The following is a 144,179-nucleotide window of genomic DNA, read 5'->3' as shown; positions in this document are numbered from 1 at the left end:
ACACAGCATCTCCGAGGTAGCGATAAAGTGGGGATTTTCTCGTATGACCATTTCACAAGTGTACCGTGAATATCAGGAATCCGGTAAAATATCAAATCTCCGACATTGCTGCGGCCGGAAAAATTTCCTGCAAGAACGGGACCAACGACGGCTGCAGAGAATCGTTCAATGTGACAGAAGTGCAATCCTTCCGCAATCTGGTGCAGATTTCAATGCTGCCCCATCAACAAGTGTCAGCGTGCGGATGGATGTGTACGCATATGGAGACAACCTCATGAGCCCATGGACCCTGCATGTCAGCAGGGGAGTGTTCAAGCCGGTGGAGGCTCAATAGTGATGTGGGGTATGTGCAGTTGGTGTGATATGGGAGCCTTGATACGTCTGGATACGACTCTGACACGTGACACGTACGTAAACATCCTGTCTAACCGCCTGCATCCGTTCATGTCCATTGTGCATTCCGACGGACTTGGGCAATTCCAGCAGGACAATGCGACACGCCACATGTCCAGAATTGGTACACAGTGGCTCCAGGAACACTCTTCTGAGTTTAAACACTTCCGCTGGCAACCGAACTCGCCAGACACGAACATTATTGGGCATATTTGGGATGCCTTGCAACATGCAGTTGAGAAGAGATCTCCACCCCCTGGTAGTCTTTCGTATTTATGAAAGCCCTGCAGGATTCATGGTGTAATTCCCTCCATCACTACTTCAGACATTAGTGGAGTCAGTGCCACGTCGTGCTGCAGCACTTCTGCGTGCTCTCGGGGGCCCTACACGATATTAGGCAAGTGTACCAGTTTCTTTGGCTCTTGAGTGTATATTGTTCACTAGAGCTGGCGAATCTTCTGGATTTTGTGCACAGGATAGGCGACTTAATCCTATAAATTGCAAGATATAGATGTGCCAGCACCTTGCAGCTAAGGGAGCTCACTGTTATGGGAAAGCAGGATTAACTAAAAAGCGCGAATATGTCAAAAGTCTTGATTTAAATCGTCTTTTGAAAGTTGTAGATAAGTCGAAAAGTTAGTTCCACTGTTTTACCTCTCTAACTCTCCCCAGAACATATTCGCCTTTTTTGTTGTATGACAGGAGCATTTTTCTTGTGTTCCCAAATTTCAGTCTACTATTAGACCGCAATAGCTTGGGAACCTACTTGTATTTTTGTTGACCCGGGCAACGACTAATCCGGTATAGGTTGCTTTTATTGTCTTGCCAACCATGTTGCTTATATCGTGACAACAGCATGCAAGAAAACTCACAGGAAACGTCTTTTTTGCTCGCGAAATACGAACGAAGTAAGGTTTTTGAAAATCGGTTTTCAATTTTGTCGTAAGAATAATTTATATTTATATTTATTTGGATCACTTTTTCATCTGTTCAGCTCAGTTCATGTAAGAAAGAAGTTTATGTGCTGCATTTACCTTGACCTTAAACCATTGTATCTCTAAAATAGCTGAAGATTACTGGATAAAGAAATTTTGTTTTGACTTTACCTATTTATCTACTTTCCTGCAGTGGTTCAAATGGTTCAAATTGCTCTGAGCACTATGGGACTTAACATCTGAGTTCATCAGTCCCCTAGAAGTACTTAAACCTAACTAACCTAAGGACATCACACACATCCATTCCCGAGGCAGGTTTCGAACCTGCGACCGTAGCAGTCGCGCGGTTCCGGACTGCAGCGCCTAGAACCGCTTGGTCACAGGGGCCGTCTGCAATGTTTTAACCGATTCGTACGAGTTTTAGAATATAAAAGTGGCACGCTCCAAAATCCGCTAGAAAAACTTGCTTTTTGCATATTCTTGCACATAAAATTCGAACGGCGCATATACAAATGGTGCCATTAATTTCAGCCAAATGAACATCTTTTGCAAAAGGAATTAGTCGTTTCGCTTAATTTGCCTGGGCGTTCCTAGCTCAAAGACGAACCGAGCACCAAGAGGCCCTCCCATCCCCCCGCTCCTCAAACCACGATTCTGTGAGTGGCCTTTTACATATTGTTATAGCTTTTCTGTGCTGTAACCATGGGTATATTGATGTCGAGATATCCGACAAACTAACAGTATTATAAAGCATTTAACAATAAAATTCACTCAGTATGGGAAAACACAGGCAGAGTAAAGATGCTTTGAAGAACTTGATAGAAATACAAGATGTCATGAAAGATGAATAGACTGCCGCCTTTCAACATGTCTTCTGCGTGCGTCAGTTTTTTGTCAGGCAGTGTATTATCGCGGAAATCTCTCATGCGAACTTATTCTTTTCCCCCAAAACCACGTTTTTAAACCTCCAATAGTGTCGCTGTTATGCAGTCGATAACATCAGGAAGCGTGGAAAAGGTGCATTGTTCAGGAATATGAAAAATAACGATCTCAAAAATGGTTCAAATGGCTCTGAGCACTAAGGGACTTAACTGCTGAGGTCATCAGTCCCCTAGAACTTAGAACTACTTACACGTAACTAACCTAATGACATCACACACACCCATGCCCGAGGCAGGAATCGAACCTGCGACCGTAGCGGTCGCACGGTTCCAGACTGTAGCGCCTAGAACCGCTCGGCCACCTCGGCCGGCTAACGATCTCCTTTTGTACCTTGTATATCGCAAGCGTAAATGAGAGAGCAAGAACCGCGGAACATGAAGTCCCATATCTCTTTCCTCTTGTACTTCCGTTCGGTCCTTTGTACAGACAGAATTTGTTTTTTGCCGCCAGGCAAACCTATGCGCTGGAAACTGCGAGCTACGTGCTGCTCTGCGGGTGAGATAAGAAAGGAAAGGACAGAAGTGAGAGGGAGGAGGTCGTCAAATATACACGAGACGGCAGTGTGTTACTGCTTTCTGAAGTCGCCGCCGACGGAATTCGTTGGGTGTTGATGGGCGTGGGGAAGGGGGGAAGTGAGAAGCGTTGCGCACGCACTTACATCCTTTGTGCTGAGTGCTGAAGCCTTTTGTTTATCCTCTACCGGCCCTGCCCTGCATTATGACAGCTGGGGCCGTCAAATACTGGAACATGTATGACACGTGTTGCGACAGACTTTGTTCTGTTTTCCCAGCCGGTTTGTAGGGCTTGTTGCATATTACGACAGGCAAATAAATATGCTATAACCACGCTTTCAAGGCTAACGCCATATTAAGAGGGACAGTCATTGTCCAGTTTTAGATTTTGAGTGATTTCCCTCAAATAATTACAGGTGAAAGCTCGGACGGCTACTTACGTAATTCAGCCACGTTAGTTTCCCGTCCATGTTGAATCCAAGCTGCTGCTTCGTCACTGCCTCGATGTCAACAAACGGACCACGTCTCTTTTTTTGCATTACGACATTCCTCCGATTTCACAAGATTATACCTTCAACATGAGTGAACCCAGAAACTTGGATGAATTTTAATTTTTGTGCAGAACTAGGAAGTTATTATTTTCAAAGGAGCATCCCATTTTACAAGGGAATATATTTTACAAGGATGCTTGTACAATCTCAGAGTATTTTTTGCAGTTACATTTAAGATCAAAGTTTTCATTTAGCATTCACAAATGTTCAGTGTGCCCTGTACCGGATGCACGACTACCCTCTAGGCGATAGTCTGTTGTCACTACTTGTTTTTAAAAGAAGGCACTTCTTTTAAATTTATTTATTGTTCTTCCATACTCTCCTACAGCCATCCCATGCTCTCACCAAGATGGCTTCATAGGCCAGGCTTCAGCTCCATTGTTCGAATATGTCCATGTCCCCATAATGAAATAATAATATAAATGGTCTGGGTCGGGTGCTTTAACTTCCTGTTGTTGAAATGACGAAATAAAAATTTGTGGTTCTTCCGACTTCATAATTTAATTTACAGAAAAGCATTTTCATTTGCCATTAACTGCACACATTATATTTATTTTTGATCGCTTTCAGTTACTTCAACCATCATCAGCTGGAAGAAAAATTATTTTTAAACCAATAGATTTATAATTTCTTCCCAGTTGTTGATGGTTGAAATAACCGAAACATGTCAAGCGTGAATCGCGAATAAAAATGTTTTTCCATGAATATCTCGCTGCTGCAGCTACTTCATGACACAAATTTTTAGTTATTCATAACTAAAAGTAGGCTTCTGTTACTCTCGTTTAAATAAAATGTCCTTGTTCGCATCTGAAAAAAATGAAATATTTTTCTTTTATGAACAATTCGGAAGAAAATAGCTGTATCTGCAGTAAAATAAATAAATTATTTTACTTCCTCTGATTAAATAAAAGCAATCTTCTGTAGTTGATTATCATCAAATAATGTAAAATTCATCTTACAAATTAATAAAAGTGATTCTCCATGTTTAAGGAACTTTATAACTATCCAAATACCACACTAGATTAAAACAGAGCGTTACCTCTGAGTAGTAAACATTTATTGTAGTTTACAATACCAGAACTCAGAAGCAGCAGAACAGGAAACTTCACGGATGCAATGGTTTTGTTGTGTTTTGAACAATTATTTTTGTTTCTTTATCTCTTCTTAAGTTGTTTCACACACGACTTTAGAACTTGCTTGATACTGCTGTAATAATTTAAGAGGCTCCTCTGTGGGTTTCGTTTTCTTATTGTGTCGATTATCTACGGAGTGGCATGATGGAAATCAGGGGGATTCCTTGATCATGATATATAGTGTATTGGCAAATGTTTTTACTGTGACTATCATCCCGTGCAATTCGAAAATATTCTTCTTCAAAATAGGATGAGTAGTCCGAGATGTAGCATCTTGTTTCTCTGTAATGTATGTGGCTGTTTGTCTGATCATCCATAGAAGCGCATTTTGTTTCGAAATTGGTTATCAGATGTTGTCGGCCTGCAACAGTTCAAAAAAATGGCTCTGAGCACTATGGGACTTAACATCTATGGCCATCAGTCCCCTAGAACTTAGAACTACTTAAACCTAACTAACCTAAGGACATCACACAACACCCAGTCATCACGAGGCAGAGAGAAAATCCCCGACTCCGCCGGGAATCGAACCCGGGAACCCGCGCGTGGGAAGCGAGAACGCTACCGCACGACCACGAGCTGCGGACTGCAACAGTTAATCGGACGTTTAGATTTCGTGCGTTCGTCTGATCATTGATGTTTAGTCGGTGACAGAAAATTTCACATGTCCTGCAATGCTCCACTAACAAATCTGTGTGCGAGTGAGTCAACGTTTCGACATTTTTGGAAGGCGGCTGTTGCAATGAGGTGGATTCTGTTCTGGTGTGACGTTTATAGCGATTCTGTCATTGACAAACGGATACCATCGTGAGCGAACCCTTGACGGCAGGAACGTCTGGTGAATATTTTGCCACGGTACTGTTCAGTTCACCTGTGGTTTCCTTTCTTCAGTGTGGTTTCCAGGTACGGTCACTGTCCTGACTTTGTACATCCGCCGCGCGTGGTAGCCGCGTGGTCTAGGCGCCTTGCCACGGTTCGCGTAGCTCGCCCTCTCGGAGCTTTGAATCCTCCCTCGGGCATGTGTGTGTGTGTGTGTGTGTGTGTGGGTGTGTGTGTTGTCCTTAGTGTAATGTAGTTTAATTACATTATGTAATGTGTAAGCCTAGGGACCGAAGACCTCAGCAGTTTGGTTGAAAATGGTTCAAATGGCTCTAAGCACTATGGGACTTAACATCTGAGGTCATCAGTCGCTTCGACTTAGATCTAACTACTTAAACCGAACTAACCTAAGGGCATCACACACATCCATGCCCGAGGCAAGTTTCGAACCCTCGACCGTAGCAGCAGCGCGGTTCCGGACTGAAGCGCCTAGAACAGCTCGGCCACAGTGGCCGGCGCAATTTTGTCCATAGGAACTTACCGCCACTTTGTACATCGTCTTGGTAAGAAGCTGTGAGGTATTTGATATACTCCTGAACATAAACATGGAACACATAAGAAAATCCTAGCGCTATGGTTCCGTAAGGATGAACTGTATTCGCCACAATCATCTAGCAGGGATTAGGGTGGGTCAGGAGCCCAACATGGATGCACATACGCACTCACACAAAGTCTCAGAAATTCACAGAGTTACCGAAAATAATATTCACAATTTTCGAAGCAAAGTTAAGTGGTCACTTCTGCATCGCAGCGGAAAGGAAGCACTAACGTTATCAGGAACACAATGTACGAAGTGAATAGTGTCCAGCATAGTTCTGTCTGATCCGAATTTATTGAAATGATAACAAAGTTAAGAGTCGCAAGAAACCCATAACGATTCTCACCAAATGACTTAAAAGTTTCAAAAAGTTCATAACTATAAAGCAGCTCTACTTCCCATCCGAAATTTCCGTTGAACTGCGCACAGGAACAGCACCACAAACTCACTGCCAGTACAGCGACCCTGCTGGGACTCTACTCACCAGAGCTCCCATAGCTTCAGTCTGAAATGTAATCTGCCTTGTCTCCAAGCACCGAGACTGAAAAAAGAGGCGAGGGGGCGGCGGCGAACTGACGAATTCACAACACGAATCCTTAAGTGGCACTAGACACCTCCTCCAATACAAAGGCAGAGAGATATCACCTGTTTGAGCGGTCTCAAAATTTTCTATTGGTTTCAAGTCCGCAAAAATTGAACGAAAGTGTCCCTGTCGTATCGTCTGGGTGAGCAATCTTGAGAGCCTCCTGTGCGAAAACCTGCGCAGATAACTCTCCTCGACTCACCACATTGGCGCCTCGGGTCACCTTTGAAATTTCAGCTGTCGTTCCCAGGCTTCTGCTGCAAGACTACACCAAGAAAATCCCCCAGAATTTTCCCAGATTCATGAATGCTTTTGTAATTACATCCACATTTATTCAATCCAACGGTCATCCATATTTGGGACAGGTGGTTACAGGCACTGTGGTGAGTATCAGATATACACTACTGGCCATTAAAATTGCTACACCACGAAGATGACGTGATACAGACGCGAAATTTAACCGACAGGAAGAAGATGCTGTGACATGCAAATGATTAGCTTTTCAGAGCATTCACACAAGGTTGGCGCCGGTGGCGACACCTACAACGTGCTGACATGAGGAAAGTTTCTAACCGATTTCTCATACACAAACAGCAGTTGCTTGGTGAAACGTTGTTTTGATGCCTCGTGTAACGAGAAGAAATGTGTAGCATCACGTTTCCGACTTGGATAAAGGTCGGATTGTAGCCTATCGCGATTGCGGTTTATCGTATCGCGACATTGCTGCTCGCGTTGGTCGAGATCCAATGACTGTTAGCAGAATATGGAATCGGTGGGTTCAGGGGGGTAATACGGAACGCCGTGGTGGATCCCAACGGCCTCGTATCACTAGCAGTCGAGATGACAGGCATCTTACCCGCATGGCTGTAATGGATCGTGCAGCCACGTCGAGAACCCTGAGTCAACGGATGGGGACGTTTGCAAGACAACAACCATCTGCACGAACAGTTCGACGACGTTTGCAGCAGCATGGACTATCAGCACGGAGGGCATGGCTGCGGTTACCCTTAACGCTGCATCACAGACAGGAGCGCCTGCGATGGTGTACTCAACGACGAACCTTTGTGCACGAATGGCAGAACGTCATTGTTTCGGTTCAATGCAGGTTCTGTTTACAGCATCATGATGGTCGCATCAGTGTTTGGCGACATCGCGGTTAATGCACATTGGAAGCGTGTATCGTCATCGCCATACTGGCGTGTCGCCCGGCGTGATGGTATGGGGTGCCATTGGTTACACGTCTCGGCCACCTCTTGTTCGCATTGACGGCACTTTGAACAGTGGACGTTACATTTCAGATGTTTTACGATCCGTGGCTCTACCGTTCATTCGATCCCTGCGAAACCCTACATTTCAGCAGGATAATGCACGACCGCATGTTGCAGGTCCTGTACGGGCCTTTCTGGATACAGAAAATGTTCGACTGCTGCCGTAGCCAGCACATTCTCCGATCTCTCACCAATTGAAAACGTCTGGTCAGTGGTGGCCGAGCAACTGGCTCGTCACAATACGCCAGTCACTACTCTTGATGAAATATGGTATCGCGTTGAATCTGCATGGGCAGCTGTATCTGTACACGCTATCCAAGCTGTGTTTGACTCAATGCTTGGGCGTATCAAGGCCGTTGTTACGACCAGAGGTGGTTGTTCTGGGTACTGATTTCTCAGGATGTATGCACCCAAATTGCGTGAAAATGTAATCACATGTCAGTTCTCGTATAATATACTTGTCCAATGAATACCCGTTTATCATCTGCATTTATTCTTGGCGTAGCAATTTTAATGGCCAGTAGTGTAGTAAAAATGAGAATAAAACACACTGAATTTCCTATCCCACAGCGACGATCCTCCTTGTTATGTAAAATTACGGGAAAACGCAGGCATAGATTCTCCGCCTGCTTGATCGAACCACGAAGGTATAAAACCATAAAATTATATGAGAGATGGATTGATTGCCACCTTTCAGTGCGCCCTGGCGCTGTGTTTCTATCTCATTTGATTGATGAGGATGTGATGATCCCAAGGCCGCCCCACAAGGTCAGCAGGGAGAGTACTGCGAACTGCACTAAACAGGTGCTGGCTGTCAGGGAGAATAAACCAGGTGAATGCCCGCTGGATATTCGCCGCCAAATCTTTAGGCATCGGAAATATTGGACTAATATAGCACACTTCACATGCGACGAATACATGAATTGTTTGCACACTTTTTGCAGGAGGTTCAGACGTATGTGAAATTCAGATTCCGAGTGGCTCTGATGCGATTCAGGAGGTCTGCCCACTTCCTAGTTGTAGTGCGACCAGGTGTGGCCTCCCAGTAGATTTCCAGAGAACGGTGTGAGGTCAGCTGTTCGGTCCCCGTCACTTCAGATTAATTCGCCGAAGCCACCACTAAGGTCAGGAATGGGTTCCTGCTATTGATATCAGCGCCAGAAGCCTTCGTGTAGATTTTAATTACTTCTTCTAAAGAGACCAGCAGCCGGCCGCTGTGGCCGAGATGTTCTAGGTGTCTCAGTCCGGAACCACGCGGCTGCTACGTTCGCAGGTTCGAATGCTGCCTCGAGCATGGACGTGTGTGATGCCCTTAGGTTGGTTAGGTTTAAGTAGTTCTAAGTCTAGGGGGCTGATGACCTCAGATGTTAAGTCCCATAGTGCTTAGAGCCATTTGAACCATTTGAGAGATCAGGTCTTCTTGGGAAGACACAACAACAGATACGTTGCCTCCGTATGGTGCGCAGTGATCCGTGTGTTATGAATCACGAAACCTCTAATTCTGCTTGAAGTCAGATGCAGTAGCCGTTTAATAGCTATGGCATACAGAGCCATCGACGGCAGACATCCTTGGTGGACAGACCGACCAATGCTGAGCGACTTTGTCAGGTGACCACTGATTAAAATCCCAGAGGAAGCATTTGATAATGTACCACGGAGGAATGTTATGGTATACATATCCCAGCCTCTTCATCGCTTCAATTAAATACTTACGGCCCTTACGGTCAGGCGCTTTCGTAACGTCCAAATTATCTCATCGTCTTCATCACCTCTGTAAATACTTACGCCCCGTTGGTCCAAAAACACATTTTCTCCTTCAGTTCGAGCCGCTACAGCGGAGCATATGACGTCCCATAGTCCACACGACGCAGAAGAGATGCTTCTACGAGTGACAGCACAATGTTGATAGCTGCCTAGAATCTTTTCCAAGAGCGATTTCATACGAATTTTGGCCACACGCATTATGATTTTGAAATCTGCACTAAGCAATGTAACATGCCAGAGGTTGCACACATGTGTGTTCTGGCCAGTTTCGGGAGAGGAACTGAAAGCTTGCTTCCTCAGTTTCGTCATTCATGGATGGAGCTTCCAGACTGACTCTGTCTGCCTCTTGGAGGTGTCCCTGAATGGTGCTGAATATTGTGTGACAAAGCGGATCGTCGATATCTTGTCTGTCATCCAGGGTACTATAATAATCCCCCTCCTAGGTATCTACTAGCTGGCCGGAGTCTTTCACAACATCAGTCATTAATTAAGCTTTTCGTCGCCGTGCGATTGGCAAATTTTGGAGCAGCAATATCCTTCCTTCGGTCGCTTGGTCTTTTGGTCGAGACTGAACAGAAATTCCAGGGAAGTGCTTTCGCTATACGCCAGTGATTTTAGCTTTAAAATTCTTAAGGTTTGCAGCGTCTAGGAGAGTAGTTCTCTGATGCAGGGCCCTGATGCACTGATAGAAAAACTATGCTCGATTTCTATTTATTTATTTATTGTTCCGTGGGACCAAATTAAGGAGAAGTCTCCATGGCCATGGAACAAGTCAATACATGAAACTATAACACGATGGTAGAAACAGTTAAAATGAAATATAAGTAACATATTCAGGCGACGATTCGTAAGTTTAAATAAAGAAAATCAACAGTGTAACACTGGAATTTGCTTAATTTTTCAACTCTTCCAGGAGCTCCTCGACAGAATAGAAGGAGTGAGCCATGAGGAAACTTTTCAGTTTAGACTTAAAAGTGTTTGGGCTAGTGCTAAGATTTTTGAGTTCTTGTGGTAGCTTATTGAAAATGGATGCAACAGAATACTGCACTCCTTTCTGCACAAGAGTCAAGAAAGTGCATTCCGCATGCAGATTTGATTACTGCCTAGTATGAACTGAGTGAAAGGTGCTAACTCTTGGGAATAAGCTAATATTGCTAACAACAAACGATATTAAAGAAAATATATACTGTGAGGGCAATGTCAGAATTCCCAGACTATTGAATAGTGGTCGACAAGAGGTTCTCGAACTTACACCACACATAGCTCGAACAGCCCGTTTTTGAGCCAAAAATACCCTTTCTGAATCATAAAAATTACCCCAAAAAATAACACCATATGACATAAGCGTACGAAAAGATGCGAAGTAGACTACTTTTCGTGTTGAAGTGTCACTTATTTCAGATACTGTTCTAATGGTAAATAAAGCAGGATATAGTTTCTGAACAAGATCCTGAACATGGGCTTCCCACAACAGCTTACTACCTATCCGAACGCCTAGGAACTTCAATTGTTCCGTCTCGCTTATAATATGCCCATTCTGTCTGATCAAAATATCGGTTCTTATTGAATTGTGAGTTAGAAACTATAAAAACTGATTATTACTGTGATTTAGCATCAAATTATTTTCCATAAGCCTCGAACTTATTTCATGAGCTACATTATTTGATACTGTTTCAATATTACACACAAGATCCTTCACTACCAAGCTGGTGTCATCAGCAAACAGAAATATTTTTGAATCACCTGTAATACTAAAAGGCATATCATTTATATAAATAAGAAACAGCAGTGGCCCCAGCACCGACCCTTGGGGAATGCCCCACTTAACAGTGCCCCATTGGCACTGAACATCACTACCACTCTCAATATTGCGGAGAATTACCTTCTGCTTTCTGTTCTTAAAGTAAGAGGCGAACCAATTGTAAGCTACTCCCCTTACTCCATAATGGTCCAACTTCTGCAGTAATATTTTGTGGTCAACACAGTCAAAAGCCTTCGTTAAATCAAAGAAAACACCTAGCGCTCGCAACCTTTTATTTAATCCGTCCAAAACCTCACAGAGAAAAGAGAATATAGCATTTTCAGTTGTTAAACCATTTCTAAAACCAAACCGTACATTTGACAGCAGATTATGTGAATTTAATGCTCCAGTAACCTTGTATACACAACCCTCTCGACATCTTTAGCAAACACCGATGGCATAGAAAGAAGCGTTTCTGCCTGACGTACTGCTTCACAAGGGACTGAAGCCTAGGCTTTACGTAGCGGTTCCTCAGTGTGAGGGTGTCAGGATGGTGGTGTGTATGTAAAATAATTTGCTCTCATTTGAGTCTTAATTCATTTTTAATCTCGGGGTTTTACAGGAGGCTAACACGCTGCTTCCAGTAGCCGAAACCACGAGAAACCTGTTGACTTTGAAAACTTACAGAACAAAGTAGGCTGGCGCTATGTCATCGCTCTTGACATGTGGTTGCAGAATGGGAGAGAGACATGTCGTATATATTCTGCTTGCTGAGCAGTGGGGCAGATAGGTAAATGAGACATGTGGTCCTTGAAACTGTTCCCAAGTGCGAACGAGGTGAAGGCCGGTGACCAGTGTTAGCAGTTGTGACACTTTTCTGAAGTTAGTCGTCTGATTATTAGCGGCGAATACGCAGTTAAAGTTTCCAGCAATGATTAGCGAAGCGCCGTTGGTGCCGATAAAATTGAATAGAACTTTAAAAAAAAAATCAAGGAATGCTCATGTCATTTAGTTTAGCCTGATGGAACATAGAGGTTCATTATCTGTGTTCTGTTGACTAGACATTACACGCCCCTTCTATCAAGAAAAAGCTGGACATTACTGAAGGGAATGCAGTAATGCACCAGGAATATGGTGACAGTGGAATTTTTACCGCTCACGTAAAAATGACAGTATAGCCAATAACAACAATATTTTTAGCAGCATAATTTCAGCAGCGGTGCGAGTGACACTGCGTTGTACCTGGAAATTTAGCATATTTAACTCCTTCTTTCCGGAAAATGGTCACGGTAATCTTTAGGAGGCGCGAAAGGTTGTTACAGAATTAGAAATGGCCTTTTTATGTGCGATATTGCCGGCAGATAACACTTTCCCTGAGTGCATGTGTGAAGGAGGTTCTGTGGTTTATGTTGTTGTCAAGTAGTCAGTCCTCGGGAGAGAGGGAGACCTGGCTCTCTAGCGAGGTTGGAAGCACACTTATGAACTGGTGCCGGGGTCTAATTTCGGAGTGCTGCTGAGGTAACCTGAAATTTGTTAGAGAATGTAGTATCCAGCCGCGCGCAATAGCTTTGCAGAAAGTAGGATGTCGGATTTAGAGAACATTTTCAATTTTGGTATGGAAATTTTTGTAACTTGCATTGTTTGTCTATTTGGGTACTTTTGTTTTAATATTTCGAACGTGCATGAACTCAAGAAAGGAGTACGTCACTCGTTACCCTTTTTCATTTTTAGATAATGAAAGTAAATTTTGGCTATAGAGTTAATTTCAGGAAGTTTTGCTAAGGAATTCATTTGAAGAGCTTTGTGTTTGGTGTTCACATTATAGCAACAATGAGCAGTATTCCAGTCTTGTTCACACCTTTTTAATGTCGCAGATGAAAATAAAACCTGAAGCGCAATTACGTTTTTCAAACTATTCGACTCACACCGCAGTTCGCGAGATCCGTCTGTTAAATATGTACGAAGTATTAAGCTGGTGCGTAACATTTTGCATTGCACACGGAAAGATTATTTCAGCTACGGCAAAGCTGTCGCACAGGTAAGCCAAAATGATTATTGGAAATCTAGCTGAACATTGTTTCTAGCCTCGGAGTACAGTGATTGCCCATTCAAATTACATTAACATTTTTATGTTATTTAATGCATTGGCTGTGTAAGTGATTTGCGCTAGAGGTTAAAATATTGAGACTATTCACATGTGATAGGTCAGATGTGTTGTATTCATAAAAGTGCCTGCAATGTTCGCAATAATGCACATAGATACTATAAACACGGAAGCTTTATATGCAGTACAAGTAATGGTTATGCACAGCCGCCACTGAGCATACAGTTAAATCACGTAAACAGTCAGGTTAAAGTCTAAAGGTTTCATGAGATGCAAACATAAAAACTCTCGTTTGAAAAATTGCACTTATGAAGCTAAAAAGGTTTACTTGAGAACAAACACAATAATAAATGCAAATTGTACGCTTATCAACCTTTTTCTGCCTAGGATACGGTACAGTTCTATTGGTATTGTTTTGATTCTGCAATCACATGAAAGCTTGCCTTGTAGTTTGCGTCTCCAACGAAAGACTACTTATGCACCTTAAATTTTAATATATATATTTCACTTGCTATTAAAAACATACTTGTTTGTACGCTGCATACGTGTTTGTACGCTGCATAGCACTGTCAGCGAGAAAACACTATTTTATGTGACAACATAGTGTAAAAGTTTCCAGTATTTTTTATCAGCTAACTGTACATACGATTGTTTTTGTGCGTGGTAGAGGCAATTTATTTCTGCCGGGTAAGATATTCAGTGAGGAACACCAGAAAGTAAATGCAATAGTTTTCTATGCCTGATGAAAAGCATCCCGATTTCCGTTGTTAATTGGGGTGTATGACACTGTTTATAGAGAATAGCGCCGACGCATGGAGACAAAAAGATTAATGTGTAAGTTTATGAAGTGATATGCGGTTTGTAAGATAGGTATCTGCTTGGAAAATCCTTTCTGTTGGTGATGAGATATTTTTATTATATGCTTACATAGAGTAAGTCACTGATTTGGTTAGTATTTTCACTTCCTATCGGCTTCTTTACATTTAAAAGATTTTTGTTCCCACTGACTACTATACTTGACTTGTGGTGTTGAACAGGCAGACAGTGATTTATAGTGGATGTGTATATTGAATATTCACAACTCTTCTAATATACTGAAGTGCAGGTAGTTCTCTTTTTGGTTGTAGATACAGCACACCACGTTTGCATTTTTTATTGAAAGTTTGTGTTTGAGACAGAGATATTGCTAGTATTTTTCTGTGTTTATATTGATTCTCAGATCTGTTGTGGAGTTAGTTCTGGTTTCAGTAATTATTTGTGTATAGTAATTATTCGTTGAGATCATAAGATATTCGTGATTATCATTCACTGCTCTCTACTGCACTCAGGATGTCAGCCACCACTGATATAGACCTTGACTGTTAGTGACCCTTGGATCAAGCGCCTTTTGGAGGTATTTCACAGGAAAGGACATAGTGTCAGAATAAACTATTTGATGAGTATTCTGAAAGACAAGATGAGTTTATTAAGAAACGGGAAGAGTTTATTAAAACACAAGAAGAGAACATTGTTAGCTGGAGGCAGGCGCCCAATGTGTTGGGAAAATAAATCACTGGAGTTCTTCTATCAGATAGTGAGACTGATGCTGAAACAAAACAGATCTTAGATACCGTCAACAGTACAACAAATACAAGGGCAGTTACTTGTGAAGAAAATATCATTAGTATGTGGGAAGAGAGGATTGTTATTAATTAGATTAATGGTTGTAATGAGGAGATCACAGAAATAGTAGACAAGGATTATAACGGACAAGATGAGAGGATTAAAGAACAGGGAGAGATGATAGGGGACATTGCGATTTTATTATTAAGCCAGAGATTATGAAAAGACTTCAGAGCAGTGCAACAATGCGTAGCGATCAGCAAAGCTCTGGGAACACTGATTATAGACATCAAGTGGTAAATGCAAATAAATTGGAAACCGCTCCAGTGGAGATTGATGCTGTTGATACACTGATACGCCAAGCTGTAGTACACAGTGAGAAGAATGAGTGTAGTTATCAGCTATTGAATACAAAGAAATTAGAAACTTCTCGTGTAGAAAGTGAAAGGGCTGACACAGTAACAGTCACGAGGTTGTACTCAATGAGAACAGTAAGTGAAAGAGTAAATACAATAGCAGATCAAAATGCGGTGCACATTGAAATACATAATGAGGAAAGATACCTAGTACAATGTGAAATCTTACCAAAACAGAAACTAGAGGTTTACAGATTTGTCAAGAGATGTGTGTAGAGTTGGAGACTGACACAGTGATATGAAGAGTAGACCTGAAAACACGGAGGTAGTACCAGTTGGGCCAAGCACAGTACAAAGAGACTGAGATAAAGTAATGGAAGAAACTATCATCGATGTAATGATTATACAAGAAAAGGCTAAGGAAGTGATCTTTGTGGAATTCAGTAGTGTTTTAAAATGGTTCAAATGGCTCTGAGCACCATGGGACTCAACTTATGAGGTCATCAGTCCCCTATAACTTAGAACTACTTAAACCTAACTAACCTAAGGACATAACACATCCATGCCCGAGGCAGGATTCGAACCTGCGACCGTAGCGGTCGCGCGGTTCCAGACTGTAGGGCCTAGAACCGCTCGGCCACCCCGGCCGGCAGTGTTTTAAAAGTAGTTGAGCAGGACGATCAGCTACATTCAATGATCCACGAGTTAAGGCGTCAAGCACAATTTCTTGAGGGCTAATCTGACAATCACACGGTAAGTAATAAAGAGCAGTTGAGTAAGCTTACAGAAAGATTTAAGCTAATCATCAACGCTGTGAAACTGTTTAACCATTCTCAGAAGTATACTGACTGAAGACATAAAAATTACTGGTCGTTACAACTTAAATTTTTGTTATTGCGTGATGTACAATGTGATTGATACTGGCTTGTAACAAGTTCGAGAGCAGACTTTGGTGTATAGGAATCACGACAGTTTATTGTGTCCAGGAGTACGAAAAATATTGGTGTATGAAATTAGCAGAGTAAAAAGCTTCTTAGCACACAAAAGTGTTGTTAAGCTTGTTCAAATAAAGATAGGACAGTAGAGAGCAGACGAGAAAATCCCCAATTATACGTATGCAACATGACCGACGAACACAGAGCACGTTTTTTTATGTGGATCTTACTTTAAAAATTCTGTTTTTCAGAACCACATTTAGTTACTTACCACTCTATAAATCTTTGAAGTTATCTTCTACTGTCATGCTATCCTGTACTATTAAAGAGAATAGTACTCAAAGGAGAACTGGGGGCTGTTCAGACTTAATAGAACCAGAAAAGAGTTTTTGTCTCCACCATGTCTCAAATGTATAATTATTCATTGAAAGACTTAAACTGTAATTATAAATAACTGTGGAAAATAATAGCTTAGGTTTAATGTAAGTGACATGCAATTCATTTGTTATACAATTCTTGGGTAATGGTATGAGAATGACAGTTTTATTTAGTATGCATTATGAACTGTAATAGACTGATGACTGTATATGTCACTACTTTTAAGGCATGATTGTTGTTATTTTGTGAGGAAGAATATTGATAAAAATTGAGAACACAGAGTAAGAATTGATGAAGCTGGAGAGATGAGTTCTTTGTTGGTAATTAATTCCGTTTGTGCGGCCATAACTACGTCGGAAACCTTTTAGCATGGATCATATGAGTACAAATAACAGCTCCACCAATGCATTGCCCTTTTATGTCCTTTGTACGCTATACTTCCGCCATCAGTAAATGAGAATACCGCTATCCCATGACTGTAGTTTGGAGGGAATTCATTGGTAATTAGAGGAAGCATACTTGTACTGATAGTGTATACACTCAGAATTCTAACGAAAATATGTAGTAACTAAGAGAAAGGGCGAGTTTGAATTAGAAAGATATTCGCTGCAGGCAATATAAGAGGAACCATTAAGAGGGCACCTGTGCCAACTAGAGAGCTAATAATCGAATGCGATAGGAATTTTATTTTCTGTAGACCTGGAATCGGTCTGACACTTAACGAAGTGAAAAGGAGGAGAACCATCAGTGTATTAGGTGATTACGTATGTCCACACCATGAGAGTGTAAGGACGTGATAAATAAGGATAATTAAAGGCAGCCATGTCTAGAGTATGTATGGCGAATTACTGAGGTGAAAGAACAAGTAAGAATTTATGTATGGTGCGTCGGTCGCACCACAGTAATTGCATAAGGCACGGAACAAAAAAGACCAGAAGAAGAGATGAAGGAAGTGAAAGTCTGAAGCATTGTGCATGAATGCACGTTCGACCAAAAGGAGTAAATGTTGACTGGGACGATTTCATGCAAGTTAAAAATATGGATTTGTTTGTTCTGTTACAAGAGTAGGGTAGCCCTGAACACCATGGCAAGAAGAGGATTCGAGATGAAACTTGGTGATAAAGCGTAGTCATATCGGTTGATGGTATTATGTTATCACATGACTATAATTGATAGAAAAATTAACATAGTCAAAGAGAGGTTGAGCACCTAATGTGTGATACGACTGGCTGGCATACTAAACCCTAATATATATATATATATATATATATATATATATATATATATATATATATATATATATATACATATATATATATATACCTAAACTCATATAAAGAATTCCCCAAAATTTAATTTAAAAAACACAAGAAACTCAACCCTTATCTAATTACTTGGCATTTTTTGTCAGATGATAAATTTCTTTATCAGAACATGAACTACATGTCAGTGTATTGTCAATGAATCAATAGCAAATGAGTTTCATACTCTCGTTAATGCCAACACATGACAATAAAACCCAAAATTTAATACTAGCATTGTTGTCCTCGACCAGCTACAATTATTATTATATCAATACGCATTTCTGTAATTTTAATGTTCATCTGATTGATAATCATTTATTTAACATAAACATTACTATTAAGTTGTTATAAGATATATATATATATATATATCTTATATGTTTCTAAATGAGCTGTAACTGTAAGTCGCTACCTTTCATATGTATGTTCTGCCAAGTGGCTGATTTACTGAATGTTGGACCACTGTTGATTGTGTGGAAGGGGATGAGATTAATTTTGTAATATAAATTGTTTCCCCTTTTTGTTTGAGATCATTTGGTAGCAAACTACTGTGCCAAGGTGATAGTTTACTTGGATTCATTTTTGCTGTACAACTGTATTGTGTAGCATTTGTGAGAATGTAATATCTACTACAATAGCAGTGCAATTGCCTTCAGCAACAGGTCCAGTAATACAAATAGAAAAATGGCAGTAGTTCTCATAAGTATGCCTAAATAATTGTAATATTTTGATAATATTTATTTAGCGTCTATGTTGGCAAGGACGAAATATGTTCCTATTCCTTCCTATCCTTTATGATTAAATGACAGGCAGTGGAAATGCATGGTATGGTGAAAATTCATTTACTTTCAAAATTTTGCTGTAGGGAGTGGCAAACTAGTTATTTTTCAGTATGTCACCTCCCATGTAAATTTTATGTTGCAAAGAGGTAGTTAAGGAAGATGACTAACCTTTCCAGCTATCAACATATCACCCTTGTATAAAGTTAGAACTGACGAAGATGCTAATGAAAGAGACCATGTACAAACTGCAGTTAGAATCGTATTATTAGACATGGCAGTGATTACAGAGGCAGTACTAACTTTTCTTTAAACTTTTTTGGAAGGTGAATGTTAACAGGTGTTAAGTAAAGTATAAAATGCATATTTGAACCATCAGCTGTTTGTATTTTAAACCCAAATATCTACTGGTTTCGGTCTTGGACCATCTTGACGGATGAGGGTTAAAATGGTTTAAGCCACCATATTGCATTGGTCATTGCTTAAAATGTGTAGTGCATACCATGAATGTAAATATGTGACACAGGACTTTAAAAGCAAATATACAAATACTTAATGTATACAGAGCAGTACAGTAGAGAAAATCAGCTATTCGTACGTTATCTTTTAAAGTCCTACATCATATATTTACATTCATTTTAAGCAATAACTAATGCAATATGGTAGTTTAAACCATTTTAAACTTCGTCTGTGAAGATGGTCCAAGACAGAAACCGGTAGATATTTAAGTATAAAATAAAAACAACTGATGGTTGAAATATGCAAATATGCAATTTTATGCAGCACTAACTATCTATGCCTACACTCTCTTTATTGGGGTCCTGTAACTTGAGGTGGAAAAGACGGATGCTGGGCCACCCAGGGCAGACGATAACGAGGCAGTGAAGGGCTGCTGTAACGGTTTCTCCCTTGCGTCCCACGCAGCGGTGATTTTTCAGAGCCGGGCTGTGAACTAACTGCAGGGAGAGAACAACAGGAAGGGCTTTTGTGCAAGCAGAAGGCCATGCACCTACCGTGCCCTTCCCGGCATAGGAGTTATGGTGGTAAAAATGAGAATCCCCACTGTTCCCACAAGCCAAGCCTGCAGACAGATGGTCTGCGGGTGGATGAAGGAAATGCCGTTGGAGTGAGGGAATCCGAAGAAAATGTAATTCCAGCGAAGAGGAGTATAGGCTCCAGATGGAGACAAATTGTTAGAAATCTAACAAAAAAACACTACAAGGTGTGCCAGTGTAATGGTGTGCGTGACTCTCCCATATTCTGCTATAGAAGCAGGACCACATGAAGAGGAAAGGCTACAAGAAGAGTTGACTGGAACATTTAAGCTCTATCTATCGTAATATAAAATTCACGATGAAACTTAAAAAAAGAAAATAGGGCCAACTACCTTTCCTCCAAAAGTTGGTTAAGACTGGAACTGATAGATCTTAAGGTCACAGTGTTTACGAGTATAGAAAATCCACACACATTGACCCTTATCTCTATGCTTCGAGCCATCACCAACCATCACAAAGAAATTCGACGCCGAAATCTCTGGTGTATAAAGCTCCTACTAACAGCTTCAGACAAGGATAGCCTCGACGAAGAATTACAAGAGCTAGGAATAGTGTAGTGTTCCGAAGCAATGGCTACTCCGATCATCAAATTTAACCAACACCGAGGAAGGTAAGCAAAAAATCGCTAATCTACATTACACTGACCCAATATCTGGAAAGACTGATAGATTCCAACGGAAACATGGCAGTCAGTGTGTTTTACTTCGTTCAACTAAGATAAAAGGTATTCTTTGTAATGTTAAAAGACGATCTAGGTTTGCGAAAGCAGGGTGTGTTTCGCTTGCTATGTGGATGTGGCATGTCTTACGTGGGGCAGTATATCAGAACAGTCGAGAAAAGACGCAAGGAACCTTAGCGACACATTCAGCTGAAACAACCAACCAAATCAGCTGTTCCAGAGGGCTACCCCTAATGCACTCATGAAGGTAAACACGATGAGACCAGTGTCGTGGTGTAAACGCTAAGTTTCTGGAACAGCTTAATGAAGATGTCAGGAACCCTAAGAAATGGAGAAGGAGGTTTCATCTTAAATAACGCTTGGGTTCCGACACTCATTTTATTAAAATATCACCGCCCACTCATCCATCAAGGCAGAACAACGCTCGGAGAATATGCTTTTCACGGAATATCGGTGCGAGTTCTGGAAAAAAAGATATTATCTTGGCGCTCAATAACACAAATAAGAAATTCAGAAACCTACTGGTACAGAATACAAAACAATTGAGATTGCAACATGCGAGCACATAAGTAATTAATTATCTTGGCGCTCATTAACACAAATAAGAAATTCAGAAACCAGCTGATACCAGATATAAAACAATATTTGGTCCATACCGAAACACAATAATTCTTAACTCAAACGGGCAGCGATGATATATAACAGAACTTATTCTAAAACACATCCGTATATTACTCACAAAAAACAATCATTCTTGTACAAAAGTGTTAAGGTTTTCGCGGCCTCTTGTTGACAAACTACCTGTTGGTTTGTGTCTCGCTTTCTTGCATGATTTTTCTGACGTTTCGCCAACGTGAGTGGCCGTCTTTGTCAAAGCTTCATCCTCCATTGCTGATGGTTGACTGGAGTCGAGCACGTGGCCACATATTATATACACCACGCGTGTCAACGCCCAAGGGTTTTTACGTGGTCGTTTCCGGTGCGGTTCTCCTCTTGCTACCTGCAAAGGTCGTTCGCTGCAACACGGGAATCCAGGAGCCGTTCACCTTGAGGCTATCTTCTTTCTTGTTGAAGTTATTCTCATGTTTGTGTATTTCTATAGCTCCTCTGAACAAATGGATGTGATAGCTCTTCTCTGCAGCCAGAACTTTTTTGTTGGCGAATACAGGGTGTGGTAGATAAGTAATGAGACTCAGTCTAGAAAAACAAATTTATTGATCCAATTTGTACAAAACGTTAATATTCTTCAAAGTACTCGCCTTGGGCGTCGACACAACGTTGCCAGCGCGTTTTCCAAGCTTCATAGGCCCCACTGTAGTCCGTTTGAGTTATCCCAGCTAGTGCCTTCGTGACAGCACGTTGGATGTTCGGAATATCGTCGAAACGATGACCCTTCAGGCATCTTTTGACCTTCGGAAATAGGAAGAAATCAGGAGGACTCAAGTCAGGGCTGTATGGTGGCTGTGGAAAAACTTCAACTCCAATTCGGGTCAAGTAGGAGGTCACGAGGAACGTTGTGTGCGCCGGAGCGTTGTCGTGGTGGAGACGCCAGCGTTGAGCAAGGTCCTGTCGCTTCCGTTTGATGGCTCTGTGCAATCGCTGATGGACTTCTTTGTAGAATTCGGCATTGACAGTCTTCCCCTGAGGGACAAACTCTTTGTGAATTAACCCCCGCTTGTCGAAAAACACAATCAGCATTGTCTTGATGCTTGCTTTCTTCGGCCGCGGGGATGCCGGTGTGTGCCACTCCAAGCTCTGGGCTTTCGTCTCCGGGTCGTACTGGAATGTCCACGATTCGTCGCCTGTTACTACGTTGTCTAAAAAGTGTGGATTATTTTCCAAATCATTCAACATCTCACGGCAAACGTCCACTTGTTGTTGCTTTTGTTCGGCGGTGAGCACTCGGGGAACCAATTTTGCGCAAACTTTCCTCATCATCAAATCTTGCGTAACAATTTGGTGAACCGTAATTTATTCACGGAGACCTCATCGGCGATCATTTTGAGACTTAAACGACGGTCGGAGTCCAGGAGTTCTTTCACTTTGGCCACCGTTTCATCCACACGACTCGTTGAAGGGCGTCCAGATCGTTCCATGTCTTCAACGGATTCCCTTCCGTTCTTAAATTCATTAAACCACCGGAACACTTGAGCTCTTGATAGAGAGTCTTCTTTGTAGGCCTCCGTAATCATAGCAAAAGTTTCCGAAGCAGTTTTGCGCAAGCGAAAGCAAAATTTGATTGCATACCGCTGTTCTATCGAGCGATCCATCTTCAGCGTTTTCACAAGTGTCACGGGCACACAAACAACGTAATACGCGAAGCTCGACCCCCACTGCACCAGAGCTCCGACGCGACTGCGAACCGGTTCTATTGTTAGCTCAGATCGCCCACCACGTGACGTACAGGTGGAGACCGCCCTGCGAGCGACTGGGGCGCTGCGCGGCGGCCAGTCTCATTACTTATCTACCACACCCTGTATTACTATGTGGTCGGACTCAAACAGCACGTGCTCTGCAACAGCCGATTTTTTACCTTCCCCAACTTGCAGTGCCGCTTATGTTCTGTCATCCTGGTATTGACTGATCGTCCAGTCATTCCAACATAAATTTTTACGCATGTGCATGGTATGCGATATACTCCCGACATTGCAAGTTGGTCGCTTTTCTCCTTTGCAGATCTGAGACACTCTTTGATCTTCTTTGTAGGTTTATAAATAGTCTTTACTCCGTGTTTGCACAATATAAATCTAATTCTGTCCATCACTCTGGAAAAGTATTGCAGAAAGGCCCTGCCCAACATTTCGCCGAGTGTTTGACTCTGTGACGCTTCTTATGTAACTGTTGGAGGACACATTGCTCCTCAAAGCGCTTTTCAGGTGTTGCATCTCGTGTCCACATTACAAGGTGTACAACTTTGCTTCCGCCGTTTTTCCCCAACACTTGAGGTTTTAATGAGCCAAATTGCTTACACATGTATTTTTCAAAGTATTTTCCATCGCTGGCCACTACTTTCTCCCATCTTTCGGGCAGTGTACGAATCCCGTGTCGAAAAAATTGTTCATCTTTTGAAGCGATCCACGAATCGATCCAATTTCTGACTTCTTCATGAGATCGGAAGTGTTGGTCAGCTAGGCCATGTTCCATTGATCTAAACAGGTGATAGTCAGAGGGAGTAATGTCTGGAGAATACGGCGGGTGAGGTAGGACGTCCCATTTTAACGTTTCCAAGTACCTTTTGACCTCTTTTGCAACGTGGGGTCGAGCGTTGTCGTGCTGCAAACTCACTTTATCCTGCCTCTCGCTGTACTGCGGCCCTTTTGCGTTTTAATGCTCTGCTCAAACGCATTAATTGCGTTCGACAACGAGCACCTGTGATTGTTTCACTTGGTTTTAACACCTCATAGTACACGACGCCGGGTTGGTCCCACCAAATGCAGAACATGATCTGGGAGCCTTGAATATTCCGTTTGGCCGTCGACGTGGAAGCATGGACGGGAAATAACCATGATTTTTTGCGTTTAGTGTTATCGTAGTGAACTGATTTTTCGTCCCCCGTCACAATTCGATGCAGAAATCCCTTCCGTTTTTGCCTCTGAAGCAACTGTTCAGAAACACACAAACGCCGTTCAACGTCTCTTGGTTTCAGCTCACACGGGACCCAAGTTCCTTCTTTCTGAATCATGCCCATAGCCTTGAGACGATTTGAAATGGCTTGCTGCGTCACTCCCACTAATCGTGCCAATTCTTCTTGAGTTTGACGCGAGTCTTCACTCAGAAATGTCTCTAATTCTGCATCCTCGAAAACATTCTCTCTTCCACCACTATGACGGTCTACGACGTTAAAACCACCGTTCTTGACGCGTTGAAACCACTCACGACACGTTCTTTCACTAATACCGCTCTTACCATACGTACTTGAGAGCATTCGATGAGACTCAGCCGTTGTTTTCTTCGTATTGAAACATAACAGTAACACTCCCTCAAATGAAGAGAATTAGGCTCGTAAACTGACATTTTCAATCAAGAACAACTTTATGATGCAGTCACAAATCGACTAATGTTTGAATGAGGTCCAAGCTAAGTGCCTGACGTCTGCGATCTGTTTCTTTCGACCGCTACTTACCGTTGTCGCCATCTATCGGCGAACGGCGGAAGCAAAGTTGTACACCTTGTAAAATTTTTTTACTATGGAAGTAGAAAACGACAAACAGCTACCATTTCTAGATGTGCTGGTCACAAGGGATGGTCAAAACCTGGCAGACAGCGTAGTTCTAAAACCGATGCTCATGGACCGATATCGGCACAAACTGTCAAATCATTACCCGAGGCAGAAAAGATGCATGATTAATACGCTCGTAACGCAATAAGACAAATATGTGAGCCACAGCACATCAGACGCGAGATGCAACGCCTGGAAAGCGCTCTGAGGAGCACGACACACAATCAGTTATGTAGGTTGGTTGGTTGGTTGGTTTTTTGGGGGAAGAGACCAAACAGCGACGTCATCGGTCTCATCGGATTAGGGAAGGACAGGGAAGGAAGTCGGCCGTGCCCTTTCAGAGGAACCATCCCAGCATTTGCCTGGAGCGATTTAGGGAAATCACGGTAAACCTAAATCAGGATGGCCGGACGCGGGATTGAACCGTCGTCCTCCCGAATGCGAGTCCAGTGTGCTAACCACTGCGCCACCTCGCTCGGTAGTTATGTAGGAAGTGTAATAGACTCAAACACTCGGCGAAGTGACACATCGGAAAAATAAATATCGGGCACGGCCTTTTTGCAGTACATTTCCAGAGTGATGGACAGAAGCAGCCGCATATTGCGCAAATACGGCGTAAACAGTATTTATAAACCGACAAAGAATATCAAAGAGTGTCTCAGATGGGCAAAGGAGAGAAGGGACCCACTTGAAATGTCGGAAATACATCGTACACTATGAACAGGTGGAAAAGTTTATGTTGGAATGACAGACGATCAGTCAACACCAGGATCACAGAACAGAAGCGACATACAGACTGGAGCAGGTGGAGAAATTGTCCGTGGCAGAGCATGTTGTGTGTGAGACTGGTTAAATTCGCCGACACAGAAGTTCTGGTTGTAGAGAAAAGTTATCACACCCGCTTTTTCAGAGAAGCTATAGAAATACACAAACATGAGAATAGCTTTAACAAGAAAGAAAGCATCAAGGTGAGTGGATCCTGAATTTCCGTGCTGCAGCGAACGACCTTTGCAGGTAGCAAGAGGAGAAATGCAACGGAAATGACCACAGAAAAGCAATTGGGCTTTGGCGCGCCAGGTACATATTATAATCTGTGGCCGCGAGCTCGAATCTAGTTCACCACCAGCAATGAAGGGTGAAGCTTTGACAAAGCCAGCCACTCGTGCTGGGGAAACGCCAGAAAAATCAGGAAACAAACGTCGGCAGAAGAACCCGAGACAGAAGCCAATAGCCAATTTGTCAATCATTTTTGTCTCAGATAAACTATATAAGTGGGCTTCAACTAAAAGTGACAACTTTTTTCAGCCTGTAATTAATTTTACAAGTCGGCGCTCTGAATAACTAAGATAAACGTGCATCTCAGTATGATATCTACATACTATTATTTTTACCATCATCATCTGCCAAACCAACCACAGAACGAACTATTACATGCACTGTAAGGAAATCAGTACAATATACACTACTGGCCATTAAAATTTCTACACCAAGAATAAATGCGGATGATAAACGGGTATCCATTGGACAAATATATTATACTAGAACTGACATGTGTTTACATTTTCACGCAATTTGGGTGGATAGATCCTGAGAAATCAGTACCCAGAACAACCACCTCTGGCCGTAATAACGGCCTTGATACGTCTGGGCACTGAGTCAAACAGAGCTTGGATGGCGTGTATAGCTGCCCATGCAGCTTCAACACGATACCACAGTTAATCAAGAGTAGTGACTGGCGTATTGTGAAGAGCCAGTTGCTCGTCCACCATTGACCAGACATTTTCAATTGGTGAGAGATCTGGAGAATGTGCTGGCCACAGCAGCAGTCGAACATTTTCTGTATCCAGAAAGGCCAGTACAGGACTTGCAACATGCGGTCTTGCATTATCCTGCTGAAATGTAGGGTTTCGCAGGGATCGAATGAAGGGTAGAGTCATGGGTCGTAACAGATCTGAAATGTAACGTCCACCGTTCAAAGTGCCGTCATTGCGAACAAGAGGTGACCGAGACGTGTCACCAATGGCACCCCAACCATCACGCAGGATGATACGCCAGTATGGCGATGACGAATACACGTTTCCAATGTGCGTTCACCGCGATGTCGCCAAACACGGATGCGACCATCATGATGCTGTAAACAGAACCTGAATTCAGCCGTAAAAATGACGTTTTGCCATTCGTACACCCAGGTTCGTCGTTGAGTACACCATCACAGGCGCTCCTGTCTGTGATGCAGCGTCAAGGGCAACCGCAGCTATGGTCTCCGAACTGATAGTCCATGCTGCTGCAAACGTCGTCGAACTGTTCGTGCAGTTGGTTGATGTCTTGCAAACGTCCCCATCTGTTGACTCACGGATCGAGACGTGGCTGCACGATCCGTTTCAGCCATGCGGATAAGATGCCTGTCACCTCGACTGCTAGTGATACTGTCATTGGATTTCGACCAACGCGATACGATAAACCGCAATCGTGATAGGCTACAATCCGACCTTTATCAAAGTCGGAAACGTGATGGTACGCATTTCTCCTCCTTACACGAGGCATCACAACAACGTTTCACCAGGCAACGCCGGTCAACTGCTGTTTGTGTATGAGAAATCGGTAGGAAACGTTCCTCATGTCAGCACGTTGTAGGTGTCGCCACCGGCGCCAACCTTGTGTGAATGCTCTGAAAAGCTAATTATTTGCATATCACAGCATCTTCTTCCTGTCGGTTAAATTTCACGTCTGTAGCAGTCATCTTCGTGGTGTAGCAATTTTAATGGCCAGTAGTGTACAATAACTTACATCGAGACCTCCATAGGCCAGACAGTCACATCGGTACCAAACGTTGTATATCCACAGAAAATCAACCATAACTCTGATGTAATCGGTAACGGAGCACAGAAAAAGCGTAACTGTGAGCGTCTGTCGTGTAGAGCTCTCGTGGGGAAGTTGGCAGACTGTTAGTTATGAAACTGTTGTATGGGACAAATTGTTACTGGCGTATAAAAGACCTGTTGAGAGTGTATAGCAATATTCTATTGACAGTCCATTTTCGCTTCGTTTATTTGAACGTAGCAAACCTAGAGGTAGCCTAAACTTGTAGTTTCAAAGAAAAAACACAGACATTGGGAACATCAGAATAAGAAACAATTGCACCACACTTGCAGAAGTATTAATAATAATAATAATTGACTGCTAGATGACAACACCACCATACATCTATAAACACTGAACAGTTCTTTTTCATGTTGGGAAAATGTTGTCTTATATAATGCTCTTATATATAGGGCTCGAACCTGGGACCCTTGTTAAGACGAACTAACATTCTACCAAGTTCCCCATGGGAGCTCCGCACGACAAACGTTCGAAGTTATGCTTTTCCTGTGCTCCGTAGGTCACGTGATACCTATTACTTTCCCCCTGTGGCTTCGGGGGTAAGAATAGGCCCGCGGTATTCCTGCCTGTCGTAAGAGGCGACTAAAGGGAGTCTCAAACGTTTCGGCCTTAATGTGATGGTCCCCTAACGGGTTTGACCACTACCTTTCAAAATTTTCTGTTAGTGCGTACCATTTCGGGAAGGACGCCTTACGTGGTGTATTCTATATCCATCATGCCCTAAGATCTGGCACACCCGATATTGTCATGGAGTTGGACTTCCATCGAGCTTCCGGCCACATTGGCTGCAGTGTGTTCCGGGTAGCATACATTCCCTCCATTGTGCACTTCCATCTTTGCCCTCGTGATGTACGTGGGTATTTCGACACCCGACATCCAGCACGGTAGCCAGTCCGTTGTGGTGGGGTTGTCATGTACCCTCTTGGTGGTAGCCCCCTGACTACACAGGGATCGCACTGCTGATGCCTGAGCTGCTACCTCCCCACGTATGCCGAGGAGTAGATGCCTATCCCTCTGGGGCATCGGGACTCCCGGCAAAGGCCATCCTGCCAGGTGGTCTTTGCTGCGGCTGGGTGGCGCCCATGGGAAGAGCCCCCGGTCGGAGTGGGTGGCATCAGGGCGGATGACCCGCAATGAAGCGTGGTACATCATCTCTCGCTGGTGGGCCTCCACCAGCAGTCTCTAAGCGATCGAGGTCTAACCTCAACGGGAAGAAATACGATCCGAGATCATTTCCCTCCCTGGCCACTCCATGGGAGGAACGCATGGCTAAAGACAGCAGTGGAGATTATTCACCCCGGTACCTTGTCTGTACACGGGTTCATGGTGAATCTTTTATGCCAACCAAGCCTCAGTTTTTTGTGGAGCATTTAGAGGACAAGTTCGGGGAGGTGGAGGGCTTGTCCAAAATGCGCTCTGGGTCACTTCTCATCAAAACAGCATCCTCTGCCCAGTCACGGAGGTTGCTCGCTTGCGACAAGTTGGGGGATGTTTCCGTCACCATCGCTCCCCATTAAAGTTTAAACATGGTCCAGGGTATTATATTCCACAGGGATCTTCTTCTGCAGTCCGACGACGAACTACGCGCCAACCTAGAACGACGAGGTGTTCACTTCGTCTCGCGCGTCCATCAGGGTCCGAGGGATAGTCAGGTAGCCACTGGTGCCTTCATCTTGGCCTTCGAGGGTGATGTCTTACCCGAAAAGGTCAAGGTGATGGTTTACCGGTGAGATGTGAAACCATATATCCCTCCTCCGATGCGGTGTTTTAAACGCTGGAAGTTCGGACACATGTCATCTCGCTGTACTTCCAGCATCACGTGTAGAGATTGTGGACGTCCTTCGCATCCCAATACTCCATGTGCCCCGCCTCCTATCTGTGTGAACTGCAGGGAACACCATTCCCCTTGCTCGCCGGACTGTAGGATATTCCAGAAAGAAAGGAAGATAATGAAATATAAGACCCTGGACCACCTGACCTACCCCGAGGCTAGGCGGAAATATGAGCCGTTACATCCTGTGCCAATGACATCCACCTATGCCACGGCTGCAACACCGGTTCGAGCCTCTACCGTGTCGTCACCTACAGTTCGACCTCAGCTCTGTCAGAATTCACCGGCCCCCTTGTTTGTGGGGGGCACTTCACTCCCTGTTGCTCCTGCTCCATCTACTTCAGGAGCAACATCCTCCAAACCATCGGGGACATCAGTTACCCCTACCCAGCCGGAGAAGCGTAAGACTTCTTCGGCTTCTCTCACCAGGAAGGGGTCCCTTGGGGACCTCCCTTCGCAAGTTCCGACCAGTGGAAACGCGGACGCCCGCAAGTGGCTGAAACAACCACGAATCCCTGGTCGTAGGGCCTCACGGTCGTCGTCCGTCCCTGAGACTGACCCAGTGAAACCCCTGAAGCCTGAACCACCGAAGGCACAGCGGGAGAAGCCGAAAAAGAAGAAAGTCCCCAAGACCAATGACATTGCGGTGGCGCCCGTCCCACCGCTTCCTACAAACTCTGCGTCTGAGGACGAGGTCGAGATTCTGGCGTCTGCTGAAGACCTGGATCTCGCCGGTCCCTCAGATGCCATGGATGTCACTCGTGCGGGTTCTGAATCGGGGGCAGCGAGTGAACCAGCGGCGTAAATTGCCTTCCTAGTCCCTTCACACCTTCTCAGCCATGGACGATTTCATACTCCAGTGGAACTGCAGCCGTTTTTTCCACCATCTATCTGAGCTCCGACAACTTATCAGCCTTCACCCTTTCTTCTGCATTGCTATTCAGGAAACTTGGTTTCCAGCAATGCGAACCCCCGCCCTCCGTGGCTATCGGGGTTATTATAAGAACCGGGCAGCTTATGAAAGGGTGTCTGGTGGCGTCTGCATATATGTCCTTAACTCTCTTCACAGCGAATCTGTCCCTCTACAAACACATTTAGAGGCTGTCGCTGTTCGGGTGTGGACGCCACAGGCTGTTACTGTCGGCAGTCTTTACCTTCCACCGGATGATAATGTTGCGCAGCATGTCCTGGCTGCACTGATAGCCCAATTGCCGCTCCCTTTCCTGTTACCGGGCGACTTCAACGCCCATAACCCTCTGTGGGGTGGGTCGGTGGCGACAGGTCGAGGCGCCACCGTTCAGCATTTATTGGCACAGCTCGATCTTTCGCTTTTAAATGATGGTTCGTTCACACACTTCAGCGTGGCACATGGCACGTCCTCCGCCATCGACCTTTTGATTTGCAGCCGTAGCCTCTTACCGTTTGTTGACTGGAGTGTGCATGACGACCTGTGTGGTAGTGACCACTTTCCGATCTTTCTGTCACTGCCACAGCGTCAGTCTTCTGGGCGGACTTGCAGGTGGCCCATGAATAAGGCTGACTGGGACTTGTTTACCTCCACTGCTGCTATTGAGCCTCTCTCTAGTGATGACATTGATGCGGTGGTTCAATCGGTCACCACCGGCATCGTTACTGCCGCCGAATCTGGCATTCCCCGCTCTTCTGGGACCCCTCGGCGGCGCACTGTGCCTTGGTGGTCGCCTGAGATCGCTGAAGCGATTAAAGATCGCCGGCGGGCGCTCCAGCGTCACAAGCGACATCCCTCCATCGAAAACCTTATCGCCTTCAAACAGCTGCGTGCGCGAGCCCGCCGCCTTTTCCACCAAAGCAAGCAGGAGTGCTGGGAGCGGTATGTGTCCACCATTGGCCTCCATGTCTCTCCATCGCAGGTCTGGGCCAAGATCCGGTGCCTCTATGGCTATCGGACCCCTGTCAGTGTCCCTGCGCTCTCACTGAATGGAGCAGTTTGTACAGACTCCGACAAAATTGCCAACAGCTTGGCAGAGCATTTTGCTCTGAGTTCCGCTTCTTCCAATTACCCACTGGCCTTCCGCCCCATTAAAGAGCGGATGGAACGTCGGAGCCTTTCTTTTCGCACCCACCATTCTGAATCCTACAATGCTCCATTCAGTGAGTGGGAATTTCACAGTGCGCTTGCCGCTTGCCCTGATACTGCTCCTGGGCTAGATCGCATCCACTGTCAGATGCTGAAACGCCTTTCAGTGGACTGTCAGCGACGGCTCCTCGACCTTTACAACCGCATTTGGGTCGAGGATGAGTTTCCGTCGCAATGGCGGGAAAGTATTGTCATCCCCGTTTTTAAACCGGGCAAGAGCCCTTTGGAGGTGGACAGCTACCACCCCATTAGCCTCACCAACGTTCTTTGCAAGCTTCTCGAACAGATGGTGAGCCGGCGCTTGAATTGGGTACTGGAGTCTCGGGGCCTTCTGGCTCCATCTCAGGGTGGGTTCCGTAAAGGCCGCTCCGCCACCGACAATCTGGTGACTCTGGAGTAGGCCATCCGTACTGCCTTTGCCCGCCGTCAGCACCTGGTCGCTGTCTTTTTCGACATGCGGAACGCGTACGATACGACATGGCGTCATCACATACTTTCTACACTTCATGGATGGGGTCTTCAGGGCCCTCTGCCGACCTTTATCCGAAATTTTCTGTCGTATCGTACCTTCCGCGTGCAAGTCGCGGCCTCTCATAGTTCCTCCCGAGTCCAGGAGAATGGGGTGCCACAGGGATCTGTCCTCAGTGTCTGCCTGTTTTTAATCGCAATAAACGGGCTCGCTCCAGCGGTGGGAAATTCTGTCTCCGCTTCCCTGTATGCTGACGACTTCTGCCTTTTCTACAGCTCTACTGGCATTGCAGCTGTTGAACGTCAGCTACAGGGCGCTATCCGTAGGACGCAGTCTTGGGGTGTTTTCAGTTTTCGGCTGCCAAGACCCGTGTTATGCATTTCTGCCGGCGCCGATCAGTCCATCCTGAACTGCGGCTTTATCTTGCCGACGAACTCCTTGCTGTGGTTGAGACCCACAGGTTTTTGGGTGTAGTTTTTGATGCCCGGCTGACTTGGCTGCCTCATATTCGGCAGCTTAAGCAGGCGTGTTGGCGGCATCTAAATGCTCTGAGATGCTTGAGCCACACCCGCTGGGGCGCCGATCGATCTACCCTGTTACGGCTCTACCAGGCGTTAATCCAGTCCCGTCTGGATTATGGGAGCCTGGCTTATGGCTCAGCATCCCCATCTGCGTTGCGGGTGCTGGACCCAATCCTCCACAGCGGGATACGCCTTGCCACTGGTGCTTTCCGTACCAGCCCTGTGGACAGCATACTAGTGGAGGCAGGTGTCCCTCCACTGCGGTTACGGCGCCGACGTTTGCTGGCCGCTTACGCTGCCCATGTTTTTAGCTTGTCCGGGCATCCAAACTATCGTCTCCTGTTCCCGCAATCGGTCGTCCATTTGCCAGAACGTCGGCCCCGGTCAGGTTGTACGATCGCGGTCCGTGTCAAAGAGCTTCACTCCGGGCTTAGGGTTTTCACTGTTCCACCTCCATTCCAGGCCACCTTGCATACACCCCCATGGTGTGTTCCTCGTCCTTGCCTTCGGCTCGACTTGGCACAGGGCCCGAAGGACTCAGTCCCTCCAGAGGCCTTCCGCCGCCGCTTTTATTCCATCCTGGCCACGTATCAGGGCTCTGGCGTTGTATACACTGAAGGTTCGATGGTCTCTGGTCATGTCGGTTATGCGCTTTCTCTAGGGGACCATTGCGAACGACGTTCCTTGCCAGATGGCTGCAGCGTTTACACTGCTGAGCTGGTCGCCATCTTTCGTGCCCTAGAGTATATCCGCTCCTGCTCAGGTGAGTCCTTCGTTATCTGTAGCGATTCCCTGAGCGGTTTACGAGCTCTCGACCAGTGTTTCCCTCGTTCTCGTCTGGTGATGGCTATCCATGAGTCCCTGCATACTCTTGCCCGTTGCGGCCGCTCTGTGGTCTTTGTGTAGACCCCCGGTCATGTCGGTATCCCGGGCAATGAACATGTTGACCGCCTGGCGAAAGAGGCCACCAGTACACCATCTCTGGACATTGGCCTCCTGGCGACTGATTTGCGGGCACTATTATGTCGCAACATTTTCGACCTCTGGGACACTGAATGGCGTAACCTGCCCATGCCCAACAAACTTCGGCCTATCAAGGCGACGACGACTGTGTGACGGTCGTCCCTTCGGGTCTCCCGCCAGGAGTCTGTTGTCCTCTGCCGGCTGCGCATTGGGCACACTCGGCTGATGCACGGCCACTTATTGCGTCGTGAGGACCCACCTCTGTGTCGCTGTGGCTCCGTTTTATCTGTGGTCCACATTTTATTGGAGTGTCCGCTTTTAACTGTGCTCAGGCAGACGTTCGCACTGCCTGACACGCTCCCTGCCCTTTTAACAGATGACCCTGCTATGACTGGCTTAGTTTTGCATTTTATTCGGGCAGGGGAGTTTTTATCATTTAATCTGAGTGTTTCTGTTTTTTAGTGTTGATTCTGGCTTTTGGCCTCCGATTTTAAACTGAGTTTTTAATGTGGTCTCGATGGTTGGCTTTTCCTTTTTTTTTTTTTTTCTCTATGGTCGGCCAACCACCGTCACACTCTGTGATTTTAATTTGTTTTGTCTGATCTCTGTCGGCGTATTTCTTGTCCCGTGTCGTCTGATGTCTTCCCTGCTGTTCGTTTTTATTCTCTTTGGGTGGTTTTCATTTTTTGGAAAAAGGGACCGATGACCGTTGCAGTCTGGTCCCTTTAATCCCACAAACCAACCAACCTATTACTTACTGTTTAGGCTCGTTCTTCTGGACAACAGCGGATAGCACAAACTATATCGCTGTTTTGTTTAATCTATCGATATACGACGTTTGGTATCCATCTGACAGTCTGACATCTGGAGGTTTCGATGTTGGTGCTATATAATTTCACACCGGAAAAATTACGCTCTCCTACACCACAACCCTGCCGTGCAGTACAGCAATTCACTTGACAGTATTCTTCATGGCTTTGGAATGCCTCTGTACAACCTCAGCAGTCGCAAGCTGACCGCATCTAACTAGTCGCACACGGCCACATTGTGAACTAATCAGCTATGTACACTCAATACTTGCCACTAACAGATGTGGCTCACAAAACCACATGCCACTTTTCACTGTCTCGTAATAATCAACTCGCCACATTTCCTCGTTACTGGAATCTTCTCCTGCGCACCTGCAAGAATGTGCTGTCCGCTACCCAGCTCGATGTGTCCACCTACAACTGGCCACGCCCAGTGTTGACTGTTAGACTGCCGCTGCTGCTCGCTTCCGTAGTGCTCTCCTCTCCAGCTTCTTTCCTGTCAACAGACCGCCTTTTGTCACGGGCTAGTCACTGCGGTCGCACCTTGGCCAGCCCGCCAATTATGGAGACAGGTTTGGTCGTTGCACGGTACAGGTCCAGTGCTGAAACCCTTCCTCACGCGCCACTGCTTACAGTGGACGTCGACGCTACCACAAATAGTCGCCTTTGCGCTATCCCGCTGATTAGCTCCGCTATCAGACACTGGCTGTGGCAACACGCTGGGCCAGCCACATCAAAGTAAACAAGTGCGCCTGGCAAGCCACAACAGGCCTCCTGTTCTGCCCCAAGTCGATGTTGCCACAGGCGCGCCAAACTAGAGTCTTTTCCGTTGTCTCGCATCATCCCAGCAAAGCTCGTGGTGGCGCTGCATCTGCCCTTTTTCTGCCGCACACGCCATCTGGCTGGAAAAGGATCAATCGCAACCTGCGTGGCGGGCGGGTGGTGAAACATGCAGCGAAATTCCAATTTCACATCACAGCAGATTGTGAGGGAACATTTCACAATGTTGACTGGACTACTACCCTTTGAAAATCTGAAGGTATCATGGTTAAAATACAGGAAGCAAAAGATTATACGTAACTTGTGCAGTAAAGAAGGCTGCTGTTTTCAGAGCCGAAAGATAGAAAAGAAAAACATTAGTTGTGAAAGGAGCAAGAGAGGGTAGTAACCTATGTGACATGTTATTCAGTGTGTGCATTGAGCAGGCAGTAAATTATGCGTCGTTGGGTTGTTCGTGCTCGTAATGAAGGAAAAGATGGTGCTACCCTCATCTTGTGTGACAGAGCTCGGAGTGCTTCCAAACCACAAAGAACACCTTCGAGGACTTCACTTTGGTAATGATGAAGTGATGCAAGCAGAAGTGAAGCTGCGGCTCCGTCAACATTCTACAGTGACGGTGTCAACAAACTGGTCTGTCGTTGGGACAAATGTGTTCGTCACCAGGGTGTCTGTATCGGGAAATAAATATGTAGACTCGAAGAATAAAGATGTAGAATCTTAATAACGCTTGGTTTATTTAAAAAGCTTTAAGCGTTTTACATAAAATATTCAGAGGAATTACCTTTCTGCACGCCCTCTTAACTGAAATAACATAATTTAGTGCAGAGCCGGCCGTTGTGGCCGAGCGGTTCTAGGCGCTTCAGTCGGGAACCGCGCGACTGGTACGGTCGCAGATTCAAACCCTGCCTCGGGTATGGATGTGTGTGATGTCCTTAGGATAGTTAGGTTTAAGTAGTTCTAAGTTCTAGGGGACTGATGACCTCAGATGTTGGCTCTGAGCACTATGGGACTCAACTGCTGTGGTCATCAGTCCCCTAGAACTTAGAACTACTTAAACCTAACTAACCTAAGGACATGCCCGAGGCAGGATTCGAACCTGCGACCGTAGCAGTCGCACGTTTCCGGACTGCGCGCCCAGAACCGCGAGACCACCGCGGCCGGCTACCTCAAATGTTAAGTCCCATAGTGCTCAGAGCCATTTGAACCATTTTTGATTTAGTGCAGAGGAAATTAGATCAAGAAATGACATACTAAAAGAAGTTGCCGAGCTCTGATATTTGGGCAGAAAAATAACTACTGAATGACAGAAGTAAAGAGGATGTATACTGCAGATTTACAAACGCAATGAAAGCATTTGTGAAAAAAGAGAAATTTGTTTACATATAATGTAACATGTAGTGTTAGGAACTCTTCGCTGCAAGTAACTTCCAGAACTGTAGCCTTATGTGGAAATGATATGCAAACGATAAATAATACGGACAACAATACAACAGAAGCTTTTGAAATGTGGTGCTATAGAAGAGTGCCGAAGATAAGATGGATGTGTGGAATAACTACCGAACAACTACTGAGCTAAAATGGAGAGAGTGTTAAGCGTCAGCTTCAGTAAAATATGGGAGACCACCACAATCTGCTCTTGGCGTAGACTCTATACGACGTAGGGTTTTAGCTTCGCTTGCTTTAAAGTTATAGGAGCAGTCGTACAACAGCGCTCTAAAGGCCACGCATTTATTAAAGTGCTGAACCGTGGATTATTATAATCTAGTTGATCGGCATGAAGAATAGGCAGTTTTGTACCCATAAATGTGCGAATTGGGAGGGTGGAAACTGTAGTGGGAGACCAAGGCTTGGCTATAGTAAGCGAGTTCAAGTGAGTGTAGGTTACAACAGTGACGCGGATATAAAGAGACTTTCACAGGATAGAGCAGCATGGAGAGCGGCAGCAAAACTATCTTAAAATGGAAGATAAAAAGAAAAACAAAACAAAATGACGACTGGACTAGGGCAACTGATTTGGAAAGGACTGGGGAAAAAAGGTCGTTGTACTTCACAAGTTAAAAAAAAGTGATAACCTTGACACCACACAGGATGAACATTCATAAAACCGACAAATTGCAGGGACAGATTCCTGACTGGAAATAGAGGGAGAAAGGACCTATGAACATGTGACCAGAAATGCTGTGTTGCCATAGTAGATGACGCGGACAAATGGAAGTTCCTATGATCGTGTGCTGTGAGGTCCTTGTGTGTTACAGGTTGTGTGTCTGACGCAGCGTTCTGTAAGCAGCAGAATGATTCGGTATTCATGTTGACAACAAGTCCAGATTGTGTTTGTGTACGGCCAAGCAGATGGAAAAGCTCGAGAAATAGTACGGTTACACCAAAACAAATACCCTCACAGACACCAAACACGTCATACAACATTTAAAGCCCTTTTTGGGCGTTCGTGTGATCATACAAATGACCCGAGGCGCTGGACTGCTGCAGACGTCGGGGCGCTCGTGTGTGGTCTTGCATTGTCATGCAGAAGGAGAAGGCGCTCCACGTGTGGACGAACTCTTCGAATTCGAAACCCGACTACTGAACGCTGTTTCTTCTCCGATACCGACATACACTGCAGCGCCAAAAAACTGGTATTGACATGCATATTAAAATACAGAGATATGTAACAGGCAGAATACGGCGCTGCGGTCGGTAACGCCTATATAAGACAACAAGTGTCTTGGCGCAGTTGTTAGATTGGTTAGTGCTGCTGCAATGGCCTGTTATCAAGATTTAAGTGAGTTTGAACGTGGTGTCGTAGTCGGCGCACGAGCGAGGTAGCGATGAAGTGGGTATTTTCCCGTATGACCATTTCGTGAGTGTACCGTGAATATCAGGAATCCGGTAAAACATCAAATCTCTGACACCACTGCGTCCGGAAAAAGGTCCTGCAAGGATGGGACCAACGACGACTGAAGAGAATCGTTCAGTGTGACAGAAGTGCAACCCTTCCAAAAATTGCTGTAGATTTCAGTGCTGGGCCATCAACAAGTGACCGTGCGAACCATTCAACGAAACATCATAGATGTGGGCTTTCGGAACCGAATTCCCACTCGTGTACCCTTTATGACTGCACGACGAAAAGATTTACGCCTCGTGTGGGCCCGTCAACACCGACATTAGACTGTTGATGACTGGAAACATGTTGCATGATCGGACGAGTTTCGTTTCAACCGAGTGGATGGCCGTCTGCGTGTATGAAGACAACCTCATGAATCCATGGACCCTGCATGTCAGCAGGGGACTGTTCAAGGTGGTGCAGGCTCTGTAGTGGTGCATGGCGTGGGCAGTTGGAGTGATATGGGAGCCCCATACATCTACAGACGACTCTGACAAGTGACACGTACATAAGCATCCTGTCTGATCACCTGCATCCATTCGTGTCAATTGTACATTCCTACGGACTTGGGCAATACCAACAAGACAATGCGACACCACACAAGTCAAGAATTGCTACAGAGTGGCTCCAGAAACATTCTTCTGAGTTTAAACTCTTCCGCTGGGCACCAGACTCTCCAGACATGAACATTATTGAGGATATCTCGGATGCCTTGCGACGTGCTGTTCACAAGAGATCTCCACTCCCTCGTACTCTTACGGATTTATGGACAGCCCTACATGATTCATGGTTTCAATTCCCTCCATCATTACCTTAGGCATTAGCCGAGTCCATGCCACCCCGTGTTGCGGTACTTCTGCGTCCTGGCGGGGCCCTACATGTAATTAGGCAGGTGTACCAGTTTCTTTGGCTCTTCAGTGTAGTTACGTTACACACCGCCATGCTACACGCTGCAATTCGGAGCCATGTACACTCAGATGGCTGAAAATATGTAGACGTGAAAAATAAATATGTAAAACATTAATAACATTTGTTTACTTAAAAGCTTTAAGAGTTTTCACATAAAAATTTGGATACATTACGTTACAGCACGATCTGGTATATTTAAAAATGTTACTTTAATGATATTGAGATAATAGTCTGAGGTTGACCGCTGCTGTTGCGAGAGAGGTTTGTACAGAAATTCGCGCATGTCCGCAGATTCGGATCCAACGGACGTATTAAATCGTACTTGGAGATGATGTTCCAACAGTTCTGCTGGTTGTCAGTCAGAGTGAAAAAAGACGTACTGGAAATGTATTCGCAGTTGCGAATATGAACCATCATCGGTTGTTTATTGGAATGACGACAGTGAAAATTTGTGCCAGGCCGAGGTTCGAGCCCAGATTTCCCGCTTTACGTGAGTGGTCGCCTTTATCGCTTCCGCTATCCGTGCACGTATCACAGCCAGATTCAAAATTCCATATTTCGTCGTCCATGTGTCACAGTCTGCACTCGTGCGTTACGAATATTGCCGTCCAGGAATGACATTTATCGAGATACGAGGGCCTGCTATTGGCGAATACAATCGAAATAGTACCGCCTGTGTTGTTAAGAAGTACGGTGCAATGTTCCTTCGAACGTACGTGGCCCTCGACTCTCAATAAAGTTGCCCTTCCTGGAAGGGAATGTACGTAAGGTACGAGTTAAGGTTGTGACTGGATTCGGGCACGGATTGCCAAAGCGGTTAAGGCGACCAATCGCGTACAGCGGTATGTTCGGGTTCGAGTCACAGTCCGGCACAAATTTTCACAATCGTCATTCCAATTGACAGCCGGAGGTGGTTTATATTAGCAGTTGCGAATACATTTCCTGTATTGCTTGATGGCTGTAGTCTGTGCAGTGCCTGTTAGTTCGGAAGTGTATACATTACACGACCGGAGGACCATTACATCATACTTCTTAATAAGACATGCATTGCTGTTCCGTATGAAAAAGGAGGTTTTTCTTAGATATTTCTTTCAACTGATCACAATTTATAGGACGAGACCAAAAAGTAATTCAAGTACTGAAGTTCAAAAGGACGAAGGAGCCCTGGCAAGAAATGCCCTGTTCATTTATCATAACCCTTTTGTGACAGATTTAACAGCTGTATCTTGGAAACATTTGACGAAACGTCATACGCCTTTAGAGGCGTGTACCCTCACCTATTAACATAAGTTCTTTCTCCTTTGATAACGCTATATTTGACAGCAGAACTGTTGACCCTGGGACGTGCGAGGCTTCTCGTTGCAATGGAGAAAGACACCGGCGAAACGCATGGCGGAAGTGGCGGCTGGCAGCTGCTGCTTCCTCTTCCTGCTGTTATCGACTGGCCCGGCGCGAAACTTCCATTTCTGGCTGCAGATAGCAGTAGGCAGAGCAGTGAGTGCAGGCGTGGGCTGGCCTGCGACCGGCACGCGTTATCTGCCCAGGACTCGCAGATCAGCCGCGTCGCTGTTTGCCGGGCTCCCCATGTTTGCCCTGCACAATCCGCACCTTTCGAGATAGAGTCGCTCACCCGCTGGTGTTGCAGTCCATTTGTCGGTGCCTCACATCTGGTCGGCGCACACGTAAGTTCTCGACATATTGTCTTGTAATGTAGCGACACCATCTCAACACTAACAGGTTGCTTATTTCTTTTCCTGAAAAGCAGAATTTTCGGCTGAATTGACAATGGCTTGCATTTCTTCTTGTCTGGTACTAACTTTCCAACGTCGTGTATCTGATATATGGAGCACTTTCGGTACTGTATTTTATAGCTGTTTGTATTGCTCCTACACACATCAAAAAAAGTTTTACATCACCCCGGTTCCAAGTTCCAGTCATTACACTGGGAAGGAGGTACACGCCTCGTTTTGTCCGTAGTTCAACCACGCCTAGAAGGTCAATACCGCGGTTCGACCACGCCCGCATTGTTACTTTGTGCCAGGAAGGGATTTCGACAAGGAAAGTGTCCGCGCTTATTGGAGTGAACCAAAGCGATGTCATTCGGAAATGGAGGAGATACAGAGATATAGGAACTGTCGATGACTTGCCTCACTCAGGCCACCCGAGGGCTACTACTGCAGTGAATGACCGCTACCTACGGATTATGGCTCGGAGGAACCCTGACAGTAATGCCAGCATGTTGAACAATGCTTTTCGTGCAGCCACAGGACGTCGTGTTACGACTCAAACTGTGTACAATGAGTGTTCGCACATGCCTTCAACCAGACAATCGTCGGAGACGTGTTTGGAGGCAACCCAGTCAGGCTGAACACCTTAGACCCACTGTCCAGAGAGTGCAGCAAGGTGGAGGTTCCCTGCTGTTCTGGGGTGGCATAATGTGAGGCTGACGTGCGCCGCTGGTGTCCTGGAAGGCGCCGCAACAGTTTTACAATACCATCCTTCGGCCGATAGTGCAACCATATCGGCAGCATATTGGCGGGCCAGTCGTCTTCATGGACGACAATTAGCACCCCCATCGTGAACATCTTGTGAATGACTTCCTTCAGGATAACGACATCGCTCGACTAGAGCGGCCAGCATGTTCTCCAGACATGAACCCTGTCGAATATGCCTGGGATAGAGTGAAAAGGGCTGTTAATGGACGACGTGACCCACGAACGACTCTGAGGGATCTACGCCGAATCGCCGTTGAGGAGTGAGACAACCTGGAACAACAGTGCCTTGATGAACTTGTGGATAGTATGCAACGATGAATACAGGTATGCATCAATGCAAGAGGGCGTGCTACTGGGTATTAGAAGTAACGGTGTGTTCAGCAGTCTGTACCACCACTTCTGAAGTTCTCGCTGTATGGTAGTACAACATGCATTGTGTGGTTTTCATGAGCAATAAAAAGGGCGGAAATGATGTTTATGTTGATCTCTATTCCAATTTTCTCTACAGGTTCCGAAACTCTCGGTACCTAGGTGATGCAAAACTTTTTCTCATGTATGTATAATTCATCATTTCCAGTTTTCCTTTCAACGCCAAGTTTGTGTGGTGAGAATTTCTCTTGTCGCCTACTGCTACTACTATCATTTCATTTCCTACTTTATGTGTTCAATGAAATTTTCATATTCTTCTGTAGCACCTCTCCTCAAATATCTCTAGTTTATTCTTCTCAGTTGTATCTTCCTCTTCCGTGCAATTCTATGCTCCAGACATATCTTTCAGATGCAAACAGTCCAATTTAACGTCAGCATTTTACATAAGTAGATCTCTCTCCTCCAGCACCTCTCTGATTCAGATGTTTTCCTTGATCGCTCCATCTCCAGCAATCACAGTTCACATATAGCTGTGTTCTGAACACAGCCCAGATACGTAGCAAGTCGTTGTCCTTTCTTCTACTATTCTTGATCATTGTCATCCATGTTTTGTATATTGCTAACTTTAATTCCATGTTAAGTAGGCACTACATCCCCTTCAACAGTTCTCGTAATTTTTCCTTCCTTTTCGCCAGAAGGGCTATGTGGTGTGTGAGCTTTATCCATGGGACTTTATTCCCTTACATTCGTATTCATCCTCTAAAACGCTCTTTCACGTCTTTTTTTTTCTGTGACGCACCAGTGATCAACAGCTGCAAAAATGCCGATACTCTTCTTGACATGATTTTGCCATTCTTGATTTTTCATGGTAGTCATGACCTCACCTAAAATAGAGTGTAAAACGTAAGCCTATACCATCTAACAAACCAAGTTGATGAGGCTTTCAATTTGCCTAACACTTGCGAACCGTAGGGTAGTACCATGGTATTGGGACGAACTGCTCAGTAGTAACACCAACAACATTTTTAACACAAATGTTTGACGAATGTTAGTTTGCACACAATGATTGTTTGTACTGACAACAAAAGGTATTCCAGTTGTAAGTAAGAAGCCCTTCACAGTTACTTTGTATGTGTTTTTACCGTTAGTTAGTACAAAATATGTTCATGTTGTAAGTTATTTTCTCTTTCTTTCACGTTGATAATCACTGGACTTAATTCCTTAATGTAGTCCTCTACTCACGGGAAATTCTTGCCCACCTCACTTTCAGCTACTTTGTTGCTGATTAGATATTAATTACAATAACCAAATAAATTTTCTACATACTGGGAATTGTAGATGTTATCAGTTAATGAAAATGTCAAATTCTGCATATATCGCCTCAGCGTCATTATTTCCTTGCTTTTTCTGCGAATGATCTCGGAGTTAGACTGTATTCATGTCGAACATGATATCTTGTGAACTGTAGGTAAGGAACACAATTTATGTGTTTTTTATTCACATATGCAAATAAAAAAGTTACTGTTATTCCGCAAACGTTTGTAAGTTTTCACGCTGATTTTTTCTGATTGTCTATGATATTCCTTCGGTAATGATTACAACTGAACATCGTGCTGATTATTGTGCATATCCAATTTGATATAAATATGTGTCTTATCCCTCAAGTTATACAAACATTTAGGATGGAATCAATCATGGTGTGCTGTACTTCCATTAGGCGCAATTCACACAGAACTGTCTTGGCAGGGACGTCTGGTGGAGATGTGATAACGTTTCAAGCCCCACGTACGTTTTAACCGCGAGTGGCGCGTCGAAGCGACGCTTGGCGGTGACGTCAAGTGACGCACTGCTGTTTTTATTAATTTGAAGTGTCAAAATGCTAAATTATTTAGAGATTAACGTAAAGTTTCGTGAAATAATAGAAAAATATCCTGAATTATACGATCATAATCAAGTAGACTATTTACAGTCGCTGTGTGCAAGACAGAGCCTGGCAGAACGTCGCTGGAGATCTAAACGAAAGAGGTCAGCTAATAGCGTTACCTCCCGTAATTGCGAGAAACTGACTATATTCTCAATCTAATAATCGAGAGCATTAAATGTTACGTAATATTAATTATTGGAATACTGTCTTTGGCGGTGACGCTATAAGAAAACGGGTGTCTGATACTCTTTTGTTTAATCTCAGTTACTTTCGTAAAAGTCAGTAATGATAATAATACTGTTAACTTAAGCTAACTCTGAACTGGAAAATGACTACGTCCCACAGTTATATTGGAAACAGTTCGTTTCGTATTTTGTTGACAGTGAAAAGGAATGATATTTAATTTCGTAATAATTGCACTGAGAAAAATTTAGGACTCGGAGAAAAATGAATGACTGCAGGTTCTAATAATGTAATACGTGAGTAGTAATTTCTCACAAAAGACTTTTGAAATAATCACGACCCATATGAAAAGCTTCGATATTTAGTTACCTCACTCGCTCGTTGGCACCGAATGAGATTTATCTTTTCTTTTTATTCAGACTGAAGGAGGTTCTTCAAATGACGTAGTCTTAATGCCACAAAATATTTTAATGCTTTTAATGGACATTCAGTCTGCACACGCAAACACAACTCACGTTTAGTAGTGCAGCTCAGCAACAGTGATCAAGAAAGATCTAATTCCCAAGAAAACCTAATCGTCTACGAGATTTAACCGCAAGAGAACAGCGCAAGAGAGCTTCTCACAATCGTACATACCTTTTTATAATATTCTAAGACTGTTATCTTTGCGTTATTTTCATCCCATTACTAGTTACAGGGTTAATGCATCACTGCACTGCGTAGATATTGGAACCAATAAAATTAAATAGCGTTTCCTTTAGCGTACTAGGCGCTGTCATTTAGTAATTATTCCTCATGATATGGGTGAAAAATCGTTAAGTGTCGCTGTGACGCCACAAGCCAATAAATCTCATTATTAATAATATTGTGCATGGTAACGCATAATTTGATCGTTTACCCTAACAACATCGTAACTAACTAAAAGCAAATTTTTACCTATGCAAATTTTACTGGTAAAGAAAAAACTGTTTTACGCTTAAGTACTAGTGCTTTAATGATACAGGTGGTGTTATGAGGTAAATGCCATTCTGCATATTTTTGTAACAATTATTACACATTTGGTTATGTTTTTTTTAAATAGCACTATTTTTTTATTTTCATGAACGAACAACGCCTTAGCTCCACAGTTATGACGTTGTGCAGTTGAAACACACTGGTTTTTCTGTGTTACTAATGGCAGGAATATAGAGCTTATTTTGAGAAAGTGTAACAACAAAGGTCAAAACAGGTGATATTTATTGCAATACAAATTTGCACACGGACCAACGGAAGATACGAAAAAAATTAACACTATTCGTGTTGCAATTACACGAAATATCTACATTCAGCATTACATTTTATGTCCTCAATCAGTGGGATTTGGCAGACAGACGAGTAATTGCACGAATCACTTGACAGTTTGCTCGTAGAAATTCCGTGTTTCAGCTGGGATATACTGCCCCATGTCAAGTAAGCTTCCCCCTTCTTGTCACTTTTTACTGGCAGAAGTTTACCGCACAAAATAGATAAAACTGAAATGTTGCCTAGGGCGGGTTCTTTCCCCGTACTTCTCGGATTCTTTATGACTTTTACTTCCCCTTAGTTTAATATGGCTGTGAGATGAAATTTGTAGCCTGAGATACTCAGTTATTTTGAAGGAGTGTCAGCGCGAACTTTGGTCTAGTGCGGCAAGGTCTCTGAAGTCTACTGGTTCCATCTTGCAGACAAGGGATCCGCTGTGTTAGGTGTTAGCGGTTACTGGAATCCAGTCGCCGGGGTGATATACGTGAAAAGATCTTTTGTTCTTCTCTATAAGGACAAAATCTCTATCACCTGATAAGAAACTGTGTCCTGCAATGAGGAATTTCTGATCATCAGCAATAAAATATTTACCGACGATCTGATTTTGGAAATGTATTACAGTATTTTGAACATTCCTCACAAAATATGCGATACTTATGATAACTTTCAAAAGAACATCATATGAGAGATAAGAATTATGGTCAAATCATTCCAGGTTCGGCTAGAGGTTTACCAGCTCGGACAAGTTACGTATCGAATTGTGCACAGCACTAAATCTTTTGCATTTGACTAAGACCATCTTCACAGCCGACGCGAGGACACGTCATCAGAATACATAATATTAATCGCATTGTGCATAGAAGCACCTAGAACTATAAATATTAACTTAACCATCGCTCATCATACTCTAATGCATTCATCTCTAATACGTTTACTCGATGTCCCGTCTTAATCTATATGTCTACTTTGCTGAAATTAGTACCATTTGCTTTAGCCACTTTCCCGCAACCCATTTTAGTATAGCAATAAAATAAAGATTTGGCAACAAGCACGACCCACCTGGTATGTGGTTACGGCCTAGCGTGACGTATAATTTCTGTAATAAATTACAAGAAATTTTCTACGCTGTTGCAAGCAAAGGACGCATATTTCAATTTTTTCCTGCAGTTCATCTACAGCTACATTTACATACACACATACGACCAACTGTAGGCCTCCGTTCGTCCTAATCTCTATTCCGTTGGCAGCAGAGCAAGCGCACAGTCTCCCTCGAAAGCGGTTTCTTTAAATGTACCCAACGGGATTGTGGAGAACTACGCCCTATTTCTTCCAAGAATTACCATTAAAGTTCTCCGAATAATTCTGTTACGCTTTCGAATGGACTAAACCGACTTACTAAGATATCAATACCATATGTCTGAATTCAGTTCAATAATTACAAAATCATTACTGTTGTACACTGTCATGTATATGATGACTTCAGACGCTGCCATATTGCTCTTTAGTTGGTTGCTCTAGCGTCTAGTATGCAGTTTACTCTACAGGCGAAGTACACTTTCCGAAAATCCTTCCGACATATCTAAATCTCCCATTCTCCTACCTTAAAACCAATTTTATGTCAACATCACATATCTTTTAGTATTACCCCTAAATGTGTATGCATTGATTGCAGAGCAAAGTGTTACAGTATTAAGCACCAGTTTCATATTTATAACACATTGTGGAGATTTTTTATCACATAACAAGTATTAAGTGGTTAGACTTCCATTCCATGCGGAACCGATGGGTATGAGATGTGACCCCATTGGGCACGAATAGATTCTTGTATTCATTGTGATATGGAAGCAAACGGCCTCCGAGTGTCACCCCGAGTAATTTCTTGCCATGCTTGAAACACATGCTGTGTCAGTTTATGAAGACTACTGACTGGATACTAGTATGAATGCAGGAATCCTGCCATTGTATCCCAGACACGTCGGGTGATAAATCTGGGGGCGGGCTTAGCCGGTAAAGGATCCATACGTCCCTCAAGACCTTTGTTGGTCATGCATTGTCCTGCTGGAATACGCTTTCCGGTACCATGTTCATGAGAGTGACAACATAGTTTGCCATTTTTGCCATATCTACATCTACATTTATACTCCGCAAGCCACCCAGCGGTGTGTGGTGGAGGGCACTTTACGTGCCACTGTCATTGCCTCCCTTTCCTGTTCCAGTCGCGTATGGTTCGCTGGAAGAACGACTGCCGGAAAACCTCCGTGCGCACTCGAATCTCTCTAATTTTACATTCGTGATCTCCTCGGGAGGTATAAGTAGGATGAAGCAATATATTTGATACCTCATCCAAAAACGCACCCTCTCGAAACCTGGACAGCAAGCTACACCGCGATGCAGAGCGCCTCTCTTGCAGAGTCTGCCACTTGAGTTTGCTAAACATCTCCGTAACGCTATCACGCTTACCAAATAACCCTGTGAGGAAACGCGCCGCTCTTCTTTGGATCTTCTCTATCTCCTCTGTCAACCCGACCTGGTACGGATCCCACACTGATGAGCAGTACTAAAATGTAGGTCGAACGAGTGGTTTGCAAGCCACCTCCTTTGTTGGTGGAATACATTTTCTAAGGACTCTCCCAATGAATCTCAACCTGGTACCCACCTTTACAGAAGTACGAGTAACTGCTACCGGTGTTTGTTCCGCTGTTATATAATCATAAAATAAAGGATCCTTCTTTCTATATATTCGCAATACATTACATTTGTCTATGTTAAGGGTCAGTTGCCACTCCCTGCACCAAGTGCCTATCCGCTGCAGATCTTCCTGCATTTTGCTGCAATTTTCTAATGCTGCAACTTCTCCGTATACTACAGCATCAACTGCGAAAAGCCGCATGGAACTTCCGACACTATCTACTAGGTCATTTATATGTGTTGTGAAAAGCAATGGTGCCATAACACTCCCCTGTGGCACGCCAGAGGTTACTTTAACGTCTGTAGACGTCTCTCCATTGAGAACAACATGCTGTGTTCTGTTTGCTAAAAACTCTTCAACCCAGCCACACTGTTGGTCTGATATTCCGTAGGCTCTTACTTTGTTTATCAGGCGACAGTGCGGAACTGTATCGAACGCCTTCCAGAAGTCAAAGAAAATGGCATCTACCTAGGAGCCTGTATCTAATATCTTCTGGGTCTCATGAACAAATAAAGCGAGTTGGGTCTGACACGATCGCTGTTTCCGGAATCCATGTTGATTCCTACAGAGTAGATTCTGGGTTTCCAGAAATGACATGATACGCGAGCAATAAACATGTTCTAAAATTATACAACAGATAGATGTCAGAGATATAGGTCTATAGCTTTGCGCATCTGCTCGACGACTCTTCTTGAAGACTGGGACTACCTGTGCTCTTTTCCAATCAGTTGGAAGCTAGAGACTTGCGGTACACGGCTGTTAGAAGGGGGGCAAGTTCTTTCTCGTACTATGTGTAGAATCGAAGTGGTATCCCGTCAGGTCCAGTTGACTTTCCTCTGTTGAGTGATTTCAGTTGCTTTTCTATTCCTTGGACACTTATTTCGATGTCAGCTATTTTTTCGTTTGTGCGAGGATTTAGAGAAGGAACTGCAGTGCGGTCTTCCTCTGTGAAACAGCTTTGGAAGAAGGCGTTTAGTATTTCAGCTTTCCGCGTGTCATCCTCTGTTTCAATGCCATCATCATCCCAGAGTGTCTGGATATGCTGTTTCGAGCCACTTACTGATTTAACGTAAGACCAGAACTTCCTAGGATTTTCTGTCAAGTCGGTACATAGAATTTTACTTTCGAATTCACTGAACGCTTCATGAATAGCTCTCCTTACGCTAACTTTGACATCGTTTAGCTTCTGTTTGTCTGAGAGGTTTTGGCTGCGTTTAAACTTGCAGTGAAGCTCTCTTTGCTTTCGCAGTAGTTTTCTAACTTTGTTCTTGAACCACGGTGGGTTTTTCATGTCCATCACAGTTTTACTCGGTACGTAGCTGTCTAAAACGCATTTTATGATTGCCTTGAACTTTTTCCATAAACACTCGACATTGTCAGTGTCGGAACAGAAATTTTCGTTTTGATCTGTTAGGTAGTCTGAAATCTGCCTTCTATTACTCTCGCTAAACAGATAAACCTTCCTCTCTTTTTTTATATTCCTATTCCATATTCAGGGATGCTGCAACGGCCTTATGATCACTGATTCCCTGTTCTGCCCTTACAGAATCGAAAAGTTCGGGTTTGTTTGTTATCAGTAGGTTCAAGGTGTTATCTCCACGAGTCGGTTCTCTGTTTAATTGCTCGAGGTAATTTTCGGATGTGCACTCAGTATAGTGTCACTCGATGCTCTGTCCCTACCACCCGTCCTAAACATCTGAGTGTCCCAGTATATAACTGGTAAATTGAAATCTCCACCTAAAACTATAACATGCTGAGAAAATTTATGTGAAATGTATTCCAGATTTTCTCTCAGTTGTTCTGCCACTAATGCTGCTGAGTCGGGAGGTCGGTAAAAGGAGCCAATTATTAACCTAGCTCGGTTGTTGAGTGTAACCTCCACCCATAATAATTCACAGGAACTATGCACTTCTACTTCACTACAGGATAAACTACTACTAACAGCGACAAACACCGGTTGCATGCAATCTATCCTTTCTAAACACCGTCTGTGCCTTTGTAAATTTTCGGCATAATTTATCTCTGGCTTCATCCAGCTTTCCGTACCTATAACGATTTCAACTTCGGTGCTTTCTATCAGCGCTTGGAGTTCCTGTACCTCACCAACGCAGCTTCGACAGTTTACAATTACAATACTGATTGCTGCTTGGTCCCCGCATGTCCTGACTTTGCCCCGCACTCTTTGAGGCTGTTGCCCTTTCTGTACTTGCCCGAGGCCATCTAACCTAAAAAACCGCCCAGTCCACGCCACATAACCCCTGCTACCCATGTAGCAGCCTGGTGTGTGTAGTGGACTCCTGACCTATCCAGCGGAACCCGAAACCCCACCAGCCTATGGCGCAAGTCGAGGAATCTGCAGCCCACAAGGTCGCAGAACCGTCTCAGGCTCTGATTCAGAACCTCCACTCGGCTCTGTACCAAAGGTCCACAGTCAGTCCTGTCGACGATGCTGCAGATGGTGAGCTCTGCTTTCATCCCGCTAGCGAGACTGGCAGTCTTCACCAAATCAGATAGTCGCCGGAAGCCAGAGCGGATTTCCTCCGATGCATAGCGACACACGTCATTGGTGCCGATATGAGCGACCACCTGCAGATGGGTGCACCCTGTAGCCTGTACTCGGGGTATTGACGAGCGTTTAGCCTCCCTTCAACAGATACCAAATCAGTCCTGTTGTCATACCCAGTAGCCCTCTGAAAGCCACCTACTACCTGAATGGGTAGCAATTGTAATACCGTTATTAAGGGCTAGAAAATACTATCCTTTGTGTAAAATTTGACGCATGAATGAACAACTATGCGATCTGCCTACTATTAATAAAAATTAGGAAGTAAAATAGCTTAATAGCGCAACCTAATACGTAAAAGGGCCTTTAATGCAACTTGAAGAATATTTTCGACTGTTCTATTACAATCTTAAGAGTAGATGCTTTTCTTGTTGTAGAAGAGACGCGTGCGATACAGTTATAGCTGCACGTTGTACTACCTAATATCTTACGATAAGAAGCATCAGTTACAAAAATGCAAATTTTCGATGTATTCAAGAATGCAACATGTGTGTTGGAGTTCTTTGAATCTCAACCGTATCTTATTTACTTTACAATTTCATGTAAAAAAGAAAATTGTGTATCTGCTGAAGGCAGTTCATGGTGTTTTTAATTCTGCTGAAGGTTAACCATTTCCAATGAGCCGTGCCCACACTGGCTATTAACGTAAACAAAGGTTAAGCGAGCACATCTAGACTGAACATAAAAAGTCGTACAATTGGGAGATGACTTCAGGAGGAAAATAAATCATGAGAGATATGACTTTAATTTTAAATATTTTTTAATAAATAGGCATCAAGTTCACGCACAGTAGATACAAATGTCTTCCAAGGGACCACGTGCATCTACAATAACACACATCCTCAAAACAGAAAATTTACCCCACATGTTTCCAAGACACCATAATACAATTTAGTAAACGAGGAAGTAAAATGACAAGCGACTAATATATGCTGATGGCTCAAGCGTAAACACATTGGTGTCCAAAATTAAAGCAACAAACCGCTATTTCTCCATCCTGTGTCTAATTCACAATACAATCATGCCAACTGTCAACCAGATGTCCGTACCATCGTGTCCTATACGGCAGATGCCATTCTGGTCAGCGAACAACCATGCCAACGATGACGTTAGGGCACCTATGAAACGAAGTAGTATTTTTCGGGTAGCCACACATCCACAATCGCTGTGTACACGGGCACAGACGGTGCAGTATGGCACAGAGAAGATACCTACCAGATTCTCTGCGGCGGAGGGTCGTACAAAGAAAGGAAACAGGACAATCGCAAACTGATTTGGCCCTATGGCTTTATATGAATCGCTCTGTTGTTTCTTGGATGTGGTGACAGCTTAGAGAGACCGAAACTGTATCCAGAAGTCCAGGACAGGGCCGACCACGAGTGACTTCAGAAGCACACTCCGTCTTCAGGCCACAAGTGGTCAATTGAGACCATCTGACCGCCGTTTCATCCTCAGCTGAGAATGCGGATAGGAGAGGCGTGTGGTCAGCACACCGCTCTCTTGGTCGTTATGATGGTTTTCTGTGACCTGAGCCGCTACTATTCGGTGGAGTAGCTCCTCAATTGGCATCACGAGGCTACGTGCACCCCGAAAAATGGCAACAGCGTATGGCGGCCCGGATGGTCACCCATCCAAGTGCCTGCCACGCCCGACAGCGATTAACTTCGGTGATCTGACAGGAACCGGGGTATCCACTGCGGCAAGGCCGTTGCCCTGACTTCAGAAGAGAAGACTGTTATTTGGCTGTAAGGGCGCGACGATAGCACCTTAGTACTGCATGGTAACTGGCTTGTGAGCTCACAACGTCCACTGGACTTGTTGCATCGAAGCAAACGGTGTGCAGAAGGCTTTGACAGAGTGGCCTTTACTGTCGGGGCCTGCTGTATGTCCACCTCTGACGCGTCTTCACAGAAGGGAACGTCTGAAGTGGACTTATCAATATGCCGCCTGGACGGTCGAAGAGTGAGCCAATGTTGGTTTCACAGATGAGTCCCGATGTAGTCTACAAGCTGATTGTCGATGAATTCGCCTCTGGAGGGAACGTGGAACTCGATTTCAGGACCCAAGCTTTCTGGAAAGAGACCAATATCTAGGAGGATCCCTAATAGTGTGGACATGGATTATGTTTATCACTTGAACCCCTCTTCATGAACGGCTGAATCGGCAAGGTTTAGCTGCTGCTGGGTATCCAGACGAGACCTTGGGACCTCATTTGCGGTTGCTGCGACGTGCAGTGGGCTCAGACCTCGTACTGATAGACAACAATGCTCGACCTCATAGTGCACGGGTAGCTGATGTTTTCTTGGACACGGAAGGCATTGCACGCATGGCGTGGCCTGCACATTCTCCCGATTTGAATTCCGCAGAGCATGTCTGTGACGCCCTGTGGAGACAATTTCCAACGCGTCAGCATCCACCAACTCCTCTCCAAGACTGCGAGCAGCTCTGGAGGAAGAATGGCGTTATTGCCTCACCACGAGACTGAGGACATCATACAAGGCATTCCCTGTCGTTGTGAGGCCTGTATTGCTGCCAGAGGTGGTCACACTCCATATTGAACACATTAATCAGTTTTCGTAATGTGTGTGAAAATCCGTTAAGTAAGAAGAAACGAAGAACATTTTTGTCTACCGTTCTGCATGTTGCAGTTGCTTATGTTCTGTGTTCTTTAGATTGTTTCTACTTTACTATCGCCTATATATACTGTTCTGTGGCAAAATGAACGCAACCTTGCAAAATTTCCTTTTGTTGCTATAATTTTGGACATCGGTGTAGATGCTAGACCTCCCAAAACTGTCAAAGATGCAAACCACACAAAGAGCTCACCTCGCTCACACGAATACATGTCTGAAAACCTGAAACTCATGTGATATAGAATGAGGCAAATGCAACGTCAGCAAACAACTCTCTCACCATACATCCTGAACTCTGAAAATTAGAAACGTGCCTCTCAATAGCACTCTCTAAACGTAACAAATCATCAGCTGGTGGAGCAATGTTAACAGCTCTCCAGGTGATGACCACAGGTTCTATCAGAACTTGAAACCCTGCGCCATACTGCTTGGCTGACAAGGCGCCTCAGTAAAAGTACAGTTTGGAGATATAGTGCAAACTATAAAACCAACGATACTTCTCTAGTAGACGATAGGATGAAATATGTCCTTTAGCCAAGTGTGTTACTCGAATCGATACGTAATATGAAAGACATTTCTAACCGAAGGCTTTCCACGCCATGATTCCAGGGGTAAGAGAGGCGTGGGTCCCGAGAATTGCCCCTTCCTGCGGATTTTCACCAGGTCGTCTACAGACACATTGGCGTTAGTGATCTCTCACGTTTTTTTGGTGTGACTGTTTAAAAATCGAGTCTCATCGCTGTATATCACAGAATACCACTCGATGATCGAGTTGGCTCTAGCCCTTCACCGTTCAAGTCTCTGTCACTATCCTTGTCGCAGTAATTGCACTATAGCCATCTTCGAAGCTAGCAGTCTTGGTGGGGCGTTAAAATATTAATTCCATCTATCACCGTACCTGTAAGAATGACCTTACCACAGTAAAATTAAACTTGAAAATATTAATTTCTGTATCAGTTGGATGTCAGCGTCCTGTTATTGAGTGCAAGGGTGTCTCGCTACCAGTTAGCCAGAGTAGGTAGAATTAGACTAGCCTTTTTTTTGGGTCTAATTCCAGACAGATTTTTGAAATTGATGTAATCGGTTTACTGAAAGATTAACTTTATTTATTCGGGTATATTTTTCACTTGACATAGCTTTTTCGGATAAGCTGTTCGTGTCTGGCAATCTGTTATGACATTGTAGCCTTTTTAGCAGCACATTCCAGATTACTGTTATTCCTATTTTCGGCTTTAAAAAATGTTTTTATGTTTGACATTGACAGCTCTTGTATGTTTACATGTTTTCACGTCGTCCTTATCATCATTCTTTGCTTTACGTGCAACAAAAATTCTCCAGTATATAGTATGCAGTAAACACGTTCATTGCTACTCTCATTACACAGTTTCAAAAACTTACATTCTTAGTAGAGGTTAACGTTAAACACATACTTTCTTTTGCTCATTGTCAAACTATGAAACAAAAAACAAAAAGAAATAAATGATGAAAAACGTGTAGACGAGTTATTTCATACACGAAAACAACATAAACACTTTGCCCTTTTTGTGTTGCCAAATGACGAAGTCAAAATTCGTGGCTGAACCGTTAGCCACGCTTCCCCATCGACCTCAGCGTTTGCATCAAGGTCGACTGAGAGGGCCACGCTCTTAACCCTTTATAGGGCGGTACTATGAACTTCCAAAAATAAACTTGAAATGCTTTTATTTCATATCCAAAACAAGAGGTTAGTGATATAACATACTTATTTTCTCGGTTATCTAAGTGCATGGCATCCTATGGGGTGGTAAGTATACTTAACAGAGAACATTTGTGATACCAGATATCATACATTGTTCTCTGGTAAGTATTCTTACCACTTATTGTGTTTTAGAAATATTATGAAATAAATGAGAATTAATACCACATTGCTTATATTTTATTTCTTAAACACATCAATAATGTTACAATATTTGAGTCACATATATATGTATGTGCAAAACTGTAAATACAATTATATCAGAATGAATGTAAGTAACTGAGAAATCTACATCATCCACATGTGCAAAACTGTAAATACAGCTATATGAGAATGAATGTAAGTAACTAAGAAATCTATATCATGAACAGCTATTATAAATAGCTGAAGGATGCTGTGGCAATAATTGTTGTTGTTAAGAACAAAATCACAGTCGAAACCAACTGAATGGAGTTTTACTCATAATTTCGAATTGGGCGTGTGGAAAGGTATGAAGCATGGCAAACACAGGGCTACATTGCATCTTATGTAAACTGTGGTGGAGCGTTTTTGTTTCTTTGTAGTGCTGCAATAGGCACGTCGTCGAAAGGTAGGACCCTTTGCTGATAGATGCTGCCCTACATTTGTTAGACGAATTGTATTGGCTACAGTTGCTCGGCCATCAGGAGCATTTCCCTTCCTTCCTCTTCCAATCTGAGTTACTGGGCCTTTTTTGATTTGTGCAGAGAAGGAACCTGTCATTTCAGTTGCTAACTGTGACCTGTATTTCAAGTGACTCAAAGGTTTTGTGCCAGACATGCATTTCCTGACTGTATCTTTATAGAGGATGCATCAATACAATAATAAAATAATTTTAGCCACGATCGTTGGGATTTCCATGATATGTTGTAGGTACAGAGTAGCCGACCAAAACGATCCACCCCTCCCATTTGTAAGTTGTAATCCCTGATTGATTCTAGACAAGGAACACTTTCCCTAACACCCTTGTTATTAGTTCTCAGAATAAAACGTTTTGATTCAATATTATGCATCGTGCTAATTACAATAACACACTTCTCTCCTCTGTCTTTCCATTTTGATACTTCTATGTCTCCAACCATAACTATATCAGATTCTCCTATTTTTAGAGTTTTATCAGCAGCTGAAGTATCTTTAGGAAAGAACTTTCATGTTTTTCTGATTGTGACACAAGTAAACAGATTTTTTCTTGGCAGATTTTTCATCATTACAACATTTGAAAAAAAAAAGTTATAAAAGAACAGGAAGTATCCTAGACCTTAATAAGGAGCTGCAAGTTTTTCTATCCCACATTCACCTAAGGACTTGTTACTGTTGCCTCCCTCTTCTTTGCCCTCATACACTGACAGTCCTAGACAGTACCCATACTAGCACATGCAATCACCCAGATTTTAAAGTCTCTTTTAATTGGTTTATTTGACATATACTGTTTCAAGGAGCTTCTTCCTTTGAATCCCACCATAGATTCATCAACTGACAAATATCTGGCAGGATGGAAGAACTTCTTGAAACAACTGTTGAGGTGATCCAACATAGGTCTAATCTTGTATAATCGGTCAAAACCCATTTCAGCCTTTTTTGGCATTTTGGAATTATCATTTAGGTGTAAAAATATCATAATTTTCAAGAAACGTTTTATAGGCATCACTTGTGAAACTCTACTGTTATAAAAGTTTCTGTCATTACTCCAGTACAGTCTAACACTAGGTAATGGATTGAATCCCATAATAACGAGTATTCCTAAGAATGCTCTCAGTTCAAATGGTTCAAATGGCTCTGAGCACTATGGGACTTAACATCTCTGGTCATCAGTCCCCTAGAACTCAGAACTACTTAAACCTAACTAACCTAAGGACATCACACACATCCATGCCCGAGGCAGGATTCGAACCTGCGACTGTAGCAGTCGCGCGGTTCCGGACTGAGCTCTCAGTTCATCAACAGTTAAATTTAATCGGTTATTTTTCTGTATAGCATACAAATTTGACGGAGCAGTGATCTGCTCCAAGAACTCACCAGTCAGAATTAGGTTCAAAATTGCAATTGGGCTACTCACATTCACTTCAGCTATGTTCGATATGCCAAAAGGCATAGACTAAACAGTGTTGCAGAATAATTGGTGTACATGCCCTGCTCTGCACCATGAGAAAGTGACACTTACCGCATGGTCAGTTTCATTTTCACTTTCTGTTTCTGTTTCGTCAACAACTGAAAAGTAAGTTTCATCATTGTCATGTGACAACCAGGCATCATTGGTGGATGTTGTGGGTATGTGTAATTGAACTGGTAGGCAATCATCTGCATCTTCATCCCCACCTTCTTCTGAATCGTCAGCCATCTCATCCATTATTCTATTTAGCTCCTGTAAAATTTTCTCCTCTGTCAGACCTCTTCTATTTAGAGCCATGATGGGGCCTACAACAAAATGGAACTGTTACCTAAGAAATAATCCCTTCAGTAAACACTAACACATTTTTGATGGTGTTTCAACTAGTAAATAAATAAAATTAAACTTTAACATTCGTCACTGAAAACGTGTGTAACCTACCTTTTGTTGACACATGTATGATTATAACGTAGTAACATCTTAGCCGCTATTTTGAGAACGAAATTGTACCCACCATGTAAGAAAATACTGTTCAATGAATTAACAAAACAAAATTGTAATTGACAATTTCATTAAAAGGACGAGAAAGTCTGAAAATGACCCATTTTCGGCTATTCTTTCCGGCTCGCGCATAGCATAAGCTATATATCGTAATAAATATTTCAGCACATAACGATAGTGAATAATTTATACCACAATATACGCAGAATTAAGCATGAAATTATTGCCTTACCTTGGAAAGCACAAATCTGCAGTGTTTCTGTCTTGCAGAACATGTAATTGACGACTGTTTACTTCTCTCAACAACATTACGACCAGAGACGCTCTTTGGTAAGAATGCGTACCACTTTCACTTATTTTTACATGTTTAGAAGGCGGTGAGGCGGGCATTCAAAAAGTGGTACGTATTTCTACCAGAGATCGTTAAAGGAAGTGATTTGTTACAATAAAGGTCTATGTAAACAGATGCTTCTGTACAAAGAGGCGGGTGGTAAGTATACTTACTGGTACCCTATAAAGGGTTAAAAGAGTGTTCGAAGCGCGATGTCGAGCATAGAAGTCTAAGATCAAAATTAAACCCTCACCAGTCATAAAATTCTTAAACCAGAACATTTTTGCAGACCCAGATACTAACCAGCCAACCAACCATTAAAAATCCAGGACAATGCGGGCTAACCCCTGACGAATGGTATGCCCAGGCAGAATGCCAATGGAATATTTATAGTCTGTAGATCCTACGAGTGCCTTAATGCCCAGCATAGTAGGGTCTTTCGATGTCTTAGCACTTCAAGGGTAGTCCTGCAGCAGTGCCATCTCAACTATTTCTTTAGAAGGGGGAGGGGAGGGGCAAGCAAACCCCTCTACTGATTTCGTCTTTTAACAAAACCGTTAAGAATACATCCATACCGACAATGTGGAAGGCCTTATTATTCTACAGAGAGAAACAACTCATTAATACTAATATGGACTTAGATTTATACGTCGTGGTCTTTAAAACAATTTCGTTACTTCAGTTTTTAAAAAGACGTTATTTACCTGGGAAGTCCTACGTGTTTTGAGACAATTTACGCAAAGGAGTTAATATTTACTGCAATATTAATCGGCCAGAGAGAACCCTTTTGTTATTATTACTATTTTAAAAACACTGTGCATCACATCTTAATGAAAAAAAAGAAAAGAAAGACGTAAATTGTTTTTATTTGGACCAAAAAATTTTACGGACGATTTCCAAACGTAGTTTTCCTTTTGGCAGTTTGTCTTTCATGACATCTGTAAGTTTAATTTTTCTAGTTCTGCCTTGATGAACATTGAGGAGGAGTAGACGGGTGAGACTCGACTGAGTCATTGTTGATCTGAGTTTTAAGTCGTTTCAAGGCGCAGAATGAGTCTCAGAGGATGCTGACGATACTGGAACTGTCAGAATGATGAGGCGAATAACCTCCTGAAAGAGTGCTTTAGCCCTGTCATGTTCAGCAATAAGTTTTCTTTCACTAGAGAATACCTTACATGCTTGTGCACCAGTCGCAATGGTATGCAGCATTTTGAGATGTGCACGAAGCCTGTTCAGGTTAAAGTCTGTTGTATGTACTGCAAGCAATTCTTCCAAACGTTGTGTAGATGGAGGATGTGTTTTGGGGGGGGGGGGGACGTAATAAGTATTTCTTCAAGACAGGATAGACTTTTTAGATCCTCTTAGTTGAACCTTCGATCAATCTCATTCAGAAGGAGAGCAGGAATTTCAAACAAATCTTTCCTAAACTTTCGTTCCAGAGACAATTCTTTGGGAACAGACGGTGTACTGTGTGTTGCAATTTCGCTGGTATTTTTCTTGGCCGTGAGATATTTGGGTCTTTCATGTTTAGGGTTTCAGAATAATCTTTGGATTTCTCTAACAGCGTATCAAATGCTTCCGTAGTCCTAAGATGTGCAAGAGCTACTTTTAGAACTTCTACAGAATGTTTCACTCCTGCTACATTCAAATTTGGATTCTGTATGGATCTGGCCAGTTCCTCACACAGTTCAAACACTTCAGTTACAACTGTTATATAACAAATAGTTTCAAACTTTTAGAATCGCTTCGCATAGCCCCGTAGGACTGACCTTCATTCGTCTCTTAACTGAGCTTGGTACATTCAATATTTCAGTCACCGTTTTCTGGACTCGCTCATAGTTTTCCCTGAAACGTGACAAGATTTTACTCTTACAGCCCTTCCGGTGGGAAACTTTGGAATCAGTCGTTGAGCTTTTAGGTTTGTATACGTCTCACGACATTAGATGATAGCACAACGCCTGCATACACATTTTTCCTTTTTGCGAATTCTAGAATTATATTTGAGACGGCTTTCACAGTTACCAGTACATCACCCAATGGATCACAGCTTCTTGAAAGATTACAGTCGATTGTGCAACAAGCAATAGACAATATCTCCCTTCTGCGTGGGCACACTGTGGGCAGCACAGTGAAAAGCTTCAGAAGGAAGACTTTGACAGGGAGATGAAGATGGATACAAGCCTTGAACCTATCATACTAAATTTTTATGCGGGGGGGTTAGGACAAGGACTCAGATAGCAGTGACGATGATATTACGATGTAGACATTGGAGCAAAGTAAAGTTATATTTCGTGGTTTTAAAGACTCATGATTAAAAAAAATCCGTTTTTCGACATATCAATGGCATACATAGTGCCTGAGAACATTCCAGCCTTTGTTGATTAGGCATTTACATCCTATGTAGTAAGTAGACTATAATTTTCAGCATATTGCCCAAGGAGAAGTTAACTTTTCCCAGCATGATGTACGCTCTAATTACTCGCGAAAACGCGGCCGGAGAAGTAAGTCAAAAACTTCTGTATTGCGACGAGTAAACCCCTTTATTTTCAAGACACGAATATTTTAAAATGACACGGAGGGTTTCCTGTCGAGATGTCGGAGGTTCTCTACGTTATCGGTCAGAATTCTCTCGAGTTATTCACAAAAGACGGTTAGTTGTTTCCTTGTTCAGCGGACCATAAATGCGATCTCTCACTCTAACGTCAGTTTAAACTCCTGCCTGTTACAGCGAAAAATATAATAACACACTGACAATTTTTACGTTGTTCTCTTTGCTAGACAATTTGTACAGAAACCAGATGGCACTTATAAGAGTCGAGGGGCAAGAAGGGATAGCAGTGGTTGGGAAGGGAGTGAGACAGAGTTGTAGTTTCTCCCAGACGTTATTTAATCTGTATATTGAGCAAGCAGTAAAGGAAACTAAAGAAAAATTCGGAGTAGGTATTAAAAATCCGTGGAGAAGAAATAAAAACTTCGAGGTTCGTCGATGACATTGTAGTTCTTTCAGAGACAGCAAAGGACTTGGAAGAGCAGTTGAACGGAATGGACAGTGTCTTGAAAGGAGGATATAAGAAGAACATCAACAAAAGCAAAACGAGGATAATGGAATGTAGTCGAGTTAACTCGGGTGATGCTGAGGGAATTAGATTAGGAAATGAGACACTTAAAGTAGTAAAGGAGTTTTGCTATTTGTGGAGCAAAATAACTGATGATGGTCGAAGTAGAGAGGATATAAAATGTAGACTGTCAATTGCAAGGAAAGCGTTTCTGAAGAAGAGAAATTTCTTAACATCGAGTATAAATTTAAGTGTCAGGAAGTCATTTAGAAAGTATTTGTATGGAGTGTAGTCATGTATGGAAGTGAAACATTGACGTTAAATAGTTTGGTCAAGAAGAGAATAGAAGCTTTCGAAATGTGGTGCTACAGAATAATGCTGAAGATTAGATGGGTAGATCACATAACTAATGAGGAGGTATTGAATAGAATTGGGGAGAAGAGGAGTTTGTGGCAAAACGTGACAAGAAGAAGTGATCGGTTTGTAGGACACGTTCTGAGGCATCAAGGGATCACCAAGTTAGCATTGGAGGGCAGCGTGGAGGGTAAAAATCGTAGAGGGATACCAAGAGATGAATACACTGAGCAGATTCAGAAGGATGTAGGTTGCAGTAGTTACTCAGAGATGAAGAAGCCTGCACAGGATAGAGTAGCATGAAACCAGTCTCAGGACTGAAGACCACAACAACAACAACAACAACTCTTTGCTAGACTTTGCGACTAGTAATTCTTTTTTAACCACAATCATTTACCTTTAACTACAATGAGACAGACCCACATACACGCTTAATACAAATCTTAAAAAATTGTGGAGTAGAAACAGTTGCGAAGTATATATAACGATTTCGATTTGAGTATGAAATTAATTTTCTTGTGTACTATATTTTCATCTATAATACAGTCCAAATCGCAATAAATGACAATTATCCAACGAGTTTTGATTATATTACCGTCACACAATCGTCATTTTGTGAAAAATAATACTTGACGTCTTTCCAAAGCTGCGTCAGCTGTTCTTGCTTTCCGACATCGCGCAGACTAACGCTGTAGAGCAACGGACGCAACATCAAGACGTGATGTAAGATTTTTCTCATATGTCGATTGACCGAAAAAAGTTTTAAAATGTATTCTTCCCTTCATATATTTGAACGTATAACACATCGTACCATAGGCAAATGAACCTGACTGTTGATCGGAGCAGTGCAGTTCGGCAACGCGGTCTTTGTTTGACCGCTCTCTGTAGCAACGCATGCGCAAACCTCATCCCCTCTACGCTTGCCTATCGCTCTGCCCCAATGCTCGGAAGCGCCGTCCTACGTGATGCGGGCTTTAGCACCTCCAAAAAATTCCTCGATAGATTTTTGTGACATTGTGCAATATCACACCTAAAATAACAAAATAGTAGTAATCGTATATACATATCAGTCATGTCATAGCAGGGACTTATATGCATTGAGAATAAAAAACAGTGCACTGAGAATGGCTAGCTACTAGCCGAAATCTGGATTTGCGTAATAAAATCTAAAAAAAGGACTACTGATAGTTCCACTCTATAATTTATAAGTCACATAACAGTCGCTGAGTGCACCCACTTTCCGAATGGAAGGTAACATGATGAAGATGAGTTTTGCTATTTGAGTAGTAAAATAAATGGTGATAGTCGAAGTAGAGAGGATATAAAATGTAGACTGGCTATGGCAAGGAAAGCGTTTCTGAAGAACAGAAATTTGTTAACGCCGAGTATAGATTTAAGTGACAGGAAGTATTTTCTGAAAGTATTTGTATGGGGTTTAGTCATATACGCAAGTGAAACATGGATGATGAATAGTTTAGGTAAGAAGAGAATAGGAACTTCCGAAACGTGATGCTACAGAAGAATGCTGAAGATTGGATGGGTAGATCACGTAATTAACGAGGAGGTACTGAAGAGAATTGGGGAGAAGAGAAAACTGGTGCACAATCTAACTAAAAGAAGGGGCCGTTGTTAGGACACGTTCTGAGGCATCAAGAGATCACCAATTTAGTACTGGAGGGTATCGTGGAGTGTAAAAATAGTAGAGGTAGACGAAGAGATGAATACGCTAAGCAGATTCAGAATGATGTAGGTTAAAGTACTTACTTAGAGATGAACAAGCTTGCACACGATAGAGTAGCATGGAAAGCTGCATCAAACCAGTCTCTGGACTGAAGACCACAACAACAACAACAAAAACAACCTTTCACGAGAAAGGTTCACCCATATCACCTCGAAACTGGAAAACAATTGTGTGTCTCTTTACCGCTTTAGAGGAAACTGGAGAAAAATCACTGGATACACTGTGCAAGTTTCACGATCGTTACCACAGCAACAATGAAAAGCGATGTAGCTACGGCATGAACGCGAGGTGGTCTTGAACGGAGGGAAAAGGGGGAATGTAAGAATACTGCCTCACCTCACATTTAGGTTTTCACGTGTTTTATTTCATTAAATGTTGAATTGTTCGTAGAGTGCGGTGGACAGTGTCGTAACGGTGAGCCATGCTAGGCGTACCGACTGCTGTTTGGGCATTGTTGACCTGCGGTTCGTCATTTTCGTTGGGACCACACATGGATTATTTCTGTGTGACCACGAGACTAAAGTGATCAAAAAACGTTTGGCGCCACCTGCAGATCTGCGAACGCGCCTGGACTTAGATTCAAAGGGAACCAAACAGTAAGTAATGAGGGTGGTGGCAATACTTGTTTTGAACAGTATATTATTACGCAGGTGATTAGGATAACTGCTAACAATGTAAAAAAAAATTACAGTCAAGATTTCTGCCTTAAGTCTGGCGCTCCACCGCAGAATTTGGCGCACTAGCCATTATATAGTTTGATTATACGTCATAGCCGGCCCTGAGGAACCGATCAGTCTCAACTACTGTTCGAAAGTGCTGGCTGGCCATACAATTACATTAGTCTGAGCCACAGACTGAAAAATGGAAGAAGGGAGAGGACAGAATGTAGTAGGTAACACAAGATGATTCAGTCAAAAGCAAAAATTGCTACCAGCGAAAATGCTGATCCCATATTTGTTGATTGCAGAAACCGTATCTCCCCCTCCCCCCCCTCTTAGAGTTTGATGTGCGCAGTCGCCCTCCCCCCCCCCCCTCCCTTCCCCTCCCCCCCCCCCCCCCCCGTTGACAAGCCGTTGGCCTGCTGTTCTCCTCTCGCTACTGCACGCTCTCGTTACTTTGTTATAGGATGAGACCGGAGCTTTGGGAGAGTTCCTTTTTAAATGTGTTGCATCTGTCTTTACTTTGACTAGAATCCGTACGTTTTGCATCTCCGTATTGAAACGTCGCAGTTTTGGGCTGCCTTTTTCTGTCTTTTTTTGTATAAACGCTTGTTTGCTGAAATAAATTACCTTTGTTAAGTATTTGGTTGTTACTTATTCCTTTATTATTAAAAACAACAATGGATGTCGCGATAGACAAAGTAATAGTTCGTAAGAGTTTTAATTTTCGCTTGTGTGTATTACAGCTAATTTTCGCTTGTGTTTATTAATGTCGGATCATTCCTTCCTAAAAAGTAACAATTAGTGCCGGAGCTGGAACGTGGTTTAATTATTATTCTGAATTTCTCGTTGTTTTCAGTTTTCATTGCGGCGTTGTGCAATGTGGCTGAACATGCAGAAATGCGGAGTTCCTTTGCTCAGTAAACTGCAGTTATATTAATAGTTTCGGATCCGACGTATGTTCTGCTGACAGTAAAATACGTCTTTTTAGAATATATGAGCAGTGAGTGAACTACGAAAAGAAATATTTCATTTCTCACAATATCAGTACAAGCAAGCATAAAAATACACTTTAAAGGCCAAGAAAGAAAATTTCTTTATTTCTAAAGGCAAATGCAACACTGAGTCGATAATCGCAGTTTGCATTTGACTTACGTAAAGATGCCGGAATCCCTTTGTGGGAACTACGGAATCTTACATTAAAATAATTTTTGTTGAAGTATACAGACGAATATGAGCACAGTGAGTCAAGTTTGCGAAAATGTTACTTAAGTGAATGTGACGATGAAGTAATGAAAATAATTAAAGGTGAGGCAAAAAGTATCCGGATTTAAATCGGCGAATCAACTGATCGTACAGTTTTTTTTTTTTTTGCCACTGTCGTTGTTGGTCAAGCACATCATTCAGAAGGCAAATCAATGAAACCATTTCTGTCTGAAAAATTTAACGATTCAACTATCGCACATTTATCTACCCATTCATCACAATTACTGTAACCCGAAGAAATTCAATATGAAAATATATTACTTTTTATCACAGACATTGCACCATACATGAAAAAGGTTGGGACACTTTGAAAGTGCTATTTCCAAACATCATTACGTGATCTGCGTTGGAGCTGGAATGCATGGGGTACCAGAACAGATACGAAGCTTGTTTTCGGATGTCGACAAATTGTTTTCCATCATTAAGAAGACCTCTGTAATGATAAAGGATCTCCCTTTCTGTGTATTCGCAGCACATTACACTTGTCTATATTGAGATTCAATTGCCATTTCCTGCACCATGCGTCAATTCGTTGCAGATCCTCCTGCATTTCAGTACAATTTTTCATTGTTACAACCTCTCCATATACTACTGCATCATCCGCAAAAAGCCTCAATGAACTTCCGATGTTATCCACGGGGTCATTTATACACATTGTGAACAGCAACGGTCCAACGACACTCCCCTGCGGCACACCTGAAATCACTCTTACTTCAGAAGACTTTTTTCCATTGAGAATGACATGCTGTGTTCTGTTATCTAGGAACTCTTCAATCGAATAACACAAATGGTCTGATAGTCCATATTCTCTTACTTTGTTCATTAACGACTGTGGGGAACTGTATGAAACGCCTTGCGGAAGTCAGGAACGCGGCATCTACCTGGGAACCCGTGTCTATGGCCCCCTGAGTCTCGTGGACGAACAGCGCAAGCTGGGTTTCACACGATCGTCTTTTTCAAAACCCATTCTGATTCCTACAGAGTAGATTTCTAGTCTAGGGAAAGTATCTTACTACCAGAACTTTGAATTCCGAACTCCTAAAACTGAAAAAGAGTATAAACTGAAAATTGGACTGCCATATGGCTCTTCAAGCAAATATTTAAAACGAAACTATTGTTCTCCTGATCATTATAAAACCAAGATCATGACTTAATATTTTAAAGTGCGACCAGCCAGCCATCTGCGTGAGTGAAAAACCCGAACACCAGATAGTCATATATATGCTCGGTCACGCGCCTGAATCAGTTATCCATCTTGAAGTAGTAGCATTTTGAGTTAAGAACGTGGACGAACCGTCATTCTCGATATTTTCACAGTCAGGAATAGTACGTTTACACGCCGTCAGAAATCAGTTCCTAAACGACCGTTACTTTCTCCTGATCGCGAGATACAACAACCTGCGTCTATTCTGATGCTGTTTCGAATGCTCAGAGCAGTGTCCGAAATGCGTTATTACTCGCCAAGTAGTGTATCAACTCTGAAATTAACATTTTTGTTGTGCTTTCAAGTACGTAATCTTCGTCAGCAGAGGTCAGATTACTCCCAGTGGTGAACACACCAATACTGCAGCTAGCGCCCCACTCTAGGTATGTTTCTGTTTAGTAAGTTACGTCAGGGGTCTCAGTTTTGCAAATGAATGAATTTATATTAACTGTTACAGAGGAGGTTACATTATTAGGTTCTCGTCTCTTTTCTGCTTTAGTTCGTAATTAAAATAATGATCTATAACCTGAAGAGTTGATAAATGAGTGGAATTATTTTATGACGACAGCGACATGACTTATCCCACAGCAGATTCCAACCGGGAATTTCCCTTGGGCAGAGTCGTTCTGCGCGCTTTTCGTGCCTTGGAAGGTCTACATACGTGAAGAACCTTCTAGAACAACCTCTGTAACCTACGTTTTCCGACTCGCGGGAGACATGCATTCCATTTCCGGCCACGTCTGCTATCGAGGCCCTGGCGTTCCGTAGCTAGTAACCCTCTGCTATACGTGACGTTTTTGCGTATGCCCGCATAGTGCCATTGTGTTCTCTACTACGTGAAGACAGAAATGAGTTATACGTCGCTTATACGTCGCTCTGATGTCCCTCATGCAAATGATTCGACGTTTCTCAAAGTCCGAAACACGGCGACGCGCTTCACGTGCACGTCTTCTGAACATGCGGTATTGCGATTTCCACTTAATAGCCACCATGCATCCATACTTTATTCATCTGTAGGAATGGCTTTTTTCTACTGGAAATACTGAAAATAACATCGCTTAGGGATGAAATTATAATGAAAGTATCCTATTAAAATACTGGAGTTACAGCGCATAAAAATTTAAATATGGAAAGTCAATTCTGTTCTGTTATTACTATGTTTATTAACATGAACCATTCCTTTCGGTATTAAGAATAGCAGTTTCGCTGTGTGTTCATTTGAACTTCTTCCCCATAACTTTCGTAAAGGTTCAAGATAGTTACCAACAGGGGACGTTCTTATGACCGTCACAACTATGCCATTTACAGAGGGCAGGTAGCGTAAAAGTTTTAAATCGTTTTAATAGAGAGATTCGTCCACGGCATGTATCACCTGTTCAATTTAAAAAAAATCTGTGTCAAATTGTCGGTGATTTGCTAACCAGTCGGCTCCTGTCGACTAATGTCTCTTTTTATATATCATAATAGCTCTTTGTTCACTTCTTTATCAACTAAAATTGTTCTCGCATCAAACATGAAGGAAATATGATTTGTATCTATATGATAGATTAAATTCTTTAGGTAGTTTATATCTGTGATCTTGTTGCTGATAAAACTAGCACACTATAAAATACTACTCTACGAGTAGCTTTGCGTTCAGAATAGAAAAATTTCAGTCTATAATATGAAATTTCAGGACAAGCCATTAATCGATCAATCTAGCAAAATGTAGTGTTTATCTATTTATTAACGAGCGAGGTGGCGCAGTGGTTAGCACGCTGGACCCTCATTCGGGAGGACGACGTTTAAACCCGCGTTCGGCCATCCTGAGTTAGGTTTCCCTTCATTTCCCTAAATCACTTCCGGTAAATGCCGGGATGGACGGCCGATTTCCTTCCCCATCCTTCCCTAACCCGATGGGACCGATGACCTCACTGTTTGGTTCCCTCCGCCAAACCAACCAACCTTATTTGTTCGCTCATTTCCGTTCCTGATACCTACTACTTCCCACAGTGACTTGCTCGAATCACTTAAGCTGCTCCGTTACACTGTTCTGCAGCAAAAGGTCGTGTAGTACAAAACATTTGTATCATTCCCTGCATTCAACCTGTCCCTGAGTAAGTCACTGCTCTCTTATTTTTTTAAAATTCTGTTGACATATTTAAATAGTGCGACAGTGATTGGTTTTCATATTATCATTATTCACACAGCTCCTGGCTTACTAAGTGCCTGTCTATTCCTTTGCTGTCTCTTCCGTTACTGCGAATGCAACATTTTTCTGCTTATCCGTAATCATTGTATTCAGATCTAACCTATCAACCTGACTTACCAACATTGCTAAGTTATCCATAATACTGTGGTTATACTTTAAAATTTGTTTCACTGGGATACATTTCACGAAAAACAGTGTGTTATATGTCCTTCCAGGAAGTAACGTATTCAGTAACTACTTTGTATGTCATGCGTTTCTCGCTCTAACCAGATTTACAAGATGGATTTATTAGAACGTTGTTTATTTGCAGATGTTAAACCACCGTGCACGATTTGATTCCAGTGCTTCGTATGATTTTCTGAAGAATGGTTTCTAAGACAGTACCGATACAGACCACTGGTGGATAAAGAAGCTGAAAGGATAGTTTGGGTATATGTAATACTATAAAAGTGAAATCTACTCCTCTGAAACAAATAAAATGCCGTGCAGGTTTAATTGCTCTTGCTGCATCTAATAAGCGAAATGACGTGTTTCCGTTATCTTCTGTAGCAACTGCAATATGTTCATTGGTTCTTAATTCTCTAGAAAACTCTGAAGGTCACAAACTAAGACTGCTTAAATGCATGTGATTTATTTCAAATTTTCAAATGTGTTTGAAATCTTATGGGACTTAACTGCTAAGCTCATCAAGCTTACACACTACTTAACCTAAATTATCCTAAGAACAAACACACACGCCGATGCCCGAGGGAGGACTCTAACCTCCGCCGGGACCAACCGCACAGTCCATGACTGCAGCGCCTCAGACCGTTCGGCTAATCCCGCGAGGCGTGATTTATTTCATCATTGTTTCAGTGATATGCTTGTTTATATACAAAATTATTTCACGTTTAAGATTTTACAGAAGTGAACTAGATGACACATAGGGCAATAATCATATCATTAAATATTTCTCGAGACTATGAACAGCTGATATTCTCCCCCCCCCCCTTCCTTCTCCTTTCAGAGCCTCCAAGTCCCACACATCACACATAGGTACAAAACACCCTCGCCCCCGCCACCACTTCCTCGTATCACTTCTATTACGCAACTTCCGGGGATTGTCATTACGTACCCAAAGGTATTACAGAAGAAAAATTTAGAAATCGCAACATAAAGATTCATATATACCAACACATACTAAACATAACCAAAGTACTCTACGTCACACAACATGCATATGTGTATAATTTATAAGTAATTTATGTAATATACCTGCGTGCTGGCTAAATTCAAAAAATTCGTTATGCAGGCTGTTAAGTGACTGAGGTGTTCCGAAGAGTTATTCGCAACGATGAGCGTATGATGTATATTAAACGTAACTTTCATGCAAATAATTCGGAGCTCACAGTTATTTTGTGCTCAGAGTGCGATGTCTCTTGTTTTGAGCGGAACCGCATTAAATGTAAACTGTAAAACAACGAAGCTATTAATTACTTGAAATATTGCCAGCTGTGTTTTCTGACCCAAAGCTTGATGTTTCACGAAATACGTATCGTCAATATTTGTTAATTTCCGAAAAGTCTATATTATTTACCATGATTTACGGAAATACGCACCCACAGAAGATGTGATGTTGGTCATTGAATTACACACACGCACACACACACACACACACACACACACACACACACATACACACACACGAACAATCGGAGTCGTCTCTGGCAAGGTTATTTATAATAAATGCACCAAAATTGTGGCTTGTCTTGCAGCTGATTAAAAACAGTTTAGCTCCGAAACAAATGGTAGAGTAACTGATGTAAAGTTTCCATTATTATGCAGGCTGCACTACAATGTTAGCGGGACGCTATATTACGAGCATTGTTGTGCGATGTGCGTGGATATTGATCGCATCGTCTGTGAATACTAATTATTCTGCTTGTTTGCAGGACATGTTGCAGACGTTCTGCGGACGTTACTCGCTAAAGACAGGCGCCTTTATGTTTGGGATATTTTTTACGGTAAGTAAGGAAACGTATATTTTATTCATGGTGCTCGCTGGTGAGGCTAGTGTTCATACTAACTGCCTATTCTTTGCAGGTAAATTCGATGGTCCATCTCTTCGTGGGCTTCTTCTTTTTCATAAGTAAAACACGATTCTACAAAGACGGTAAGCTAATGTTATGTCACTCTCATTCAGAACTGTAATAACACAATCAAAGAGCAAAAAGTAACTAATCAGCATTCTTAAACCAATATAATGTTTCTCACGTACCAATTTGTGCAAATCAGAACAGATCACACGTTATCATAAGCGTCATTAATGCTCGAGAAGCACCTTGCCTTCTAGAGCTTAGGAGTCAAAATTGTATACATGGCAGATGATTCTCAGCTGAGTGTGTGGCTTAGCAAAATGTAATCACTAATTAAGAGGCAGTAAAGAGTGCCTTTGTAGGTGCTGCGTGGAACTGTTCCCGAGAGAACTGTGCCAGCGCTGTGTAGGCTACGTGACAGCGACTTACCGTGCTACGGGCCATTAAACCATACACCAACCTGTCATTTCCGTCTGTGCCAGTAAATCGATTAACTTTACACAGTGCTGTCGAAGAGTGCACGTGAAGGAACTTATCATAAAATTCTAAGTGATTACGTATATATAACCGTACACCTAGTGCTGGTCAATCATGTATGATACCACGTACACCGTACTAGAAGAATTATTTTAAAAAATGCGGTAATTACTTAGAGGTAGTCACAATAATTTTAACCGATACTCACACTTCTCCAACACAATCGCGAGGAATCGAAACGAGCTGAAGAGGATCCCAGCAGAGGGGTCGAAACGTCGATTATTTTAGAAGGAAATATGACGTGCCTAACAACCCAGAAGATTTTAACTCTAATGACAACGACCACAAAAGCCTACAGACTTACATAAATTATCTTACGTAGGGTGAAAGATAAAAGTTACTTTCCGTATGAAGTCCTGCCGTTCAGATCAAAATGCAGTATTTTGTTGCCCTAATGTGCCAATAGTGTTCTTGAGGAAGACGATTAATCAGCCTCCGCAACAAAATCTGCTTGCAGGTTGCAAAATGGCTCTGAGCACTATGGGACTTAACATCTGAGGTTATCAGTCCCCTAGAACTTAGAACTACTTAAACCTAACTAACCTAAGGACATCACACACATTCATGCCCGAGGCAGGATTCGAACCTGCGACGGTAGCGGTCGTGTGGTTCCTGACTGAAGCGCCTAGAACCGCTTGCCCACTGCGGCTGGCTGCAGGTTGCACACCGTTAAACTCTCGTGACTGATTAGACGTAAACTTGTATGTTTCAGAAAAAAATGGTTCAAATGGCTCTGAGCACTATGGGACTCAACTGCTGTGGTCATAAGTCCCCTAGAACTTAGAACTACTTAAACCTAACTAACCTAAGGACAGCACACAACACCCAGCCATCACGAGGCAGAGAAAATCCCTGACCCCGCCGGGAATCGAACCCGGGAGCCCGGGCGTGGGAAGCGAGAACGCTACCGCACGACCACGAGATGCGGGCTTGTATGTTTCAGAATGCCTTTTACAATCTCGTACTGCAAGAAACCTATTGATTGCACTGAAGCATATGCTTCTTTCTTACAACATTATCCTTCGACTTACTGTTGTCGGCCGTAGTGGCCGTGAGGTTCTAGGCGCTACAGTCTGGAACCGAGCGACCGCTACGGTCGCAGGTTTGAATCCTGCCTCGGGCATGGATGTGTGTGATGTCCTTAGGTTAGTTAGGTTTAAGTAGTTCTGAGTTCTAGGTAACTGATGGCCTCAGAAGTCGCATAGTGCTCAGAGCCATTTTTGAACTTACTGTTAAACAGTGACACAGTTCAGTAAATCTTCCTGAAATTGCAAAAAAAGTTTATGTGATTTATCAACACCTACTTTAGTTTTCCATATAGTCTTTACAAAATTTTGACATCAACAGGTCTAAAATCTTTGTAATTTTTTTGTAGCATTAGTGTGAAATTTAGAGTTTATGATGATTATTTAGTGATTCTACAATTTTGGCTAGTGTGACTGTGCTAATAGGCAATGGGCGAGATGCTACAGACCGGGAAAAAACCGTTTTCGGTAGTAAAAAAATAACGATTGAAGCTGAAATGCTGAAATTAGTCTACGACCTGCATGTGTATCTGATCGTTGGACAAACTTGAAGAAGCCTCACATCAATACAACGAGGCGCACCACGACAGAACGCTGATGCAAAAAAGACTTTCCAGAACTAGCGTCCAAATGAGCCTCGGGAGAGAGGAGAGACCACGAAGGAATTCCTAGAAACTAACCTACATTGTAACAGGCAGAAAAAGGTCATTATTCACAGTGTTGAGAATGGCTGTGATGTGGGGTCTGAAAGGGGTTCAGTCAAATGGAGGGTGCCCCAGTGATCAGTGTTGGGGCTACTCATGTTCCTTATGTATACAGGGTGTTACAAAAAGGTACGGCCAAACTTTCAGGAAACATTCCTCACACACAAAGAAAGAAAATATGTTATGTGGCCATGTGTCCGGAAACGCTTACTTTACATGTTAGAGCTCATTTTATTACTTCTCTTCAAATCACATTAATCATGGAATGTAAACACACAGCAACAGAACGTACCAGCGTGACTTCAAACACTTTGTTACAGGAAATGTTCAAAATGTCCTCCGTTAGCGAGAATACATGCATCCACCCTCCGTCGCATGGAATCCCTGATGCGCTGATGCAGCCCTGGAGAATGCGTATTGTATCACAGCCATCCACAAAAAAATGGCTCTGAGCACTATGGGACTCAACTGCTGAGGTCATTAGTCCCCTAGAACTTAGAACTAGTTAAACCGAACTAACCTAAGGACATCACAAACATCCATGCCCGAGGCAGGATTCGAACCTGCGACCGTAGCGGTCTTGCGGTTCCAGACTGCAGCGCCTTTAACCGCACGGCCACTTCGGCCGGCAGCCATCCACAATACGAGCACGAAGAGTCTCTACATTTGGTACCGGGGTTCCGCAGACAAGAGCTTTCAAATGCCCCCATAAATGAAAGTCAAGGGGGTTGAGGTCAGGAAAGCGTGGAGGCCACGGAATTGGCCCGCCTCTACCAATCCATCGGTCACCGAATCTGTTGTTGAGAAGCGTACGACCACTTCGACTGAAATGTGCAGGACCTCCATCGTGCATGAACCACATGTTGTGTCGTACTTGTAAAGGCACATGTTCTAGCAGCACAGGTAGAGTATCCTGTATGAAATCATGATAACGTGCTTCATTGAGCGTAGGTGGAAGAACATGGGGCCCAATCAAGACATCACCAACAATGCCTGCCCAAACGTTCACAGAAAATGTGTGTTGATGACGTGATTGCACAATTACGTGCGGGTTCTCGTCAGCCCACACATGTTTATTGTGAAAATTTATAATTTGATCACGTTGGAATGAAGCCTCATCCGTAAAGAGAACATTTGCACTGAAATGAGGATTGACACATTGTTGGATGAACCAGTCGCAGACGTGTACCCGTGGAGGCCAATCAGCTGCTGATAGTGCCTGCACACCCTGTACATGGTACGGAAACAACTGGTTCTCCCGTAGCACTCTCTATACAGTGACGTGGTCAACGTTACCTTGTACAGCAGCAACTTCTCTGACGCTGACATTAGGGTTATCTTCAACTGCATGAGGAACTGCCTCGTCCATTGCAGGTGTCCTCGTCGTTCTAGGTCTTCCCCAGTCGCGAGTGATAGGCTGGAATGTTCCGTGCTCCCTAAGACGCCGATCAATTGCTTCGAACGTCTTTCTGTCGGGACACCTTCGTTCTGGAAATCTGTCTCGATACAAACGTACCGCGCTACGGCTATTGCCCCGTGCTAATCCATACATCAAATAGGCATCTGCCAACTCCGCATTTGTAAACATTGCACTGACTGCAAAACCACTTTCGTGATGAACACTAACCTGTTGATGCTACGTACTGATGTGCTTGATGCTAGTACTGTAGAGCAATGAGTCGCATGTCAACAGAAGCATCGAAGTCAACATTACCTTCCTTCAATTGGGCCAACTGGCGGTGAATAGAGGAAGTACAGTACATACTGACGAAACTAAAATGAGCTCTAACATGGAAATTAAGCTTTTCCTGACACATGCCCACATAACATCTTTTCTTTATTTGTGTGTCAGGAATGTTTCCTGAAAGTTTGGCCGTACCTTTTTGTAACACCCTGTGTAAATGATGTGCTCTCTAGTATTACAGGTAACTCTAAAATATCTCTGTTTACTGATGACACTAGCTTGGTAGTAAAGGATGTTGTGTGCAAAACTGTCTCGGCTTCAAATAGTGCAGTTCATGACATAAGTTCTTGGCTTGTAGAAAATAAACTAACGCTAAATCACAGTAAGACTCAGTTTTTTCGGTTTCTAACACACTATTCAACAATACCCGATGTTTTAATTTCACAGAGTGGGCATACGATTAGTGAAACTGAACTGTTAAAATTTCTAGGTGTTCCGATAGATAGAAAACTGTCGTAGAAAGCCCACGTCGAGGATCTTGTTCAAAGACTTAATGCTTTCATTTTTGCTATTCGAACAGTATCTGAAATGAGTAATTGTTCGACACGAAAATTAGTCTACTCTGCTTATTTTCATTCGCTTATGTTGTATGGTAATATATTTTGGGTTAACTCTTACCATTCTAAAAGGATATTTTTGGCTGAGAAACGGGCGGTTCGGACAATAACTGGTGTAAGTTCACGAACCTCTTGTCGACCTCTGTGCACGAGTCTGCGTATTTTTTGACATTGGCCTCTCAATGTATATATTCCCTACTGTCATTTATTGCTAACAATATCAGCTTATTCCGAAGGATAAGCAGCTTTCACTGAGTTAATACTCAGCAGAAATCAAACCTGTATTTGGATCGGATTTCCTTAACTTTTGTGCAGAAAGGTGTGCTGTGTACTGCTGCATCCATTTCAAATAAGCTACCATTAGAATTCAAAAATCTTAGCAGTAATCCACGCGCTTTCAAATCGAAACTGAAGAGCTTCCTCATGGGTCACTCCTTCTGTTCTGTCGAGGAATTCCTTGAAAATTAAGCTGTTCTTGTTGTATTGTTGATTGCGTTTATTTAAACTTATGGGTTGGCTTTCTTCGGGTACACAAACATTTTATTTATATCTGTTATTACTTTTATGTACTGAAACGTTCCATGACCTTGGAGATTTGCTCCTCAATTTGGTCCTACGGAACTTGACGTGTAAATAAATAAATAAATAAATCGCCCTTCCAATCTAGACAACTACCTATGGAAAAATAAGAGTAACGCCGCAGTGACAGCACAGTCCCTATTATTAGTGAGTATGCCAGGGCCTAAGTATGTGGAATAGTGGAGTAGCGTAGTGTAGCGCGAAACGTGACAAATTGCTCTAAATAATGAGAAGTATGAGGTCGCCCACATGAGTATTAAAACAAATCAGCCAAATTTCGGTTAAACTATAAATCATGCAAATATAAACGATGTCAATTCAGTTATACCTAGGGATTACAACTCAGAACAACTTAAATAGGAACTATCCCTTAGATAATGTGGAGAAGGAAAACCAAAGAATGCGTTTTATTGGCACTACGCTTGTCTGTCTTCTTCTGAAAATGACTGCGCAATATGGGATCCTCATCAGACAGGATCGACGGAAGGCATTGAAAAAGTTCAAAGAAAGCTCGTTTTGTATTACCTATAAACAGACGAAAGAGTATCACGGATATGATACGCGATTTGGGATGGCAATCATTAAAATAAAAGCTTTCTTTTCACGATATTTCAGGCACCAAATTTTCCGTCCGAATAAAAAAATATTTTGTTGATGTCCACTTATGTAGGGAGAAATGATCATCGTAATAAAACATGATAAGTCAGAGTACGCACGGAAAGATTTAAGTGTTCGTTTTTCCCGCGCGCTGTTCAAGAGTGGACCAGTGGTTCATTGAACCTCTCTGCCAGGCACTTAGGTATGAATTGCAGAGCAGTCACGTAGATGTAGAAGTAGATGTAGTGTAGTGTAGTGTAGCGCACAGCGTATTTTTTTGTTGCGGACCGACACGATTTCCTCTCCTGTGGCAACGTCTCCGTCTCAGATTGACTATTACATTCTACGCCCTCGGTTATTTGCTGCCTGTATTCGCGTGCGGGTATTGTCCTCCATGGCTCCTCCAGTACCATGGAAGTTATTCCCTCGCGTCTTAACACATGTCCTATCGTCATGCCCATTATTCTAGTCTGTGTTCGCCATATATTTGTTTGCACGCTCTGTATATAGCCTTCTCATTTCTTACCAGTCCACCCCCATCTCAAACGCTTCTGTTCTCTACTGCTCCAGTTTCGCTTCCACACAATGCTGTGGTCTAGCTCGAAATTATGTATCGCAAAATCTGAGATGTAACGGTAAGGCTGTGCACAGTGGTACAGTAGCGCATAGACTGCCTTCTGGATTCTGGATGGCTCAAATGGTTCAAATGGCTCTGAGCACTATGGGACTCAACTGCTGAGGTCATTAATCCCCTAGAACTTAGAACTAGTTAAACCTAACTAACCTAAGGACATCACACACATCCATGCCCGAGGCAGGATTCGAACCTGCGACGGTAGCGGTCTCGCGGTTCCAGACTGCAGCGCCAGAACCGCGCGGCCACTTCGGCCGGCGATTCTGGATGGACACCTATGTGCATGCCAGAGGGGGAACGGTACAAAAAGACATATTTATGATTTGAAATTACTCTTCTCTCTCTCTCTTTCTCTCCAGACTGCTTTTTTCTCCTCCCTAATTTACTTCCGTTCGTAAGACAGCACACGATAAAATCTTCTCAGTATACAAGCTGCATCATTTCGTTAGCTATCTCCGCCATCGTCATCCGGTGATGAAATCACTGACTGCCGGGACTGGCTCGGTGTTCTGCTTATGTAGATGTAACGGGACAGTCTGGACCCGGCCGCTGTGGCCGAGCGGTTCTAGGCGCTTTAGTCCGGAACCGCGCTGCTGCTACGGTCGCAGGTTCGAATCCTGCCTCGGAAATGGCTGTGTATGATGTCCTTAGGTTTGTTAGGTTTAAGTAGTTCTAAGTCTAGGCGACTGATGACCTTAGATGTTAAGTCCCGCCGGCCTGAGTGGCCGAGCGGTTCTAGGCGTTTCAGTCTGGAAGCACGAGACCGCTACGGTCGCAGGTTCGAATCCTGCCTCGGGCATGGATGTGTGTGATATCCTTAGGTTTAAGTAGTTCTAAGTTCTAGGGTACTGATGACCTCAGATGTTAAGTCCCATAGTTCTGAGAGCCATATTTTTTGTTAAGTCCCATAATGCTTATAGCCGTTTTAAGCCACAGTCTGGAACCTTCCAGAGAGGGCCGGAGTGGCGCATGCGCGGAAAGCAAATTGGGCAGCTGCTAGCGGCTCCGACCCGTTGCGGGACCGAGTGACGTCAAATGGTGCGAGCCGCAGGCGCCACATTTAAAATTGCCGGTACCGCGTCCCTACAAGCGTCAAGCATACGTCTTTGCTTTCGCTCTACGTAGGGAGCCCTTCCCTACTGTGTAACCCAGATATCTGTTAACATACAATTAGAAAAAAAAACAAAAAAAACGAGAGTTCTGCCTCAAGCAACACCATACTGGGATTCTGTTATCAAAAAAGCGACCGAAATTAGAATAAACTACAACAATTTTATCAGAGAGCAGGGGTACACACTTAGCAGGGTATGGAGCGGGCCTCGGACATTAAGCTTGTAGGGGTGCGGGAGCGGCAGTTCCAAACGTGGCCGATAGCGCCGTGTGATGTCATTCGGTCCCGCACGACGGAGCCTTCAAGAGCTGCCCAACTTGCCATCTGCGCATGCGCCATCCGGCCCTCTCTGGAATTATATCTCTCTGGAATTACACCATGCCAGGCCCAGCCAAAAGAAAAAAAAAAAAAAAAAAAAAAAAACAGAAATGCTCCGGTCGTCAGTGGTTTCAACTGTGTTGATGATGGCGACGACAGCTATCAAAAGCTCGAGTGTTTTATTCGAAATGGCGCGGCTTGTATACTGAGAAGATTTTATTGAAGCATGTCTCCACCAAAGTCTCCAAAGACACAGCACACAATATTGAAATAAACCGATACCGCTTAAATTTTCTGTAAATACAGTAAACTGTAAAACTGTACATATTAAGTTTCATGTGCGACTTAATGGTCTGTTTTACAATGTAGATAACACTAAAACCGTATATAAAATAAGTAATAAATATGATTGCGTCTATAGTATTGGTTATAAGGTTCAAGGCAAGAAAAAAATGGTTCAAATGGCTCTGAGCACTATGGGACTTAACTGCTGTGGTCGTCAGTCCCCTAGAACTTAGAACTACTTAAACCTAACTAACCTAAGGACATCACACACATCCATGCCCGAGGCAGGATTCGAACCTGCGACCGTAGCGGTCGCGCGTTTCTTGGCTTGGCTCTGGGCACTATGGTACTTAACATCTATGGTCATCAGTTCCCTAGAACTTAGAACTACTTAAACCTAACTAACCTAAGGACAGCACACAACACCCAGTCATCACGAGGCAGAGAAAATCCCTGACCCGCCGGGAATCGAACCCGGGAACCAGGGCGTGGGAAGCGAAAACGCTACCGCACAACCACGAGCTGGGGACTCGCGGGGTTCTCAAGGCAAGACTTACAATGTAAAAAATGGCAGATATGTGAAGTGTTTATTGACCGCTACCTCCTGCTTTCTTTTCAGTGCCTTCAGTAGGTTTTAGTCGATCTTCGTATCACAGGATAATTTCTTCTTAATTGTCTTTGGGATGTTGCAGAAATTCCCTTGGGCCTGGCTGCCGGTAGCCTTGCTGTAGGAGCAGCTCAGATGTTTGCCAACGTTGCCCTTGTCGAGGGCGTCATGAAGGTAAGTAATCAATATTAACATTATATTTGACACGTATTGGGCACCTGGGCAATCTTACGACATGGATCAGTTTCCATCTGATGAAACATTCGGAAGGATTTCTTGTAGAATCCTGTAACTTAATAAACTCAGTATTATTATGTACACTCCTGGAAATGGAAAAAAGAACACATTGACACCGGTGTGTCAGACCCACCATACTTGCTCCGGACACTGCGAGAGGGCTGTACAAGCAATGATCACACGCACGGCACAGCGGACACACCAGGAACCGCGGTGTTGGCCGTCGAATGGCGCTAGCTGCGCAGCATTTGTGCACCGCCGCCGTCAGTGTCAGCCAGTTTGCCGTGGCATACGGAGCTCCATCGCAGTCTTTAACACTGGTAACATGCCGCGACAGCGTGGACGTGAACCGTATGTGCAGTTGACGGACTTTGAGCGAGGGCGTATAGTGGGCATGCGGGAGGCCGGGTGGACGTACCGCCGAATTGCTCAACACGTGGGGCGTGAGGTCTCCACAGTACATCGATGTTGTCGCCAGTGGTCGGCGGAAGGTGCACGTGCCCGTCGACCTGGGACCGGACCGCAGCGACGCACGGATGCACACCAAGACCGTATGATCCTACGCAGTGCCGTAGGGGACCGCACCGCCACTTCCCAGCAAATTAGGGACACTGTTGCTCCTGGGGTATCGGCGAGGACCATTCGCAACCGTCTCCATGAAGCTGGGCTACGGTCCCGCACACCGTTAGGCCGTCTTCCGCTCACGCCCCAACATCGTGCAGCCCGCCTCCAGTGGTGTCGCGACAGGCGTGAATGGAGGGACGAATGGAGTCGTGTCGTCTTCAGCGATGAGAGTCGCTTCTGCCTTGGTGCCAATGATGGTCGTATGCATGTTTGGCGCCGTGCAGGTGAGCGCCACAATCAGGACTGCATACGACCGAGGCACACAGGGCCAACACCCGGCATCATGGTGTGGGGAGCGATCTCCTACACTGGCCGTACACCACTGGTGATCGTCGAGGGGACACTGAATAGTGCACGGTACATCCAAACCGTCATCGAACCCATCGTTCAACCATTCCTAGACCGGCAAGGGAACTTGCTGTTCCAACAGGACAATGCACGTCCGCATGTATCCCGTGCCACCCAACGTGCTCTATAAGGTGTACGTCAACTACCCTGGCCAGCAAGATCTCCTGATCTGTCCCCCATTGAGCATGTTTGGGACTGGATGAAGCGTCGTCTCACGCGGTCTGCACGTCCAGCACGAACGCTGGTCCAACTGAGGCGCCAGGTGGAAATGGCATGGCAAGCCGTTCCACAGGACTACATCCAGCATCTCTACGATCGTCTCCATGGGAGAATAGCAGCCTGCATTGCTGCGAAAGATGGATATACACTGTACTAGTGCCGACATTGTGCATGCTCTGTTGCCTGTGTCTATGTGCCTGTGGTTCTGTCAGTGTGATCATGTGATGTATCTGACCCCAGGAATGTGTCAATAAAGTTTCCCCTTCCTGGGACAATGAATTCACGGTGTTCTTATTTCAATTTCCAGGAGTGTATTTAACAAGTTAATCATCTGAAACTTATTCTGTTTAACAGTGCTTAATTAAACCAACAAAGAAAATTCGCCTACCTTTTTGGTAAGTTATCTTGAGGCTATTGGTCTGGCTCCAGATGGGGCACAGTGTGAGGAGAGATTACATTTTCTGTTCAGAGGCTTGGGGAAAGGTATGATATTGATATTACCAGCCTCCAAAACTGTGATGGGATGAACTGTTGGTGATACGAGGCAGTGTAGGTGAGAGAAGGCAACACTTCACTCCATGTGTTCGGGAGCAACTGGTATTGGATTATCAGCCATCGATCAGACTTTAACTGCCATTCTTACCATATGTACATTTCGTGCTATCCAGTCGTTTCCATTGCACGCCACCAGGCAGCTTCCATCAAGCGCCCCACAGTATAAGAACCTGTACAACAAAACTGAAGGGGTCACAGTTTTTTAACCCCTTCATTTTGGGGTAGTTCTACATTTTCGCTTGAAGGTGCCTACAGCCTTCCTCTGTAATGGTACATAAGAACTTCATACTGCGACGTCACCCTTAGGTTGGAAAAAAAAAAAAAATCAGGCCAGAGCTGAGAAACTCAGATGTGAGGGGGTTACTAAGGTCACATTGGCACCAGATTTCACCAAAATTCCGCCCAACGCCACCGTGGATACATCAAACCATGGGAAGGTCGTCACATCTCACACCATCTCTTGAGGCCTCTGAAACGCAATGCCTAGCACTTAAAATTACGCACTTTCCTTATGAATAGTCGAGGAAAAAATTCCAAACATGCCGCTGCTCGACATGGAGGGATCTCATTATGTGTCATTAAGGGGTGAATGAAACTACACCATCCCAAGGGACCTTCATCTTCCAAATATTTTGCAGTCTGAAAAGACAGTTTGCAGCTCTATGTGCAACAGGACGACATTCGTGACAACCTTTGACACTGCTGTCATCTCCGGACGAGTCAGCCCTTCTCTGAGGACATCGCAGAGCTGAAACCCCATTACACGTACTCTTACCCCTTTGGAGTATAGCATGACAACAGTTTCTCCTCTGATGTACGAAGGGTAACGATTAAGGACTGATCAAACCATTCGACGAAATTTAACGTGATCCGAAGCGGAAATGGGTGTTTACAAGGAGGTAGCCAAGATTTAGTCAAAGGTGGAGAGGAGGGTGTGGGGGGAGGAGGAGGTTCGATTTGTTAAAGAGGACCTTAAAAAGGCTCATGACTTTATTTATTCTACAACAGATTTATTTATTTTTTTATTTGAGTTGCGTAATTTGCTTTCTGGAGGTCTTCATGCAAATAGTACTTCCGACTACAAAATCAAGCAATAAAAACATTTATAAATATATATTCTCTACACCCAGATGCACAATTAAGGATTTCTTTATTTGGCAATATGATAACTTCAGTTCATTGCCAAACGAATTAAAACTCTGTTACCTCTTTACTAACGAAGCACAGCCCAGTCTTCTAATACAAGATTCACTATCGCAGAGCAGAAGAATCTTAACGTTTAGCTGAATGACGTACAATGTTAAAAGAAGGTTCAAACCTCTTGTTGCAATATCTATCGTTCTTCTACTAGAATCTGCATTTAAATTTCCAACTTGTCTGAAACCAATTCAGAATTCCTTCGGCACGTCATAATTTCAAAATTTATTTCTAAAACAAAACGGAATACATAACTACTATGAGGTACATTTCGGGGATCTTAACACTGATTAACACATTGATCTCAACAAGACCTGCAACATGTACGACGTCACAAATGAGCTTGCATTTATACATGACAATATGATTATACAGTTTTTGATGCTAATAAACTCTTCTGTGATGTACTACATACGTTATCGCTGATATGACGTTCATTTACAAATACGTTAGAGTTGTGACGGTTGACTCGCTATTCCAAGGATACTATTAAGAATAAGACATTTCACAGTAAAAAGTCTTTCTTGCAGTAAGACTTGAAAACATGATATATCGCCGTTCCACAAGAGAGCCATCTTTATGCACACATATGCAGTACAAAATTATGATCGCTAGCTGCCTTCCAATGTAAATATCGCTGAGCTACGCATATTGTATAAATCGTACATAAACAACAATAAAATTAAATACTGTTTCCTCGAGAAATAAATAACTAGCCCTCAAATCAATATAAGAATAGTTACAAAAGTAACGAAAAACTTTTTTTTATATAGTTGTTTCTACAACTTAAAAACATTACTATTCGAAGATCATCATACAACATATGAAAACGCTTCAGTTATCACAATGTTACAAGATCGTAAACAGCGGAAGAGATAATGGGGAGGGGGGAGGGGGCTGCGAAGGCGAGGATGCAGAGCGCAGTCGGTTGGACCAATTCAAGCAGCCTGCTGAAAAAATCTTTTAGAAACGAACGAACTGTAATCGTAGAATTTGTTGTCATCACATACCCCTTCTACTCTCCACAAATTCCTCGCCCTCGTTCTGTATCGGAACTGGTTTTCATAATTGAGCACTGCCCGGGTGGCCACATTGGCCGATATTTTGCCATTTGCGCTACTAATGATAGAATTATGAGCAAATTCTTTAAGAAAATGCAACCATCATCGTTTAGGCGATATTTTTGTTGATCAACGCGATTTCTGGGCGACACAAGCAAAGCCGAGCGTATTTTTGTGCACTGATTACAATTAAATTGTATTTGTAGTTATGTTTACCCCACCGCTTCCATGTGAAATCCTGAAACATTTTAACTCAAAGTTCCGCACGTCTCAAAATAACGACTCCAATGCTAACATTAAACTGCTACAGCTAGGTAATTAGGCTATTATAGTAACGCGTTCATATTTTTAACACCATACCGCTTGTGGACGAATCAAAACTGGTTTTCCTCTTCTTTCTTGTTACGAACGTGCCTGTAATTAGAAACTATCACAACAGCACATAGAACAAAAGCAATACGTTAAAATCAACTGTAAGCAAGAACTAAACTCATTAACAAAACAACAACTGAGCTCAAGTATAGCTTGGTTCAAATGGCTCTGAGCACTATGGGACTCAACATCTGAGGTCATCAGTCCCCTAGAACTTAGAACTACTTAAACCTAACTAACCTAAGGACATCACACACACCCATGCCCAAGCAGGATTCGAACCTGCGACCGTAGCGGTCGCGCGGTTCCGGACTGAAGCGCCTAGAACCGCATGGCCACACCCGGCCGGCTCAAGTAAAGCCAACGTACCCCTTTTTCCGTCTGTGATTGCAAATCGAAATATCTTTTAGTTTCACTACTCGGCAACTAGGTCGTGTGTAATTTCATTTAGATGAACGGATGGCGAGGAGGTTGGGGGGGGGGGGGGGGTGGACGATGTTACATTGAGGCGCATATGAATTAAAACGACAAAGGCTCCCTCTAATACCCCTTATTTCGGCAACACCATCTGTGTCACCAGGCCACCTTTGTTGGGCTCTTTGAAAATGACACTGTACAAAGACTCCCACTTACCGATGCCTAGCCAGTTGCGGGATAGCCTTCACCTGGGTGGCACTATGCCGCTACACTAACACCTGCTGGCCTCACCCAAAATGTGATACTCAAGGTAAGCTTAACACAGTCCTATTAAAACATCTGGGATCACATGCAGACAGATGTGCAATTCTTGTACCCAGATCAGACCAGTCTCTGTGAACTGTGGGCAGGAGTTCAGTGTTCATGGATCATGCGTGTCCCTCGACTAAAAGTTCATCTCAACTTCATGCCACAGACTTCACTCAAGCTTGATTGGAGAAGAGGGTTTGTAACTGGCACATTTCATATGACTGTGACGAATACCATTTGATAATATTTGTGTGGCCCTCAGAGCCTTTTCACACAGACACATTCATCATAGTGCTGTGCACAGAAATGGGACTCATCTGCAAAGAAGACCTGATGCCACTCCAATGTCGAATGTTATCCGTTGCAACAGCTCTGCCGTTGCGTCAAGGTAACCACAACAATAACCAACTTGCTGACAATCCATGGTGCTCCAGACATCGTCGCACTGTCACACAAGATGACGGCTGACTTCAAAACAAAGTTCTCTTACAAACTGCATAGAGACTAACTACACGTCTATTGCAGTCCCTGGGGATAGTATCCGTTAACTAACGACACAACTGACAGTCATATGATATAAGTTCAGAAAACATAGCGACTGACTTCAGACAACTATGTGACACTGTAACTAAAGTATGTGCATGGAGATACGAAACACGGACTTTGGCGAAATGTATAATGGCTTAGTAAGAGCACACAGCAGGATTCACTTTGACCGTTCTGTATCTACTGGATGTTACAAAAAGGTACGGCCAAACTTTCAGGAAACATTCCTCACACAGAAATAAAGAAAAGATGTTATGTGGACATGTGTCCGGAAACGCGTAATTTCCATGTTAGAGCTCATTTTAGTTTCTTCCACCTACGCTCAATGGAGCACGTTATCATGATTTCATACGGTATACTCTACCTGTGCTGCTAGAACATGTGCCTTTACAAGTACGACAGAACATGTGGTTAATGCACGATGGAGTTCCTGCACATTTCAGTCGAAGTGTTCGTACGCTTCTCAACAACAGATTCGGTGACCGATGGGTTGGTAGAGGCGGACCAATTCCATGGCCTCCACGCTCTCCCGACCTCAACCGTCTTGACTTTCATTTATGGGGGCATTTGAAAGCTCTTGTCTATGCAACCCCGGTACCAAATGTAGAGACTCTTCGTGCTCGTATTGTGGACGGCTGTGATACAATACGCCATTCTCCAGGGCTGCATCAGCGCATCAGGGATTCCATGCGACGGAGGGTGGATGCATGTATCCTCGCTAACGGAGAACATTTAAAACATTTCCTGTAACAAAGTGTTTGAAGTCACTCTGGTACGTTCTGTTGCTGTGTGTTTCCATTCCATGATTAATGTGATTTGAAGAGAAGTAATAAAGTGAGCTCTAACATAGAAAGTAAGCGTTTCCGGACACATGTACACATAACATATTTTCTTTCTTTGTGTGTGAGGAACGTTTCCTAAAAGTTTGGCCGTACCTTTTTGTAACACCCTGTATATCGCAGTGCTACGTTTTCACTAAAAGCCCATCATTAAGGTTTTACAACTTAATGCAATAAGGAGAAGGAGCATGGTTGTAACCAGCGAATTAGCTAGAGTGGTTGAAGATCTTAATATGGACGTCGTGCGTCTCCAAGAACCTTACACGAGGGAGGGGAACTAACACGTCCACCTCTCGTCACATTCCTTCCCTCATGTCTGAATGCTCTTTGGAGGCTAACAAGCTATGGCAGCTATTGCCGTGGTTAATACAGAAATAAATGTGACAACAGTTGCGCGACTGACCACTAGCCGTGTTATGACAATAGCAATTAGTACGAAAAACTGAGACACGGGTGATAGCAACCCTTTATGCCCAATACAGCCATGAAATACACCCTTAAGCGCAACCAATGCTAGACAAAGTAGGTTACGCAGGTAACAGACCATTTATCATCTGCGCAGCTATACACGCACGCTCTACACCCTGGAATGCAACATCAGACGAAAGGGAATAAATAATAAATGACGTGATAAACGAAACAAACCGGTGTATACTAAACAAAGACGGACATCACCCACGCATCACGGAAGTACTGGCCACACAAGCATTATAGATATCACAGTGGTGAATTACAGGACCTTGACATCGATACCCGGTTGCACAGTATTGGAAAGACTTATACAGTTTCACCATAATGCGAGACTTATAAAGATTTCAAATAACACACACATTACCTTCTACAAAAGGACTATTTCCGAATAGGCAGACTAGAGACGACTAAGGAAGATAGAGGACGACTCGTTTCAGACAATATAAGGAAACATCAGCTTTAAAATTCGTCAGTTAACAGAGCTAATTCAACAAGCACAGACTGAAGCGATACCAAATTCAGACAGCACATAGGTGGAACATCCATAGAGACGTGAGCTAACAAAGCTACGAAAAGTAACAAGAGAGACACGAAAGCAGAACCAAAAGGGAAAAACAGCATGGGACTGATATACAAGACATAACACAAGTAGGAACACTAACTTCAGGTACAAAACACTACTACCGGAGACAAGACAACGATACTGCGACAACTACGTACGAACACAATTTTAAGACAACATTTGGGGAGGATCATATAGACTGCTGACAGAGTGAATGAAGATCCCACTAGTTTTTGTCCACGGTGACTCAATCAGAGGGCGTCAGATTGGAGAAGCACAGCTTAATACCAGCTGCATAAACTCATCCCATACGCCGACTGCAAAAAGGTAACCACACACAAGCACAACTGAGGAGAGAAATGGGACAGTATTACACCTCAGACAACGTAGTTTGCCCTTTCGTGCGAGAGAAGGTCTCTCTGACTACAGCAAAGCCAAAAAGGAAGAGAGACCCCGATCTTGATGGCATCCATGCAGATTGCCCCACAGATTGTCCCATTTTCTACTGATATATTATGAAGCCCCATGGCTAGAGAAAATAAGTGCAATGTGGAAAACTGACGCCACAATCATAATTAAGAAATCGGCGATAGGGACCATTCAATCGTGTAGTAGAGCAATATGTCTACTAAACGCACTAGCTAAAGTCCGGAAGATTCTGTGTAATCGCATAAAGCACACAGGGAACTTAGGGGCCTTAATCAGTATCAGATTGGCTTTAGAAAACTAAAATAAATTGATGATGCAATTAACAGTGGTGTTCACTCAGTTCAAAATTCAGTTCGTATATACGTTGTGACAATCCTAAATGACAGCGCAGGTGCATTTTACTATGTATTGCGATGTTCACACGTGTTAGAAAATTTTAAGTACCTTTGGCACTATGTAATAGTCACCTTGACTACTGTAAAGACAGAAAAGCAGAGTGGCATGCGGAACACCGCGAGGTTTGCAGGAAAGCAGTAAGTGAGGCCGACAGAGCTCGATGGGGCAGCCTTCTGCGATGTTTGGGATGTTGCCTTTGAATCTCTATTACAACTGGTAAAGGAAAATGAACACACCAGTGGAATCCTACTTTATTCACACGATTTACTGTTGACAGTAGCGGTCGACACAAGATGATATCTAGAGAGTAAATCAGACAACTGGTGTAAAAAAAAAATAAGTTGAACATAGCACTCAACGAAACAGTCTACAGAATGCTAATGGGAAAACTACAAAGAAATCTCGTGATCAAACTAGACAGCACTTCCTTAACACCTTAAAGGCCAACTCGATGCTTTGGCAATATACATTGCTACAACTAAACTTTCATAACACCATAAAATAGATCCCAACGAGGCTAAAGAACAATTACAGAAACTAGACAGGGTAAGCAAAGAATATTTTAGGGTCCACTTGTCTCACTACGTACATATCACTGCGCAATCTTTGAGTCCATCGCATGCTGAGTTTTGTTACTAAAAGAACAGCTGTTAAGCGAAGGCAAAGAAGTGTGCTGCTCGGGTAATCGGGGGCTTTCCAGTTCATATCGGTTGGAGCTCTGTGTGTAGTCCTAGTAATCTACCCGACGGAATAGACCATAAAATATCGGGCTGCAACGTATTGACTCAAGACTGGATGACAGGATATTATAATTACCATGACAGGGAAGAAATGAGAGACAAATGCCACTTGAAGAGATGGCTTTCACATAGCTGACAACGGGACTGGGATAGCAGTGGTAACCGCCAGACAGTTTATACCTTATACCCGAACATCAGGGACTGATTAGGAATGACACATATTGACCCAAACAGAAGAATGGTCCACTTTCTGACCGGAGATGGCTCTTACCCAATACAGTTTCAAAGGGTTCAAATGGCTCTGAGCACTATGGGACTTAACATCTAAGGTCATCAGTCCCCTAGAACTTAGAAATACTTAAACCTAACTAACCTAAGGACATCACACACATCCATGCCCGAGGCTGGATTCGAACCTGCGACCGTTGCGGTCGCGCGGTTCCAGACTGAAGCGCCTAGAACCGCTCGGCCACACCGACCGGCAATGCAGTTTCACCGCATGCTTCTCAGTGAAAGGGATGAATGTATTAAGCCGTTGCGTAAGTTCGTAGCTCTTCTTGTTCTGCATTTTTGTATTCCGGTTCGTCCGCAGCTCGTGGTCGTGCGGTAGCGTTCTCGCTTCCCACGCCGGGGTTCCCGGGTTCGATTCCCGGCGGGGTCAGGGATTTTCTCTGCCTCGTTATGACTTGGTGTTATATGATGTCCTTAGGTTAGTTAGGTTTATGTAGTTCTAGGTTCTAGGGGACTGATGACCATAGATGTTAAGTCCCATAGTGCTCAGAGCCATTTGAATCATTTTTTCGTATTGCGGTTGCTTTGGGTTTATTTATCTAGCGTAACTTTTTATTTGTAGGTTGCTGTTGCTACTTGACACAAACTGTCATTTTGTTATTTGTACATAATGAGTGGAGCTGTGGACGCTTGAAAATGGAGTGTCAAGTGGACAAATGGGAACATTTCCGACACATACTTCTGATGGATTTCAACGGAGGGGTGACACAGCAGAGACAGTCAGAAACACGTTCAGGAACACCTTCGGGGTTTGATTCAGATCGTTTAAGCACATCAGAGATACACCTCAGTGAACTCGAAAATTGACAAACGTGATAAAAACGTAAATGTAAATGTCGTGTGGCTAGGGCCTCCCGTCGGGTAGACCGTTCGCCTGCTGGAAGTCTTTCGAGTTGACGCCACTTCGGTGACTTGCGTGTCGATGGGGATGAAATGATGATGATAAGGACAACACAACACCCAGTCCCTGAGCGGAGAAAATCTCCGACACAGCCGAGAATCGAACCCGGGCCGTTAGGTATGACATTCCGTCGTGCTGACCACTCAGCTACCAGGGGGGGACGATACATGTGATGAACTGCCATCATTCCCCCATAGTGCAAACTTTTCATGCAGTGGGAAAGTTTCGAAATTAGGGTGTACGGGTACCGCATGCTCTAAGCCAAAATCACAAAAATCAGGACGTAGCCATATGTGCATCTCCGCTTTCCCGTTATCAACCGACTCTTGAACAACACCAACGATTCCCATCCTGTACCGTTACTGGTGACGAGAAATGGTGTCTTTATTTTAACATGTTGTTGTTGTTGTTGTTGTTGAGGTCTTCAGTCCTGAGACTGGTTTGATGCAGCTCTCCATGCTACTCTATCCTGTGCAAGCTTCTTCATCTCCCAATACGTACAGCAGCATACATCCTTCTGAATCTGCTTAGTGTATTCATCTCTTGGTCTCCCTCTACGATTTTTACCCTCCACGCTACCCTCCAATACTAAATTGGTGATCCCTTGATGCCTCAGAACATGTCCTACCAAGCGATCCCATCTTCTTGTCAAGTTCTGCTACAACCTCCTCTTCTCCCCAATCCTATTCCTCATTAGTTACGTGATCTACCCATCATCTTCAGCGTTCTTCTGTAGCACCACATTTCAAAGGCTTCTATTCTCTTCTTGTCCAAACTATTTATCGTCCATGTTTCACTTCCATACATGGCTACACTCCATACAAATACTTTCAGAAACGACTTCCTGACATTTAAATCTATACTCGATGTTAACAAGTTTCTCTTCTTCAGAAACGCTTTCCTTTCCATTGCCAGTCTACATTTTATATCCTCTCTATTTCGACCATCATCAGTTATTTTGGTCCCTAAATAGCAAAACTCCTTTACTACTTTAAGTGTCTTATTTCCTAATCTAATTCCCTCAGCATCAGCCGACTTTTGTCAGGACTGTCTCTCCCAAGGCTATCAGTAGTTCTAATGGAATGTTGTCTACTCCCGGGGCCTTGTTTCGACTCAGGTCTTTTAGTGCTCTGTCAAACACTTCACGCAGTATCGTATCTCCCATTTCATCTTCATCTACATCCTCTTCTATCTCCATAATATTGTCCTCAAGTACATCGCCCTTGTATAGAACTTCTATATACTCCCTCCACCTTTCTGCTTTCCCTTCTTTGCTTAGAACTGGGTTTCCATCTGAGCCCTTGATATTCATACAAGTGGTTCTCTACTCTCCAAGGGTCTCTTTAATTTTCCTGTAGGCAGTATCTATGTTACCCCTAGTAAGGTAAGCCTCTACATCCTTACATTTGTCCTCTAGCCAACCCTGCTTAGCCATTTTGCACTTCCTGTCGATCTCATTTTTGAGACGTTTGTATTCCTTTTTGCCTGCTTCATTTACTGCATTTTTATATTTTCTCCTTTCATCAATTAAGTTCAGTATTTCTTCTGTCACCCAAGGATTTCTACTAGCCCCCGTCTTTTTACCTACTTGATCCTCTGCTGCCTTCACCACTTCATCCCTCAAACCTATCCATTCTTCTTCTACTGTATTTCTTTCCCCCATTCTTGTCAATTGTTCCTTTATGCTCTTCCTGAAACTCTCTACAACCTCTGGTTAATTCAGTTTATCCAGGTCCAATCTCCTCAAATTCCCACCTTTTTGCAGTTTCTTCAGTTTTAATCTACAGTTCATAACCAATAGATTGTGATCAGAGTCCACATCTGCCAGTGGAAATGTCTTACAATTTAAAACCTGGTTCCTAAATCTCTGTCTTACCATTATATAATCTATCTGAAACCTGTCAATATCTCCAGGCTTCTTCCATGTATACAACCTCCTTTTATGATACTTGAACCAAGTGATAGCTATGATTAAGTTGTGTTCTGTGCAAAATTCTACCAGGCGGCTTCCTCTTTCATTTCTTACCCCCAATCCATATTCACCTGTTACGTTTCCTTCTCTTCCTTTTCCTACTATCGAATTCCAGTCACCCATGACTACTAAATTTTCGTCTCCCTTCACTATCTAAGTGGCGCAGTGGTTAGACAATGGACTCGCATTCGGGAGGACGTCGGTTTAATCCCGCGCCCGACTATCCTGATTTAGGTTTTCCGTGATTTCCCTAAATCGCTCCAGGCAAATGCCTGGATGGTTCCTTTCAAAGGGCACGGCCGACTTCCTTCCCCGTCCTTCCCTAATACGATGAGACCGATGACCTCGATGTCTGGTCTCCTTCCCCAAAACAACCAACCAGCCAACCACTATCTGAATAATTTCTTTTAGCTCATCATACATTTCTTCAATTTCTTCGTCATCTGCACAGCTAGTTGGCATATAGACTTGTACTACTGTTGTAGGCGTGGGCTTCGAGTCTATCTTGGCCACAATAATGCGTTCACTATGTTGTTTGTAGTAGCTTACCCGAACGCCTATTTTTTTTATTCATTATTAAACCTACTCCTGCATTACCCCTATTTGATTTTGCATTTATAACCCTGTATTCACCTGACCAAAAGTCTTGTTCCTCCTGCCACCGAACTTCGCTAATTCCCACTATATCCAACTTTAACCTATCCATTTTCCTTTTTAAATTTTCTAATCTACCTGCCCGGTTAAGGGATCTGACATTCCACGCTCCGATCCGTACAACGCCAGTTTTCTTTCTCCTGATAACGGCATCCTCCTGAGTAGTCTCCGCCCGGAGATCCGAATGGGGGACTATTTTACCTCCGGAATATTTTACACAAGAGGACGCCATCATCATGTAATCATACAGTAAAGCTGCATGTCCTCGGGAAAAATTACTGCCGTAGTTTCCCCTTGCTTTCAGCCGTACGCAGTACCAGCACAGCAAAGCCGTTTTGGTTAATGTTACAAGGCCAGATCAGTCAATGATCCAGACTGTTGTTGCCCCTGCAACTACTGAAAAGGCTGCTGCCCCTCTTCAGGAACCGTACGTTTGTCTGGCCTCTCAACAGATACCCCTCCGTTGTGGTTGCACCTACGGTATGGCTATCTGTGTCGCTGAGGTACGCAAGCCTCCCTACCAATGGCAAGGTCTATGGTTCATGGGGAGGGGGGTTAACATAAGGAAAAGAAAGGACTGGTTGAGCCGAAACAATGCAGCAACTGCCCGTACAAAGACCTGCGCGCATCCACAAAAGAAAATGTTATGTATCTGGTGGAACATAACGGCTGGCATTTATTGTCAACAAGTCGAACATCTTGCAGATGCAACCCAAGAACGACGACCAGGAAGACCGCGTGAACTGATGCTACTCCATGATAACGGCCGAAACCATTGCTATGGATTGACAAAAAGCACTACACAGGGGTTGGGAAGTCATTGCGCACCCTCCTTATTCACCCTATTCTGGGGCCTCAGATTCTCGTCTTTTTCGCTCTGTGTCGAACAAACTTCAAGGAACATCCTTTCGGGAGGAAAATGCTCTTCGAATTTGGCTCGACGATTTCTTCACCTCAAACCACGCGATTTTTTTTTGTCGCTGAATCGCAAAGTTACCCCAGCGTTGGCAGACTGTTATAAATAGTGAACGCGAATATATTATTGATGACTAAAGTCTCGTGTTATGTGTATTGTTGCGTTTGTTAAACTTGTGGAAAAACGCTATGAACTTTTGAACCAACTCAATACTCGTGGAGAGGGAGGCTCCCCAGAGCACATCGTAATACAAGGCACACCTTCCTCACAGGCCAGACGATTAGAGCACACATAGAAGGATTTTTACACGGGAATTGGAGACGAAACCCCATGGACGAAAGTCGATAGTATGGCAGAATCTATCTCAAACGCCGTTCACCTTCCGTACATAAAAGGATTACGAAATAGACCTGGCATACGACCCAGGACACAACAAACAATCAGCATGACAGACACGCTAGAGGAAGACAGCGAGACTGACCCAAGCAACAATACAGACGTTGATGACGTCAACTTCCTTGACCAAATCACCTAGTTAGTGATGGGCGCTTCGTTCGATGTCTGTCAGAGGTAACCTCCCCACCTCCCCCACTTCCTCCACTGCTCACTGGACTTTGGTGGCTTGAGTAGAACTCATCTCTATTCTTCTCAGGCAACAGGTGTCTAAATATGTAATAAATAAAAAAATAATTGGCCTTGAGCAAACTTTTATTGCTGTAAAGAAGTCCATTTTCTGATTCAGGGTGTGTGATGTGGCAGTTCGATCCTGCACTGCCATCGGACAAGATGCCTTTGGCTCTACCTGCTTGTGCTGTTGCGTTGAAATGCTAATCATTTACATATATTAACATGTAGCGTACTGCGTGCCAGTTTAATATTTGTTATATGCCGCCTTCATGATGTCGCAATTTTAATAGCCATCAGAGTATCTACTACTGCGAATGTCCACCGTGCTGACAAGCTACGCTTCAGAGTAGTGTGTTCTACAACTTGGGACGCTATCAGGACTATAATACACTCTTCCGTGCGCATCCACGCATCATGTTTCTCTTGACGTTTACAAAGAAGAACAATATTGCTCTGATGTTATCTATATTATTGGTCGAAACCAGTAAACCAAATAAAACGTATTAAATGACGTATAAGGTGCCCTTTCCGACTTCTTTCTTCCGTACATGTTTGGACATGCTAAAAGGGCTTCTTCCTCTTTACATAATGTTTATTAACCCACACTTTCTCTCCACTATTGCTACCTGTTGCATATGACAAATCAGCTCCCCAAAAAGTACGCACAGGGAGTCCGTAGAAGACAGTGTTGTCTGTATCAGACACAGTGGCTTCATTGGGGCAGAAACTAGCTGGGTGACCGATTGTTAGCCTGTGGTTTCCAGGGCGGTGAACTGCTTTCAGGATAGTGATTTGTCCTGTGACCTACAGGAAAAAGACCTGCAAGTAGCTAGCCGGCCGCTGTTGGCGAGCGGTTCTAGGCGCTTCATTCCGGAACTGCGCTGCTGCTACGGTCGCAGGTTCGAATCCTGCCACGGGCATGGATGTGTGTGATGTCCTTAGGTTAGTTAGGTTTAAGTAGTTCTAAGTTAGGGGACTGATGACCTCAGATGTTAAGTCCGACAGTGGTTCAAATAGTTCAAATGGCTCTAAGTACTATGGGACTTAACATCTGAGGTCATCAGTCCCCTAGACTTAGAACTACTTTAGCCTAACTAACCTAACTAACCTAAAGACACACCCATGCCCGAGGCAGGATTCGAACCTGCGACAGCAGAAGCTGCGCGGTTCCGGGCTGAAGCGCCTAGATCCGCTCGGCCACAGCGGCCAGCTAAGTCTCATAGTGCTTAGAGCCATTTGAACCATTTTTTTTTTCAATTAGCTGCAGCAGTTTTCGGCAGCCGTATCCCTAGAATGTGTTAACGCAAATCCATTCGACCGTTTTTCGTCCGCCTTCGTTGTAATCTCTGGGGAAAGCTGTGTCAGGCAAAGCGGGAATCGGGGAAAAGTTAACTTTAATAGTTTCAGTGAATTCTGCCAATGCTCACAGGAACTGAGCAACATCAGGAAATAATTACAGTACGTACCCGCCCGCACGGGCACACACACACACACAAATTGCTAACACAGCCGCACTACAGAACTGGTATGAATATTTTCTTTGTTGGTTGGCGAGTAGGTCCTCTCGCACGCCCATCGAGGTATTTAACATGCAAATGTTTATGGCGACATGAGTATAAATTAATATCGAATAATGACATGGAAAGCACAACGAGAGGCATTCATTACCATTAATACTTATTCTCAGTATACCTTGTGGAAGTCGTGGCTCCATATCAGAATTTCTAGGCTGCGATTGCTTTTATATAATTGTCACTGGAAGTGATAATATTCGATCTCCAACCTAACATCATTAAATCTGTTGCTCTAAGAGCAAAAGGGATCTTCCATCGAACCTTTAACTCTCTGCACGAAGAGAATGGATGTTTCTAGAATGAAATTTTCACTCTACAGCGGCGTGTGAGCTGATATGAAACTTCCTGCCAGATTAAAACTGTATGGCGGACCGAGACTCGAATTCGGGACCTTTGGTTTTCGCGGGCAAGTGCTCTACCGACTGAGCTACCCAAGCACGACTCACGCCTCATCCTCACAGCTTTACTTCCGTCAGTACCTCGTCTCCTACCTTCCAAACTTTACAGAAGCTCTCCTGCGAGAGCACTTGCCCGCGAAAGGCAAAGGTCCCGAGTTCGAGTCGCGGTCCGGCACACAGTTTTAATCTGCCAGGAAGTTTCAGACTGGATGTTGGTAACTCAGTTAGGGAGGGAAAACATGCAGTGAATGTCTACTATTAAGTTACTGCACAGTAAGTGTATAAATAATAAACACGTGTTAGGTACGTGGAAATGTCCTTTTTGTCTTGAGACAGGTCTAAATATTATCAGGATTACATTCGCCTGTTATTCAAAGGAATTAAGGAATTTTGAGGTTCAGTATGCTGTTTACGACGAGATCGTTAAGAGACTGAGCGCAGCTTCGTACTGGACAAGGATAGGAAAGGAACAATCCTGAAATTCGCCCTAAGTAATATAGAAAAACAACAGAATACATGAATCGAGATGGGAGGTCGAAGATGTTAACTCCGCCTTTTCCCTACGCGAGTCCAATACATTAAGCACGTGTCACCTCGCTCAGTTGTAATAACATTATCTTTTGGGAGCATCCAACGTAAACGTGAAGACTGACATATTTTTATGTATTTAGCTTAATTTTGCTGCACACTTCTTCAAATCTGCAATGCTCACCGGATAATTTCTGCACTGTTGAGAGCACATTGCCCCTTACAGCAACCTAACTCCTTAATCGTTAGTATAATCTTGTTATTACTCACCTTCTTTCCGCTTGGGACCAGCTGTGTATGAAATCATCATTTCATCATCGTCGACTAGCAAGTCATCGATGTGGCGTCAAATAAAGAGATTTGCACAAGGCGACCGAACATCCCGAATGGGGCCTTATTTTTCCTTCCGCAAATGATATCAGTGGGCTTTTGCGAAACGTTTACCAAGAATGTGCAGCGAGGGACTTCGTGACCAGGATTCGTTTGATTCACAGGACTATGAAAACCTTTCTATTCTTTAAAGTCCCATCTGAAATCATGAGTACTGATACCTGAGCATACTGGTGGAATGTGTTAATCCCAACTGTCCTATGATACGCTGAAGAGCCAAAGAAACTGGTACACGCGCCTAATACCGTGTAGCATCCCCGAGAGCACGCAGAAGTGCCGCAACACGACGTAGCATGGAGTCCACTAACGTCTGGAGTAATGCTGAAGGAAACTGGCACCATGAATCTTCCAGGCCTGTCCAGAATCCGCAAGAGTACGAGGGGGTGGAGATCTCTTCTGGACAGCACGTTGCAAGGCAGCCCAGATATGCTCGATAATATTCATATTTGAGAAGTTTGGTGGCCAGCGGAAGTGCCTAGATTCAGAAGACTGTTCCTGGAGCCACTTCGTAGCATTTCTGGACGTGTGGGGAGTCGCATTGTCCTGCTGGAATTGCCCATGTCCGTAGGGATACACAATGGACATGAAAGGATGCAGGTGATCAGACAGGATGCTTACGTACGTTTCACTTGTCAGAGTCCTATGGAGACCTATCAGGGATCCCATATCTCTCCAACTACACACGCCCTACACCATTACAGAGCCTCCAACAGCTTGAACAGTCCCCTGCTGACCTGCAGTGCCCATTGGTTCACGAAATTGTCTCCATATCCGTAGACGTCCATCCACTCGATACAATTTGAAACGTGACTCGTCCAACCAGGGATCATGTTTCCAGTCTTCAACAGTCTAATGACGGTGTTGACGGGCCCAAGCGAGGCGTAAAGGTTCGTGCCGTACAGTCATCAAGGGTACACCAGTGGGCCTTCGGCTCTGAAAGCCCATATCGATGTTGTTTCGTTGAATGGTTCGCACGCTGACACTTGATGCTGGACCAGTACTGAAATCTGCAGCAAATTGGGGAGGGTTGCACTTCTGTCACGTTGAACGATTCTATTCAATCGTCGTTGGTCCCGTTCTTGCCGAATCTTTTTCCCGCCGCAGCGATATCAGGGATTTGATGTTTTACCGGATACCTGATATTTTCGGTACACTCGTGAAATGGTCGTACGGAAAATCCCCGTATCATCATTACCTCGGACATGCTGCTTCCCATCGCTCACGCGCCGACTATAACACCACTATCAAACTCACTTAAATCTTGATCATCTACCGTTGTGACAGCAGTAACGGATCTAACAAATGTGCGCACATTTGTTGTCTTATATGGGCGTTGTCGACCGCAGCGCCGTATTCTGCCTGTTTACGTATCTCTGTATTTGAATACGCGTGTCTATACCAGTTTCTTTGGCGCTTCAGTGTAATATCATACAGTCTCACTCATCACAAATGCCTTTCAACAGTATGTGCCTTCTAAAGACGCTTCTGACAAGAAGGAAGTGTTCTATAACATCACATCCCAGACACTTTGATCCACCTGTTTTACAGTTTTATCGTATTGTATGACTCACTTCTGTACATTTATAAATACAGGGTGGCGCACGAAATGTGTTACCATTTTGTTTTTGAAAATAAACGTTATTGCCAATACAATCTGAAACGAACATATACTACAATGAAGAGCCATCCATGGAGATTTGTTCTAACCCAGCACATGCTCAATACGTCCACCATTTCGTTTCCTAACTTCCTTCAAACGAACACTGAAGTTAGTGATTACCCTACGGCAAATGTCTTCCGTAATTTCACTGAAAGCTTGAAGAATAAGTCTTTTGAGCTCCATTAAATGACGTCGACGTTTCGGGAAAATTTGTTCCTTTACGTTCCCTCAAAGAAAAAAGTCACATGGATTGAGGTCTGGACTATTGGGAGGGGGGGGGGGGGGGGGCAATTTTGTCCGTCTTTGAAGCGACCTGGAAACCTGAGTGAAATGATCCGCATGCCGAAATGCTCGTGTAAAAACTTCAACACAGTGCTTGCAGTATGTGGCCTTACTCCATCTTGCATGAACCACTGCGTGTTGAAGGGCAAGGCAGTAGCAAGAAGCTGTGGAATGAAGCTATTGCGAAGCATGCTGAAATAACGCTCGCTGTTCACAGTTTCTTCAAAGAAAAAGGGTCCAATAAGTCCGTGACTGGAAATTGCTTCCCACGCTGTAATCCTCGGAGCATAATGTTGTCGTTCATGAAGCACTTGTGGGTTTTCAGTGGCTCAAAAGCATACATTTTGTTTGTTAACCACACCGTCTAAATAAAATGCGCCTTGTCTGAAAACCAAACGTTGTTGATTCTTCCCTATCCTCCACCCACTGAGCAAACAGTAGTCTCTGCTGCTTGTGTTATTCAGTGACCTTCTGTGCACAGGTCATCTTGTATGGTTACATATGGAGGTCACTTTTAAGAATGCGTTGAACGAAGCGTCTGGATATTCCCAGTTGCACTGCTGCCTTTCTACACGATATCCCGGACTTCTCTGTACAGCAACTCGTACCGCGTCAATATTCTCCGGCGAACAAACAGGCTTAGGCCGAGGTCGCTTTGCTTCCAATACTGTTCCTTCCTGTACAAATTTATCGTACAACTTGTGGATGGTCTTCTTGCAAGGGACCCAACGTGTGTTAAACTATTGTCGAAAACGCCTTTGAGTCACAACAAGGCTTTTCGTTTCGTGAGAAAGTAACACAATTGCCTATCGTTGCTGTGTCGTCAGTCTTCTATTATCAACCATCGCTGTTTACTAGTCTCCTAGCGGCAGTATCGTGAATTACACGTCATTTCGTAACTCATTTGTTTTTCCAAGCTCTGCTGGTACTGCTGTAGAGATCCCAGCGGGATATCTAATGTGCGTCGTAAATTGTGAAAGAAACAATTGGTAACACATTTCGTGCGCCACCCTGTACAGTCTCAGAAATTTATTAATCGAATTTATGCCTGTTTTCGACCCTTGTAGATATTCTTTTAGCTAGAAATCCTTTTATGTATGCTATTCTGCTTCTTAGATCCTTACAAGCCTTTTACCATCGCCTTACCCTGTGTAAGTGTACCCGTCGTCTGGCTGTCCATTTCCTCCTCCCCCTCTCTTTGTACATCTCCTCCTTCTCCTCTTTCTGTTCGTACCTACTACCCATCTCTCTGTCCATCTCATCCTCATCCTCTCACTGTCCATCTCATTTTCCCTCTATCCATCTCCTACTCCTCCAGTCTTTGTCCATTTCCTCCTCCTCCATGTATCTCTGTCTCCTCCTCCCCCTCTCTCTTTCCATCTCCTCCTGCCCTCTTTCTGTCCATCTCATACTTCCCTCATCTGTATGTTCATAACCCCATTCTCCTAATTCTCGTCCTCCCCCTTTTCCACCTGCCTCCCCCCTCTCCCTGACCATGTCCTCGTTCTTTACTCTCTGACCATCTCTTCCGCCCACTCTCTCTGTTCATACCTTCCACCTCCTAACTCTGCCCATTCCCTTCTCTCTCTCTGTCTATTTCCTCCTCACCCCTTTGATTATCTGATTGATCCTTCCCCTTCTCACTGCCTATCTCCTCCTCCTCTCCCTCTATTTGCTGTGCCTATCTGCACATACAGCCTGTGGAACGCATTCCAATACAAGCCACAGAGTCCAACTGTCATGCAGGGCAGACTATGTCTAACATTTTCACTTACAGCACCTCTCCTACTAGACCCCACTACACTTCTTCCCAGACAACAAGTAGAAGTGTACCACATTTGGCTGAAATCGATGCAGTGATTTAGAAGATGTGGAAAACACACTCTTTTATGTATGTATGCTTCATCCATCTATCAGCTGTCGACATCCAGGACAGTGTGGACGAGGCCCCTGTCATTGACACATTACCCCTGGCAGTTGACTTTAAGACTGACGATTTTCCCTGGATCGAAGTATTCATGATGCGCTCTTCACACGGTGGCACATGAAAAACTTACTGTTTGGCCCATCACAGGATATCTCACATGTTCAGTGTCCACGATATGGCCATGATTGGAAGTGCTGATAATGTGCGTCTTTCCCATCCTAAGCTAGAATATCACTCCCTTCACATAACTTGTCAAACTGTTCGATTCGCTGCGACGAAAACAGCAATTTTCCGCCAGCGCAGCCACAATCTCTAACTCGACTTCTCACGAACTTGATACTCCTGCTGGTTCTAGAGACAGACCGCCTGTCTACTTGCAGCGCAGCCGATGCCGACTGGTGGTGTGGGAGGTGACGCACTCGCTGCTGCTGGCCGCCTACGCAGCCGCCGCGGCCGCGCTGTGGGCGACCCTGCTCGACACGGCGCAGTTTCCCGTCTTGCGCAGGCTGTGCCCGCAGGTGGTCGCCACGATGCTCGTCCTCCTCTCCGTACACGGAGGTGAGTGTCTGTCCAGCTACTGCACTCCGATTAAATAACTTTGTCATTGAAGCTTCCGCGAGTGGAGCGGTAGGGGCCAGCCGACAGCCGATAGTCGCTCTTTCTCGAGCTTCACATGTTCACAGTGCCTGCTCTGGAGGCAACTGCAGAGCCTTATATAGCATCGCTGGATGCAGGTTGGCAACACTGCCCCTCCCCGCTTCCCGAAGATACAGTCTGTCAATCACAAAGTTATCAGTACTACTGTATTGTTGTGTAACGTTGCTATGTTGTCAAAACTAGTCTCGAAAATTTCTCGATTGCTTTACTTCAAATTTTTACATGATACTTTAATAGACAATCAGAGACATAGGCTAAGCAGGGTGGTCCATTGATAGTGACCAGGCCAAATATCTCACGAAATATGCGTCGAACGAGAAAAGTACAAAGAACGAAACTCGTCTAACTTGAAGGAGGAAACCAGATGGCGCTATGGTTGGCCCGCTAGATGGCGCTGCCATAGGTCAAACGGATATCAACTGCGTTTTTTTAAAATATGAACCCCCATTTTTATTACATATTCGTGTAGTACGTAAAGAAATATGAATGTTTTAGTTGGACCACTTTTTTTCGCTTTGTGATAGATGCCGCTGTAATAGTCACAAACATATAAGTACGTGGCATCACGTAACATTCCGCCAGTGCGGGAGGTATTTGCTTCGTGATACATTACCCGTGTTAAAACGGACCGTTTACTAATTGCGGAAAAGGTCGATATCATGTTGATGTATAGCTATTGTTATCAAAATGCCCAATTGGCGTGTGCTATGTATCCTGCTCGGTATCCTCGACGACATCAACCAAGTGTCCGGACCGTTCGTCGAATAGTTACGTTATTTAAGGAAACAGGAAGTGTTCAGCCATATGTGAAACGTCAACCACGATCTGCAACAAATGATGATGCGCAAGTAGGTGTTTCGGCTGCTGTCGTGGCTAATCCGCACATCAGTAGGAGACAAATTGCGCGAGAATCGGGAATCTCAAAATCGTCGGTGTTGAGAATGCTACATCAACATTGATGGCACCCGTACCATATTTCTATACACCAGGAATTGCATGGCGACGACTTTGAACGTCGTGTACAGTTCTGCCACTGGGCACAAGAGAAATTACGGTATGATGACAAATTTTTTGCACGCGTTCCATTTAGCGACGAAGCGTCATTCACCAACAGCGGTAACGTAAACCGGCATAATATGCACTGTTGGGTAACGGAAAATCCTCGATGGCTGCGACAAGTGGAACATCAGCGACCTTGGCGGGTTAATGTATGGTGCAGCATTATGGGAGAAAGGATAATTGGCCCCCATTTTATCGATGGCAATTTAAATGGTGCAATGTATGCTGATTTCCTGCGTAATGTTCTACCGATGTCACTACAATATGTTTCACTGCATGACAGGATGGCGATGTACTTCCAACATGATAGATGTCCGGCACATAGCTCGCGTGCGGTTGAAGCGGTATTGAAGAGCATATTTCATGACAGGTGGATTGGTTGTCGAAGCACCATACTGTGGCCCGCATTTTCATCGGATCTGACGTCACCGGATTTCTTTCTGTAGGGAAAGTTGAAGGATATTTGCTATCGTGATCCACCGACAACGCCTGACACCATGCGTCAGCGCGTTGTCAATGCATGTGCGATCATTACGGAAGGTGAACTACTCACTGTTGAGAGGAACGTCGTTACACGTATTGCCAAATGCTTGAGATTGACGGACATTATTTTGAGTATTTATTGCATTAATGTGGTATTTACAGGTAATCACGCTGTAACAGCATGCATTCTCAGAAATGATAAGCTCACAAAGGTACATGTGTCACATTGGGGCATCCGAAATAGAATGTTCAAACGTACCTATGTTTTATATTTTAATTTAAGAAACCTACCTGTTACGAACTGTTCGTCTAATATTGTGAGCCATATGTTTGTGACTATTACAGCGCGATCTGTCACAAAGAGAAAAAAGTGGTCCAACTAAAACATTCATATTTCTTTACGTACTACACGAATATTTAATAAAACATGGGGGTTCATATTAAAAAAAACGCAGTTGATATCCGTTTTACCTATGGCAGCGCCATCTAGCAGGCCAACCATAGCGCCATCTGGTTTCCTCCTTCAAGCTAGACAAGTATCGTTCTTTGTAGTTTTTTCGATTGACGCTTATTTCGTGAGATATTTGGCCCGGTCACGATCAATGGATCTCCCTGTATATTTTTCTAAACAGCAGTGCACAGATTTTCTGTTGAAACGATATGAAAGACAGAAAATGCAGTGCTGTCCTACACTGTGATTACGTGCGGTTTCTTTTTCTTCCACGCAGCCAGTTTTAACCACGATAGCAGGATATTTAACCATTAGACAAATTATTTCTCCCTTATACATTCTCTCCCTTTATACAGTGTGTAACAGGTATAAATGCTGTTCTTTTTGTATGTGATACTTACAATGAAGTGATAAAAGTCATGGGATACCTCCTAATATCGTATCAGATCTCCTTTTGTCCGGAGTACTGCAGGAACTGGATACGACATGGACTCAAAAGTCGTTCCAAGTCCTTGGAGAAATGCTGAGCTATGCTGCCTCTATAGCCGTCCATAACTGCGGAAGTGCAGCAGTTCGTGCACGACCTAACCTCTCGATTATGTTCCACAAATGTTTGATGGATTCATGTTTGGCGATCTGGGTTAAATCATTCCTCGAATTGTCCAAAATATGCTTCAGACCAATCGCTAACATTTGTGCCCTGGTGACATGATATCGTTATTTGATAACATGAAGTTCATGAATAGCTGCAAATGATCTCCAGGTAGCCGAAAATAACCGTTTCTAGTCAATGGTCGGTTCAGCTGGAACATAGAACCAGTGAATTCCATGTAAACACAGCCGAAACCATTATGGAGCCACTACCAGTTTGGCTCTGAGCACTATGGGACTCAACTGCTGAGGTCATTAGTCCCCTAGAACTTAGAACTAGTTAAACCTAACTAACCTAAGGACATCACAAACATCCATGCCCGAGGCAGGATTCGGACCTGCGACCGTAGCGGTCTTGCGGTTCCAGACTGCAGCGCCTTTAACCGCACGGCCACCTCGGCCGGCGCTACCACTTTGCAGTGTGCCTTGTTGACGACTTGGTTCAAACCGAGAGAGGTGGCGCGTCCGGCCATCCTGATTTAGGTTTTCCGTGATTTCCCTAAATCGCTCCAGGCAAATGCCGGGATGGTTCCTTTGAAAGGGCACGGCCGACTTCCTTCTCCATCCTTCCCTAATCCGATGAGACCGATGACCTCGCTGTCTGGTCTCCTTCCCCAAATAACCCAACCCAACTTGGTTCAAAAATGGTTCAAATGGCTCTAAGCACTATGGGACTTAACATCTGAGGTCATCAGTCCCCTAGACTTAGAAACTACTTAAACCTAACTAACCTAAGGACATCACACACATCCATGCCCGAGGCAGGATTCGAACTTGCGACCGTAGCAGCAGCGCGATTCCGGACTGAAGCGCCTAGAACCGCTCGGTCACTCCGGGCGGCTGACGACTTGGGTCCATGGCTTCGTGAGGTCCGCGCCACGCTCGAACCCCCTCCCATCACCGCTTACCAACTGATATCGGGATTCATACGACAAGGCCACGCTATTCCAGTTGTCTAGGATACAACCGATATGGCGACGAGGCGAGGACAGGCGTTGCAGGCGATGTCATGCTATTAGCGAACCACTCGCACCGGTGATCTGGGGGACCGGGTGTTTGTGTTGTCCTCATCATTTTTTCTTCATCATATACATCATTCATAACAGTGGCTAGATTGGATTCAGCAAAAATTTGACTGTGTAAAAATTGGAACTTTGTACGGGCACTGAAGACCGCGCAGTTCCTTGCCCTACAAACCAAACATGATCATCATCATCATCGATCGTCTGCTGCCATAGCCTGTTAATACGTTACTCGTATTCCACACATCGTTTTATGCGGTTATTTCACTCAGTGTTGCTTGTCTGTTCGCACTGACAGCTCTACGCAAAGATCTTTGTCGTTAAGTGAAGGCCCTCACCCAATGCATGGTCCTTGGTGAGAGGTAATGTCTGAAATTTGGTATTTTCGGCACACTTTTGATTCTGTAGATCCGGGAATTCGGTAATGATTTCCGAAATGGAATGTCCCCTGCGTCTAGCTCCAACTACCGTTCCGCGTTCAAAGTCTGTTAATTCCCGTCGCGCGGCCATAATCACGTCGGAAACCTTTTCCCACGAATCACCTGAGTACAGATGATTACTCTGCCAATGCACTGCGACTTTATACCTTGTGTACGTGGTACTGCCGCCACTTGTATACGTTCTATCCCACGACTTTTCTCACCTCAGTGTGCATGTACATGGATCGGTCTGTTGGCTGTTTTTTCTCTGTGTCGAATAGTTTTCCCACAATAACGTCACAAAATTTAGGACTTCATATTTTCTGCATGGTCGTAACTGCACCAGTGACCTCAACCAAGTATGACTATCCTTATAGACTTACCGTTTTGCGTCTACGTGTCCATACTTCAACACCTGACGTGCTGCCCGTGAGAAAATAGGCATTACAGGTTTGCTCTTGCCATACACACTTGGAGGTCCTAACCAATCTAAAAACAAACGACTTGTAACAGCTATAAATATTAGTCCACAAATGATGTAAGTACTGAAGTAATGTTGTTCAGTATAACGTCGTCAGTCAACAACAGAAATATCAGCACTTTTACACATTACACTTTGTATATAACTGCAAACAAATATTGTATACACAACAATTTCTGTTCTTGTTTCTTCCCCACAGTCGGTTTTAGCAGGAAAAAAATGTAGCTGTATTTGTGGCTTATCGCCCTGTGATTGATATACTACTATGGTAGTTGAATCGTTCGAAACTAACGTCTTATGACTATGCGAAATACTGCCGTTGAAGCTACTATCGCCACAAATCGAGACGCTACAGAGGTCTCTCTCAAACTCCCTGTCACACTGACCCCAACCGACTTACTCATTCATCTTAAGTGGCTGCAAATCCCAGTCCGCAGCTCGTGGTCGTGCGGTAGCGTTCTCGCTTCCCACGCCCGGGTTCGATTCCCGACGGGGTCAGGGATTTTCTCTGCCTCGTGATGACTGGGTGTTGTGTGATGTCCTTAGTTTAGTTAGGTTTAAGTACCGTAGTTCTAAGTTCTAGGGGACTGATGACCATAGATGTTAAGTCCCATAGTGCTCAGAGCCATTTGAACCATTTTTTGCAAATCCCAGTTAAGGTTTCATCTGCAATAACGATAAACACGGTTCAAGGGCGAAGAGAGTGGGAAGAGGAGAGAAAGGACATAGAGACGGGGAGGGAGAGACGGCGAGAGAGAGGGGAAGAAGGAGATGGTCAGAGAAAGGGGGTAGGAGATGAAGTTCAGGAAGACGGTGGGGCGGGGGAGTGGAGGAAATGGACAAAGAGAGGGGGACAGAGAAGATGTATATGGAGAGGGCGAAGAAGGGGATTAGGATGTATATTCATTTCGTGAAAATATTTAGCAATTACGTAGCATTGCTTGCTTTGCTAGTTTTACATAAGATACACGTGGTAACAGAGTTCGACCACTAACTGCAGGTCGTTTCATAGAGGTTCATAGGAATTCACAAGACTCCATTTTTTATATGACTGTTGATCGAAACTTGAGATGACTAGTAAACTTTACCCTCTCGTCAGATATAAACTGCAGTTTGGTGTGGTTCCGGTAGGGGTCGCTCAGGAGCAGCTAACTCGCTCACTCGGTTGTGCATCGACGACTGTACACCGATTCGAGACGGCGATAGCACAGCAGCAAAAGGTCTTTTGCGTTCTGCGCTTCGGCAGGTGTCATTCAGTTACAACTGTGTGGCGTGATTTTCGTGTAGAGAACGCCACAGCAGCAAAAGGCGTTTTGCGTTCTCCGTTCCAACAGGTGAAATTAAATGAAAACTATAGGCCTAATTTTCGCGTAGAGCTCGCCACTGCTCTCTCACAGCTCGTAGCATTTGAAGACGGCAACAGCAGTTTCAAGAGACAATTACCTGGAAGAAAACGATCTGTGGACACACATCAGCACGAGTTTAGAAAATATCGTTCTTGTGAAAAGCAACTAGCTCTTTACTCTCATAATGGAACGAGTGCTATCGACAATGAAGCTCTGATTCCATATTACCAGATACCCAAAAGGCTTTTGGTACCATTCCAAACAAGCGGCTTCTAATCAAATTGCATCCTGTCTTCTCAACTGTGTGACTGGGTTGGTGATTTCGTGTCATAGTTCGTACTAATTGACAGGAAGTCATACAGTAAACGGAAGTGATATCTGGCATTCCCAAAGGAAGTGTTATAGGCTCTCTGCGGTTTCTAATCTACACAAATGATTTAGGAAACGAACTGATTAGCTCTCTTAACATCGTTTGCGGATGAAGCTGTCGTTTATCGTCTCGTAAAGTCATCGAAGGATAAAAATGAATTGCAAAATAATTTAGACAGGATGTGCGACTCTAAATAATGAAAAATTTGATGTCATCCCCATGAGTACTAAAAGGAATCCGTTAAATTTCGGTTACCAGTTGAATCACACAAATCCAAAGCCTGAGAATTCAACTACATACTTAGGAATTACAATTACGAATAACTTAAATTGGAATGATCACATAAGTAATGTTGTGAGGAAAGCAAACCAAAGATTGGCAGAAACTTAGACGATGCAATGGATACATTAATGAGCGCTACGCTTGTCCGTGCTCTTGTGAAGTATTACTGCGAGATATGGCGGTCTTGCCAAGTACAATTGACAGAGGGCATCAAAAAGTGAAGGAAGGGCAGCTCGTTTTCGGATATCGCGAAATGAGAGAGGGAATATCATAGACTTTTCTCGATGCCACGGAATCTTTTTATGAAATTTAAATCTGCAAGTCTCTCCTCCGAATGCGAAAATATTTTGTTGACGTCCACCTACGTACGGAGAAAAGATCAAAGAGAAATCAAAGCTCACACGGAAAGATTTATGTGTTAGTTTTTCCGCGCGTAAAATACTAACACATGAATTTCTTCATGTGAGCTCTGGTTTCTCTTTGATCATTTCCCCGTAAGTAGTGGACGTCAACAAAATATGTTCCAGAGCGGAACGGTAGAGAAGTAGTGTGAAGGTGGCTCGATGCAACCTTTGCCCTGCACTTAAATGTGAATTTGAGAGTGCTAATGTAGGTGGAGATGTCATGTAGACGTATACACATTGTTTTTGTGCAAAGGAAAATCCACAGGTTGCTCTTTAAAGACACAGAGAGCTTCCAGGAGATTTTGTGAATTTCATTCAGGGCGCTTAAGTGAAAGTTAAAATATTTCCTTTCACTTTTTGTGTTCAACGATGACGATGAAGAATTCTGTTTAAGTGGAATACAACAGCCAGCCACATACCATAGCTGGACACGAGAGAGGCTCTGCAAGTTTCGTGCGTCGTTTTGAACTTTCACCGCCACCAAAAAAATCTGGACTATATGCGCGTCCATATGCCATATGAAACATATACTCTTGTAAAATGGGATCCTTTTCATAAGTCCAAACTTCTGAGTAAATTGAAATAAATCCCAAGCTCCTGTCTTCATTCGCAAAGAAGAAGTCACATTGTGAATCCGGGTGAAAATGTTTGAAATTCCCTGTATTATGACTACTTACTTCGGATCCCACCTTCCGCTTAAAGAGCGACAATGCATGCTGTTAAACAAGGCTAAACGATCTATGTTGCATAATGACATCAGTATAACAAGGCTCATGTGCATAAAATAATTCGTGTTTCAATGCTTCGATCTCATATCTTTATCTTGCTGTTTATATTACGTCGTGTTATTGGTCTCTCATGTATATAGCTCATCTTGAGTCGTTCCTTTGAATGTCCAAAAATCAACTATGCAGTAAAATGAGCATATCAAATAGCGTATCCACGAATATATAAACACTGAATAAACTTTCAACTGCCAAGATCGCTAAAATCATTACTTCATATACATTACCGGTTTCAGGAATTCTCTGTTGCCATAGTCATATCTGCGAAAGACAGGACCAAAAACGCTGGGATAAAGCAGCTAACATAACACCAAAAATTACATCCAAGGTTAGCACACATGGATAACGCCATACCTATGTTTACATCATGTAATGATCCCCTTCATTACAGTAAGTAGTGCTATGCAATGTATATCCATGTTAGTAAGGTGAGCTGTGCTAGCAGGATGCCAGATTTAAAATAACGGCTACGTTATTGCGCCGATTGCAAGTGCTCTGCTTTACAACTGACAGCCCCGAGACTAAACGTAAGTATATCAGATGACGCAGTAACATTATAAAACATAAGGTATACGTAAACCTTTTTACATGATTTTAGAAATTTTTTATGAACATTTTATTAAAACTCTTTACCAAATTTTTCCTATTCAGAGTCACAAAGAATATGACAAACTACAACCATTTAAAAGCTCTCTATGTACATCTAATGTTATCATATGTAGGTTGATTTTTAATACATCTGAGAATAGCTCGATACCAACAGGCACTTATTGATATTTCATAAGAGTACATTCAAAGATATACACCGACAATGGAGATATTTAATGTTTGTCATTTTGTTCTCAATTACGATGTTTACAAGAGCTTATCCACGACAACACGTCAGTCGAGGTCGAGGTGAAATCTCTCACCTATGCAATCTGGTCACCATACATCTAGGTGAACAGTCTTCTAATGTTTAATATAAACAATCTACAGTTCTTACATCGTGTGGGATTGCAGTCGCTCTTATACTGGGGCCATCGTCTAGCACTACTCGCCCACTGATACATATGCCTATGGTAGAACAAATATGTTCACGTGTTATTCCCTTAGATGATTAATGTCAAACATACTATCATCTACAGTGTATGGTCAGTGTCAGATCATTGTAATCTAAAAAACATTTTTACAACAGATCCTTAATACAAATTTTCTTACAGAATTACATTATATTCCAATTTTTATAAAAAAAATTCCTAAAATATGTAAAAAATTTTAAGACTTCTCAGTATCATACTACGACAATTCTTAATAACAAATTATGTAAGAGAATCTTGAAACTTTTTTTAAAATTCTGTTTGATTTCGAGTATTTATGAATGTAATAAAATTAACTCACATATGGCATTATAAGACGTAGTACGTCCTCAAGCATCAAAGACCATCCAGCAGTCGTCATACATGCTGATGGAGGAACGGAAAGCCCTAAGATAAACACTTTCCAACCATGTGGTCAACATGGAAGCACTTTGCGTATCATTCATTAGTGCTTGGTAATATCACATACCCTGTTATGGACCATATCCCGTCCTTTGTACTGTCCAAGGGATCATCATAAATCGCGGTGACTTAGTGTAATTGTAGTCTCATTCAGAGTGTCATTTCTTTTGTTTCATTGCGTATATCTCAGTTACTATACAGTAGTAGTTGTTTCTGTGTATGGTCCAAGTTTCATCAATCTATGTTAAGTCGTAATGACACATCATCCGAAAGTTACTTACATTCACCCTGAAATTTTTCACAGCAGGGTAATTGATGACTTTTGCTGTTTGGACGGCTAAATAATTCATGTTGATAGCAGATTTTAAAATGTGGAACTCCACAAGAAGGCTGAAAAGTACATATATAGATCGGATTACTAATGAGGTACTAAACTAAATCAGGGAAGAAAGAAATCTGTGGTAGAACTGGACTAAGAAAAAAAAAGTCAGTTGATGAGACACAAACCGAGACATCAAGGAACCATCAACTTGATAATGGGTGGAAATAGGGGAGGGGGGAATTGTTAGGGAGACCAAGGGCTGTTTACAAAGTAACAGGTTCTTGTGGATGTAGGTTTTGATAATTACGCGGAGATAAAGAAGCTGAAAACAGGGTGAGTAACTTGGAGACGTGCGACAAAGCAATCTTTGGTATGAAGACTATAACTGTAATATCTTGCGTATTCTGTTCCCTGGCAAAGTAGCAACACATGTAAGAGAAACAGTGACTTACATTTCTCAGCTACATATCATACAAAGTAAGGAGTATAAATTCGGTTTTGAATTTACATTTCATTAGATTCCAATGAAAAGCGATCACCAGTTTGCACTTTGTATTTATGTGAGAGTACAAACCAGCTTTCGATATACCCATATGGATTTAAGAACAATCTGCTTCACTATTAGTGACCGACAGATCGCTCCACACGGGCTTGTGGGCATTTAATAAAAGGTGTTGTGCATCGGATAACTAATAGGACAGGAGTAGCTCTAACAGACATGAGACATGGTGTTGTAACTCACAAAATACAACAGACAGGGTGATCGTCTAACTATGAAATGCTCATTAATCCCTGTTTCCTACAAAGTTCTCTGCTAATATATACAAATAACAGCTTACTAAATGATCTGTTCTATCACAAGAAATGCACAGAATAAGAAAATTAATAATTATTGGCATGAAAAACCACTCATCTAAAATTTGAATGTTTCGGCAAAGATTGGATTGTTTAGATGAGTAAAATAAAACCGTAATCCACAAATTTGTAAAGGATAGACAAATCTGTAGTGGATACACAGTGGCTGCCTCAATCTGCCAGGAGAGTTGAAAACTACACACGAGAACTGCATTACTGATCAAGCTATGAATGAGCCTTCAGTCACTCAGGAAAAACATTAAATTCATGGAATGTACTTGATTCTAACAGCACTCTTAAAAACGTATGGTAATTGTCGTACCTTGCTCTCCCAAGCTGCAGCTTCTCACCATATCCTGTAGTCAGTTGTGTGGGAAGTAGCGACCACTGTGATCTGGTACAGACTGCAAAAGATCAGCTCTGCATTGGATCTCCAGACGAAGTGTAAGCTATGTTTTCTCCTTCAGCCAATAAGTCGCCTCCAGCTCCACATTTCTCAGAAACTGGCATCCTGACTTAGGTTCTCGTCTATTTTTTAACATTAACCAATGATTAGTTCACTTACAACCTTTTAGAGCAGAGGTTGTTCACACCCTGTGAAGTGGCACCAGAATATTCGGCCCTTCTCTTCACAAAGAGAAAGAATTCCTGTCCACAATGCAGCTCCGTCACTTTATAACACTCCCCCGCAAGTCTGCGCCAAGTATAACGCTATGCTCACAGACTAGTGTTACCCTCTGGGAGGAGTTTTGTATTTGACAGTGTGTTTGCACCTAATGGACAGAGGGTATCAAACAGTAATTTCGTAGTTATGGCAATTAATAGAAAAACGAAACAGACTTTCTTTTGAGATAATGAAACTAGTAAAGTTCATACGAATGAAACAATAAACGGTCACCAGCCTAATTAGGCATATTAAATTGAAACATTATACTGAAAGAAACTGAATGACTGGCTAAAGTGACTTTCAAATAAGTAATCATCGGAGGATAAATGGTACTTCATTCATAATAATAATAGCTACTATTGCAATCATTAATCAATTCAGCACTGAGATGTTACTACAGGACACACTGGACTAAAGTTGGGCATAAAAAGAGTTCTGACTAAACTAACAAATACATACCACAAATGAAATTAAATAATACTACACATACACTTTTTATACTCATTTTTAGAAATGTCACAGATTTCTTTTAGTAGCAACGAAAATCCCAATTATCTCCCTTAGAAGATAATAATATAGTGGGGACCCATAAACTGTTACTGTCTCTTCAGGCAAACGCTGTGATTATTCCAGAACCAAAGTGCAATTCACTAATATTGATTCCTAACCCCACTTGGAATAGTTTATATTTTTATCCTTTAAAGCAGATTACTCAAACACAAAGCTCTATTAACCTCAGAAAATAGTTCATGGTAACAATCAATAGAAATTTACATTCCTTATAAGTTCAATTTATGTTCCTTTTTCACCACGTGTGAAGCAGATATTTTAGATAGCAACATTTACAGACTCTGGCACTGAACTTTAGCACATTTAATACGGAAACAAGTCACTATTTAGTTAGAAACAGGATACTCGGTTTCTGCACATTTAGTATAGGATCCTGCATTGGTTCATGATTAGGATAATTTTAAGGTTCAAAGATAGGTTTATAGCACTTAAAATTATTATTGAAAAACACTCACACAAATACACTGGTCCATGCTATAATACATATCTGTGTTCCTAAAGTTGACGGAGCAATGGCGAAATAGTAGTGGCACGCAACGTGGTGACTAACTGGTCTCACACTCTTGATTTTGAATGCTCTTTACAATTTCTTCTTGGCAACGGATTTTTCTCGTTTTAGAGCCATTCCATAATACCAAGAGCACCAGACAACAGCCCAATCCACATCTGAGGCAATTTTCCATATAAATCGACTTCCAAACGCCTCCCTTGGCACCCTCGATGTTTACCATACAATGACTAGCCACTGACTGCCTAGCGTTCCCACCAAGTAGCCGTCCAGATCGACCGCCAAACCACATTTTACCGTGCGCCAAGCCACTTCCGCAGCGGAGGGGGTTCCCTACAGCTTTTATACGAGGGTTGGAACTTAAATAGTGGCAGCTGTTTATTTACAGATCGTACAAAATAGATACGTGTTTCAAAGTGTTACTGACCTTCAGAGTAGTCACCAGCGTTGTGCATAATCCGTTACCAGCGATGTGGAAGTCGCAGGATGCTCTTAGCAGTGCCAGTTGTGTTGACAGTTCGAGTAGCGCGTTCTATTGCCCGACGAATTTGTAGCAGTTCTGAAGCAAATGCCGTGAAGTGTTTCCTTTAGTTTAGAAAGTGCGCAGTAGGTGGTACAGCACTTAGCAGCCCCATCAGTCAAACAAATCAGTAACAGCTTGCACTGTACGTGCTTGAGAATTGTCGTGCAAAATGATCGTCAGGTCCTGCAGAAAGTGTCATCACTTCTGTCTCTACGCAGGTCATAGGTTGAGTTCCAAAAACGAACAGCATGGAGACAAAAGTGATGACACTTTCTGCAGGACCTGACCATCATTTTGCAGGACAATGCACAAACATGTGCAGTGCTAGCTGTTACTGATTTGTTTGACTGATGGGGCTGCTAAGTGCTATACCACCTACTGCACTCCTCTGACTTAAGCCCTCGTGAGTTCAACTCGGTTTCTAAACTGAAGGAAACACTTCACGGCATTCGATTCAGAACTGCTATAAATTCGTCGGGCAATAGACCGCACCGCTCGAACTGTCAACATAACTGTCATTGATAAGAGTATCCTATGACTTCCATATCGCTGGCAGCGGGTTATACACAATGCTGGTGACTACTTGGAAGGTCAGTAAAACTTTGAAAAGCGTATCTATTTTGTACGAGCTTAAAATGAATAGTTTCCACAATTAAAGTTCCAACCCTCGTACTTTACAATACATGTTCCCTAAGCACGAACCAGCTTACATGTATAAATTATCTTTTGTGAACAGACATATTATGAGATTTCACTATTTTTAAACATCCTTTAGCTTTTGCAATACGTACATAACAAACTTTAAATTTTATCTCACAAAACAATGACCTTAATTAGTAAAGACTAACCACTTCATAGCCACATACACATAGTTACCTAGTATAACTTACTTACAATCAATATTGGTGTTACAACGTCTCAGGAACACTGAGAGCTTCGCCCATTACTGACTTCCTCTTGTACAGCGTTCTTGGAAGGCGACTTGTTGGCACAAAACAAGGTTGCTTGGAGACGTGTTTGGCTGGACAGCACTGCTTGTACAAAGTAAGACTCTGCACAAGCACCATTGTTTGTCATGCTATGTTCCACGACTTCTGTGACTGTAGGTTGGGGCCACATGTTATGCTGGATGCACTGTAAGAAGAAGTGCAGGAACGCGACTCTCAGATGTCTGTACTAAACAATGCCCAGAACTCTGTCCGGTAGAGCCCACACAGAACACGTGGCCTGTGGAAACACAGACGTGCTGGGAAAGCGGTAGTGGTGGGGGTCCCTGTAGGGGAAATGCCGAGTGCTGGAGGGGAAGTGCCATTCTAAACTGAACCCTAGACTCACATTTTTTTGTAAATACTAAGTGGGGCCTCTTCACGCCCACACTTGCGTGGTGACCAGTCAAAACTATGTGTCACCTCTGCTTTGATTAGTATATGAAAAGAACTCCGCTGAAAATGCAGAGATTTATTTCGCCTGGCTTGTTAACCATCTGTAACTTTCAGAGAAGTGTTGAGTGGGGAATTTTGAGTAAAAGCTACATATTTCTCTTGTTGCCATATTAAAATTAGCTTCTTTTGCTAAAACACAGTGGAATTTACACAGTTTCAATTCACCAACATCTTGTGTGGACGCAATTGCGAGAGAGTTCTGAAACAGTGGTTTATTAAATTTATTAAATGAGGAAGTGAGGAGAAGTAAGGTCAGTATCTTTTGAAAAAGCACATCATCGGTAGCAAATAAAGGTGTAATGTCTTCACTTATGTTGTTCTAAAATCCATGGCATTTCTCGTTTCACCAGCTATTGATGGCCCTTAAAAATTACATTCTTTCATCAAAAAAGTCTGTAGTTAGTGGAATATCATGGTAGATAATGAAATTTTGCACAATAGCCAACGGAAAAATACTCTCCTCTTTGCATGCTGTAATTTGCCAGAATCTCATCTCCATATATCAAACCGTTTATGAAATATGGGGAATGTTGTGAATATTTCACTCTGACTTTATCGCTGGCGCGGCGAGATCGCAAATGAGAGTGCTTAGTCAGGTCAACTTCTTCGAGACTGTTGAGAGATAGAAACCTCCTCCCAGTACGTTATCTAAATTTCATACGCAGCAACGTATTATGTAGTATGCGATAAGCGTAAAATCATAGCGGTCCCTGTTTTTCATTGTAAACTTTTTCGAATTTCGCGCAGTGCCTTACATCCACATACATGTCACGATAACTAAGACCATTAACAAAACGATGGGCACATCATATTGAACGTGACGTATAAAGCTACAAGCAAAGCAAAAATGAATTTTTTACCGAATAGTTTCTGTAAAATCACTTGAGAAAAATTGCAGGGCGTTTGCGTCAATTCTGTTCTCGCCGACTGGCTGAAAGGAGGAGACAGTGTCGACCTCTCCTTCCGAACAAACGGATGAACTCGCATCCGCCACCGCATCGTACGTGGACTCTACATGTGGTACCTGCCCTAGGCGATCAACTCGCCTGGTCCCGTCACACTCTCCTCTGAAAGGCTAGCCGCAGTCCCAGGAGGTCGCGCAAAATGCAAACTCATTGTCCTGATTCGTCTCTGTGCTCAACCTGGCCCATCTATGACACAGGTACTGCAGACTGTATTACATGTGGAGACTATATTACATGAGGAGGAATCAGTATCAAAGTAGATGGCGTAATGCTGGCAATCACTGATGTTACTAACAGCAAGTGTTAACTATTTTATTAATTAGTGAGAATAGAAATCAGATAGTAATGACAATCAGTTACGAACGACACATGAGACATGCCAGTCAGCCAGTGGATTCATGTGTATCAGTATTCCCGGCAGCAAAGTTCTCTATATTAACACTGGTACAATGGACTATCATACTGGAGTACCATCATTGAAATGTGCTTCCCACTATCTTGATTTACGGTTTCTTCGGTTTTTGTTTCCAAATAACAGAAATGCCAGGTTCAACTCTTCAATCAGACCATGGATTGTGCCTGTACAAATTAATTTATTGTATCTGATGGGCTCAATTTCGACAGGACGTTTGACTCTTAAATTTATTACCTTTTCTCCTGGCAGCTGTTTTAGACACGAAAGTATATATGAAGAACACATAAAATTAAATTTACAATTCATTGCTTATCCATCGACTGGATTTGCTAGCAAATCTATAACCTTATGTAATATATGATCTTCTTCATATATTTGTTTCAGGAAATCCCATATATGCCATCTAATTTCTTCTTTCAGTGCTACTAACGAGCTTGTTACCAAATTTTTCCTTCTTGCAGCTCTACAAGTGTACGCTCTGATAGTTGTCGAGTCCCTCCGAAGGAAGTTCTTGCTGGAGTCGCCGCCTCCGAGTATGGACGTCGCTTACAAACGGCTGGAGCGAGACTAGAGCGTCTTCTCCAGCATGTCATCAGTTACAAGCAAAGACATCATAACTGGACAATGGACCATTACTTTCAGAACATGAAAATAGCTTCTGCCAACGTTTGTGTGTGTATGTGTGTGTGTGTGTGTGTGTGTGTGTGTGTGTGGTTCTTGCAGTTACAGCGTCAAGTTATCAACCTAATGTGTACAGATATACATATAAATTCATCTAACATGAATCTCACTAACCAATAGTCCCACTTTTTTTTTCTTCTGCGAAGATCAATATAAATTAAATATCAAGGTTGCAGATATTTTTTAATGCACTGGGCGGTCGGTTAACACGTTACTTACTCGCATTGACGGAGTCTCTTCTATATTCATAATTTTCTCGCAATATGTGTTTCGTAAAATTGCCTCAGAAATACCAGTTTGATGTGATTGCTATACGAAAGTGCTTGTGACTGCAATTTCCACAATAGTAGTGACCCCAAGGTTATATTATACTTGTTGACACAAAACTTTATCGAAAAATTTAGCAAATCCAACTTTACTCGATACACCGAAAACTGTCAATGACACTTCTCTGCATTATTGCCTCTGAATGTGAGTAAACATCTTTAAGATCGGCGGCTAAAGGCTTTCTTCTGAGAGAAGAGTTTGGTATCAAACGGTCGGTTCTTGTGTTGGAGATGATAGTCAAAGATACATCTGTGACTCTATGACATATGCTCAAGGCACCTCAACTGGCATTTGGTCCCAAACCATATACACACATTTTTAGAATTTAAATTAGTCGGTTATCGTATAAGCTTCCCGTGTACGGCGATGTACTTTCACTACAGAGGAAACACTTCCTATCTATCGACGATCCTGTAGACAAATGTCTCGATGTTCCTTTACACATCTGTATTTGTAGGGGGGATCTCTTTCTTATAATTTTTTTTAAATGGCTTCGTGCGCTATCGACTGTGATAGATAACCCATCCAACTTGTACCAATGTGGTACGTCACCAAGGCTGACATGAGCCATAGGGGTTCACATCATTTACATTGTTTTTATTATTGACTACTGCTGTGTTTTCAGCACCTATAACGTCTTGAAATTGACCTAAAATAGAAATTGCAGTAGTCGATGTCGTAATAAATAGCACAGTTAAGGGTGAATACAGTCATTTAAAAGTTTCTTCTTTATGTTAATGCCATTAAAATTAATCAAACTACCTAGAATTAACATTTGTTTTCAACAGACGAATGAGTACGTTTACAAATGAAACAAGTAACAGTCAATAATTTGGTGTATGGCAATGATGTAACAAGTTTTGGAAATATCAACCTCGCTGTTTCCTTTGCCTTTCAAGATTTGGATATTTATGCAAAAGGAATTATGCAAAGGGGTACATTCGTTGTGCTATTACTAAAGGGAGATAACACGGACAGTTTCGTATGATTTTGGTGCACTGAAAGTGGTTTTCAGATGTTGTCAATTTTGTTTTATAGAGAGGCGTGAATGAGACGATAACAAATATAGCAAGAGCAACGGTTGCTAGTTTTGTTGATTTCTACATAAAAATAAATGATAACATAAAAGAAAAATTAAAGAACTGTAATTAAAATAATAAAGTTCATCTCTTCGTACGTTACAAGAAAGCCCGTTTTAAATAAGCTTCAACTGGAAATGATTTGAAGAGGAAATATGTCTTTATATTGCATCGTGCACAATGACTGAAAATCTTCATGGACGTAGAGAAATCATCAAATAAAATGTTATTTGCGGCAATATTTTGAGATGTGGGGGTTTGTCTTACAAGAATCTGAAGAAATGTAATAGTCTTGGTTTGTGAACCACAGTTACTGTTTTCAGGAAGCGATGTTTGCAGTCTTATCGCCTGTTTGATTTTATATATTGAGTAACCACAACATTTTGAATATTGTTTGATTTTATATATACTGAGTAACGGCAACATTTTGAATATGCATCTGAACACTTTTGTACCTATATTTTGTAAAAAAAAATGTAAATAAACAGTAACAAAAGAAACCAATACTGATGAAAAAATTGCCTTTTCACTGAATTGAACACACATTTGTTTCAGCAGCTATATCTATCATTGTTGTAGTTGTGCAGTTGTGCATAAAGTTATTTGGAAGTGAATTTAGAAATGTGTTTTAAGGGTCTGCAGGTTATGTCAGCAGTACTGCAAATGTAAATAAGATTGTTAAGCAGGTTGAGTTGGACAAATGTTGAACGAAATTCAATGATAGATCTGATTAAAATAAACTAGAACGTGAGAAATTTACCATTGCGGTGGTTAATGGCTAGAGGACCACCGAACAATTGAAGAAAAAATGGGAACTCCTTTATTACCTGATGTAGTAGTTATTTGTAACAACGAATACTCACTTAAGAATTTCAATACACGTTGGGCGTTAGTGAGTGAATACTACTACCAAGTTCCACTGTCTGCATAAAGACCTAAAAAAAAAAAATAAAACCGTTGCGACATGAAATGGCACAAGGTTTCACAAGGCACCCTCATTTGTCTTGTGGAACTTTTAATTTGTGCATATATTTCGCGTAAATCAGCTGAAATATTAATTAATTAAAATTATACGTTGTTAAAAAAATTGAAGTGGCTTTGGTAGCCCAAAAGTATAGAAATGAGTTCGTCCAGTCAGCTCTACTGTCCATTTCATCGTAATAATGTAATACATACTAAGACTCAAGATTAGCGCTGTGTAGCTGTCTCCACGCTGTTGCAGCAAACAGAGTATTCTCGGGCGCCATCAACACGCGTTATAAGGCCTATCATAACCGCGCCTGAATGTTGGCTGATAAGTTACGCAGCGGTAACACACAAGATTGCGATGAGAGTCGAACCAGTGTTCTGGGGGAGCCCTGAATATAGCGTTTCTCCGTGCAACATTCAGGCATTAACAAGTCCTGCTTCCTCTACTACTTTAGTATCAGGTTGAAGCTCATCTATGTGGTCACTAATTTTGTTCTGACAAGTAAATGAAAACATGGAACAAATTTCTTCGACAGAGTCACCAAGAACGAGAACAAGATAAACGTAACGATACAAACGCTAATCAAATCGGATCACTGGTTTTCGTCAGTGCTTTTTTGTAGTTGAAATGGGGTCCACAACAAAAAAAAAAAAAAAAAAAAAAAAAAAAAAAAAAAAAAAAAAAAAAAAAAAATTTGAACTAAAACAATCTGCCACACGTGCTGCCATTGACTGAACAGGAATCCTCGTCGTTCATAAATAAATTCTCGTAATGTGCATATCGGGCTCCCTGGATGGCAAGGCTGTTTATTTCTAGCTTTGTATACATTTTTCTCCGTTTCTGGTGGCTGCATGGTCACATGATATTCTAAGTAATTTTGGATATTCATATCTCGTATAAAGTATTTATTCTGTGATAAAGTGAAATCAATTTACTTTTAGTTTCATTTGATCCATTTCGTGTATAGTTTTTCCGGTGTAATGGTCGAAGGACATAAACTATTATTGTTCCTAGCAGTTTCCGTATTATATCCAAAGTTCCCACGAAACAGTTGCTCTTTTATTTTCGTCAAACTTTCATATAAAACTTCTCCATTCTAATTTTAGAGCAATTTGATGCTTTTTATCAGCTTCAGTACCATAACTCTTTGCAGAGTTCTTCCGCCTACTCGTCAGAATGTGAACATGTTGCCGTATAGATGCGAATGATTTCTATGTAATATTTAGACCACTGTCACTATTCTACCTAGGTCGCATTCAGTATTTGTAATTCTTGTTTTAATTTGCTGGTGTACTACGAAGCCAAGATCTGAATTTCGCACCTTGGTCTGTTCATCTGCAATTAAATGTATATTCCGATTTCATTCCTGTTCAGTCTGCATTTTTCGCCTCACTTCTCATAATGATGGTGGTAGCGTGTTCTGTCTATTACGCAGGCCTATCGCTGCAAGTTCACCATTCTACAGTCCTCTCAGTTTCCCGCTGTTCATTTCCTAGCTGCATATGATGTGTTTATCTTGATGTTGTTGACTAGTTGACGTGTTCTACTCCCACTTGTCTTCATCTCAGTCACCATTCCATTGCGTCTTCTCATTCACCGCCCTAGCAAATTTTTTTGCTTCCTCTCAGTATTTTCGAGTATTTTTCTTTTGGTATTCATCATGAGGAACACAGCCACGTTCTGTATTTAATCTTTCCACTTCACACCTTCCATTCTTCTCCAAATCCACATAGCAAAAGCCTCTAAGCATCTCTCCTCTCTTCGCCACTGTGTACAGGTTTTGGCGGTCTAACAGGGCAATACTCTATCCAAAACCGATGAACTTTTCCCTAATTTTTCACTTACCGGAACACAGAAAATACTCCCCCTTTTGTAAAATATTTCTTTTGCAGTAAGTAGTCTCGTTTTTATTTCTTTACATGCTACATTACAGGTTGTCTTGCATCCTAGGAACCTGAAATTATTAACTTCTTCCACTAACTCATCACAAAATTTCACTTTACTTTCCCTGATTATTTTGTGAAGGGCTTTGTCTTATACCTCTTCAAATTTATCTTCATCCCACATTTTTCTTAGCTGGTGTTCACATATATTTTTAATTGAATTTTCTCTTAGTAATACCATGGCATCATTAATTCTTCCTCCTACTGTCACACCACAGTTTGGTGGGAAGCAATTCATAAATAAATCAACGCTATAAATATTAAACAGAGTGGATGAAGAACAACAGCTTTGTCTACCCTTCTTACTTTTACTTTTAGTATATATATATAAATTGCTCACTATCCACATTTCTTTCCAATTCATATCACAAGCTTAATCGAAGTAAAAAAAAAAAAAAAAAACTGCTTCCCTCCCTTTTGTTAGCTGTCTTTCTCCAGTTGTTCGTAACAATGAGATTACAGTTACATCTCCTGTACCTTTACAACATGTGAAACCGATCCGTTCTTCATCCAGTTGCCACTCAACTTTAGATGCTCGGTCAGGGAATTGAACCGTTGTCCTTCCAAATACGAATCCAATGTATTAACAACTGCACCGCCTCGCTCGGTTTTTGATCAACGACATTGCGCCCTTTCGGAATCCTATCTCCCATCAGTTGCTTTTCCTTTGTGCCATCTCAGTTTCTTCCACAGTGACTGGAAATCCTTGGTCCCCTTGGAGTAATTGTTTTTTGTCCTTCATATCCAAAGCATCTGGACAACATCTCTCTCATGTAATTAAATGGCTCTGGGCACTATGGGACTTAACTTCGGAGGTCATTAGTCCCCTATAACTTAGAACTACTTAAACCTAACTAACCTAAGGACATCACACACATCCATGCCCGAGGCAGGATTCGAACCTGCGACTGCAGCTGTCCCGCGGTTCCGGACTGAAGCGCCTAGAACCACACGGCGACCGCGGCTGGCTCATGTAATTATTTCAAGTACCTCTTCCACCTATTCGTTACTATTTGTTTTCTGCATTTTCATTATCTTTCGTATCTTTCATCATCCATTTATTGTTTCCCCCTCTTTTTTCGAAATATAGGTTACTTACTTCCTGGTACACGAAATCTAACTGTTATTCGTTTTTAGTTCCTCCATTCTTCACATTTCTGTTATACAATTACATTTATTAACAGCGTCGGATTGTTTTAGAGTTCGATGTAACTCCAAAAACCGGAAAATATTTCTTTTCATTGCAGTGGTTATAAAATAAATCACTTCCTGTCGTTTATGAAGCTTTTTTGCCATTAACTGCAGGTTCTTGTAAGATTCGATGTAGAGCACAGGGAACTGTTCCAAAATTAATTAAATTTCCTCCTTGCGGTTTGTTTTAGTTACTGAATCTGAGCCAAATTTCATTGAGTGACGTTGACATTGAATTACTATCCTTGAATGTTATTTGCTATTAACTATACATCTTTTTTCACATGGATGATTTTTCAGATAATTTAAAGCTTTGTATGCAAATCGGTACATTCATCTGAAATAAAAAAAAGAAAACAGATCTGCAATATTTCCTTTGCAATAAATCGTCTAATATCTCGATTTATTGAATGGATAGTACACCCACTGATTGTTTTCAGAGCGTACGATACAGTTAATATCTTCCTTATACGCCATTAACAGACTACGTCCGCCATCACTCAGACATCAATGCTAATTGCTCATTTACATCATATTATAACAAAACTCAGCTGTTTCTTTTATGTCATTTATTGAACTACTACGATGAAGCGCAATGAGGCTCTTGACAATTCAGCATCAATGTTCTCGCGGTCAGCTGGAAATGTGGAACGTTGCGTCACCAGAGAAGTGCGATGCGCGTTGTCATAGTTCCCTAAACGCCACAGGAAACACAAAGGAAAGAAATCTGCGTGAGCACATCGAAAGAAAATAAATGTAGTTACTCTGAAATATAAATCTGTAAATGTTTACCTGGCGTCTCGCAGAAGGGGAAAACATCACTGTTACCGCAAAAAAGGCTTTCGCTGTAGCGTGTTGTAATGTTACTGATGACGTGCATCTATAGCGGGGTTACTAAATACGGGTTGCCGAAATCCCTTCATCAAAGTAGACGAAGTAAATATTCCAAAATTCGAATAAAGAACAACTCCCAACAAATACATATACTCTGTATTGCAAAGCGGTTCAAGTTGCTTAATAAAGGCAAGTCCTCCGGTCGAGGTTGTACATCAATTAGATTCCTTTGACAGTATGCCGATACGATAGCTCCATAATTAGCAATCAATGCAACCGCTCACTAGTCGAAAGATCCGTACTCGAACACGGGAAAGTTGCACAAACGGCACGAAGACCCAAAAAAGAAAGTACTGGCAATCCGCTGAATTATATCCATATCACTAATGTGATTTTCAGTACGATTTTGGAACATATGTGTTCGAATATTGTGAACTATCTCGCGGAAAACGATCTACTGAGACACAGTCAGCATAGACTCGGATAGTATCTTGCTTATGTAACAACTAGATCTCTATTCTTAGGAAGTAATGAGTGCTATCGACAAGGGATCTCAAACTGATTCCCATATTAAGAGACTTCGAAAAGGCCTTTGACACCGACTTCTAATCAAACTGCGTGCCTACGGAGTTTCGTCTCAGTTGAGCGACTGGATTCGTGACTTCCTGTCAGAAAGGCCACATTTCGTAGGAACTGACGGAAAGGCATAGAGTAAAATGTAATTAATATCTGGTGTTTCCCAGGAAAATGTTATAGGCTCTCTGGTATCTTTAATCTATGTAAACGATTTAGGAGACAATCTGAGGAGCCATCTTAGTTTGTTAGCAGGTGATGTATCACTTACCACCTCGTAAACTCATCAGAAGATCAAAACCAATTGCAAAATGGTTAAGACAAGATATCTGCATGGTGCCAAAAGTGGCAACTGCATCTAAATAACGGAAAGTGTGAAGTCATCTACATGAGTACTGAAAGTAATCGATTAAATTTCGGTTACACGATAAATCTAGAGGCTGACAGTTCAATTAATGTACAGGAACTACAATATCGAACGACTTAAATTGTAATATACAGGGTAAGACATTAACTGTTGCCACCAAGATTAGCTCCGAAAGTATGACAGGAGCTGAAAGCTTTTTGGGACGAAAGTGGCACGCGACAACGGGGCCTATAATATGACGTTGGCTTTTTGTTGCTGGGTGGGGTCCCTTCAGAGATATGAAGGTCAGATTTGTTTTTTAAATGGGATGCTGTAGTTTGACACTTATTTTCCGATAGCGGCTATCGAGACGAATCTAATGATGTGTAACAGTAAGGTCTTTGAAGGTCAACGAAGGTCACAAAGGTGGCATGAACGTCCATAAACAGCATAGTTTTGTCGTTATTGACACAGTTCACTTCTGGTTATCGTAACATTTTACTATGGCTTTTAGAAGGCTTTCCAGGAGAAGGTACAACGTTCTCTGCCTGTCGTAAAAGTCCTGCTTTTAAGTTTCCACGCAACATTCACCTCATGAAGTTTATGCAGGATCAATTATTTATTAATAATTCACATTTTGGCAGAAGGCCCTTCAGAATTATTGTGTGAATATCATTTTGTTGCGTTTTCTCACTTACCATACTGTGACCAATACAGTTATTTTATTTAGCGTATGATACATAACAATCACAATAACACATAAAATACAGTACCACAGACACATTAAAATACAGTTTAGATCTTTGTATCTAAACCATTGATCCAGTCCACCACTTCGGAAGTAACCAGGTTCGAATCCACTAGATTTCCAGGGAAGACACGGAGGGGGCAGTTCACTGCTATATGCTTCATTGTTTGTGGAACGTCAGCACAGTCACAGTATGGGGTGTCCACCCAACCCCATTTATGAAGAATCGAAGTACTTCTTTCCACACCACTTCTGAAGCCGTTAAGCCTGCTCCAAGCGTATCTTGCTAACTGAAACCATTGAGCCTTACTGTTGGATCTTCAACTTTCAAGATGCCCTGTGGAGTATATGTCCATTCTAGAATGAAATTTTCACTCTACAGCGGAGTGTGCGCTGATTTGAAACTTCCTGGGAGATTAAAACTATGTGCCGGACCGAGACTCAAACTCGGGACCTTTGCCTTTCGCGGGCAAGTGCCCTACCAAATGAGCTACCCAAGCACGACTCACGCCCCAAGCTCTCCTGCGAACCTTGCAGAACTAGCACTCCTGGAAGAAAGGATAGATGTCCATTCTTTCAGCCAGCTGTCTTTGGGGTCGAAATGGTTGTTTAACAATTCCATGGTCGTTTTATATGCCGGTTTACGGGACTCCAACCTGGATGATTCTAGCTGTCTCACATCTTCGTGAATTGGAAGTGACGAGTTATTCAGTATTCTTGACCACAGATGACCAAGATGTTTTTGTCTTATGATGTGAGGAGGTGGTATGTTACACAACACCGGCAGCCATTGGACTGGAGTAGCAAGTAATGTTCCAGATATGATACGCATAGTGTGACGAAGTTGAGTGTCCACAAGGTGAGTATGGCAGCTATTAAGCCATACTGCAGAGAAGTACTCTGCTGAGGAATAGACGAGTGCTAGAGCAGATGTTCTCAATGTGTTGGTGTGAGCTCCACATGATGTACCAGGTAGACGCTGAAGAAGGTTGTTATGACTCTTCAGTTTTGCAGCAGATTTACGTAATTGGGCTTTGTACGTTAGGGTCCTTTCCAAAGTCATACCCAGATATGTGCTATTGAACCGTAATGCTTTCCCTCTAAAATTGACTCTTGGTTGGTAATTTGAGAGCATATTGTCCAGGTGAAAAGTAGATACCTCACTTTTGTGAGGGTTCTGTTTCAAACGCCAATTCTTAAAGTATTCATCCAGGAGTACAAGGTCTTGGTTGAGGACATTCTCTGCTTCTGCAAAATTAATGCGTTGAACAATGAGGTTGATATCATTCGCATATATGAATTTGCGGGAGAATGTGTTAGGCAGATCATGAGTGTATACGCTGAAAAGTGCTGGAGAGAGGACCGAACCTTGTGGTAGATTATTAATTTGCTGAATCGGCTTCTGCTGTTTTCTGAGTAAACTTGAATTATTCTGTTACTCAGCATATTTTCGATTAAAGTCGATATCTTCACACAGGGCACCACCTTGATCAGTTTTAATAATAGACCTTCCTCCCAAATGGTGTCGTAAGCTGCCTTGAGATCAAGGAAGACTGAGACGCTCTTCAGCTTCTTCTCACAACCAGCTTCCACAAAAGTGGTCAGTGAAAGGACTTGATCACTGCAATCACGACCGGGGCGGAATCCCACTTTTTCAACTGGAATTAGCTCTTCAATTACTGGTGCTATTCTATTCAATATCAACCTTTCCAAAGGCTTGTACGTGACAGAAAGCAAGGCTATTGGTCGATAACTTTGAGGTAAGTTTGTATCTTTTCCTGGCTTCAAGATAGCAATGATTTTGGTCTTCTTGAATATTGCTGGTAACTTCCCAGATTCCAATATGTTACTAAAAAACAATTCCAACCATTGTTTTGCAGCCGGGCGGCAGTTCTTTAGTAGTTCCGGATAAATTCCGTCTAATCCTGCTGCTTTTCCATTTTTAAGGGAGTGTAAACCTTGTTCAACTTCTTGTATGGAGAAAGGTCGTGAATATACGTCGTGAGGTTGAGTTGTCTGCTTGGTTGCCTGAGTTTGGATTTTACTAGTCTGCTGAGATTCTTATCGTTTGTCGTTAGAGGTACCAACAAGATGGTTAGCTACTGCATTAACATTGACAGGTGTGGTCTCCTTCCATTGTGTGGAAGCAGAATCTAGTTTTCGTGTATGAATGAGAAGTTTAAATTTTCAACAGTATTTATCCACCTATCTCTCCTAGTTTTGTCCAGAGATTGTAATAGTTCAGATGCTTTCTCCTTCCTGCTGTTTTCATCAGACTCTTCTCTTAATCTGTTGGTCTTCTCATTCCAACCTGGTATGTATTCCTTGCGGAAACTTCTTGGGATAGTTCTTTTGGCTACTGTTTTCATCAATCCTACAAACTTTGTGTAGTTCTCAGGTATTGCTTGAATCCACCAGATGTTAGATTCAGTGTAGTTGGTATACATTTTACAATCTGCCTTTCGGAAATTCCATCGAGATCTGGGCGCGGAACGCATAGCTGGTAATTGGAATCCGATTTTGTGTATTACTGGCCTGTGTTGACTGTGGGGGAAATCTTGAAGCACTTGACTCCGGACTCTAGGGACTGGTGTTATTAAGCCAGGGGTGACGAAACATAGATCTGGTGTGTAATCTTGCTTCCAGCGGGCTGAGTGAAAAATACCCCTGTCTTTAGGGTCGTAGACTTGAGTCAGATTGTTTACTTCGGCCCATTCTACCAACTTAATGCCGTTATTGTCATTCTGGTAGTAGCCCCAGAATGTATGATGACTGTTAAAAACCCCTATTACAATATTTTCACTCGTGGAGACAATAGCTATAGGATCAGGCCAGGGTGAGGAAGGAAGTTTGTAGACATCTGTAATCACCGTATTCTCTATTTGTACAGATGAGGCAAAGAAAGAGTGGTATTCGGAGGTCGGGATAACGTTCTACTGACGTATGTCGTTTTTAATATACGTGGCAATTCCGTGACGTGTTGCCAATATTTGATACCCAGGAATTCTACCTTGAGCTAACAGCTGTTCGTCGCTTTCAGTGCGTATTTCTTCCAGTACTATAACGTCCACTTTGTGTCCCTCTATGATCTTAGCGAGGTTATCACTCTTGGCTCTACTGATGCCTTCAATATTTAATTGGCATATAGTTAGTTACGGGCCTATTGTTCTTGTCATTTACTGTACTGTGGCCAATACAGTTATCTTGTCACTTACTATACAGTGACCAGTACAGTTAGTCCGGAAATAAGTTAACAACTGCCAGGGATTAGAATATTTTACTTCCCTATTTGACGAGGCCCAAGGAAAACTCTAGTATGAAACATGGGTGGAAGCCTACAGACTAATTGTATCTGACTTCCGCAACATTGTAGTCAAAATCAGTCATACACATGAGAATAAATTAATTTCCAGAGATACAGGAATGTACAATTATATTTTCATGAAGGATTCATTAAAATGATGATCTTGTTCAATGCCCACCGGCAGAGTATGTAATTCACGTGCACAATAATGAAAAATTATAGTTTGATTAATCAATCATAAATTTTTAAATAGTTCTTTGGACAATGGTAATGTATATAGCTCATTTGCATAGTAAGGTGCAATTAAGGTTTGATTAACGAGTCGTAAATTTGTTAAACTGTTCAGTGCTCGCTTGCACAATGTAGTTCATTTTAAGAGTTTTGTCGTTGTTATGTTTTTGACGTAGCAGTAATGTTCCGGTCGTTACACAATATAACTCGTTGTTCTATGTTCGTGATGTACAAGATTTATACATTAATAACAAGTTTTAAAATCTCGACGACGGCGTGTGTCGTTGGCATGCGGCGTCGATGATTTGGAAGTAGTCGTCTGCCCTCGCCGGTGATTTGAGTCCATAGTTTGCCTGGACAGCAAACGCGCAGTGGGCATCTGTTGAGGACTGTGAAATCAGGAACACAGCATCTGGATCACGTGCAGAAGCTAATCACTGCTGCCTGTTGATCTTAGCAGAAGCTTATCTGGAACCGCGAACGTGAACATTTCCAAAGCTGGATCAAAATTTCTTTATGACACAACGTCCACTGGAAAGATCTCACACAGATTAGTACACTGTTAGCGTCACACAGAAATGTTGATCGCATCTGTTTGTGAAGTTTTTATGTTGTCTGTGAAGGTCTTTGTAGAAATATCGCACCAACTGAATCAGGTTCATCGCATTCGCTCGCATATTTAACATTAGCTTTTGCTCTGACTGCACTAAACATGAATTTCACAGTTTTCGCTGTCTCTAGGAAAATTATTAACATTATCACTAAGTGATGTCGGCTGAAAATATCTGCATTGTCTTACCGGCCACAGATATGTTTATTTTCCACTCAAAAGTTTTCATAATTTATTTTTAGCAACGTCAGACGATGTTACCCAGAGGTATACAAAGTGCCTTTGAAATGTCACTGTAACAGTCTGGCCCTCAAGCCTCGACACATTGGCTGTGCTACAGTTTTTAACGCATCACACTCGTGGGAAATTTCACAGTCACTTCTGGGATTGTTCGCACATCACTGACATTAGTACTATTGCTTCTTTATAAATGAACATATAGGTTTTCGTGCATCACATATGAGATCCTTTTACATACACTTTATGATTACACAACGACCGCATATTATTCACCTGTACATTATTATCACATATTATAATCATACAGATTGTAAGGTGTCAGGCATATCCAACACCTTCCATGAAAACCCTGACATGATAAGCAAATCCAGTAGTATGTCACAGAGCTCCGAATAAATCGCGACATTAAATTAACCAAAGTAATACGAGTAACGAGTGAGCAAAAGGAATACACAAGACTAACACAAGAATGCCTAAATGCATGTCATACCTTCCCACCGTGAGACAGACGCAGTTCCGAAGGGAGAAACGAGAACGGAAGCCGAGAGCAGAACCGTGTTAAGCTGGAAAGCCCTACGATAAGGGACGGACACCCACGTCGCCAACTAACCGCTAGGACCACCCCCCAGCCCATGTTAAAAGCTAGAGCCCTCCAGAAGAACAGTATAGATATTACGATAACACTAAAAGGACCACACCAGCTGCAAGTTTTAGCGTGAGACTTTTTCGCGTCTCTGTTACGTTGCAAACTTTAAAAACATTGCCCCACCACGAAAAGTATAACGTTTCTCATTGGATAGACAGAATTTTTGTAGGCGGAGCTTAAGGTTAACATTGAGACCCTGATTGGTCAGATGAAAACACAGCCAGATAGTTTTTTTAAACCAACTTCGGTAAATTGTAGTAAGGAGAAGTTAGGGGAGAGTTGCTTCCGAGACGGCGAGGTGAGCGGAGCTGTGCTGTCCGCTGCCCCCTGACGAACACCGACAAGGTAATGAACGCACGCGATGCCGCATAACAGCGCATAAAGCTTCACTCAGAACTGCAGAAGTCTCATCTGTTACACCCCCTTTTTGCGTAATACTAGTGTCGATCGTCAATTAAAACCATGGTGTTCGCATTTGCCACTTGAAGCAAAAATCTGAAATGCGATGATTTTTCTGTTATATAGTTATTGAGGAGCCACATCAGCCCCTGTAATTTACGACAAGTTAGATAAGTAATTAAAGATAATTGAGAGTCACTGTAGACCATTTTGATAGTTTTCTCTTTTGTGAAACTTAATTTAAACCTAGATTATAGATGTGATATGGCATAGGTCATCCTTCGATCCATTGTAGAACTTGGAAACCCATTCAGGGAATATTCTTTCACATTTTTGTTGAACGCAGTTGGTTTTTACCATCCTGTATTAAAACATTTCCTTTTATCAATAGTGCAATTTATAAACAATGTTTTGTGAGTAGAATAAAATTTCTAATGGTAAACTTAACTGCTTTTTCGATGTTATTTTACCAGCTAACTAAAAATAGGAAAGCCTGAACCCCTTCCACTAAATTTAGTTAGTATTAAGATTCTTATACAGGGAGTTCAGTGGAGCTGACGCTGAAATCATTAAGTATTTGGTTATATCATCGCTAGTCTCACTGAACTCTTCTGAACTCTACATGTCATGTGTGGTCTGGCGTCTCCTTACCAGCAACAGGTCCCAGGTTCAAACTAGTCAATTCCCTAAAAAACGCGCTGAGAGCGTCGTTGCGCGAAAGTGGTAGGGAGACACGATATATAACAAACAGTAGCGGAAACCACGCAGAATATTAGAAGATATGTATGTAACTTTTCTCAGAAATACAATGTGCTTACGCAAGGTTACATATGTATCTCTCCAATTCATGTTTTGTGATCAGTTGACTATCTGGATTGTGCCACTTAAGGCTCTGGCTTGATTTTTACAAAGTAATAGACAGAGTATAATTTTTCATGTACAAGAATACAGTTACATATGTAGAGGACACTGAGAAGCCCGCTAAGCTCGCTGGGCATTACAGGTAACAGGATTGTGGAAAGGGTCAGCGGTTGAGGTCAGTTGCTGCTTGTAATTGTCATTTATTGTAATTTGATAACCTTTACAATCAAAGCGGCACATAGCCGAATCTTTACCCAAGGCAACTCTTTCACGGCTGAAGTCCTTCAACAAGAAATCTTAACACGATAAGAATCCAATTGTAGTTGTTGTTGTTGTTGTGATCTTCAGTCCAGAGACTGGTTTGATGCAGCTCTCCATGCTACTCTATACTGTGCAAGGTTCTTCATCTCCCAGTGCCTACTGCAACCTACAACCTTCTGAATCTGTTTACTGTATTCATCTCTTGGTCTCCCTCTACGATTTTTACCCTCCACGCTGCCCTCCAATACTAAATTGGTGGTCTCTTGATGCCTCAGAATACGCCCTACCAACCGATCCCTTCTTCTAGTCTAGTTGTACCACAAATTTCTCTTCTCTCCAATTCTATTCAATACCTCCTCATTAGTTACGTGATCTACCCATCTAATCTACAGCATTCTCCTGTAGCACCGCATTTCGAAAGCTTCTATTCTCTTCTTGTCTAAACTATTTATCGTCCAAGTTTCACTTCCATACATGGCTACACTCCATACAAATACTTTCAGAAACGACTTTCTGACACTTAAATCTATACTCGATGTTAATCCAATTAAGTTAGCAATAAAATAATTTAAAAAAAACGTACGTAAAGTTCAATACAAATGGCTGAGAACCACAATTAAATTTCAAAACATCAGAATATATTACCGTAGACCTTTAAAGGCGGAAGGCTAGCATGTTTAACAACAAGAAATCTTAAAAATCAACAACATAAAAATCCAATGAAGATAGCAATAAAATAATTTAAAGAAGCAACATATGCAAGGTGCAATACCAATGGCCTAGGGCCACAATTAAACTTCAAAATTTTAAAATATATTACGATAATCCTTAAAGGCAGAAAGCCGCAGTGTTTGAACTTGAAAGATAAATTTAAAAATTAATTTTGCAGAATTTTAAGAAACAAAACAAATAGCCATAAGCCTAAAATTTAAAATTGCTGACAACAGATAATTAAACACCAGTGGCACTCAGAAGGCCTCCAGGGAGGTCAGTCTGCCCTCGTTTACTTAGGTGAGACAGGTGGGATGCCCAAATATACTTGATCCTTAGGAAGCCAACCAGCGGACAGCCACGGACCGATCGACACAATGACTTGCTTCCCATCAACCAGTACATGAGAACTCAAACCGGCAATGTTACAGACGTGATAATCCACAATGGAGTATGTATTAGCAGTCAGAATTACACACCACGTTGGACAACGCCAACAGGTGAGGAAAGGACGCTGCCCGAATTTACGTCAGTGCCCAAGGCAGGTAACCAGAATACTAACGGTCACAAGGCAGAAAATTCCACTGGTGCATTCAAATCGTATAGTTAATTGCATCGCATGGCGGCTAAATCTCAGCAGTAGAACCACTCGGTGTTGCTCACCGGAAAACCTCCCCAGCAGCAAACCACCGAAGCGAACCACCACAACATGAATAGATGTGCCTTGGGTAGCTGAAACCACTACTCAGCTTTGACGTCCTGGGTCGGTGAACCACGAATCTCGTAGCGATCGGACAGCTCTACACACACTCCGACACTGTGCAGGGGCTGCCAATGGCCCCAGCCGACTGCACCGCGCGGAGATAATTTCCCTCTTCCGCAACAACCGACCGACTCACTCCAGACCCCCTTGCCGGAAACTATATGCACTGAACCAAGCATGGTACACGGCGCAAATATCGATACCCATCACTGCTGCCACTCGTAGAAGGAAGAAGAACAACTACGTAATTGCGACAAGGGTGGGAAACCAAACACAGATAGACAGCGAGTTCACGAAAACGCATAGTTGGGATTGAGCACGGCTCAGACAGCTGTGCATGTTCCTGTTAACTCAGAGAAGCAAGCTGCTGTTGCCTAGTTGCGAATAATGTTGCGAATAATGTTGTCGCCAGGACAATGTCAGAAACGCGAAAACTAATTGGCAAAACTGCCATTAGATACAGAAAGAAAAACTTCATCACAAAGCAATTCAAACTCTGATAATCAATGGCGCATCTTGTAATGTTTGTCAAGGCACACAAGGATATATAAGTAAATAATTAATCAGTCACTGTTTAATTGTGTGTTATAACACCCCAAATATAGAGCCCCTAATGAGATCCTTTTGACAGCAAAAGATACAAAAATTAGTTATCCAGACCTTGACGGGAACTACTAGCAACAAAGTATTAACACTATTGAAAGTTTGGAATAATAGGGGACTAACAACATCCATTACACCGAAAGAACTAAAAGAAAGACTATCAGATGATCACTTAATCTACGAAGCATGAAAATCTAAGTAAAGAATTCAAAATATATGCTTTACGAAGGTTAAAACCCAGACGAGATAAAGTGATCATGGATAACATTAATCCAAGAAGAGAGTTGTCGCCGCATCGAGCTGTAAGTTTTCTGCGACTACAATTAAAAAACTTCAATGGAGATGTTAATTCGCTCTCTTGTAGACGTCACGATAGAAGCACTCTTATTGGCCAATACTAAATTGTTTCAGACCGATCTGGAATTTTAAAATTTTCAATTATCGTCTTGACGTAGTAGTCAAAGTTCTGAAGAAAAGTGATAGAACATTTACCGTTTAGCCAGACAACGGAACAGGTGCTATACGCGAGGGAAAAGTAATTCGTGTGATTCTTAATCAATTCTGGGACTTAGTCGTCGTGATCTTTGATTGTCACGAACATTGATGGACACAGCAATATACCAAACGCCGACATAAACTCTGCAAATAGACCTGAATAGGAAACATATACACACAATCACGAAGAATCCACAGGTATACCGTGTTGCCGGAAGCTGTAGTCAATATCAAAATTGCTGATGTAAATCGTAGCTTCAGTTCCTTGAATGAAAGTTCGGTGAGCTTTCTAGTGCAGTGATTAGACAATTCAGAAGTTCAATAAACTCATTTAAATCTTTAATACTTCGTCTCGTCTACATCATTTAATGGCACTTTATTATCTAACTGTGAAATAATCATTTTCATGATAGAAGGCCGAAACTGTAGGTCATTGAGTGACATTATTAACAGTGAACAGAAACTGTACATTTTATTACAACGCTTTCTGTACGTTATTTAGAGAATACATTATCTCTGCATTTACGATATAGTTGTTGACTTAGCGCCGTAGCGACGCATTAACGACGCTATAATACTTCGTAATGAACATCCTCGCAATACTATAAAGTGGCATCGGCTTCAGTGGTGGAACTTCTAATTCGAGATGTCACATTATCTACATTTGAACATTCATTTGCAAACCGGGCATAAAAATTTCTGTTATCATGTTCCGCGTAAGCTTATAAGACCGTCGCGAACACGCGAAGGATATTTGGTTTATTGTTTCAGATAAAGGGAGTTGTTGCGGTACCGAGTGGTGCAATCGCTGTGTGTAGCAGTAAAGAAGACAGACGTCCTGCGAACACCATTTCTTCAATTATAAGAGAGGGCCTCTTACACATTTCGGCGTGCTGCTCCATCGATACGAGGATATCTGTTAAACGGAGATAGTACATGAAACTAATCAAATAAAGCGAGGAGTATGTTTTAACAATTACAGATCGGAGTTGTTACGATCCACGGATGCCGACCTGTGTCAACCAGACTTGAAAAACCATCCCCATCGAGCCAGCACACACACACACACACACACACACACACACACACACGCCACAGTGTGCGAAATGAAACTTATCCTAACATTCTTATATTCTAGGTCAATAAAATGTAAAAAAGTGATTACTATTCTTATCGAGACCTTTAGGGAAAAGAACCTGAGTTAAAAGATGGATCAGCCGTCAACAGTTCTCATTTCAGGTAAATAGCATTTAATAATGTTTTATCCCTGTTCAGAATATTATACAAGAGATATAATTAAAAATGTTTTAAAAACGGTTTCAAATCAACTCTTAAATGCAGTACATGTTATTTGTCTAGACTGATTCTTGCTTTTGTTACCCCTGGGCTCTTTGTTAAAAATCACACTGAAAATGTTAAATAGCAAAAAAATATATAACAAATATTTGCATGACAAACTACAACACATATACAAAAAACAAATATTATCTAGAGAAATCTCAAACCACCTTTTGCAAGTTATTCTATAATTTTTTTCAAGTCCTTATGTGGGTACATGTCTTTGGTAGTCATACTATCAGGTTGTGCCAGCCTGTGACTGCCCTCATGGGTAATGTCTGCAACCTTGCAGAGACCAGTGTACAAAAGTTGCCATATTTTGTTCTGTCTTTTAAGGCTCAAAGCCTTGTTGTAGGAACACGAATTCTCCAGTATCATAGTCTCTTACTCTATTACAGTATTATCATACTTCCTTTTGCGTATTCTGCTTCTTGATTTAATTCAATTATAGGTTATTCTCATTTCATTTTGCTTCCCAAGTTACTTCTGATCTAACTAGCTTAGGTATTGGGGTTGCCCACTTATTCTCTTCCTTAGCAGCTAACATGATCTTCGCCGAGGTATACCCAGTGTAAGAATGTGTCAGATTATTGTATATCTCCTGAAAGTGCCCCCACATAGCCTACCATAGCATATGCTATCTACGGCTGTAGGTTAAAACAAATCTCTTAAACACTTCAAACATGCATTCAACTGGGCTACTTTCTGGATGAAATCTTGATATTTATACCTGTTTAATATCCTGTTCTTCCAAAAACCCTTCCCATTTAGCATCGAGGAAGTAGGACACATTGTGAGACCACATAGGTTTGGGTTTTCCTACGTTTGGCAAACAATCATTTAGTACTTTTCCTGTAATAAGAGCTGCTGTAGTGGTTTTTGTATGCAACAACTTTAAAAGCTTCAAGAAAAATTCATAGAGTGCCACTAAATACTTAAGTGCACCACGAGATGTCGGGTGGGGACCACTTACATTAGTTGACGTGAGCTCGAAGGATTTTGTGGGTATTATGCGATCCAGTTCAATCTTAGTAGAAATACTCACTTGTTTTTCTTTTTGACAAACTGTACAAGTCCATATGAGCCAGTGTACTATCCGTTTTAGATTTCGGAAGTAGTAATAATCGGCAATTATCTGGTGATTTGTCTATTCCGAAATGACCCCATACTCTATGAGTCGACCAGATTAAATCCTCTATTGAATTAGAAGGGATGCAGATACGCCACCTATCCTCATCGTTCTCTTTATAATAAAAGAGGATGTCATTTTCAATTCGAAACTGTGTAGTCGGTTCAGTGTTCGGCTTATTTCTTATTTCCTGAATGACAGGTTTCCATTTCTCATCTTCATTTTGTATACGGCCCATATTCCCACGTACACATCTATACTGCCGTACACTTGACGGAGTATTGGTTAGTAGCACTTTGTACTCGGAAGCTTCTTCTACGAGTTTGCAAGCTCCTGTGGCAGATGCTGTAGTTTGTCAGCTACCACACTGTGAGAGCCTTTTGTATGATTTATTTCGAAATCATATTCTCATAGGAATAGAGCATAATGAGCTAAACACAAATGCAACAGTTTACATGTGAGAAAAAGGTTTAGCGATTGATGGTAACAAAAACTTTATTATTTTTCTATGCACATAGTAGTGAAACTTTTCTAATGCCCAAATCAAAATCAATGCTTCGATTTCCATTGCCGAATATGCCTTCTCGCACTGTGAGAGTATGCGACAGACAAATCCTATCACCTTTACTACCTTTCTTCCCTATATTTCCTCTACTTGGAATAGGCAAGAGTCAAACGCACAAAATGATACACCTGTTGTTTAACAAAAGTCCTTTTCATGTCGGGGTGATTTAATATGTACTTCTGAATGGATCAGAGTCTTCTTAATCTTATAGTATACATCTGACATTCAGTCATTAACATGCATGACGTAATCAGCAAGATTTTGTTGGTCAATAACAGCTCAGGCATGAAATGGCGAAAAAATGAAGCCAGCCCAACAAACGCCTTCAACTGTTTCTTTGTTGTAGGCATTGGAAATTCCATATCACATCTAACTTTTTAGTAACAGTAACTATTCCTTCGATTGACACAATATGCGTTAAGAATGTAATATGTGTTCTGCTGAATTGGGATTTGGTTAAATTTGCAGTGACACCTGCCTCTGAAAATTTGATTAATACTTCTCACACCACTTTGAAATGTTCGTCCCAGGTTCTCGTAGCGATTACAAGTTCATCCACATATAGCGTAACATTGTCTAAGGTGTCGGGGCCTAGCACAGTATCCATACATTGATAAATACTCCTGCACTAATATTAAGGCTGAAGGGTAATATCTTGAACTGGTAACACCCACCAGCGAACAGGAAAGCAGTGTACTTCCTTGCTGCACCTGACACTGCTATACGGCAATACGAGGTGTTAATATCTATGCTCCAGATTTTCCGGGCTGGTACAATTATCCTGTTAGCATCTCTGGCATCAAACACAAGCCTTACACTTCTATCCGCCTTTGCTACAGCCAATAGTAAACTTCTATGTGGATAATAGGCAATCTCTATAATATTCCATTCTAACATCTGCTTCCTTTTTCTTCCAAGGGACAGTATAAGTTGTGTAGCAATATGTTTCATGTGGATACACTTACATGTTATAACCGTAACATCATATGGTTACTGCCTTCTCAGAAGAGACTTCTGTATAACTCTTAGAAAATCCATTGAATGTGTGTGCTGCTGCATATCTAAGCACTCTCACTTGGCAACATTTTGTTGAATCACTTCTTTAGACGTAAGCTACATCATCCCTAAATTACTGTTTATATATAACAATTGAGGTCGCGTGTAGACCCTCAGGCAATACCTGCCTTGTATCTCTTCTGTAGCGATCAATTCCAGTAGTATTCTTTTTCCTAAATTATCCACGGTGCAGGTACCAGACGAGAGGTCGATTGTTGCGCTCCTCTCTCCGATAAAATCTAAACCCAGTATGCAGGCCAGTGATCAATTTTTTATCGCCAGGAACGTGCACTTAAAGGCTCCATTTCCCACTAAAATTTCGACCTATACCTGTGTTTTGTCTACCCTACAATCTAGTACTGGAAAATCCGGCATCTTATATACCTGACATAACTGTTTGTACAGAGGAGCTCAGTCATACTTGTCGTTGCTCCTGTGACCCGGTTGGTGGTCATCCACCACTTTCACGATTCTTACTCTTTGGTCTTTATACTGTTGCATAATGTGATCATCTTGTCCCTACACATTACTCTACTTAGGACAAGGACGTAGACAAAGTGGGGTGGGGGGGGGGGGGTGGAGGGGATCCAGACTCAAGACGTCCCATCACTTAAATGAAATTACACCCATCCTAGGTGCCATGTAGTGATATTGAAAGATGTATACAGCGATTAAAAAGTTTCAGTTTGAGGGCGTTGCTGCAGCATATATGCAAAGTAGTGCGTCTCCGATGCGCTTATATAAGCACCGACATATGGGCATTGGAGTAGTGTAGCATTCGTGTGTTTCCGACGAGCGTGCAGTAAATGAGGGAACGTGAACTGTGGCGACGTTGTTACCAAATGCGTCTAAAGAGGACCAACGTGCTGTTATTCTTTTCTTGGCTGCTGTAGGAGAAACACTGGTAGTCATCCACCAGAGAAAGAAGAATGTGTAAAGGACAGCATGTCCATCGAAAAGAGCCAATATTCCTGATCTCTCCCCATGTGACTGTCACATCTTGGGTCCCTTATAATGGTTTTCAAGGGTCGATGAGTCCTGACGGACGAGGGTAGGCAGCAGACAGTTACGGACTTCTTCAAGTAGCAGAACACGGTGTTTTACTGAATGGGTATCTTCAACATGATGAGTCGATGGGTTGATTGCCTGAGTGCCCCCGGCGATTTTGCCGGAGTGCCATACTGATTCTTGACAGTAGAGCCTTTTATTTCGATTTTCAGTCATATGATGTCTAACGACCCTACCACAACAAAGGTCAAAAATTAATCATAATTGCAGTGTTGCTCGCGCTGCTGAATTTTGCAATTTCGGGCAACAACAAAGTTATATTATGTGGCAGGTGTCATTAGAGCACAGTTAATAAAGTCATTTCTTGAAATAATGGATAAACTAGGCACTCATCTTTTCGAGTTTCCCACGTTGGTCTCGTTGTGAACTCATGGCTCAATCGTCGAAAATCTAGGTAGTGATGATTCCAAGCTCGGTTGCAAAGAGGCCTAGGTGTTATTCTGCGATATTCAAAAGTTTTATAGGTGTGTTTCATAAACCATTCTTGAAGATTAAACTTTTGCAAGTTAGGACAAGGGTGGTGTAAAAAAGTAATCAGCACTCCGAATTTAAGTTACACTTCTTTTTTATTACTTTTGTTGCAATATCACGTAACTCGATCCAAAGCATCACTTCACAAAATAAAACATACTTGAAAATGTCTTCCTCACTGTTAAAGTTCACATTTCATAAACTGACTACAATATGCGTCTTCTTAACATGACTCTCTAATAACCACTTACGCACACAAAAATAAGAGTTACAAGCACGTCAAAGGTCATAGTGACAAAAGAAAGAATACACGCAAGAATAATATCATTGCAATATATACATATCGATGTATCGAAGTTCCTCTACATTAATGAAATCAAATCTGAATGTTGTCACAGAAATATGTTAACTATTTTACAGAAACACAGTGGAATGCTGCTGGTATCGAGAGGTTGAGGTGAGGTGCCGTTGTGGTTACGTAATTCAAGTACCATTACAGACGGAAAAGGGATACGCGCTATGGATAGCAAAGCCACAGATAGGTTTAAATTATCGCTGTATCGATAGTGCTATCGCCTGTCACCTATCCTTGCTTTAGCCAAGAACAAATTTGAATGTGGTAATGGTAGTGACACACCAAAATCACAATAGTAATCCATTGTAGTTGCTACATATTTTATTACAATGAAAATCATTATAAAATCACAATCACAATGATACACGGGACTGCCTTACAAGGTCAGATCACTTGGACAAATAACAAATAAATTTCTTTAACCGGAATAAGACCGATAAAACTTGAAATTTGAATATGGCTAGGTAAATATACTCAGGTAAAGCTTTACTTAAATAGTAGAAATATCCGTACAATTCTCATCAGAACTCTCATTACTTCCAATCAGCTGAGGAACAGATTAAGGGTAAACACACAGATCTTTTAAGGCTTGGCTAGCCAACTTTCCTAACCAAAACTATACACAAATGACAAAAAAAAATTAAGGAGGGGCTTCAAATTTACTTAATCAGTTGATGAATCAACAATATTCTTAGAATGATTACAACTAGAACATGCCCATATGACAATATCCCTCAAATGAGGTTGCTTCAACATTACGTATGAATTAGTGATAGACGCGAGCAGACCAAGGATTCAGATCAATACTAGAGATTCAGGAGGCAGGGAATGACGTACAAATGTACTCAACTTTACACTGCAACTGAACTTCAGATGCTATAATTCTCCACTGGGAAGATGGAATCATGTAAGACTGACAACATAACCCAAGACGTAAAGGAGAGGACAGGGTCTTAAATATCTCTCTGCCCCTGTGATGCTCTGCTCCCAGTATGCTCGCGTTGACCGCTTCCAGTTATCTGTAACACAACGCACATCAACGGCAGACAATATTCTGAGGCATGAACTACAGAATCTTATCCAAAGAACAGGTGATCAATACAACTGAATAGAAACAAATTAGTCTCCGTGAGTTTCTTAGCCGGTGCCAGCCCTTAAATTTTGGTTAATAAATTCTCTAAAAATCTCGGCGCACACTTACACGACAAACTACCAAATGAACTACAAGGTAGAATAGAGGACGTATCTCGGCGTGTCTTGAAACGCAAAGCCTCGTTGAACTTCTAGCTACGTCTTTAACCACGCTTCATGTCGGGTAGTTGGCCGTAGCCACACTTCCTCAACTGCCATCAAGATAGTTAGTCACAACACCGAGGTAAGTGATCAACAACTAAAACAATTCCAAAGGATTTTTAATACACTGGCATATTCAGTTAAGCCGCACGCAACCCACCGAAGCAACTCGGCGACTCCACTTCAATCGGCCGGCGTAGCTTACAACAGACTCGAAGGAGCTTGTCCGTCCGACCTCTAGGACAACCAAATCACCATGGGCAGTGGATCTGCCCTCACGACTCAACACGCCGTAGCCGCTGGCCCTGCTCCTTCGTTGTCCAACTCTTCCTCTTGCCGTCCTCCCTAAGTACACAGTCCCATGTGACTCTCGCTCACCGCCAATGCCGACAGACCACCTCAGCAGAGCGCGCGCTCTGCCGATAAATCCGCGCCGCCAAAGATGAGCAGAAGACAAGTAAGCATCGAAGTTGACTCAAAGATCAAAATGACGATATATGGAAACTGGCGCCAGAAACGCACCAGCTCACAAATGTTGTAAATCGTTTGCCTTACTTGAGTTCAGCTGTTGTTTTGTTAATCAGTTCAGCTCTTACATGCAGTTTAATTTAACGTAAGTGCTTCCGTTTACTGTTTTTGTGCTGTTTGCTGTTGTGATAGTTGCCAGTTATGGATAAGTTTGCAACAAGAATGAAGAGGAAAACCAATTTGATTCGTCCACTAGTGTCGTGGTAAATTAACCATATGTACTCTATGGGCTGCTATAACAGCCTAATTGCCTATCTGCAGCAGACTAATTCTAGCACTGGAGTCATTATTTGGAGACTGGTAGAGCACTGGGGTTGGAATATTTCAGTATTTCACAAGGCTGCGGAGTCGTAAACGTAATTACAAATGACTTAAAATTAAAATCAATGCTTAAAAAATTGGTCTAGTGCTAGTAGCACTCACGATCTGAGGGTTCGAAAATAAGCGAGCAGGGGATTACATTATATATAACTAGATATAGAAGATTTAATAAATTATTATTTTCTTAGTTACTAAAACATGATTAAAACTTACGTTTTATGTTTGCATTCCGTTATGTTCGTCTATTATGCTTTCGACGGATGATGAATGCAATGTACGTTCCAGTGGTAAATAGATATTTTTTGTGTGATATAATTATAACTGAACAAGTTTCAGAGTACTTTACCTTTCTTGTACTGTGCAACCTTGCTTCTCACCAAATTTCACGATTCTCCATTAGCGAGAAGTATCCTATAGGTTTTGATGAGTAAGTTTTCTAGAATCAAAATTAGTAACGTAAATGGCTGCATTTTTTATTGCATTGACTTGAATCTTAACTTTTTTACACAGCCAAGGGGCCATAGACCATAGTAAGTGACATAAATCTGAGTGTAATACGCCAACCAGTTTGCAACGGAAGGGGGTCCTATCAGGTGGATAGAAAAACAGATGGAAAAATGACAAAAAAATATTTGTTCGTGATAGATAATTAAAAATTAACGATTTTCGGGAGTTTTCCTTTACCTATACTGTGAAAGCTCGCTTCATGCCGAGTTTGATGATTCCAGGTCAACGGGAAGTGCCCTATAGGATTTGATAAGTGGGTTTGCGAGTTTCAAAACATGTAACGTAAATAATCGATTTTTTTGATTGAATTTACGTTGAAGGTTAAATGTTTTACACCACCTAGGGACCATAGACACAGTATGTGACATAAATTTGAACTTGATGCATGTTTCTGTTCAAGAGAAAATGGGGTCCTTATAGACACGCAAACAAACAGACAGACGGATGAAAAATGACCAAAAAATTTTTCGTGCTGTGTAATTATAAATTAACAATCTTAAAATTTTTGCTTCTTGCCCAATTTCATGATTGTAGGTCGACGGGAAGTATCCTATAGATTTTGATCGTTGGGTTTGCGAGTTTCAAAGTATGTGACATAAATGGTCATATCTTTTGATTGCATTGACTTAGTAGCTTAAAATTTTTACACCGACAAGGAACCATAAAGCTTCGTATGTGACGTAAATTTGAACCTGACGTTCCAACTTACAAGGGTTTTGTTTGCACAGATTGAGGCACAGAAACCTAAAAATACACATGAATTTGCCTGTATCGCCCAATAATTGCGTTGATCAACAAAAAATCGCCCAAAAGGGCGATAGCTGCATTTCCTTAAAAATTTGCTCAAAATTTTATCATTATTAGTCTAAATGATAATATATCGCACAGTCAGGTCAGCCATGTGTTACTCAGGTATGAAAACTTGTTTGTCTACGGACCGATGGGGCAGGGTTTGTGGAGAGTGGGATGTGATGACAGCACAGTCTACAGTTCGTTCGTTCCCAAAAGATTTTTTCTGAGCCAACTGCGCATTGCATTCCCCACCCACCTTTCGTCCAAAATCTAATTACACTCATGTCATACTACAAAAAACTGAAGCCACGAATCCCCTGCACAATTAAATCTTAAAATATGCATGTATTCTTGCACTATTAAACGGCGAAATAAGCATAAATAAGGGAGAAACATGCATCATCAGAGTTGCATCTTTTATTGTGATGCATTTCATTTTGATTGAATACAATGCACAACAA

At 42.5% G+C, this 144,179-nt stretch overlaps 1 protein-coding gene across 1 annotated transcript; it reads left to right on the top strand.

Annotated features, from left to right (window-relative positions):
* The first annotated feature begins 40,170 nt into the window (after positions 1 to 40,170).
* Positions 40,171 to 119,071, top strand: LOC126481817 (uncharacterized). The gene is made up of 6 exons (XM_050105774.1): positions 40,171 to 40,488; positions 70,038 to 70,109; positions 70,189 to 70,258; positions 78,965 to 79,053; positions 100,702 to 100,879; positions 116,941 to 119,071. The coding sequence occupies exons 1-6, from the start codon at positions 40,171 to 40,173 to the stop codon at positions 117,048 to 117,050; spliced, it is 837 nt and encodes a 278-aa protein (XP_049961731.1). The 3' UTR covers positions 117,051 to 119,071.
* The last annotated feature ends 25,108 nt before the right edge of the window (positions 119,072 to 144,179 follow it).

This window comes from Schistocerca serialis, chromosome 5, assembly GCF_023864345.2.
Source record: "Schistocerca serialis cubense isolate TAMUIC-IGC-003099 chromosome 5, iqSchSeri2.2, whole genome shotgun sequence".
NCBI lineage: Eukaryota > Metazoa > Arthropoda > Insecta > Orthoptera > Acrididae > Schistocerca > Schistocerca serialis.
Note: the sequence above shows the minus strand (reverse complement) of the source record. Positions and strands in the feature narration are given on the sequence as shown.

Bases quoted from the DNA above. Each gene is read 5' to 3' on its own strand.
- LOC126481817 (XM_050105774.1), top strand. From the start codon at position 40,171: ATGGAGAAAGACACCGGCGAAACGCATGGCGGAAGTGGCGGCTGGCAG. The intron at 70,259-78,964 runs GTAAGCTAATGT...GGGATGTTGCAG, and splicing joins AACACGATTCTACAAAGACG to AAATTCCCTTGGGCCTGGCT. The intron at 100,880-116,940 runs GTGAGTGTCTGT...TCCTTCTTGCAG, and splicing joins CCTCCTCTCCGTACACGGAG to CTCTACAAGTGTACGCTCTG.